General features: G+C 42.6%; 1 protein-coding gene across 6 annotated transcripts; it reads left to right on the top strand.

Moving 5' to 3' along the window:
- The first annotated feature begins 5209 nt into the window (after positions 1 to 5209).
- Positions 5210 to 72332, top strand: PTCH1 (patched 1). 6 transcript variants are annotated; one of them, XR_014265723.1, is made up of 25 exons: positions 13301 to 13637; positions 15264 to 15456; positions 33268 to 33457; positions 35084 to 35153; positions 35255 to 35346; positions 36713 to 36911; positions 37212 to 37333; positions 38158 to 38305; positions 39135 to 39266; positions 39688 to 39843; positions 40582 to 40680; positions 41206 to 41331; positions 46724 to 46842; positions 47467 to 47869; positions 48292 to 48601; positions 53405 to 53547; positions 55654 to 55837; positions 57297 to 57577; positions 59013 to 59150; positions 62043 to 62185; positions 65509 to 65608; positions 66160 to 66414; positions 68028 to 68583; positions 69130 to 69231; positions 69933 to 72332. XR_014265723.1 is itself a non-coding variant. In XM_082469572.1 (24 exons), exons 1-23 carry the CDS (start codon positions 5228 to 5230, stop codon positions 68580 to 68582), a joined length of 4161 nt encoding a protein of 1386 aa, XP_082325698.1. In that variant the 5' UTR covers positions 5210 to 5227; the 3' UTR covers position 68583; positions 69130 to 72332. The 6 variants fall into 6 exon arrangements, 5 of the variants coding, with proteins under 5 accessions (XP_082325698.1, XP_082325700.1, XP_082325697.1 ...); XM_082469572.1 differs by lacking the exon at positions 13301 to 13637 and adding an exon at positions 5210 to 5230 and having other exon boundaries at positions 69130 to 72332; XM_082469574.1 differs by having other exon boundaries at positions 13198 to 13637; positions 69130 to 72332.
- Positions 72333 to 121896: the final 49564 nt, after the last annotated feature.

Here is a 121896-nt window from a genome sequence, read left to right as displayed (position 1 = left end):
ATATATGCCCAGGAGTGGGATTGCTGGATCATATGGTAGCTCTATTTTTAGTTTTTTAAGGAACCTCCATACTGTGCTCCATAGTGGCTGCAAAAATTTACATTCCCACCAACAGTGTAGGAGGGTTCTCTTTTCTCCATACCCTCTCCAGCATTTATTTGTAGACTTTTTGATGATGGCTATTCTGAGTGGTGTGAGGTGATACTTCATTGTAGTTTTGATTTGCATTTCTCTAATAATTAGCGATGTTGAGAATCTTTTCATGTGCCTGTTGGCCATCTGTATGTTGTCTTTGGAAAAATATCCATTTAGGGCTTCTGCCCATTTTTTGATTGAGTTGTTTGTTTTTTCAATATTGAGTTGTATGAGCTGTTTGTGTATTTTGGATATCAACCCCTGTTGGTTGCATCATTTGTAAATATTTTCTCCCATTCTGTAGGTTGTCTTTTCATTTTGTTGATAGTTTACTTTCCTGTGCAAAAAGCTTTTAAGTTTGATTAGTTTCCATTTGTTTATTTTTACTTTTATTTTCCTTTGCCTTGGGAGACTGAAACTGCTATGATTTATATCAGAGAATGTCTGCCTATGTTCTCTTCTAGGAGTTTTATGTCATGTCTTATATTTAGGTCTTTAAACCATTTTGAGTTTATTTTTGTATATGACGTGAGGCAGTCAATCTAATTTCATTGATTTGCAAGTAGCTGTTCAGCTTTCCCAACACCACTTGTTGAAGAGACTCTTTTCTCCATTGTGTATTCTTGTGTCTTTTGTCATAGATTAATTGACATAGGTGTGTGGGTTTATATCCGGGCTTTCTATTCTGTTATGTTGATCTATATATCTGTTTTTGTGCCAATACCATGCTGTTTTTATTATTGTAGCTTTATAGTATGGTCTGAAGTCTGGAAGGATTATATCTCCAGCTTTGTTCTTTTTCCAGACAGAGGCTATTTTTTATATTTACCACATTTAATATCTTTTTCAGTCCTCTTAGATATAATTTGAACCTTTTGATTATTTTTCCGACCTGCTTGATTGCAATAAGCTATTTCTCCTGGCCCTGATCTGCTACCATCACCATCACCATCATCACCAGCCAGCCTGGGCACACCTGCCTCCCACAGTTTAAAAATCTCCTTTGGCATTTCATTTCTTACCACATTCTTCATTTGCAAGGCTGCCCCTGCAGGTCTCCATAGAGGGAATCCTCTGATCAGAGGGAGTCCTATGTGGACATCCATTACAAGAGTAAGCAACTTAGATAAGTTTCATGTTTTGAGGTAGGGGGTTTCACAGGTATCTCTCTCCCTGCTTCTTCCTCTCCTGAGATTATTGAATTATTGAATTATCTTTGAATACTATAACTCCTCCATGTGCCTCCCTACTTGGTAATTTTGTCCCTTAAAAACTTTGGTTTATTACATTCCATGTCTCACTCCACCCCTTTTGTTTCCAAGCTGTCTGTGCAGGTTTTTCTGTTCTTCAATCCTGTTTTACTTCTTGCTGTTGTTTACACAGTTCTTCTTTTTGTGTTTCAGCGTTGCAGTTAGCACTGTAATTCAGTTGTTCGTTCAGTCTCCTAATTCCAACCAACCACCTTCAAATACTTCTTACCCTTCAGTCCCCAAAGCCCCAATTCTACAAATTGGTTTGGCTTGGGGTATCTTCCTGACAGGAAGGGGGGAGGGTAGTCATTTTAGAATGGAAATCCCTACATTGGGCAAAATTGCTTTTTGTGAAAGCTTCGTCTGTCTGATCCAGTATTAAAGAATGGCCACACCTAGGGTGACTGACCGAGTATGAGAGTGGCATTCATCCTGAGATGGAGAGTTTCTCAAATGTGGACAAATGTTTCTTCTGAACCCTCAATTATTCATTTGAAGCCCCCCAGCTGCTGGAGGCTGCTCTTAGGGAGGGGATGAGTAAAAGTGACTAGGCACCCACTTTTACCGGACAGGGAAGAGGGGAGCATAGAATGAAAAATGTACGTGCATGCATGTGCCTTTGTGTGTGTGTGTGTGTGTGTGTGTGTGTGAGACAAGGGTAACAGCTGTATCTCAAGTAGCAGCAGATATTCAGAAACAAACAGAGCCAGGGATGATCTTGCCCATCAACAGAGTTGATCATGCCCATGTGGTCTGTTTTCAGACCTATTTTGAAAGGTCCCTCCATTGTCCCCTCCTCAGATGCCCCACATGTCTCCATTGGGTCCAGCCTTAATGCCCTGAAATCTCCAACTTGGGGATTATCCCTCTGGGCATGGCTGTAAAAGTCCAAGTTAACTTGCAAAAGTATTGTCTAGTAGCCCCTTAAGCCACTAACAAACGTCTTGATGCAAATTGGCTTATCAGATTGGGCAGGCTACAACTGAGCTCTGCTGCCTGGAAGCCTTGACAGTTATTGACACCTCCACGCCAAGTGGATTATCAGACTGGGCAGCACTGGAGCTGGCTTTGCAGGAAGGGGAAGCACAAGCAACTTTAGAATGGTGGACACAGCTGTTTGATGAGAAAGAGCCCACCCACCCCGGCAGAGAGTCTCAGAGAAATGCCAGAAGGTAACAACGTATGGGGTTCTGGGCCCTGGAGAACACATGTCTCAGAATTGATGATTTAACGTTTCTAACATCTAGGAACAGAGGGAAGAGAGGGCATAGCACTGAGATAATTTTCAAAGCCTGATTTCAGAGGAAGGAAAGGAAAGACAAGCTGCTATTGAGCGAGAGCTCTTCAAGTGTGTTCCCCTCCTTCCTGAGCTTTTAGGTTCCTACACCAAAGGTTTTATCTCCCTGATTCACTAAACCACCACTGTCCAACTCCAATAATTCACACCCAAACCAAGCTCGTCTTTGCTCCCAATTATAAAGCATTTGACTGAAATATGACATTAATACTTTCAGTCTTAACTAATGGAGACCACAAAATCTGGGAAGCTCTGTAACCTTCTTGTTCTGTACTATAAAGGGGGCAATTTGACAGGAAGCTCATGCAGCTTCAGGGCCCCATATCGCACAATCCCCCTTCCATGTCCCTGTAGTTGATTTTGTTTGTAATTTTGACTTCCTAAAGAAGCCCCCCCCAAAAAAACTGCATATGCCTGAGACCCCACCAAACCTTGGCCACACTCAAGGAGCACATAGCCAAGTGTGCTTGCATGAGGGTCTTCTTTTTAATTGGGAAAAGCAAACTCCACAAATTCTGCTGGAATTTCCCACAAAACTAGCTTACCAAACAACTTTATATTATGGGCCGTTTAAATGTCCTTTGCTAAGCTGTTTCCTCTTTTTTCTTATCCCTCTTTCTCTGTCATATTCTAGACCATTCTATTTGGAGATGTACTTATACCTTCCTCTTCCTTGCCCCACCCAAGTTTATAACAGGATATGAACAGAGTCCTTTGATATGACACCAAAATGTAGTGTTTCAGAGGGAAATATTGGTGAGTCTATTTTTCCAATTATTATTACTCTTAGGATCCATGCTCAGCTAATATCCATTTGAGACCATTTTATACTAAAGTCAATTGGTATGAAATGGCTTTCTGGACCAGCCTAATTCATAGGGCTGTGCAGCATTCCAATGTTTAATTACCTAATGTGTTTCAAACACAAACACCCTGTAAACTCAAATGACACTGTTTGTGAAAGAACCGTTTGTCGTCTTTGGGATAAGGAGATGAACTGTGACTCTTAGGTTTGGTTTTGTTTTATTTTGTTTTAATAACCACGGGTACACACACGCGCACACACACCTAATCACACTGTCAGCCCAGAATGAGGTGAGGAAAGTCTGGCTTTTCTTGAAGATCTGCTAGGTAACTCTTGGTAGTTTCAGTAAATTATCTTACCCCTTCCCCCTGTATCTGTAATTCATCTTTATTCAAAACGGGGTCCATTTAAAATAGCACCTTTCAGTTGTCTGTGTGTGAAACAGTCTACCCTGCAAGTTTGAGTAGATAAAATGTTAAACATTGTAGCAGGGTCTCCTGAATAGGACTTTCCATTTAGGGTAAGAGCCTGAGAGCCACAGCACTTCCGTCTAGCCCAATCACCCAAGCTGGCCTCATTTGGGAAGGCAGCGTGGGTGGGAGTGTTTGGGTGGCATACCCCCCAAACCACAGTAATTGTAAGGGAAAAGAGCAAATATAAATTAGTGATTCCTCAGCCAGCTACCAATCTTGGTTTCCAAGGGACTCCACCTAAGTCTCTTCAGAAGAATCAGCTTCCCAGGGACCTCCGACAGAAGCTGCACGAATCCACATACATCTTAGTACATTGAACATTTCCCCCCCGGGAGGCTCTTGTTATCTGCCCGGCTCCCCTGGCTCTCTGCCTCCCTGTCAGCCTGTGGGCCTGTCAACCAGAATGCTCCCAGCTTCTCGGGGCTTCCGTGGGAATGCGAGCAGGAAAGGGCTTTGAGAACTGCGGACAGGAAGGTGGTGTCCCTCTGCAGAGCTCTGGGCACCCCACATTTCCCGGAGTGCTGGGGATGCTGAAATGAGCTTCCCTGCTCCCCCAGCACCCCCCACCCGGGGGTTCGGGCAAGTGACTAAATGTCAGCAAATAACGTGTGTAGGGTGGGGGAGCACTAGATGGGGAAGGCGAGGTGGCGAGCGGAGACCCCCCGCCCGGTGGCCCCCCGCAGACAGGGCCGCGGGGGGCGGGGAGGGGCGGCCTGGGCTCGCAGGAGCTCGCTCGGCGGGGCGCCTCCCAGGAAGGAGGGGAGGGGAGCGCCTGTTTACCCAGGAGGGCTGTGCTGATAGCACGTTCCTCGAGTTTACTTTGCTTTCCTTGAGTTTATTGTAAAGGGGTAAAGTTTTCGGATCTGTCACGTGACCCTGACAGGTCCTGCCTATGGCGCGGCAGACCACCCACGCCGAGGGCCATGGAACTGCTTAATAGAAACAGGCTTGTAATTGTGAGTCCGCGCTGCACTCCGCCGAAAGCCTCCGGCGGCCCAGCGCGCCGGGGTTTTTACACTTTCCGTTCCTTTTGTAAAGACGGAGGAGGAGGAGGAGAAGACGAAGACGAAGAAAAAGACGACGACAGGGAAGACAAAGAGATCCGCAGCGACAAGGCTAGGGGGAGACCAGGGAAGACGGGGAGAAGACGGAGGAGCGGAGGACCAGGAAAGGGGGGCACGGGGGAAAAAAGGAATTGATGTGAAATCCAAGCGCAGCGTCCGCGCCATCGGCACCCGCGCTCCGGGCAGGGCTTTGACGGCCGGCTATGGTGAGTGCAGCCGTCTTGGCCGCCGCCGCCACCTCGCCCTCGCGCGGCGTGCGCCCCGGGGACGCGGGATTGCGGGGCCGAGGCGCCCCGCGCGGCGGCCGGAGGGCCAGGCGGGCCGGGCGGGCGGCGCGCCGGGGCCGCGGGGCTGGGTGGGCTCCGCCGGCAGGGCGCGGGGGCGCTGGCCCGCGTCTCCCAGCTCGCTCGCTCTCTCGCACGCTCCGGGCCCCCGCCCCCCGAGGCCGGCCCAGCGGGGCGGGGAGGGGGCTGGCTGCGGGGCCCGGCCGGGGAACGGCTCCGAGGGGAATTCTCACGGAGGGGGTCGCCTGGGATCCCATTTTCACGCTTGAAAGGGTCGCCACCTTGGCTTCCGCTCATCAGCCTGGTGGTGGCTACTGACTGCCAGCGGAGGCAGAGCTGGGGATGGAGGGCTGGTGCGGAGAGTGACAGCGCCGGGGGGAGGGTGCGGGCCGAGAGCGCGCGCGCACCCGGGCGAGTTCTCTCGTCTCCCGGGAGCTCGGGGAGGTCTGCCCGAGGGGCTGGGCACATGCTCTCGCACCCACACCCGGTGCTCTCGGCACCCGGACCGGGACGCTAAATGAGTGGGACGCCCAGGGCTAGGAGAGAAGCACCTTATCAAAACCCGGAGCGCAAACATCCTTCTCCTGGCCGCAGTTGGTGGGAAGAAGAGCCAAAGGGGCTTTCCTGAGTTCAGGAAGGTGCCACGGGTAGGAGAGCTATGTGTTGACCCTTGCACCCACGGAATCGGGCATTCTGGTGCCTGCCAACCATTAAAGAGGTGGGCGGCTAGCCCAATGCTGAGAGGGCTAAGTGTGGCCTGAGGGGAGCCCTGAGGTGGGCCAGACTGATCCAAACCGATTTAGACCCGGTGCCAACACTGGGACCACAGGACTTCCAGAGACTGTACCTTGGGGGTGACATATACTATGTCTCTAGGTATTTAAGTTCATGTTAAAAATTACCCCTCCTTGGTGGGTGAAAAATAACCTCAAAGTTTTCAGATCTCAATTTCCATCACCTAAGAAGAACCATATGGATTGATGTCTATGGAAGACACCTAGAGACCTCTATTTTCCTAGACATGGGAGAGAAGACCATCTTCTTCCCTTTCTATACTTCCTTCCTCCCTAGGGAGGAAAAATATAAAAGAACCAGAGGTAAATCATAAAGACCCACCATGGGTGGCTCTAAGTATTTAATAATTAGATAACTGAGGTCTTGAACTACTACAATAATCCTTTTTCAGCATTCTGTGTGTTCGATTTTTTTTTTTTTTTTTTGGCTCTAGTAGTTCAACATGCAATTAATTGCCTCCACAAAGAAAGACAATGCTTTCTGATATTACCCTTTGTCACTGTCACTTATTATTTCTGGGTGGTACCTCAGGATGAATTATTGCCTCAGGTGCATTGTGTACCCATGTTGTAAAACAAGGGCTTTCAATTGTGAGTTTGTGTGTGTTCCAGTTGTCACCCAGCTTCCTTCCACAAGGCTATAAAACACCTTTGAGTCCAAGATCTTTTTATATTAAAATGTTGAATCAAGGTAGACACCAATGGGCCCATTCTGAATTTGGGGTATTAGCTTCATTTCAAACTCACTGAGAAGTGTATCTAATTCCTGGTTATAATCTTGTCATAATGTAACAATCTATTGGAATAGGAGTTAGCACCATTTGGAATTATTTTGTGAAAAAAAAAGGCTGTTTTTTTACAAATTATCTTCAACTTTCTAAAGATAGAAAAACTAATGAGGCAAATCAATATGTATTGAATGGATTAAAATATCTGTCTTCCCTATTTTATCCTCCTCTCCCTCTCTCTCTCTCTCTCTCTCTCTCTCTCTGTCTCACACACACACACAAACACACACACACACACACACCATTTATTTTCTCCCGCCTCTGCCACAGTGTATAAAGCCCTATTGAGACATGTAGGCGTGATGTGTAAACCGGATTAGCAGTATGAAAGAAAGACACACAATAAGCTGGAATTGTTTTACTTCCCTTTCATTTCTCATGCCTATATCTCTAATAAATTTGTTGCTCCAGCAGTGGGTCAAAGGGATCATGTTGCTCAGCTTCTTTTTCATGTAAGTCCCGATGGCAGAGATCACGGAAGTGAATGGTGTGCCTTCTGCCAAATGCAGAGCTTGATATGGATATATTAGATGGGGAGACAGAGACGAGGAGAGAGATGCAGGGAAAAATGTTCAAAGTCTAGGTCTTTCCAGAATACATCTCTATTGCTTAAAGTAATGTGGCTAAGAAGATATACAGACAAGGGAGGAAATCAATATAAGGGTCAATGCTGTTCTCTTTCAAGTTCATTGTAGACTGAACATTTTCTCTGCAGTTGGTGACATTCCCAGCAAAAGAATACCAATAGCTTTGGCACTGCATAAAGTCTAATTCCCTTTTTCAAACTAGTATGTGAACCTGGAGTAATAAATGTGGAGATTTCTGGGACCTTCTCAGGACATCTTCCCTCTACCACCCCCTCCCCCCACCAAGCTCACTGTAAGCTCAAAAAATGCCAGTGCTCCCGGGTTTGTGCTGTAGACCCCTCATTTACTCTTTTGTAGAATTGGGAGCAGCTTCCCATTAAAGGAGATCAGGGGTAATTAGCAGCATTATTTTGACAAGTTGGCTAGAGCTGTTCCCTTTCCTCCAGTTCTGGGGAGGGGGGATAGGGGAGGAAACAGAAGATGGAAGGGAGAAAGGGAGGGGAGTCATGCTTAAGGGGGTTACATTTTGTGACTGCTGAATCGTTTTTTTCCCTCCCCCTTTTAGACTCATTTTCTACCATCACCTTTAAGCAAATACAAAAGCTGCCAATGAGAAAATAATAAGGCATTCTTAGGGAGCCAAGAAATGGCTTGAATTGAGTCAACTCTTATCCAAGGTACCTGCTTTGAACTGCTCAGGCTCTGGGCCATCACTCATATCCTGTACCCTGGGCTCTCCATCCATAAATAGAATATTACATCAAATCCCCAATTCCTCTCCCCATCATAGCCTCTCAACAGGAATACCTGTGGCACTTAACGTAATGTTTGCAATTCTTTGCATCTGTGGAAAATAGTATTAAACTCAGTAGACAAAATTATAACATGGCCCAAGGGTCAAATTACTAGATATATTTACTCCTTCATTCATTTGTACTCTGCAAATATTAGCTAAATTACATTACATTTTAAAGACCCAATTAGTTGGATCTGGGAAACCAGTGAAAAGTCAAGTCCTATCGTGGTTTTTCATTACTCCACCAAGTGCAGCTCCCATAATTGCTTATCACTGGAATGTCCAAACACAAAGGGCAGATGTTTTATTTCAGTGTCATCATTTGGATAATCAGATGTCATTTCTGAGATGTGTGTGGCATGGCCATGGCTGTTTGACTATTGGAGCAGAGAAGAGAGAAGATATGAGGGAATCATATTTTAAGAGTTTAAGGAATGTGTTTTGAAACTACAAATTCCAATGAAGTCTTGGATCATGATGGGGAGACCAAAATGACAATTAATGCGTTGAGATGGACTTTACTTGGAAAGGGAAAATGGGATACTCAAGAAAGAGGGCCAGCAACTCCTGCTGGTTGAAAAGGCAACAAGCTTCTCACTTGTTGGGTAACTCTCACGGGGGAGCCATGCTGCAGAAAGACCATTAAAGGGACTTTTCCCAGCAGACACCTTCACAGCCCTGGCTCCTCCGGTCAGCCTCATCTCAGATCTAGAGAATACTAGTTGAAGTTAACAAACCCGGTGTGGCGCAGCGGTCCCCCGCACAGGGCATGCATATTAAAGCCGACAATGCTTACAAATGTAAATAAGGGCAGATTGATTAGGAACAACATTATCACTGGGAATGTCGAACTCACATGCATCAGCAATGAGGCAAATTGGGGGCAGGCTCAGCCCTGACCACCCAAGTCGAGCAGGCTTTTACACTGGCTCCTCTTCCCTTTCTTAAAACGTTACAGAAACAAGGCCAATTAGATCCTCAAAGTAATTCATCTCTGTGTATGAAAAAAGCAGACCACAGGGGAAGCGGCGGGTGGGGGTGGGGAGATTAAGATAGCGCTTGTTAGAGCCCAGGCTGGGGATTGCGTCCTGGAACCGATGGGTAGAATTTACAGGCCGAGACCATTGTCTGAAATGCTGAAAAGTTAACCTATCAAACAGCGGGTGAGGGAGCTCAGGGAGCTGAAAACCCCAGAGATCAATGTTCAAAACGTTTAGGAATTAAGTCAAACCCAGGGAAATGAGCCCGAGTGGAAGAGGCTTTGCCATTGAAATGGTGCACATGTAGCAGCGCCAAAACAAGAGGATATGCAGCTGCGTGCGGAGAGTAATAGGGAACCATTATGTGTACATAGCCTATAATTTCATTTTAGAATTCCATAATCTAAGTAGCTATACTGAAATTGCTATAAATAAAAGATTGGGTGGAAAAACTAATATTTTGGTCTAAAACGTTGTAAAGAATTTTGTACAGACACAGCACCCTGCCTATAGCTACATGGTTACCTTTGCTATACAGCACGCCTCAAATATAAAAAGACTGACGTGTCTTTTTAGGGGTTCCACCCCCAATCTTTAAAAATTAATTTCCAGCTGCAAGCACAAAATGGTTTGACTTGAAACGTCTGTAGAACCTTTCAGTGAGAAAAACTAGAATAATAAATCACGTTTCCTGATTTATACTATTTACCAAACATAATAAAGAGCAGGATATTGCTCAAAGATTAAGCTTGCTCTGTGTCGAGCCCAATATTCCTGCGATATTATTTATTAACCTACTGTCATTTGAAATGCACGCTGCTTGTCCTCCCTTCTGCATTTTCGCAGCCCTTCCCAGAGCCGCGCACAAAATCACGTGCTCCTTCGGAGTTTGAGTTTTGAATTTCCGCGCTGGCCTAGTTCTCCGGTCCTCCTCCTGATCTCGTGAACACCCCCAGACACTTCTATTCTCTTTGTCTCTTTATTCTGCAGGACACCCTACCCTGCCCAGGGTACTGCACACGTTTTGCCGGTTTGGGATTCAGAGGGCAGGGCCTCCCAGTGAAACCAGGAAGGAGAAAAAGCTAGAGGGAAGGTGGCGAGGCTGGTAGGGAGAAGAGAGATGGGGGAGAAAAGGGGTGAAAGAGGAAGGAGAAATGAAAGGGGAGATTGAAAGAAGGAAGCAGGGGGAAGCCGCCGAAGAGAAAGTAAGGCGGCGGGGAGGGCTGGCCAACAGACCCCCTGCGGGAGCCGCGTGGGTCGCCCGGGTGGCCGGCGCGCCCGGCTGCAGTCCCTTTCGATAGAGGGCAGCTAAATGGTAAGGGACCCGAGCGCTCAGCGATTGGCCGGCCGCGGGGAGGCCGCGCAGGCATTGGGTAACGTAAGGGGGCCGACCGCCTTCAGGAATGTACTACGGCGCGTCCGGCACGTCCGTCCGCGCCGGCGGGGAGTGCGCCTCGCCTGGGCTCCCAGGAGCCAGCGCTGGAGACTTGGAGCCCGCCTAGCGCTAGCCGAGCGCAACGACTTCCCTACCTGGTTGACCAGGGCTGAGCGGGCGTGAGGAGTCCGGAGCTCCAGCGCGCGCGCAAGCGGGCGCACTCGGACACGCGCCCGCGCGCGTAATAGGCCTCCGTGCCCTAGAGCGCGCGCCGGCCGGGCCCTGGGTCACGTGGTCGCGTGGGCTCCGCCTTCTCCCCCGCTCCTCCCCCTTTCCCTCCATCTGGGTTTCTTTCTTTCCTTTCCTTTCTTTCTTTTTTTTTCAATGAACACACACCGTGTGCATCTTAAAGCCACACTGCCCCATTTCACGGCTTCAGTCGGCTACTTGCTGCCGAGAGTCCCTCTGCAGTTCAACCCAATTTTTAAAAAAGAAAAAAAGGAAAAAAACAAATACTAAGATGAGACAGAATCGAGGGTTTGTGGATCTGGTCCCCATCTCAGGGAGGGACTTAACTTGCAAAAGAAAAATACTCTCAAAAAAAATTTTTTTTACGTAAAAATCGGAGCTGTGTAGACAGTTTAATTTGTCTCTGGCCCCAGGATCCAACTCAGAGTCGCGTGTTTTCTTCTCCAGGGGAAGCGAATCCCCGGCATGTCTCGGTGACACTGGCTGCAGTGTCCGGACAAGTCCTAGCAATCAGCGCACAATTTGATTCAAATGAATCCAGCATCAAAGCCTTTATTCTCCTTTATGTCACGCTACTATTAAATATAACAGGATGCGTACCAGTTTGGGGAGGGGACGTTTAAAACAGACTTTAAATAAATAGGGACTTGTGGTTAATTAAAAAGGGGGGGGGTCCAAATGAATCCAAAATAAGAAAACTTTTCTCTCTTTCTAAAGAAAACATTTCTGTTTCTCCGGGTTGTGAAAAGGATTCTGTTGTTTCTCCTTTACCTATGTCGCATTAAAGATTCAAATAAAAACTCCTCTGCCTCCTTGAGACTACTTCGGTGTCTGGATTCCACGTTTATAAAACACTGACTCCTTCAAACCAGTACTGTGCTGCCGAGGGGTTTTGAGAGGGAAAGGGGCGGGGCGGGGGGGGAGCGAACTTTAAGAAAGGTGGCTTTTCCCAATGTCCCTACTTTCCTCTTTAACTTTCCATTTTGTTTATCTTAATGCGAGGCGTTGTTCCCTGCAAGAGCCTAAGTCTTCTCTTTGGTTATAAAAGAAAAGAGAGAAGGGGAAAAAAAAAATCTGGCACACACTGGCGCACTATCCACCACCCTGTCATTATTGGTGCAGGCCTGGGAATTCAAGCCGGACCTCCCAGTATTTGCTGCAGCTTGAGGCCAAGGTGCCTCTGAAAGGGTTTTCTTTGAGGAATTTCTGAAATTGTTTAAGCGCTTAAAAAAATATTACATTTTCCCCCGTGTCTATCGCGAGGCAAATGCTCGTGGGTGTCTGTGTGTGTGCGCGCGCAAAAAGCATCTTACAAAAAGAAGACACTGTTGAAAAGAAAAGGAATAAGAAAGAAAGGGAGGGGGAGCATTCCTTAATGGAAGTATTGCATGCGAGAAGGTTGGCGCTCTCGGAGGCTCCCCCCGAAGCCGGGGATGCACACACTGGGGTTGCCTACCTGGGTGGTCTCTCTACTTTGGTGAGCTGTTGCTAAGCAGCTAATAATAGTCATGTTTGCTGAGTAATTTCTGCCCTCCGCGAGCCAATCATGTTGCAGAAACCCAAGCCATCTGACAGCCCCGGGGGCGGGAGCTCCAGCCTTTTTCTCTTTCGCTCTCTCTCTCCCCCTCCACCCCCTCCCCTCCTCCTCCTCTTTCTCCAAATGGAGAGAGTTCTTTTTTTTCTTCTTCCATCTCATCTATTGAATCAAGGAGCTGCTGCGGCCGCTGCCCGCTGCACACACACAGAGCGGAGTCCCCAGGTCCCGGGAGCGAGAGAGGCGCGCTGCACTGGGGCAGAATGGTCCAGCGGGTCAGCGAGGAGCACAAGAAAGCAGAGTCCGGGACCAAGCAGCCACCGAGAACCCAGCAGCCAGAGCCCAAGCAGCCCGAGCAGTCCGAGCAGCAGCTTCAGGAGCCGCCACCGCCAGCAGCAGCTGCCGCAGAAGCAGCGGCGGCGGCGGCGGCTGCCCCGGCCCGGCAGCGCTGAGACCCACCGGGCGCCCACGGACCCCGCGGCGGCGGCTCTGCGCTTACCTTCCGCGGCCGCTCGGGCGACCCTTGAGACGCCGAGAGAGTCAGCGAGGCCGGCGGGAGCGGTGGGGATTTGCTGGCGCTTTCTGCAGTGAAGGGGTCGCGGCGCGGGGCGGGGGACGGGTAGGGGGAGTTGGGGACAGCGAGGAGCGCCGCGCGAGCGCCCGAAGGACAGGCTGGCTCCACGCGCCGGCTCTCGTTCTCCGGAGAACTGGATGTGGGCAGCGGCAGCCGCAGAGACCTCGGGACCCCCGCGCAATGTGGCAATGGAAGGCGCAGGGTCTGACTCCCCGGCAGCGGCCGCGGCCGCAGCGGCAGCAGCGCCCGCAGTGTGAGCAGCAGCAGCGGCGGCGGCAGCAGCAGCAGCAGCAGCAGCAGCAGGTCTGTCAACCGGAGCCCCAGCCCGAACAGCCGGCGGCCAGCAGCGTTCTCTCAAGCCGAGCGCCCAGGCGAGCCAGGAGCCCGCAGCGGCGGCAGGAGCGCGCCGGGCCGCCCGGGAAGCCTCGGTTCCCGCGGCGGCGGCGGCGGCAACATGGCCTCGGCTGGTAACGCTGCCGAGCCCCAGGACCGCGGCGGCGACGGCAGCTGCAGCGGGGCCCCGGGCCGGCCGGCCGGTGGCGGGAGGCGCAGAAGGACCGGGGGGCTGCGCCGCAACGCCGCGCCGGACTGGGACTATCTGCACCGGCCCAGCTACTGCGACGCCGCCTTCGCTCTGGAGCAGATTTCCAAGGTGCATTTCAGACTCTCTCCTCTCCTCCCACTCTCTCTTCCCTCCTCTTCCTCTTTGGGATCGTCCCCGCCACACACACACACACACACACACACACACACACACACACACACACACACCCCTTTCCAGGAAAAAAAACCAGACAAGTGGGGATTGAAAAATTCAAACCCTCCCTCCGGTCCTGGGAGGAAAGGGCTGTCTGAAGTCCGCAGGGGGTGGAGGGTGTGTGTGTGTGTGTGTGTGTGTGTGTGTGTGTGCACGCGCCCTCCCCGGCGTGCCTTTTCCGGAGCACTGGAAAGCGGTCCACAGTGGACCACCTCCAGGGCCGCCGCAGCGCGGCACTGCCCTGTACCCCCTGCCCCTGAGCCCCCTACTCCCGCGCCCCTGCCCCTATTTGCAGCCTAAACCCCTGTAATACTGCCACATTTCTTAACCTCTTGGAGGGGGAGGCGGAGTGGAGAGAGGCGGGGGGGGGGGGAGGGAGCCGAAATAAAGGTGGTTTCCCTTTTTGGCAGCCGGTTTTGCTTTTGTTGAGCATGAAATCTGTGCTCCCTTAAAAATTATCCTCGCAAGAGGGTATCTCCCCTCTTCTTTTCCAGTTTTTGAGCTACTTCTTCTCAGAGCCTGTGGGGAAAGGGAAAGTTGTAAACAAATTGCCACCTTAAATCCGCGGTGCGGGTCTGCCGAGCGGCCGGGTTCATTGTGTTTACGAGGTTCGCTGAAATGTGTGGAATCCGGGGAAGGCGAGCACCCAGATAGGGGCCGGCCGGGGCCGCGGCCAGCGCCGGGGAAACGCCACCGCCGGGAGCAGCCAGCGCCCAGCCAGGACCCCCGCCTGCGTCGGCCCAGGCTCTTCCCCTGTGCATTCTGCTGCTTTTCACGTTTAACCAGAAGGGAAGGGAGAGGAGGGAAAGATCCATGTGGCTGCCCTCTTCCGATCACAAATATTGTCGTAAGTTGCAGATGGCTGCCCCACTTCCTAATTCAGCTCACACGGCGTCTCCCAACGCTATGGAAATACGTCGCGAGTGAGCTCCGGCGCCCACGCTCACCACGTGGATCCCAATTTACTACCACGTCGGGCGGGGGATCAGGATGCGGGAGCCCGCCAAACATTGTTCCCAAAGTGCTCTCGTCCCCCAGCCTCTGTCCTCGCCGGAGCACCCCGAGAAGGGTGAAGGCTGGGGCAGGACTTGCGGGGAAGGGCGCCGTGGTTGGCTGGTTCTTAAACATTGGGCTCCATCGCGGGGATTACGCAGACCCTCCCTTCCCAGGTTGGTGTGAATATTGCCTGTGTTGAATGGTGTCTCTCCTCTTTGCCTCGGCTTCCCCTTGTTCTTGCAGCCCCTCCTCCCAGACCTCCAAGTCACACTCGGGGATGCTACGAAGGCCGCGCGTGGGGGCGCCCCTGCTGTGACCAAGGTGCAGCTGCCACGCTGCAGCCTGACTTTGATTTATCACCAGGCCCCCCAACGCCGCTCGTGTTTCCTTGGGCCAACCTGGGTTCCAGCCCGAAGGGCACCCCTCACGGCTGTCGCGGGATGCCGGGCGGGTGCGCGGAAGCTGGCGTGGGCGCGCGGGCCGCGACTCCCCGGCGCTCACTCCTCCTTTCTGCTTCATCCTCAGGGGAAAGCTACTGGCCGGAAAGCGCCGCTGTGGCTGAGAGCGAAGTTTCAGAGACTTCTATTTAAACTGGGTTGTTACATTCAAAAAAACTGCGGCAAGTTCTTGGTTGTAGGCCTCCTCATATTTGGGGCCTTCGCTGTGGGATTAAAGGCAGCTAATCTCGAGACCAACGTGGAGGAGCTGTGGGTGGAAGGTAAGAGATCCAGCGCCCGCCGCAGCGCCCTCTCGTCCCCCACCCCGGGCCCCCTGCCCTTCCTTCCAGTTGATAAAGATATTTGCCAGCATACACCTAGATCCTTTCTGTGAAGAGCGAAAACCCCCTGCCCGCACCAGGGGGAATTGTTTATTGTTTGGGCGCCTGGCCGGGAGCCAGGCCCGCCCGACAAAGGCCGCGCTGTAATCTACTCGGGGCACTGCGCTTTGCGAGGTGTTGTGGGAGAGAGTGGCGAGGGCGGGCCGGCGAGGGCGCGGGGGCCCCTCCGCGGGACAGACCACTCCGCACGGCCGGGGGGCCCCCACGTCCCGCCGCCACCGCCGCTCGCTTCCGCCGCGCGCCGAGACGCGGCCAGAGGAAGGCCTCTCGGCTCCGGGCTGTACTCCTCGGTTTCCTTCCCTCCCCCACCCCCACCCACCGCGTCCAAAGAGAAAGGAGGGTGTGGGGGGGGGGCAGAGAGAGGCCACCCCTCCGGCTGGAGGGAGTGTGCGCGCCCCCGGCGGCCGCGACCGCCGCGCTGAGGGCGGGGGGCGGGCAGAGCGCGGGCCTGCGGAGGCGGCGGCGTGTGTGGTCCTGTTTTTGGACAGCTTTCAACTCTTGGGGAAAAAAACATTTGTCTCAAGGTACAAAAAGGGGGGGGGGGTGGGGGGAAAGGAGTTGGAAAAAAAGCAGTAAAGCACAGACTAGAACGCTTGTTTGCAAAGTAGATTAATGTTTCCTCGCGGGTGGGGGCTTTTAAAATGGAATTATGCTGGGGGAAGGCTGCGTTTTGGAGGCTGAAAGAATAAATGTGTTTTAAGAAAGCGGGTTTGGAGGGAGGGGCCGCAGGAGCTCTCCTAGGGGTTATGCCAGTCTTTTATCCACATTCCTCAATTTGGGGGTTCTTGAAGCCTTTTTTTAAGTGATTGTAAATTTAAAATAGATCACACCTCCCACCCCCGACACCCCAGACAGAAACATTTTACTTTTTTTTTTTTTTTTTTGTAACTCTCTTGATTCAGGGGTTTTGTTTTGGGAGCGGTTGTTTTATTTTCTGTTCGTTGTTTTTTTATTCTTTTTGGAAAGTAACAGAGTTGCTGTTTGGAAACATTTTAACCCCTAAACACTGCTTAGGGAATCTCTTACAATGAGCTGGAAGGGAAGGATTGCCGTAATTATGTAGATTTTTCACACGAGGATATCTGAGGCATTCCTAGTGAAAGCTATCTAAGACAAAATTTGGAAGCCTAAGAGTTACATGCATAATTGCATAATTGATCCCTTTCAGAATGCTGCTGGAGAACTAACCTTGGAGAATATTTTGTTAATCTTGCCTTGTTTGTGAAGATTCAGCTTTCAGTGTTTTGCAAGAATATGGTGGTGTCTTCCATTGAGTAGTGACAAAATAATAGTCCAAATAATTAAGACCAGAAAACATTCTTGCCTTAAGAAGCTTGGTAATTAATACAAGTGTTCTTTGGATTGAATCCATGGGGTAATTTACCTCAACTCGGCACCTCATTGTCATTGATAGATAAAGAAGGGTTTTAATAAGCACCTATGATGTCCTAGCAGCAAGTTTACTGAGCATCTATAATGGCCCTAGCACTGTCTAGGCACTGTAAGTGACACTAAAGATGTGAGACACTCCAAGTGCACAAATTCATGCACTTAAAACTACTAGAGTTGAATGTCAGACTTGCACTAAATTTGAGCTCACAATTGCAGTAGGCCATGAAAGTTAAATGGAAAAAGGAAAAAGCTTCCATGGAGGTGGTGAGGCAAATTAGAGCGACCTAGAGAGTGGAGGAGGGAGGGAGTTCTAGGCAAGAGCTCAGAAAGGGGGTCAAGCAAAGGCCCAAGCTTGAGTGGACAGCCAGCAGTGGGAGACCCCCAGTGTGGCGGGGATAGGGTGCAGTGGCTCCATTGGGCCCTGGGCAGCAGGTTGGGCCCTGGACCGCAGGACTGCAGTTTGGAAATGATGTGATTGGCTAGACTGTGGGGAGCTACCACAGGTTCTAAGACAGAGCAAGTGATGAGCAAAGGGGGCTCCCAGCTCTGTCCAAATGTTCACTTTCTGCTACTTGGGCCAACAGATTTGTTGGGTGTCATGATGATGACGAAAGACTATATCTTGTTGTTTTGAGCAAGACTTTTCAGTAGATTGTTAATAAGTTTAAAGAGAACTAATGTAAAAAAAAAAAAGAGCTAATGTAACTTATTTATGTAACATTTTATAAATATTTCTAGAATTAACTATGTTTTTGCATTACACAACTCATGTCAAGTCCCGGGAGGAGAAACATGCTTATTAGCTTTCTCACTTGGGCTCTAGCTTAGTGACAGAGTGTTGGGGAGTGACACACCTGAGATAAGACTCATTTTGCCTACTTTGGGCCTCTGAGCTATTTTCCTTCCCGTTCTGTTTTGGCAGTTTCAGTGTGGCGCACTGGTTCTTTGGCCAAGTATTATTTACTCAATACTATCACTTGTTGAGCAACTACCCTTACCATTTATTATATATTATTACATGCCTTACCACTCAGTAAAGTAGCTATCTATTATTATGTTTATTTTTATAACCTGATAACTTGTGTAATATTTTTAACATGTAAGTGAATTATTGTCCCATTTTACAAATGAGAAACTATGGGTCCTCTATGTCTCCATGTCCACTTAGCCTACTAGTGACTTAAGTCAACCTGGTCTCCTGTTGCCTTGACCTTGATTTCTCATTCATTCATTGCATGCTAGATTCTTCCCATGTAGAAGAAGCAACAGTTTCATAAATGCAAGTAAACCCAACCAGGGAGGCCACCATACCATTTTATAATTTTAATTTAAATTCAAAGTAGAGGTAAAAATGAGGAAGTCTTGTTCCTGACATAGTGAGCTTAGTGTTCATGTCAACAGCAAGTAGTGGAAGCATTTACTTTTCAGAGTAAGAATGCTCTGCTATCCTAGACTTTAGTAGAGTAGAATGAGAAGCAATGTGGAATTTAGGTTAATTGTGTACTTTAATGTCTTAGATAAATTCTTCGTCACTATCAGCAAAGAAGTCTGTTAGATGGTCTTTTCTTAATAGAGACTGCAAATGTTCTGGACATAAGCAAGTGTGGTTGCTACACTAAATAAACCAAATGAATAGAGGTTGCATACTTTCTTAGTTAAAAAGCAACAGAAGAAAGGAAAGCATAAGAGATTTTAAGGGGAGAGAATGCTGAGGGACAGTTTGGAAAATGTTATTTCTCCTGTGGGTAAAAAAATTGACATACATATACACAAACACAAAGGCAACTGTGTACATCTATACTCAGATCCATTCAGAGGACTTCTACCCAGCGGACACACAGACAAGTGGCAGGATGGCAGGGTCACCTTCCAGGACAGCCCTGAGGGAGAGTGACTGAGTCAGGACCAGGGCTGGAGAGGTGAGGGTGGTGGGGCATTCCAGGCCAAAGGAACAGCCTGGGCAAAGGCACAGAGGACAGGGGTGTGGCCTCTGGGAGAACTCCCAGTGCTTGCCTTTGGTTGGGTCATCAGGTTTGATGTGGAAAGCCTTGAGGCTTGGAAGGTCCAGGAAGTTCTCTGATGTGTGCAGGGTGTTTGGCTGAGGGGGCTGCCAGCTCTTCCTTTTAGCCATTCTTTGCCTGCCTCAAGATTTACACTGGTGTATTTGGCCTCCAGCGCCCTGCCTGGTACCAGAGTGCTTCTCATCCTTTCGGGCACAGAAGGGAAATGCCTTCTTTTTAACCTTGCCCATTTCTCTGTTGGCTTTTCATTTTTGCTTAGCACTTTTATGCTTCTGTCTCACTTAATATCTACCCCCCACTCCAGCCCTCTCTCAGACACAAGTTTGTTGTCATGATTCTCCAGTGACAGAACGTTCATTTATCTTTTTGAGCTTTTTGGGTTTTTTCTCAAAGCTTGCTCAGCCCCCAGCCTCCTTTACTGCAAAAAATAACAGCCTTGAAATGAATCCATATTGCCTTGTGTTTGGTTATTAACATCTCTGGAGGCCAGTATCAAGAGAGGACCCAAATTGTGACTGATTTTTTTTTTTTAAGGGAAATGGAAAGTTTTTTTAAAAAATGCTTGCTTGATGTTTCCAAGTGCTCTCGAGTTTGTAGCTAGAGTTTGTAGTTGCTAACATAAGCCTTCGGTGTTCTTGGCTGTTCTTGGCTCTAAGTCAGGCAGTTAGAGGAGATTAATTGAGCTTCACCATCCTTTTCAGTTTAGAGCAAGGTTTCTCACTATTGGCATTTTGGGCTGGATAATTCTCTGTTGTGGGAGCTGTCCTGTGCATTGTAGAATGTTTAATAGCATCCCTGGATTCTACCCACTAGATGCCAGTAGCACTCTCCCAGTTGTGACAACATGTTTCTAGTCATTGTCAAACGTGTGTGTGTGGGGGGGCAGTGCAAAATTGCCCCAATTGAGAACCACTGGTTTAGATAATAGATTTCAATTGGAAGCCCCATGCTGTGCAGATGGAAGGCTTTTATTATGACAGAGTTGTGGCTGCTAAAACATTGCTATAAATGCAAAAGTTTTATTTTCAAGATAACCCTCCCTCCCCATCCCGGTATTTACTGACCCAGGTAACTAACTTTTCTCATACAAATAATTTAAATTTTTGATTATTCTTAGAATTACATTACATAGCAAATAAAAACATCATGAAGTTGAGAGAGAGTGGGTGGGGGTAGGCATAGAAGAAAGGAGAAGTGTTATATTCAAATACTTTTTTTTCCTTTTCCTTCAGGTAACTTAATTTTGCAGATAGACCTCGGTGCATTTCAAACACAGTAGACTGAAGGTTTTTTAGCATGAACATGACTTTGTAAAAAGCACCACTGGACTTTGTTCATACTGCAATAACAGCTCCTTTCCGAAGCCCACGTAGCACATTGGCTCTTTGGTGGTCTAGTTCTCCAGATGTTCCTGTCACACACCACTTTTCCCCAGGTGCTCTTATGCAGCAGAACCAAAGAGACAGCGAGGGACTGAGGCACATCAGCCAGACAGGCGGTGCGTGGGCTCTGCTCTTACTGCCCTTTCCAAGGTTATCACCCAGTTTCTGCTTTCTGGGGCTGTCAGTTTGGGGTTTTGGGCATTTCACAAGGGACAAAAAGAATGAGATGCGGAAGCTCCTTTCTGCTCCTTGGTCGCCTAGGCACTTTTTAAAATCAAGAATATGTTTTTTAGATAGGTATTGATTAGATTCTGATAGTGGACACATACATACAGGTGGAAGCAATTGTGGCATATCTTTCATACCTGGAGAAAAATGATCAAAAAATTAATGCCCAACAATAATTGCTTTAAAAATAACAAATAGCCTCAGATGCCTTCTTCCCAGGGTAGTTGACCCTGTGAATCATCGTATCTCTTTGCTGCCTGCCGACAAGTTTAGAAGTCAGGTTGGGTGATGGGGTGTTTCAGATACACGGAACGCTGCTTGGAGGCTCCAGAAGATGACAGTTTCCAGATGTATGAACCGCCGGATCGGTTTGTTTGGATTATGCGCCACAGCTGATGGCGAGATTAACGCAGGCTGGACAAGCTATGGGAGATTTGTCTGGTTTCCACAATGCCATGTTTATATTTCATTGGGATTTCTCCTTCAAAGTTGACCTCCCTGTGACCCCTGGAGCTCTGTCCACTTGGGCTGAGCTGTAACTTGTCTGCCCTCCTTCTCTTATTGGGGGGTCACAATTATGCAATGGAAGGGGCCATTTATATGGCTGCCCCCCTCACACACACTTTGTCCATGCCAGCAATCTGCCCAGATTTAGCCCCTGAGGAGTAGTCTATTCAACTGGTTGAGAGGAGGGGGTTGTTTTATTTTAAAAAAAAATTTTTTGGCTTTTAAAACAAGTATGGAAATATTTAAAATTATTTGAAAGGAGACCAGATTTAATAGAAGCCACTTTGCAGAAATACAGTATTTTAACTTAGCACTGTTTTGACACTATTTTGAAAAAAAAAAGTTGAGGGAATTCCTGCTATGTGAGACATCCCTAAATAATCACCGTACCTGTATGATTCTATTATTATAATACTGTTATCTCCTTTGCTGCTCATCTGTTCCCAGAAACTTTTCTCCATTCTCCTTCCCTCCTCCCTCCTTCCTCACCTATATCCCGTTGCTCACCTCCCCTCCTCTCTTCTCTCCCTCTGCCTCCCACCCTTCCCTCTACCCACCTATTCATAAACTGCCCAAATCATTTCCTCGCAGTGGATCTCTGGAGTTACTAGTGTGAAATCTGAAATGGTAGTAAATCTGGTTAATCACAAACTGACAGAAAGAAATTAGTAAATGTATTATTTCAGATCAGCTGTAGGAGATTCTAGATGCAGAGCTGCCATTTGCATCCTTGGGGTTCTTAGGTTGGTGAGGGTTTGTTTCAAGACCATACTCTTTGATGGGGTCTTATCAGCAGATGTGCTTCCCGTATTGAAGAGTCATAGCATTTTAATGAGCATTTGAGGTAACTTTAGAATCCATTGACATGTGGACTGTGAAACAAGTCTCGGTCCCCTGTGCTTAATGTGCCATATGAAATGTGGAAGAATTGGGCCCCATAGCATTTCTGAGATGGTAAGTGAAACGTGCACCGTGACATTCCAGCCCAGGTGTTCCACCTTCAGGCTTTCCCTGGGTGAAACCCACATCAAGACCTAAGGGAACATGGAGCTTAGATCAAGATGGAAGAGGACAGGTTTCCACATCCAAATTTTGGCAGATGCTACAGTATTAGATGGTCCATCCACGTGAGAAATCTCGGTTGACATCCCAGAAAGCAGACAGCTTTGCTCACGAAGGCGTTTCTGGCAGTCCAGGAGGAAGGAAGCTCCTTGGGATTTCCTCAGTGGAAACCTCCCTTGACTACGGAGATATCATCAGGGTCACCAAAATATAAACACTTTTATTACTCTTTGCTTCCAAACTCTGAATTTAGGTGCTTTATGGTAATACTTCTTAGATTTTTTTTCCCTCTTAAACTGGATTTAGGATTGTTGTTTCCTTTACACTGCAATATCTCAGTTTTTCTACATATATCTTTAAGTTTGACAGAAGAAATAAGCTTTTCAAATCATTAGAATGCTGCCATTGAGAAACTGCTTGACCATTGTGGAGATTTTTAGGAGTTGTGTGTACAGAAATATGCATCCTGTCCTCAGTTCCTTCAAGACTGTGACCATTTTGTTGTATTGGGGGTTTAGAGCATAGTTGGAAAAACAGCTGTCATGTGTTAAGGAAACTGTATTGTTGGTGGGCAGTCAGGTACCTGCTAATGAGTGACAAGTTTGTTGTTGGAGAGATTTATAATGTGGAGGCAGGGCCTTATTACTAATCCAGAAACCCAGGTGTGAGTTGGCCCAAATAATCCACACTGCCTGTGGGTCCCAAAACTGGCTATGAAGGCAAGGCTAGTGAGAAGCAAGTCTCCATACCGCAGCACAAGCTTTATTTATTATAGTTAAAATAAATGAAAAACAGTAGACTTCCCCAGTTTATCAACCAAGATAGTCTTCAGTTACTGATGAAACATGTATGAAAGTAAGCAAAAGGAACTGGAAGTGGGCTTTGTTAAGTAAATATGCATGATTTTTTCCCCTTCAATCATTGCTTAAGGGCTTCTGGCCCCTAGCTCAGGAATCCTGCCCAAAAATGCCAGATGTATTACACAGTCAAGTACTGCAATGTAAACACTGCTCTGTGCCATGAGGCAGGGTGGTCCATCTTCTGTTTAAGAAGAGCAGGAGATTGAGAGGGAATGAGAGGAGTAAGCCCTCTGCATTGAGCCCAGTAGTGATCGTGTCGTTTGTATTTTTGGCTGCATAGTCAAGATTTGAAACTACAAAAACCCAGTTGAATTAATGCTTTGGACGGGCAAGGAAAAGCAACTTGAATTGGGATGCCAAAGAGAGCAAGATGTGGCTTGGATAATGTTGCTTCATTGGGTCAGATAAGTTTATAAAAAGTAGAACAGAATGGTGGGGTGAGCTGACAGGAAGAAAGCTGTTGTCTTCATAGTGGCATCTTCAAGTTACTATGAGCATCACCCTTTTTATCAGCTGTGAGTTAAATTGAAAGCTGAGTGAAGCAAGGCAAGGAGAGGCCAGCTTCTTTCACAGCCCCTTCCTGCTGGGTCGGTACACCTTCTGTGTGTAAACCTGAGATTTATCACAAAGCTGCTCTGGTGTTTTGTAGCATTGGGGGGAGGGTAACCCAAGTTATGCTGCAAAATGAATGGCCTTCCAGTTTGCTTCCAGTTTCTAAATTTAAATAAAGAATCTAATGATAATCATTTGGAGGTGAGAAAGTAACTAAGCACTTTGGGCCATCCCTCCAGTAGAATGTGTCTTATGTGCTGTGGAAATTGGAATGCCTAGACATATCTGTACACCCAAATAATCAAATACTAAGCATTCCTTACGATGACTAGATTCAGGGTTTTTAAAAATTAATAGGGAAGTATTTTGTGAGTTAGGAGGAAATGGGGTTTCAGTTTGGACTTGGGGAATTGTTAAAACAACCTGTAATAATATTATCTTGATTTTAGAAATCCATTCTATAGAATGATCTGAGAAAATTGCTTTAAGAAACATTGATGATAAAAACTGGAATTTTGAGGTTAAGGAAAATGTAGACTTTTTTACTCTCTCCCTCCCTCCCTCCCTCCCTCCATCCCTCCCCAACCACATTTTTTCTTATTTTGAATTCTCCCATCTTCCCCACCCCTATTCCCTTGATTTCTTTAGCTCCTTTAGTGGAGAAGCCAGAAAACATCACAAAATAGATGTAAATATCACACAGTGTCTTTTTAAGTAGAAGCTTTCTGAAAGATAAAGTAACGAAATAATTTTCCCAGACCACCTAAGACATTATTTCTTTCCTCTTACCTGATTTTTTCCCCATGAGGTTCATACAGTGTTGTAATAAGTTAAAAAACGATACCATCATTTTTGTCACACATGATCCAGAAAAAAACTGCACATGTTTAATACCTTGCTTAACTGCAAACAAAGCTTGCAATTTGAGAGAATTGGGATTAGGGCTAAATATCTATTAACTGCTCTTTCTAGAGATTTGGGGAATAGGATGACCCTTTTTTTTTTCTTTTTTTTTTTTTAAATAGGCTACAGTTTCACATGGCTCCCAAAAGAAATCTCTCTCCCTTTTTGTTTCCCACACCAATTGATTTATCATTTTGCTTGCAAGCAGATCCAGAATGTTAGGGCAAGAACACACTCACTTTTTTCTCGTAACTTTTTTGTTGCGGACCGAAACCAGTTGACTTGAATAAATTTTTCTGAGGCCTGAATGTAGCCAGCAACGTGGAAAAATCTTGCCATTCAGGGCCGTCTGAATGTACATTTCAGCCACACAGTAAGCTGCATTGGTAGGCACTGGACTGCTAAATACAACCATTTTTCGCAGCAGCGAGTTAGACAGGTGATTAGCATAATTAGCACCGAGCAGCTATACATATGGTAATGCTGAGTGTGTAAATGCCAGCTGCGGTGTAAAATTTATGTCAGGGGTCGGCAGGGCTGTGCGAAAGTATTGTGTTCCAGCTGCAGGTCAGGGCCGCCAAAGCTTACCTCCTTTTCTCTTGTTGGTGAATACGCCAAACAGAAGAGAAAGACAGAAATATAACAGATACGGCTTTGATGGAACAGCCCAGTTCTGTGCAAGAGGGACTATTCTATAAAACACACACACACACACACACACACACACACTCACTCACTCACACACACTTGCAGAAATCCCATTACTTTCTCTACAAATTGTGTTTACTTCATGCAGGGTCCACATGAGTGGCGGCCAGGATGGGAGGTTTGGGTAGGTGAATGGGCCAAATGATTTCCTGGGAGGAAAACTTTCAGTCGGTGAATTTTTAAAAGGAGTTAAGAGTTGTGCCTCTGGTTTTCTCCCCATCCTCTTGTTCCCCCTGCCCCCCTCCCATTCCCTCCACTACTCCTGTCCATATTGTTTTCCTTCTAATTAAACAGGGGAATCCCCCTTAGGTGAGCTAGTGCAAGCATCTTTAGAAGAATGAGAATTGACCATTGTGGAGGTGTTAGTTCGCCTTGAACATAATAAGGTTCCAACAGTTTGACTCTCTTCCCAAACTGCTTCTGGTTTTAGCAAAGGGCTAGAATAGAAGTTCCCTTGTGTCTTACGGCAGCTATGCTTACCATTCCACCTACCGCCACTCTCAGACCCATGAAATTCTTTATGCGTAAGAAAAGAATCCTGTAGGTTTCGTGTTTAAAAGGGAGACAGTCTTCAATCGTTCATGTCCTTCGAAATGCATGATGGGGGAATTTATTGCTATGAGGAGTTCATGCATTTTTGCTCTGGAAGCATTTTTTCTGCCACCCTCCCCCCACCCCCACTTTTCTTCGGTTGGTGGCCATAAGGAGTGGTGGTGGTGACAGAACATAGTTCACACCATGCTGACCTAGTGACGAAACTTCCTCACAGCACCAGGGGGTCCTTATGCATCAGCCCCTAATCCAGCTAATCCTGATGGCCACACAATCATGAAAGTGGCCCCAAGTGACCAGTGACGTGCGTCTCCCCACACAGATGCAGAGGGAAGGGTCGGTGCGGGAGATAAATCGGGCCAGCATGGAGTTCCGCAGGGGCCAGGGAGCCTGTATGCGAAGGTGGGGACTCACATTGTCTCCCCGCTCCCCAGGCCACTCAAGTAGGAGGCCAGTGAAAAGAGGCCCAGGCTGGATCATGGCAAGAAGACTGTTCAGAGCAGAGAGGTGATATCCGCCCCACAGAAGCTGGGAGAAGGGAACCGGGGTTAATGTCATGCAACAGCCTGACTACTAGATAGAGAACCCACAGCTTTGCAAGCATTTGGTTTTGTTGTTGTTCAGTTGTTTTGTGTCCTTATGAAGACATTAGGAGGCCTTCACTAAGAACTTAGAACTTGATAACAACATGCTGTCTTTGGTCCCTGGGTTCTGCTTCCTGGTCCAGCATTGCCTCTGAGCAAGCATGCTGCTCTGTGTCAGACCCTCCTGGGCTTGCTCAGCTCCTGCTGAAGGATAGGACTGGGGTTTGCGTCTGCTTGCCCGTAGCACTTGAGCAATTGGGTGAAATCACGGTAGGACCTGGGACAGTTCACAGCGGGGCAAGTATGCAGTTAGGGATAGAGCCGAGCTCTACACTGCCACATTCTGCTGGAAACCAGGAACATCCTGGGGTCTGCAGGCTTGACTTCACTCAGCCTGTCATAGGTGGGGTTGACCCCAGCCCTGATTTGCCACAGTAGCAAGTGACCAGTGAAGAATGGGCCTCCTGACAGATGCAGTGTCATGTTGGGAGCTGGTGGCCCTGTGAGAAATACTGGGTCGGGGGAGCTGTGGCAGGCAGCAGGTCCAGTGTGGGCAGAGTGCTGGGCTGACCTGATCGTGTCCGACGGGGCGAGCGGGCGGCTTCGGGGAACGCCGTTCAGAGGAAGCAGCCCGGGTGGGAACAGATGGTACCGCAAACAGCTGGTGCGGGGGCTAGTAGCAGGCACATGCTCAGAGCCGCTACTGCCACTGCACTTGGCCCTCCTCCTCCCCCCTCACAGTCCCTGGGGAGGCGTCGCAGTGTGTCTGTCCTGCTCTTGTTTTTGCTGTCTTCATCGCGCTGGGCTCACTTCATGAAGACAGATTCTCTTTGGGCTATATGATTCTAGCATTTTCCCATGGCAACGCCCAAGGGCACAATCCCACCAGGAGAAAAACAGCCCAGAAGCTTAAGCAGCAGTTGGCTAGTCATGAATAAAAGAGATGGGTGGAAGAGTGACTAAAACTCACAGCCCAGGAGTTCTCAGCCAATTGCCCAAATTACTGAATCTTCATTTTTTTCAGTTTAGAAAATGAGCTGGTGCTAATAATTTTACAGTTACACCCTTTTAGAGATTTGCACTTTTTCATGCTCACAATAACTAATCACAAGATTGAAAGAAGGACCTGAAGCAACTAAAGGGGGGGAAAATCTGTCTAGAGGCTGTTAGATAATTCATGGGATTAATCAAATGCAAATGCCCCACTTGCATATACACAGACCCCATTTTCCTAATTGGACTCTGAGTGGGTACTTTTCAGGCTGAAAGGGTCATTTGTTTTGACTGATTGACTTTTGAGGCTTTGGGGAGAATTAATATCTTATACAGATGACTGCCTGTTCCCAAGGCTCTGTATTGAGGCTGTTCATTCATTTATTCATCCGACACACTGAGTGTGCACCGAGGTGAGTGGGCAGCGGACAGTGCCTCCCTGAAAGGACTTGGAATTTATTGTGAAAAACACTTTGGTTGGTCCTTCAGAACATCTTTATGTGAATCACAATAAGCTTTTGCCAAAAGCTTTTTGCATGAATGCCACAGATGTTTATTAAGCTCTGTGTGAAAGGCTGTGCTGAGGAACAATCCAGCAGAACATCATGGGGACCGTCTGGTGTCTACCATGGATTGGAATGTCATTGGCCTGGGGGTATGGACCCCTGAGCGGAATGGTTTCCTACCTATGTTGGCCCCTCTTCACCTTGGAAAACTATACTTAGTTTGATTGTGGAGGAAAGGATCAGCAGAATTTGATCAAGAGCTTTTTTGCGGAAGTGATGCTTTTTACCCTGCCTCTTTCAAAGAATTGGTTTAAGCCTCAGATTTCTGGAAAACAAAATGGCAGAATTTGTAGGTAAAGAGGGTTAGGGCTACTTGTCCTCTGTGTGCCCTCATCTCTCTGCCCCCTCTAAGACAGGTACCTCTGAGGACCAGAGGGAAATGGGGCCTGTCTTCTACTGCCCATGGGGCCCTATGGAAAAAAAAAACTATCTTTTCAGTGGTGGTGAAAAATCTGAGAGGTAACATTGTTGTCCTTTAAATAAAGATACCAGTTATTTGTCCTGTGCAGTACTTTTGTGCATTCTGAAAACTCTTATCTGTGAGCTTATGGTATGTGTAATTTGGCGCTCCTGAACTCATAATCTCAGCTGGTGCACAGAAGCCCTGAGGTTGGGCTCAGAGTTAAAGGTTGATTCCACCTAGTATCAGCTGGTAACCTTGGGCAAGTCACCCAGACTCTGCAGCTGTTTCCTGCTCTGTAAAATAAGGGTGATGATGCATGCCCTGCAATAAACAAATAAATGAATGGCTGCCTGCTCAGCTCCTGGTTAAGGGTTTGGGAAATTTCATATTATTGTCAGTGCTCACACCATCCTGTGAGGTTAGTAGTATCATTTTTATTCCACTTGACAGAGAAGGTTACTGAGACTCAACTGTATCCCAAATTTCAGTGCCTCGGGTGGCAAGACTGGAACTCAGAACCCAGGTCTTCTGATCTCTGTTCCCATTGCCTGTCCATTCCACCTTGCCCCATCTTGACTGGGGAGTAGCAGTAAGCAAAATGTTTAAATATAAGTAAATAATGAGTGTGAAGGGCTTTGCAAGTGGAAAGCACCGCACACATATAAACGTTTATTTTGTGTCCGGGATCCTAAGTAACAGTTTTCCTGAGGGTTGTTCAGAAAGCTTGGTTGTTATTTTGTTGTTACAGTTGTTCAGTTTGGAAGAAGGAAAAAAATATCAGAGGACTTCAGAATATGATAGAGATGTATAATATTTTTGCATTGAGTTTGTTTTTAATTCAGATGCCTGTCAAGTAGCTTTCGTATTTTTCTCTTTTTGTCACATGGGAGTCTTTAATTATACGTGTTTACTGCAGAAGGATTAAGAAATAGAGATAAACCCCAAAAAGGAAAGTGGGTAAATATCATTCATAAACCACTGCACAGTAATAACCACTGTTCACATGGCTGTATACCTACATCTGTGTCACAAATGCTGGATCTTACGGGTCAGTCTGCTCAGCAGTCAAAAATGACTATGCAGGGGCTTCCCTGGTGGCGAAGTGGTTGAGAATCTGCCTGCCAATGCAGGGCACACGGGTTCGAGCCCTGGTCTGGGAAGATCCCACATGCCGCGGAGCGACTAGGCCCGTGAGCCACAACTACTGAGCCTGCGCGTCTGGAGCCTGTGCTCCGTGACAAGAGAGGCCGCGATAGTGAGAGGCCCGCGCACCGCGATGAAGAGTAGCCCCCCACTTGCCGCAACTAGAGAAAGCCCTCGCACAGAAGCGAAGACCCAACACTGCCATAAATAAATAAATAAATAAAATTTAAAAAGAAAATGACTATGCAGTATTTCATAAATATGAGATTATTTTTAAATTAAAAAAGGACTTTGACCTTGAAAATGGTAAAGAGAAGGGAGCAAACCATTTCCCCCAAACCACACCTGTAATTTCAGTACTTGAAAGGGCTTCCTGAGACCATAGCTTCACACTCCTGCATGGTAAGGAAGACAGCAAGATAAGGAACAGCTCGGGGCCATCACTCAGCTGTGATGTAGGATAGGCATTTGCTAGAGTCGCAAAAGTCAGTGAATCTGTAAAATTACTGTGTCCAAAAGGATTTCTGTTCCTGGTAGCTTGTTTTAGAGTGACTTGGGTGAATACTGATGTAGGACCATATGAATGCTGTGCAGTTTATGACACAGGTACACCTGAGAAGGAGCTAAGTCTACCAGTGCAACCAAGTGGATGACATGATTATGGTCTCACCAAGCTCCAGCCACTCTTGCCTTCTTTCTCTCCCTGTGGCAAGCCAAACCTGAGGACTTTGTGGTTGCTAGTTCCTCTGGCCAGAATGCTGTTTCCCCAGCTCTTCAGAGTCAACATAAATATCTCTTCCTTTTAGGTCTTCCCTGGCAACTCCATTTGAAGTGCCCTTTCCCCTGCCCCACCACCCAGTAACTCACATGGCATCGCCACCTTGATTTCCTCCATAGCACTTTTCATGCCATGAAACTACCACATTGGTTTGCTTGTGTACTGCCTGTTTGCTTCACTGGCCAGCGAGCCTCTTGGAGCTGTCTTATCTACCACACACCCCAATACACAGCACGTAGCATGAACCCCACAAATGCTTGCTGGCTGAATGAGTCATGTTACAACTATTTATCAAAGAAAGTGGATATCAACTAAACTTTTAAAAAAGTTACTGAATAGTTTTGCAGAAACATTCATATTTGTTTATAAAAGATGAAGTGTTAAATAAAATATGGTCATGTAATATGGAAAAGTAAATCTAATTTAACAGTACTCAAAAGTAGGATACAGCATAGCTGGTTGTGGAAACTAGAATTCAGGGTCCTTCAACTCTAGTTGCTAAATCTACCAATGATAATAGTCTTGTCTTGGTTGAAACTGGTTGTCACGTTAGCAAAATATTCATATTTATCACTAGCGTAAAGAGGTGGAAGAGCAAAAAGGTTTTCAATTCTAGAGATGTGAAAAATGTACCCCTTTATTAAAATATAGGTGTTTATTTAAATATACATCTTAAAAACTCTAAAAAGTTGAGATTATGGAATCCCTGAGGTACATTTTATATCTTGTAGGAAATAACATCATTTCTGAAACCCCCTGAGGTAAATTAACCGAACCATTATGAGATTGGTCTAGAAGAGTTTAGTTATTTCTTAGCAGCATGAACCTTGCATTTGGTTTTTATTTCTGTGTGCACTCCTCTCCTGGGTCATCACCTTATTGGTTATAGTTGTAGGCAGCTGCTCTGCTGGGCAGGGCCGGGGGGGTCAGTGGGCCGCGGGGAGGTCTATGGTCCTGCTTTGGTGGTGGTGGTTTCTACCTCATGGTCTTAATTCACCTGGCGTTACTACTTTGTAAGCAGCATGAGAAGTCACGTGCTATGCCAGTGCTTAAGGAGGCAGGTACAGATGATTGATAGGCACGGGGCATTGATGTCTGATAGCCAGAAAAAAGAAGGGGTTGAGCTTTTCTTCGAAAAGCCTATTTGGAGCTCCTTGGTGTGCAACTCTGTAGCTTTTCAGGAGTGACCTCTGGACTAATGATTGGCTTTTTTTGAGGGGGGGGGCCTCAAACAGCTTTTCTGTCTCTAGAGAATGTGGATTGAGTATAATTCAGTTCACTAATTGGTTGACATAATACATAGGGATTCCTGCCAGAAGGAGCCAGACCCTGCCTGCAGGCCGCTTTCATGGAGCATCCTGAGAAGGCCTATGGCGTTATGTAAATTCATGCTCTGTTGCAAGTTGTTTCCTATTTTTTCCTATGGTCTTTAACTTCAAACTGATTACAGGGGCCTCAGCAGTTCCCTGGGCTATTTGCCAAAGTTTTCTGCAGCATCTAAATAGTTTTTATAGCCAATGATCATTTCCCTCTCTCTTCTCCTGCACCTCCCTTCCCCTCCCCCTCCCCCCGCCCTCCCTCTTCCTCTTCTCTCTCCAACACACCACAGTATGTTCAACCTCACCTCACAGAGTTCCACGGTGGCCTTGGCCATCTGCGTGAACCTGCACAGATGACTCTGCCAGTCTGCGAATCTGGACTAGTTTTCCTAATGAGGGCATTATTTGCTTTTTAGCTTGCTCCCTTGTTTATAAAATATGCCAAGAGAACTAAACAACCCGCTGTTCCCAGTACTTATTTACTTGCTCAAACCAAATGTTTATGTCCTTGAATACTAAACTTGAAGAAAAAGGATTTCTCCTCGTGGGAAAGCTAAGATGATCCCTGAGGGTTCTTTCTCAAAGATAGAGCTGAAGGCCTGCTTTTCAGTAAACATTCAGCTTACATTGCCTTTTGGAACTGGAGTGAGTAGGGGTGAGGGTGCTCGAGGATTCTCTTCTGTTAGCTGTCCCTGCGGGCCTTCCCTCAAAGCCCTTACCCTTCGCCGCGTTGAATCAAAGCAGCCTCTCCAGAGCTTCATTTCACAGCTCCCATCAGGGCCCTGTTGAGAAGTAAAACTCCTGTCCCTCCATATGTCCCAGACAGTGCAGCATCCTGAGCTTGGCGTGTTCTAAAACCCTAATTGAAATACACCCTAGAACCCGAGGAAGAAGACAAAAAAGCAGTTTTTAGTAACAGCATTACTCGTGCTTTGTTGTGCTGGCTTCTCTCATGCCCAGCTTTGGCTGCCTGCTGGAGAAGCTGGGGCAGCGGTTCAGAATCACCAGGAGAGCTTCCAGAACACAGGCAGCCCGCCCCCAGGTGACTCAGAACCTGGCACCTGTGCTTTCTGGATGCTGACCAGGTGAGTCTGAGAGAGTAGGTTCCAGGGCCTCCCAAGACAGCCATGGCTGATACATTTGGTTCTTTTCAAGTGGGATTTCCCCTTGTGCATCTGACATAAATCACATTATTTATCTTCTCCTGGCAAGTTTTGTGCTAAATACACATTTGCCACCTTTCCTTGTTTCTTTTTCCAACAAGGAGAAACATTTCCTTGTTACCTTTGCCAGATTATTTAGGAGAAGAGTGTAAATTGAAGCCATTTATCTTGAAATGTGCTGCAGGGGCACATTGTTTATACAAGTGAAAGAAATTGTAACAGGGGTATTTGGTCTGGTCTGCAAGGAAAAGTGTCTCAAGTTTTCCTTCCCCCTCCCCCTTTATACATATGGTGTGTTAGTTAGAAGGTGCACAAAGCACGCACACATTAGGTTTGCGTGTGTGACAGGCAGGACCATTGTTAATAGGTTTAGTGAGTATTTTTTATATGTTTGTTATTGGTAGAGTTAACATTGCCAATCATAATAAAGTGTGAACGTTACCCCTTAAACATCAGCCATACATTTCCGTGACCAGAGTTCATTTATCGTGTACCCTGCTCCTGGTAGTGAGATAACAGAATGTGAATTTGCGGGGATTTTGCTGTTCTAATTGAAACCTGTACATGTTTACCAGTTGGTGGGCGAGTAAGTCGTGAATTAAATTACACTCGCCAGAAGATTGGAGAAGAGGCTATGTTTAATCCTCAACTCATGATTCAGACCCCCAAGGAAGACGGTGCTAATGTCCTGACCACGGAGGCACTCCGACAGCACCTGGACTCGGCGCTCCAGGCCAGCCGGGTCCATGTATATATGTATAACAGGTAAGGTGGTGGGGAGAGGCTGCTGGTTTAGACCCCTTTGTTGTACCAAATAAAGTTGCCCTGGAAATACAACGGAAGTGTTAGTTCAAACAGTTTTCTCATGAAATGATTTTTAAAATCTTGATTTGTCTCTAAAGTTTAGTAACATATGAACTACATTACTTTATAATGTATTTTCAGTGAGTATCTTGGCACCATACCCAAATGAGTATGGTCCTTCAAGCAGCCATTTGGATGGCTGTCCACCGTTCTGAAGATGTTTCACTGCTTAACCTGTTTTTGGAACAGTTACATTTTGAATTGCCTTTAGTCACCTCACAAAGAATAAGAAAGGAAAAGAAGTTACTTCTCATTACTTTGTATTCATTACAGATGTTAATGGTTGGTATGTGTCACCAAAAAATTGGGGGTTGAGCCACGGTGGTGAATTCCTGGGGACAGGTAGGCAGAGTAAGGTGGATTCCCACACCTTTACCAAATACTACCCTTTAGCTTTGTAGCTAATTTAGCAATGCTGTGGATGTAGTAAAAGCATAGGAAGAGTTCTGGAATGAAACCACCACAGCCTAAGTTAGGGAGAGGAAAGACAATACAGAGAAGCATGTACAAAGCTAAAACACAGGCAGTCCCTCCTACAGGTGCTCCAGTGTCAAGAAGGAGAGCCGACCAGCATTGCTCTGGGGTTCAAGAGAAAGGGGTCACTTTCAACAGCACTGATCAAAGAAAGCTTAGCAAAAAGGTGGCATTTCAGCGGGGCACTGAGGGATGGATGGGAAGGTTCCACAAGGAAGAGGGTGAAGTCCAGAACGTTCTTTTGGGTGACTAATAAAAGAGAGAAAAAAGAGACGAATGAAACAGAGCAGTCTAGAAGGAGTTTTATATTTTTTCTTTTCCTGGAGTTCCCATCCCCACCTTTCCTAATTTTCTCTTTTTTCAAATTAGACTCACTTCCCTAATACACTTGGGAAGGCCTGGGCTTATATAGCACTCTTCTAGGGATAACAAAACGCTATAATAATAGATGATGGATAGTAGAGGTAATTGTTGATCAGTATATTTGATATAATTTCTGTAGGACAAGAATAGAAGAATATAAAGTGGGAAACAAATCTACCTGGTAATGTTCTTTATAGCATTTGTGGTTAAGAGCAGGAAAGTTCATTTTGAACACTATCTGTTAATAAGGACATAATCTACCAGTAAAAAAAGTATTATTTTCCCACCTCAATATATGTTAATACATTATAAACCTTACTAATTTCGTCCCCACCTATTTTGAATTTGTGATAATTCAACTCTGAATTATCTGCCCTGAAGTTGTTTAATGTATGTGGAAAAGCAGATTAATGGTGTAAACAAGATTATTGGGAGAACACTTAAGAAAACAAGACTTTTCAAGTACTTTGGTAGCATTCATTTACATAAACACCCCACATGTTAATTACAGTTGAGTATTATCTATTCATTAAAGCAAGCTTGTTGAATCTATTTGGCAAAGCTCTGCTCATTTTGACAGATACTGAAAAATGATCAAAATTGCAGTTCTCTATGTTCTGTAGTTTTGATTTTGCACACATTTCCTTTATTACAATAAGAAACTTTTGTCTCTGCTTTTTATTTTAATAGGCAATGGAAATTGGAACATTTGTGTTATAAATCTGGAGAACTTATCACAGAAACAGGTTACATGGATCAGGTATATTTTCTTTTTGTTTGCAAAAAATTCTCAAAAATTCTCAAATAGCCCAGTGGTATACATTAGCCTAATGCGTGGCCTATTCTTTTCAACTTTGACAGATAATAGAATATCTTTACCCTTGTTTAATTATTACACCTTTGGACTGCTTCTGGGAAGGGGCGAAGTTACAGTCTGGGACAGCATACCTACTGTAAGTGTGTGATCTTGTTTTCTGATGTCTGTGATTTCTAAACTCTAGAATGTTTCTGATGTTACCTTATCATTGTTTATTCTATTTCAGTTTTGAACAAGAAATAAAAACATTGAAATTCCATGTGCATGTTTTGAGTGAATAGTTGGGGGAGAAGGCACTTCGGCAGAATGTTTCTCCTCTTTTCAAAAAAAGTTCTGTAGGCATCATTAAATTTCATTCACTTTTACCAGCCTATTTATATGCAAATAAAATGCAAATTATTTCAGAGTATGTGTGATTTTTAACTCTTTAAAATATTTGCAGTTTTGCAGACCAAGCACTTAACGTAGGTTTAGCTTATTTTTTAAGGAGAGAATTTATTAGTGGGTACATGTTGAAGTTCAAGATCTTCCTGTTAAGTGAAATGCTAACCTTTCTTTGGATCACATTAATGGCATTTAAGAGGGAAATCCACTATCTTTGAAGGTCATGGTAGGGGATGCTTCACAGTTTAGCAGTTGAATATTATGTACACCGCATCATTTAAGGAATAATTGTTAATCAGTGTAGACATTTTCAGTTAATTATGCAAGAGTTAGTGCTTGGGTTATTGTTTCTCTCCTAGCTTGCACATATCTGCAAAAGCAATTTGCAGTGGCCATACCCTGACCTTCAGTGTACAGTTTTAGGTGGGAAATAAGGGGTTTTGTGTTTTCTGGTTGGGAGATTCTGAATAATGACTTCAGCCTGGTTAAGCAGCTACAGTGTGGTTTGAACCACATAACAGGCAGCCAAAAGCCTTTCTGGTCTGTCAGCAGCACAAATTCAAAAGTGAGTGTGGGGGGAAGTGGCCTTGATGGCGGTGATGGCAGAGGCAGCAGGGGGCTTGTGGGGTTGACTGCCAGGTTGTCAGAGAGAGCTCATAAGTATGGGATTATTAAAGGTAATGGAGATCAAATATTTTGATTGATGACATTTACAAAGCATTTATTAGGCTGGCAAGTGCTAATTTGACATTGTGATTTCCTCTGCGCGCCCCCCCCCCTTAATTTTGAGTCTCAGTCTTCTGCTTAGAAGCACCCATTTGGCTAATTTTGGTTTTAGGTATTAAATATACTATATGAGCAAGTTAAGATTCTTTGGTACCTTTGTTAATTTATAAGCTCTCTGTTTGCCATGTTCATTCATGAATTATTTTCCTGACTTAGGTTTGCATATAGGTATACTGGAAAGGAGCATTTGGTTTTTGTGCCAAGGTCCCAGAATTACAGTTGTATCCCCAAAAAGCATCATACAATCCAGATGCAAGAGATTCAGTCTTGTTATTTTACTAAGGGCTTGGAAGCCTCTTTTTCATTGTCTTGCCTCCTAATTTCTTTCACAGAGGTAAGCCTCCTTTGCAGTGGACAAACTTTGACCCTTTGGAATTCCTAGAAGAGTTAAAGAAAATAAACTATCAAGTGGACAGCTGGGAGGAAATGCTGAATAAGGCTGAAGTTGGTCATGGTTACATGGACCGGCCCTGCCTCAATCCGGCTGATCCAGACTGCCCTGCCACAGCCCCCAACAAAAATGCAACCAAAGTAAGTACAACCATTGATTGCTCCTCAGGAGGGGAAGGGAGAAAAACTTGATATTTGCCCCCATTTTTAGTTCTATTATTTTTATTTTTTAAGATTTCATCCTCAATGACTTTTTTGGTCTATGGAACTAAGTTTGTTTAAAGAGCTCAATTTTGCTGTAAGATTTGCCATACGCCTCTCATTAGCCTTGTTATTAATGTTCTCACTGAAACAAACAAGCCCTTAATGCACTGGATTTTAACAAGGCATGTGACCTGCCTACTAATTCCTGTAATTATGAGGCTGTCTTTTTATTTTTAGCCTCTTGATATGGCCCTTGTTTTGAATGGTGGGTGTCATGGATTATCCAGAAAGTATATGCACTGGCAGGAGGAACTGATTGTGGGTGGCACAGTCAAGAACAGCACTGGAAAGCTTGTCAGGTAATCCAGCACACGGAGGAAAATCCAAGCCATCTATTTTTTTGTCCTTGCCTCAGAAACCACTTCCCTTCTGACGTCTGCAAGTGTATTTGTATTAATACTTAACTGTTATCCTAGCTAGCTGTCTGGTGTAATAGAATATTAGGAAATATTAGTGGACTAGACCAGCTCAAAAAAAGCACCTTATGGGGAATTTTTCAAGAGCAGATGTATCATTTTCATCGAGACTGTAGTTAGTGATTGTAGGATTTTAGAAGATCTACCCATGATGTAGAAAATCGGGGCAACTGTAAAGTAGGCAAGAGGAATTGGTCATACCATGTGGAGTTATATGATATGAGCTGAACTCCATCACAGACTGTTAAAGGAAAAGACCAACGACTGACGGCTAAATAAGAATTATCCTCTGTGCACTTGTGGACTCCTCTCCGTCAAGTGTCAGGCACTCCGTCTGAGATTTCTCCCTTGGGAGAGCTGTCGTCTGGGATTTCTGCACAAGCAGGCGTGCAGCGCTGAGCCCAGCATATCTGATCAGGCCATCTACTCCACTACCCTTCCTGTTTCGTTGACTAGAAACTGAGAAAGGAAATTGCCTATTAATTTAATTTGGGGGTGTATCTGTAAAAGGTTTGTAAGGTTACACCTTTAATATGGTACATCAATCTATTAAGTAAAATAACCATCCAGGTCCCATTTTAATGGAAACATGTGCTCATGTAGGACAGAATGGCTGCGAGTGAGTCGGGAGTGCTCGGTGGGGATTTTGCACGGTGAGAGCTGCTTCCTGGGGATGCTGATGTTGTGCCTTTTCCACCCCATCACAGTGCCCACGCCTTGCAGACCATGTTTCAGTTAATGACTCCCAAGCAAATGTACGAACACTTCAAGGGTTATGAGTATGTCTCGCACATCAACTGGAATGAGGACAAGGCAGCAGCCATCCTGGAGGCTTGGCAGAGGACGTACGTGGAGGTAAATGGGTGGCGTTCTGACGCCCTTTGAATCTGAGTGCAAACCCCTTAGTTACTAAATACTTCATTTTAACGTTTTAAAGCATTGTTTTCATTAGAATTTATTTTCAAAACTGATTGTAATTGTGGGAACTTGGTGGGATGAAGACTTTTTCCTTTTCTTTATATTGAAAATCTCACTATCTGGGTGATGCTAATTCTAATTGTGATGCCCTGAAACATTTTGAGTAACCAATTGTGAACCCCAGAGCTAAGGCATAACAGTGTTTAAAAAAACACTTGGTTAGCAAGAAAAGGTGTCTGGAAAACATTAGCAAGGCATAGAATCTGTTCACAGCTGCAGTCCCCTTGGTTAGGTCATGTGACAGGAGCTGGCCTTTGTTTCCCAAGCAGTGACCTCTACTGAGCTGCATGTGACCTTTTAAAAGTGGCCAGCAAATGAAGAGGGGGAGGAGTGCCCATAAGAATGAGTTTTTTTGGATTAGGGGGGAACTGATGGCCCCGCAAATCAGTTGTAGAGTTATGGAGAGGAGAATAGTAGTCTTGGACATAGCATAAATAAGGCTGTCGGAGTAAACTTCAATTACACAGGCTGACCGGCTCACCACAGCACCACATTCTCACTTGATTAGCAATAGCCTTCATTGTCCCAGGCTCAGGTCCTTCAACGTTAGTCCAAGTTCAAACCCCAGTCATGTAGAGCTCTTTTTCAAGGCATCAGAAAAAAGTGGGGCTTGGGTTAAGGGGACATGTCACCTGAGGTCTGTGCCCCTGAAGCTCATTGTAGCTTTAATCCCATCTGGGAATTTATCCTTGTGTTGTGACCGCAGGTAGTTCATCAAAGCGTCGCTCAGAACTCCTCTCAGAAGGTGCTTTCCTTTACCACGACGACCCTGGACGACATCCTCAAGTCCTTCTCCGATGTCAGCGTCATCCGAGTGGCCAGTGGCTATTTACTGATGGTAACAATCAATTCAGTTCTCTCAGGGGGCGTCTTTGTTTTGTTTTTTAGTTTTTACCTTTCCATGACTGCCCCTGCTTTTTAACTGCTCTTAACACACACGTGCATCCAAGACAGAGAGAGCTCGGCTTTGTAACGGTTTAAAAAGTGGTCGTGTAAAGCATTTATTACCATTTGCAGTTTGCCCATCTTTGACTCGTATCATTTCGTATGATGTCTGTAATGTAAATTTTTGTCGTTGTTGGATTTAATAAGTTCTACCTTTTGGTTTGGGGTGATGGGTGGGGGAAAACATTAGAATCTTTACACATTCTAATGTTTGGCTTTTGTTTTGTGTCTCCCCCTTCCTCCTCTCCCCCCTCCTCCAATTCCCCTTCATTCCTTCACCTCCCCACCACCCTGCCCAACTGTTCTGCTTGCAGCTTGCCTATGCCTGTTTAACCATGCTGCGCTGGGACTGCTCCAAGTCCCAGGGTGCCGTGGGGCTGGCTGGTGTCCTGTTGGTTGCACTGTCAGTGGCTGCAGGATTGGGCCTGTGCTCATTGATCGGGATTTCCTTTAATGCTGCAACAACTCAGGTACTAAAGGAGCCATCCGTCTGCTGTTCATTGACAAACACCCCTCTCTGGGCTTGCCCAGTTGGCCTCCAGTGTGTCCATGTCACCTAAAGGGTCTTCCAGCCTTTTCCACTAAGATGCCCCATTTCTCAGGGGGGTGCTGTCTCTAAATGGACCACTTGACAGTGAGCAGGTCTGAATGGGCTTGCTGATTAGTTAGAGATGCTTCATTTATCAGTGGAATTTAGATCATTTATTCGAGCAGTGGTTCTTAACCTTGAGTGTGCATTAGCATCACCTGGCGGGCTTGTGAAAACTGATTGCTGGGCCCCATCCCCGGAGTTTCTAATGCAGTCCATCTGGGCTGGGGGTGGAGAATTTGTATTTCTAGCCAGCTCCTAACACTGCTGGTCTAGGCATCACGCTCTGAGAACCACTGCGTTAAATGAGTTAGATTCCTTCTCTTTTTTTTTTTTTTAACATCTTTATTGGAGTATAATTCCTTCTCATTTATTAACTTAAAAAAATTATTGTATGTGGAGCTTAGAAATAGTAATGGACAAGATCTACTGTGAGCTACAACTGCTAGACTTTGGGGTCTAACTATCAGGTAAAACTAAATTCTTCACATGAGTTCATGTAAGCCATCCTTTGGGTAAGCTACTTGGGGTGCTGGTGGCAATGTTTAAAATAGCTTTGTAGAATTCTCAGAATTGGACCTCATGTGTCTAATGTCACTGTGCTGTGTTTTCACTACAGGTTTTGCCATTTCTTGCTCTTGGCGTTGGTGTGGATGATGTTTTCCTTCTGGCGCATGCATTTAGTGAAACAGGACAGAATAAAAGAATCCCTTTTGAGGTAATAGAAAAACGAAAGAAGAAACCTTTGAGGACAGCAGAAGCCCCTCTCTGTTCCTGAGTGTTTGTCCTTTCACTTTTCTCAATCTGGCCCAGTAAATATTTCAGTCCCAAGTCAGATGACACGTTACTGACTCTAAATAAGTAAAGTAAGTTAAAAGCATCTCAGGACACTTGTTCCAAAGTGCACATTTGTTTCTTTGGGTTTTTTGGTTACTTTGTTCTCATTTCTCCTTGCCCCTTTTTAATCATATTAAAAATTGACTTAAATCATTATCTTGCAGCTTTGTGCTTTGGGTAGTAATAACCATGAACAACGCATGACTGTATAGATAGCACTGAAAACTTGAATTTCAGTGTTGGTGTTAGAGGGAAAGGCAGAGATATCGCTTTCTTATCCCCTCACGTCAGCATTGTAAACTACCAGTTGTCTTATTTTGCCACGTATTTGAATTGTTCACACAGTCTGTGGTCTGAGGGGACTCCGCCCTGTGCAGCTCTCAGCACTGTGGTTTCTCATCCTTAGGACAGGACCGGGGAGTGTCTCAAGCGCACGGGAGCCAGCGTGGCCCTCACATCCATCAGCAACGTCACAGCCTTCTTTATGGCTGCGTTGATCCCGATTCCCGCTCTGCGGGCATTCTCCCTGCAGGTGAGTTTCCAGTGACTAGATCTGGGGGGATCTGTGAGCGCTGCACTCAGCAGTGAGCCTTCCAGGTCTGCTTTTCTCCAGTGATGTGCTTGCAGTACTACCACCATGAAGTAAAGCAGCATGCCAGCTTTTGGGACTCTTTCTTCTGGGTGGATGCTTCTTGAAGCAATAACCTTGACACGCCCTCTGAAAGAAAGTTCTAGGGTTCTTTCTTTCCTTTAAAGCCCTATAGCTCAGAAGCCTGAGGCCTGGGTATCCTCATGACCCAGTGCCTTGGGAGTTGCCCTTTCCTTTATAGTTAAACTAAAATGGTACCGGGGCCACTCCATGTTGGACGCCTATAAGCCCGTACTCCAGATAATCAGGAGTCCTTTGGATTGGGGCCTGGTGCAGCCAGCTCTTGTTCGTCCCTGCTTCTAAACTCCACTCTCAGTTTCTGTGCTCACCCCCTTCCCCTTCTGGCTACCACCTCTTGATTTCCCTAAAGCAGCCCCCAGCACAAAGCCGCTGCACAGAGCAGACTTCACTGATATGAGGGTGAGGTTGCAGTGTAGCCCAGGCCATAACTTAAAATTGAGCGTTAGATTCCTCACTGTGTGAGGAGGGATTGGCCAGCCCTTACTTGCCACCTCTCCTTCCTTGTTCTTCCTGGCCCCTCTTCTCTTTCCTTTTGGTTCCCTACCAGACTCTCAAGCTGCCCAAGAAAACACAGAATTCCTCTCCCTTTCTTATATGCAGAGCAATTTGGTCCATCATTGTTCTGTTCTGTCCTTCCAAACCAGGCCCTTTCACATCTAGAGGCCTCTGAGATATTTTTCCAAAGAGCCAGCTAACATGAATTGTAAGAATGGAGAGTTCCCGCGACTGGGGATGTAGCTATGGTCAGTTCTATCCTTGGTGTTAAAGTACTGGCATTGCTCTTCAGCTGCTTGAAACTCGTGGGAAATCCTGAAATTGGTCAACGCAGCAGATAAAGAAGGCTACTTGCCCAGTTTGTGGCGTGGTCTTCCTAAGCCTGAAATGGTTTAGGGTTTTGATTTCTCAAGGATATTATTGAGGTTTTGTGAATTAAATTCAAATTTTAAAGCTCCAACTGTTTTCCAAGGAAGATTAAAGGAGCAGTGGCTTTCCCTTTTCCTTCTCTCTTACAGTGTGATAGTGATTCATGAGATGGCCAGGTTTTTAAAGGAAACTATTTTTGGTGTCACTTTTTAAACTGTTGTTACATCCATCCAGCTTATTCATACTGCTTTACTCCTTTTAATCACCAAAAGGTTCTAAGGATTGTGACCAGGAAGAGAAATTGACACATCATAGATTAGGTTTCTATTTATATTTTTGTCAACACACTTAGCTCTTTTTTTAGCCTTCAGATATGAATCTTATTTCACTAATTACTGATAAAGGCCTAAGCAGCTAGTGATCTTACTGCATTTGGGACACTAGACTTGTGTACTATTTGGTGTAAGATTTTGTACCCATCACTATGACCACCAGGCCCCCCAAAAGAAAAATACTAAAAAAAAGCTTATTTTCATTTTATTATAAACATATAGAAAATAGAAATAGAAGTAGTGAGTGAATAAATGAATAAATTAAATCTGAAAGTGGGACCAAAGTCCAAGGAAAATGAAAATATATCTAACTGCTCAGTAATATGGAAAGTAAATAAAAGATGCCAACTAATTTATTGGTACAACTGAAGTTTTAGGATGCCTTTTGCACAGGCATGCACGTGTGCAGCACCCTTTGATAGCCTGCTCTTGTCTTGTATACAGCAGATTCTGGTACTGAGAAACTGTCCTAGAGTCTTTTAACAGTGGGACCCTCCCTCCTGCCTCTGTCCTTCTCTGCCTGCCTTTTCCCTCGCTGTTCTTTATCTGCTTTACCTCACACTCCTTCTTTTCTTGTCCCTCTCTCTCATTTTCTCCTCTCCTCTCTCAGTACAAACTGATGATTCATCAAGGCATACTCTCCTTTAATGATATCCTATGGTGTGGTGGTCTGAAAAGCTACATGAGTTTTCCTTACGCCTTTTAGAAAATCCAGTACGCTAAGTTCTCCCAAGGTAAGCACCTTACTGAGATGAAATGAATACTGTTGGTTTTGCATTTCTATTCCAAGGCACTGGAGTATCACTTTAGAAATTGCATCTACAGCTTCTAGAAGTTCTCATTTATTAGAGAATGGCTTCCTGTGATACTGGTTCATTCTCTGTCAAAAAACAAACAAAAACAAAAAGTAAAAAAAAAGAATAGAAAATTTAAGAAAAAAGAGCATGCCATGATTTTTGCAGTAGCCATCAGAAATTTTACACTTGGTTCCCTTTAAAAGGTATTGACATTTGAAATTGACCATTATATAGTTTCTTTTTACTTTAGTAACTGTGTCAAGTTGTAACTTTGGGTATTCATTTGTATTTGTATTTTCAGGATACTATAGATTAAGCATCAGAAGGACATATCCAAAATGGTTCTGTCCAGTAATAAACCCACGTTTAGAACTTTTCCCTGTGGAGCCTTTCCAATTTTGTAACCTTGCCAAAATAAATAGGATTTTTTCCCAAAGAAATCTCCTTGTCAATCTTTATCCATCTGTCCAAATGCCACCTCTATACCAGAAAGCAGTGGCACTGTCTATAATTCTTTGAGAACGAATGCCCTACACTGGGGCTTTGCTGGTAACTGAATGGCATTTGTTCTTCAATGAAAAGTCCCAGAACAGAATGCCTTATTGTTCCAAATGGTAAGAGGGTTTAGACGAGGGCCTCTCTAGGCAGGGCCAGTTCCTCTCTGCTCTGCAAGTGTCTCAGTGGGGCCACCCATAGACGCTTTGCAGGGGAATGGGACATTTCCTTTAAGCACAGCAATTAGAATTGATTGACGGTGCAGGATCATCCCTGTCATCTTTTCAGATTTACTTGAAGTTTTTTAAAGTGCTCTTTGCTCTAGCAGCGACACTTCTCCCTAACTGAGAAATCCTTGCTGTTTGTTTTTATTATTTCAGTGCACTTTAGAGGATGTTGAAGTTCTACTACTTTCTCTTCAGTAAATGTCCTACCTATATATGTAATAAGCTGTTGGACAGTAAGTTTAGATGGGAAGCTACCTTGGGTTTCTTCTTTCATTTCTCCATTTCCACCACAAACAGACCAAGCAAGATGCCCATCAGATTTCTCTGATGGATGAGGCTGGTATCGGATACATTCCCCAGCCACGGCAGAAAGCATCAGTGTTGTTTTGGCCACAACATCTGGGCCACCTGTATACACCTGCATGGCTTAGCTTTTCACAGTCTCTATCCTCATCCCCAGAAACTTCTGTTCAAAGTGAGATGCCCAGAGTTTCTTGTCTGCATTACACTCCTGAATTCTAAGCATGACTGTAATAAAAAGAAAAGCTGACAGGATTCCACCCCCCAAGATTAAGTTTTCCTGGAAAACCCTTGAGGATCAGACGCATTCTCCCCTATGTTCTGATTGGTCAGGAATCCTAACGCTGCCCCCGTGTCTGTCCCTTCCAGAGGTGATCAGATCTAACAAGAACTCCCAGGTCCCAGCTGGGCTGGGGGCTTAGGCATCAAGCCTGTGTTTGAATCCGATTTACTGGGAACCTCAGGCAGGTGACCTTCCTCTGCACCACGGGTCTTTATTAGGTAAAGGGTCGACAGCAGGACTAACGTCTGCCTCCTGGTTGCTGTAAGAATCGAACGGATCGTGTGTAACTTAACTACCTGACCTCCCATCACTCCTCCTCCTCCTTTCTCTTCCCTCAACAGAATTTTAAACCCAGCAGTGCTGCATAGCTTTTAAACTCAGACACGGCCTATCAGATTTCCTCCATGCATCCTTCCTCCCTGGTCCTCCCCAAATCCTTTTTTGTCTTCTCCATCTCCCAAGAAACCTTTTCTGACCACTCTCCCCACCCCCATGTGTACCCCCACCTGCATGCTCCCCCTCCTCTGAGCCACTCTGGAACCCTGGCATGCTTTTGTTACTACATTTGTCAGTCTAGATTGTAATTTGTTTATAGTTCTGGCTGTGTCTTTCCTTGAGAGCAGGATTTTGTCTTATTTGTGTCTTCCATACCCAACACGCTGCCCTGACTTTTCTTTTTTCTATTTGCCTCTTAGATAAATCCTCTAGTCAAAATAGTGATTTGCTTATAACATGTTAGGCAGGTCTTTAAAGTACCTTATATACATTAGAGTGGCCAGTTAACATGTTTCATATATTTTGAATTGATGAGGAATTTTCAAGGCAGACTAAGAAGAGAGGGGTTGGGTCATTTTTAGGAGACTCTTGGTTAATTTTTGGTTTTGTAGACTTGACAGGGAATTAATTATCGAAAAAAGCATCTCTCCAGAACTTGGGCTTGCTATTTCACCTCAAGCATGAATTCACAGATTACTATCCAGAGACCTTTGCAAGGTTCTCCTCTGATATTGTTCGGTACCAGTTGTAATCAGGTTTTCTTTTCTCACCCTGAAATGTTTACCCAGTTTGAGAAGGTTTTAGAACTAAGCAGTTCTTTGAAAAACCTTGTAAGAGTTTTTATTTTTCAAAAAAACTTTCTGATGATTTCTTGGTTACTTAGCATTCCAGTTGCATTTTTTATCATGCTGCTTCTTTCCATGCCTTTCTGTACGGGAGAGCCCTTTCAACTGTCCTCTGTTGACTTTCCCCTATTAACAGCCCAATTGTGTAATTTTTACTAGGTCAGCAGGAGATTTGCCAAAGCGCTACAGAATCTAGCCCTGTGTTTATTCTAGGTTATGGAGTGACTTTTGAATCCGTACTTATTTATTCTGCATACTAGAATCACACACAGGAATTTCTGCTTAACTCTCCTTGACCTTTTATGTTACTGCGCTCGCACACCCCACAGGCTACTCCAGAGGCTATTTGGAATGTGCCTATTAAAAACCTCAGGGGACGTGTTTGAATTTTTATTTTGTGTTTTAAAGGTGACATTTGGATATACTCGATCCACTTTATATATAAATTTTCTAAGTGTAAAATCAGGGCTACGTGAACTCTTTGAAATGTTCTAAGAGGGAAATGTTTCTTTTTATCTTAAAGTAAAACATCTCAAGCATGTTCTCTGTTCTGCTTTTGTCAGTTTGGTTTAGTTTAGTTCCTGTGTTTGTACCCTGTGGGCTCATGGAATTATTAGAGATGGAAAGGAATGATGGGAGCCTCTATTCTAGTCAAATGGTCTCTTAATGAAGGACGAGAAACAAAGTGATGAGAAACTCCAGCATCTATTTCAGGCTTAAACACCTCAGTTAGGAAAGTGAAAGAAAGATTTTGTTTAAAGCATCTTTATTTTCAAAGCAGTCCTCTGACTGGGAGGAAGTGTATTAGTGACCTCTACATTTTTTTTTCTCCCAGGCGGCTGTAGTAGTGGTATTCAATTTTGCTATGGTTCTGCTGATTTTTCCTGCAATTCTCAGCATGGATTTGTATCGACGTGAGGACAGGAGATTGGATATTTTCTGCTGTTTTACAAGGTACATTTTCTGTCCCCTGTGGCCTTTATTTGTTGGGAACAGAGTGGTAATGTTTAGAGAAATTTTCAGTCTGTGAACTCAGAAGGAAGCGTAGTTAACAGTGTGATGAACGCAGGGGAGATAATGGACAGAGGATGCTTCCTCTGGGGGACATCGGAGTCACTGGGGTTCTCCCCTCCCTCGACTGAACATTCTTACAGCCCCGAGGTTGTGATACACATGATCATAGTTTACCACACACCAATATTGCTGATTGTTGGGAATGTGTTGTATCTCTATGGATTAGGGCAGAACAAAGGTTGAAAACCACCATCTGGAAAACATATCACCCTTTGGGTGGTTTGGTTTTGGGTTTTTTTAAAGGAATTATGCATTAAGAGGTTCATCAGCATGTAATTTGATTTTTGTCAGCCAAATTCAGGATCAACCATCCATTTGGCCTCCTTTGATTGACTCATGTCTGCGTCCAGATAGATAAACCGGATGGTGTTTGTGGAGTTACAGTGCTATGTTTTGCTCCTAAATCAGAGCTGTGTAAAGTGGATAATATCAGTCATTGGCAAAAATGAAAGCGCCTTTTCCCTGTTTCGGTATACCATTCCAACATATTTCCCCCTCTTTCAGCCCCTGTGTCAGCAGAGTGATTCAGGTTGAACCCCAGGCCTACACGGAGACTCACAATAACACCCGCTACAGCCCCCCACCCCCCTACAGCAGCCACAGCTTCGCCCACGAAACCCAGATCACCATGCAATCCACGGTGCAGCTTCGCACGGAGTACGACCCACACACGCACGTGTACTACACCACTGCCGAGCCGCGCTCCGAGATCTCCGTGCAGCCCGTCACCGTGGCCCAGGACACGCTCAGCTGCCAGAGCCCCGAGAGCACCAGCTCCACGAGGGACCTGCTCTCCCAGTTCTCTGACTCTAGCCTCCACTGCCTTGAGCCCCCCTGCAGCAAGTGGACTCTCTCATCTTTTGCCGAGAAGCACTATGCCCCTTTCCTCTTGAAACCAAAAGCCAAGGTAATTACCAAAACAGAAGACTCGTACTGTCTGCAAAAAATAACAGAGCAGGCACCTTTGGAATTCATCAGATTGCTTCCTCAGATGTGATGTATTTTAGGCCTCCTAACGAGTCAGTCCATTTAGAGCTTGAGGCCATTGTAATGAGCTCATCTTCTACAGGAGTGCATCTCTATGTGGCAAATGTTTCTTTCAGTTTACGTCAACTCCTTGCATTTAAAAGATTTTATTCTAAATGAGCTTGTTTAAAAAATGCGATTACCATGATTTTATGTTTTTTCCTCTGGGAAAACGACCCCTACACTGTACATCTGGACAGTGTGATGGTAAGAGTGAGGTATAAACCAAACTGCCCATCTTTGTCAAGGGAGAGTCGGTTATGTTCCTCCGGGTCTGACCTCGGGCCCCTTATTCTGTTGCAGGTCGTGGTGATCTTCCTTTTCCTGGGCCTGCTGGGGGTCAGCCTTTATGGGACCACCCGAGTGCGTGATGGTCTGGACCTTACAGACATTGTGCCTCGGGAAACTAGAGAATATGACTTTATTGCTGCACAGTTCAAATACTTCTCTTTCTACAACATGTATATAGTCACTCAGAAAGCAGACTACCCGAATATCCAGCACTTACTTTACGACCTTCATAAGAGTTTCAGTAATGTGAAGTATGTCATGTTGGAAGAAAATAAACAGCTTCCCAAAATGTGGCTGCACTACTTCAGAGACTGGCTCCAAGGTAAGATGCTGCCGGAGGGCCCTTGTCCTTTGTAAACATTCACCATTTGGTCTTTGGTGTGTTCAGCTTCTACAAGTTCCCTTTGTTCACTTTATTAAAGTGTTAGATTATAATGTAACACTGACATGTTTCATTGACTTCTAAGTGTTGCTTAAAATTCTTATATAGACTCTTTCTGGGGCAGCTCCCAAATCTGGTTTTTACCTATAAAACGATGCAAACAGTTCAAATGGCTGATTCAGGAACTTCTGTAAGAATTTATGAGTACACAGAATAAATGAACAGATGTTCTTAGAATCACTGAATACATCCATATTCAGTCAGGAGTTAGGAGCAAGTTTAGGCCCTCTTTCTCTCCAGTTGACTACTATTTCCTAGAAATGTTTCTAAGAGCAAGGTAAGAAGCTGAGAAAGGCATTTTAAAGCAGGAAATGGGAAAGTAGGTTATAAAATGTGGAGCTGGATGCTTCTAGTACTCTTTTTTTTTTTTAATGGTGGCTAGTTTGGTGACCAAGTGAAATCCAAGTGTTAATGGAATTTCTAGGCAGACTCACTGCCAAATTGTAACTTACTACATCAGTAGTTTTGCATCATTGGTGAATATAATTTAAAATTCCATATTTTGACCATCTTTTGACTTAACATGGAGTAAGCTTAATTGCTTGATCACATCACATAGTATATCATAAATAATCAATTTCTGCTTTAAAATGCCTTTCTTAGCTTCTTACCTTGCTCTTAGAAACATTTCTAGGAAATAGTAGTCAACTGGAGAGAAAGAGGGCCTAAACTTGCTCCTAACTGCTGACTGAATATGAATGTATTCAGTGATTCTAAGAACATCTGTTCATTTATTCTGTGTTGACACATGCAAAGTAAAGTGGAGAATCAAGATAATTATCCACACAATTCAAACAAAAATACTCTTACTGAAATACCCAAATAATTATGGCCCCAACATTTTTTGGCTTAAGTTATCCAAATGATTGTCTTAATTTCCCACTTAATTAGGCTTGTTTAAACACAGATTTAAGTGCCTTTTTTGGTCTTAAGTCAATACACTTGTATGTAAAGATTAAGCAGCCAATTTCCCTGTGAGTTTGCATGAAATGGTAAACAACTTGAATTTGATTGAAAATTCTTCAGTACAGTTTCTGTCTTTGACTCGTGTTCCTAGAATTTTGTTCGTGCATGTATACCAGATTTGACCTCTTTTTCTGAGGAAGGCAAAGAGAACTACATGACATTAACATTATTTTTTAACATGCTCGTGAGAGTAACTTGAATTTGTTCCCAGTCTTATTTTTTACAGTAGTTTGGGAAGCAGTGGGGTTTTTTTTTTCAGATAATGAATCAAAAGAGGAAGAGAAAGTTGAGAGATTTCCCTGCTTTTCATTTTTCCCCCTTTGGCCAAAGACATGCAAATAACTTGCCACAAATAACAAAGAGATCTGCAGAGCACTGCCAGTATCTGAGCAAAGGAGGGTTATCCTGGAATTGATTTCAGTGTCTTCGGCCATTCCTTTGGATGTTCAATATGGCATGTTAGGCGGAGCTTCGGAAGAGGGTAGAGGGGCATTGTCTCCAGGCAGTGCAGAGGGCTAGCCTTTTTATAGCCTATTGTAAATTATCCCCATGCTTTCATCCCTTTAAAGACCTAAAGCAGTTGGACTTGGGAATCTTTTTAAAAGGTGCGTTTGAATCATGTTTTGATTGCTAAGTGAACAGCACCCACCTAGACCAAGTAAGATCCATTCATGCCCACTGGTCGGCGTCCCAGCCAGCCCTAGACCTCTGCATCTGACTCTGCCAAGGTCCAGCAGAGCAGTGTACACGGAATGGCCAGATCCTGGGACCACCGGCTGCCTAGACATTTTTCAGGCCTATTGAGTGGTTGATTTGGTCTTTGAACATTTCCTCTTAGGAAGTAGTTATCCTTGAGTCAGCTTTCCTTCAAAGCACTTTGTGTGGTTGCTAAGTGATGGGACCCTCATTAGTTTTTAATGGAATGACCATTACAAACCATGTCATCCCATTGGTCTTTAGCAACATTCCAGTAGTTTTGGGGGAAGGAGGGATTTACTCATAAAAATGTATATTGGTAATACAGAAATTACCTCAAATGTCACCTTTAAACATACATGCAAATAAGGTGACCTTGGAGATAAAAACCACACTGTACAAATGGTATTTGTTTATATTTCACACTGAAATATGCAAATAAAATTTAGATTAGCATTTTCTTTTTAGTGTCCTGTATCAAAGAAAAATTGGCAATTGAGATAATTAACTCAGAACTTCACACTAGAAAATCATTTCTAGTATAAAATATTTTAAATGAAAAATGTCTAGCTAAAACTTTCATGTTTTGCCATAAAATAAGTGAAACATCACAGTTCTTTCCTACAGTATGCATGTGTTGGAATGTGAAATATTTGGCCAAGGGAAGAAGCAAATCCTTGTTCCTTGTTTTGTGTCAAGACTGTATAGTGTGCGTGCACTTAGGCCAAACCATTGTTACTTGAGCCTTTTGATAATTAATCAGAAAATAATACACTAATTATGAAAGAACTTAACTTTTCTGTGAAGTCAGTGATTATTTCCCATTCATCGTGAAGCCCCAGCAGAGTGAATGGCAAGTAGGGGGCCAGCAGTGTAGGTGATGAGTTGAGTGGAATTGCCAACAGGGTTGACCTCCCCAAATCAGATCTTTCTTTCCTTGTTTCAGTCTAGGGTGTCCCCAGAGTCTTAGAGTATAAATATCTTAAAACCGCACTCAGATTTTTGGGGCCCCCTATTTGCCACCAGATGTCATTGGTGCCCACGTTAACCCTGCTATCTTATTCTCGTGCCTTCAACAGATGTTTGTTTCCTGGGCACCATAGTGCATTCAGGGCAATTTAGAGCATCCGTGGTTCCAGCTGACTCTGGAAGAGGCTGCCTGGGTTCAAAGCTTAGCTCCAGCACTTACCTGCTGGGTGGCTTTCCTCAAGTTACTTCACGTTCCCAAGCCTCATCTGTAAAGTGGGAACCATAATACTAGTAGGCTATCTCCTGAGGTCGTTTTAAGAATTCAACGAGGGGTAATCAATGTAAAATGCTTAGACAGCCCCACACTCACAACAAGCATGAGCTGCCCCTCAGGATTAGCAGGTCAAGAGGAAAGGGTTAAAGTGCCATACAAGCCACAAAGTGATGGAAATTCTATTATGGTGAGGGAAACAAAACAGGCCTCTTTTCTGGTAGGGGTTGTTTTTTTCTCTCCTGTTTATTTTTTTCAAAAACAGAAAAAAAAGGCTTTAGGTAATAAAATAACATCTGTTCAATACTGATGGTTGTATGCATGCCTCGCTATGAAAAACCGTCTGTGTGAGAGGGGAGCGCAGCCATCCCGGTGGTCTCCCCGCCCGGCCCTGCGGCCACTCCACGTTCCCCAAACAGGGCCTTCTTTCACCACCGAGCCCAAGGCCCTCATCCCCAAATTGTTCCTGTGAAAACAACGCCCACAGCAATGTCGGAAGGAAGGCTTAGTTGGGACAGAGAGAGAGAACGAGAGAGAGAGTCCTGTGTTCCCTTCTCCCCCCAACTCCAAACCCCAAGAGTTTAACCATTTTGAGCACGAACGGAACCAGTTCTGTGTGTTGCGGGGAGCGGGGGCGTGTCGTGAAATGAAACAAACCCTTCTCCCTCCTTACTGGCCACGTCTAACCCATGCACGTGCAGCTGGTTCAGAAGATGTGGCTTCCTGGGCTGCTGGGGCTTGGGAGCTCAACGTGGGAGGTGGTTTGGGGGAACAGGGCTACGGAAGAGGGGGGGGGGTGTCAGAGGAGAGTGTGTGTGAGCCAGCAATTGCTCAGACCCGAGGGCCGGGTCACCAGGGCCCTGTTTTCTCTTCCAACACGCTTATCTCTTTACAGCTGTAGCCAAACCGTCAGGTCTGTAATGATGGTTTTGATTACAGAGGCCAAGCGCAGCTGTGTGTGGTGGGCTGGTGGGCGCCCATCCCCCAAGCCCAGAAAGCTCTTTCCTTCCCCTCCTTGGCCTTGCGGTTTGTCATCTGTTCTCACAGAGCCCCCTTCTATTGGCCTGTGGCTTCCTGTTCTCAATCTGATCCAAATTTACCCTGTGAGGTATTTCCCTGCGCACACATGCACACAAGATCCCTACTCCTCTCTCCTCCACACCCCCTCTTGGAGGAAGGGTGGCAGAGAGGAAGAGAACAGTCCAGAGTGAATAGGTGTCGGCTGTGATCTTTACACAACCTGGCAGCCGATCCCACAGCTTGTATTAGCTCCACAAGTCGAACAGATGGAACAAATTGACAGAATCATGTTCACTCACCCTGGGCTGGAGAAGCAACTGAGTTGCCGTTTGAAGTTGGGAGTTTGAATGTGTTTTTCCTGCTCTGAGTGGAATTTCTGGTTGTATCAGAGAACCCATGGCTTAGCACCTGATGAGGCACTAAACGGTGAATGGGCCTGGCGTGTCTTTCTCACCCAGCCCTCTTGCTTTCTTTTGTCATGGGGGAGAAGAAGGGGAGTTTGGGGGGCTTTTTGAGGTAAAACGTGTGTATTTGTTTCCTAGAAATGAATATTCTCCCCTTCTGCCTTTGAGACAGTGATTATCAGCAACCTGAAGTTCATTCACGAAAAATCTAATAGTGTCACATGAAGTCAAATACAAGTAGAATATAGAGTGTTTGGGATTGATGGCAAACACTCCACTGTCCTCAGCGCACCCTGTTAGGACCAGGATCATTCTGGTTAAGAGTTATAATGTATTACACACATTTCCCTTTTCTAGGACTTCAGGATGCATTTGACAGTGACTGGGAAACTGGGAAAATCATGCCAAACAATTACAAAAATGGATCAGATGATGGGGTCCTTGCCTACAAACTCCTGGTGCAAACCGGCAGCCGTGATAAGCCCATCGACATCAGCCAGGTACACTCACTGCCTTACACCATGGGAACTTCGGAGGGCGTCGTGGAGCAGGGCTTTGGGGCAGCTGCCACTGAAGACTGCTTGACAGCATGCAATCCCAGCCTGTGCTCTCTGCAGATCTGAGGCATCGGGGGCTGGAAGAATGAATATTGAGTTGGCTCTAATTCTCTTCATTCCACCAGCAAATGGTGTGACTGCGGGCAACCCAGAGAGCCTCACCTTGCTCATCTGTCAAGTGGGGACAAGTGTGTTACTTACCTTCAGAGCAATTGTCAGAAGAAAGTATAGTTGAGGCAATGCAGACTCTTTCAGATGTTAGACATACTGTGTTGCATTGTTCTCTTTCGAATTCTAGTGCTTGTTACCATGTCAGTCTTGGTTTTATTCAAACTTGGAAAGGTGAATCCATTGGGGAGCAGAATTTGAAAGAATAGAATTTGGGGTGGACGGATGGGTTAGGAGAGGTTACTAGAAGGATAGGAAGATTTGTTATGTTTGATTCCTTTGCATCACTGTGGCCTAAGGGGTAGAGGAGGACAGACAGACTGCTCTCTCATGAGCGAGGCAGATGGAAATGCAGATGCTTGGAATCTGAGTGGACTCACTGTTGTGCTTACCCCCTAAGTAAGAAGAACTGTTTCTATTTGGTAATCATATTCTCCAACTGCATTTGCCTCTTCGCTGTGACACTTGGATTCCAGCATATCCCTTTTGATTCCTTGGGCATGCTGGGGAGGGCGTTTGGACCCTTCAGATTTCAGATGAGTCCAGCCCCACTACTGGCTTCCCCAGGTCCTATTCCCTCTGGTCTTTGTAGCTTACTTGCTTACTTACTTACTTACTTCAGGCAGAAAACCGTCATGCTAATGATCTTCCTAGCAGCTCTGTTTATTGTCTCCCCTTTTTTGCTGGCATTAAAGGTGACAGATTTACAAAGTACATTGTTCAGAGTTATTATGGAGTGTGAACTTGGTGCTTTATGGCCACATGGGGCATGCTGTCTGGTTTGACAAGGATGCGGGCAGAGGCGTCTGAGAGATAGCGGGGATGCCCAGGGGCTGGGTTGGGTTTTAGGGACCAGGGACACTGTGGAACAAATGTGATTGGGCCAGGCCCCCGGACATCATTTCCTCTGCCTGGGAGGGATAAGAGCGTGCTTTGTGCGCGGAGGCCGTGAGCTGTACTATGTAATTCCAGAGACGGCTTGAAGACGTACAGTTGTTACATATCCTGTGGATTAATTGAATCCAGATTCCTAAAATTTAGTTCTCTCACTCTCCTCCACTTTCTTCCTTCACTCTTTCTCTATTAACTTCTGTCACTGGTGTTTTCATTTTGTTAAAAAAGACCGAAAGCATTGGAACCAGTTCTCAATCTAAAGTAAACAGGAAAAAGTATATGCATACATACGTGTGTGTCTATGTATATCTGTCTCCTGATGTTTTTCACCTATGCAAGGCCCACAGACCCACTTTAGAGGGAGCATAGTATTTGGCTTCCTCACAGGATGTGGCGTACTATGTGTGACCACCTCTCAGAATAAGATTCCCAGAAAGACCAAGGTTGTGCACCCGTCCCTTCCACTTTCTGGCGATGGGCATTTTTTGAATACACAGGTCATAGGAGGCTAGTGTTAGCAAAATTTATACAGATGTTGTTTTATTTTTATAGCTCTCCTCCATTTACTGGGTGGCATTTCCTTTAGTGTTAACAGCAGAGGTTAACTGCACACAGACGTGTATGGGGATTCTTGCCAGGTTTTTTTCCCCCTTCCTCTCCTATAAATATGTTTCTTCAGATTGTTCATTCTCCGCCTTGGCTGCAGACAGCCTTTTAGCATTCAGATTTAATTGGTTCAGTCCATTCCTGGGCCTTTTGCAGAACTGTGTGTGTGTGTTATAAACGTGCCGATTATTGCATCCTCTGATAAGTGCATTTTGAAAGAAACCAAAGGTGTTCTGATGGGATTTTCTGTACTTGCAAACAGTGGGCATTCTCTCCTCTGCTGCAAATGCTGGTGCAGAGCTCCACTCCTATTCTCTCTAGGCAGGAGTGTGTTTACCCCAAGCACCCCTCTGAAAGGCTTCTGTTCTGCCCATTTTGCAGCTGACTAAATGGCGCCTGGTGGATGCAGACGGCATCATTAATCCCAACGCTTTCTACATCTACCTGACCGCTTGGGTCAGCAATGACCCCGTGGCTTACGCCGCCTCCCAAGCCAACATCCGGCCTCACCGTCCTGAGTGGGTCCACGACAAAGCCGACTACATGCCAGAAACCAGGCTGAGAAGTAAGTAGCCTTCCACTGGGCCTGCAAGCTTATGGGGCTCCTTACACCCCATACCTCCAGGCTCAGTCACAGCCCTCATCCGTTGACACTACCCAGGGTTCAACAGTGTAAACAGAACAATATATTTCTTTTAGTTTAAAACTCTGGGAGACAGATGAGGATGTGTAATCGAGTGCAACTCATGCTCTATCACATTGAGAAATAAGAGTCTCTAATCTCCCTTCGTGCCTTTGACTCTAATACGTCCACCAGGCCTCTCTCTTTAATGCCAGCTGTTCCATGTGAAAGTTGGGGACGCCTCCAGGTTGAGTGTTGTTTTACTGTTGCAGAGTTTTATCGCTAGGGATTATATGTTTATCTTAACTTTGTCAACTCTGGTGTTGAAGGGATTTTTGGCAAGTTGGGTCATTCCTATAAGCCACCAAGCACCTGTACTCTGTCAAAGCTGTTTAAACCGGAGCAGAAAAGTCTGTATACATCAGCGTCCTCTTCCTTTCACCTCTCAGCCCCGACTTTGAAAGGTGGTTCTGGATGGATTTAATTTGCATTTGTGTTAGAGATATTAGTAGCGTATACCTTGGGTACGAGGCCAAGGGAGGACGTGAGAAAGAAGACAGGTCCCTTTGCGAACATGGCTGGAGAGCAGGCGGGTTGTGCTTCCCTGTATCTAAACCTCAGAGCCTTGTGGCAAGCAGCCAAGGCTTGTCTTAATGAAAATTTATAGTTGAGATTATAATAGGGCAAATCATGTTTAGCAAGTCAACTGAATGACCCCAGAGGGTCTGGAACACACAACGGCAGCAACTAAATGCTTGTTGTATAAGGATTTCTTCCCCTGCTGCTGAAGACTTAGCATTGCATTAAAAAAAGAAGCATGGAAGGTTTAAGTGTGTTAGATCACTAAAAGGATAAGAAAGTCAAGCATTTTTCTCAGTAAAGCATGGCTTTTGAGTTATTTTGTTCTCATAAGTGATTGAGTAAAACAGCTTGAACTTAGTATTTTCACTTGTGTCAGTTGAACAAAAAAAACGTTCTCACAATTGAATTCTTAAGTTGTTTAGACCCATTACAAAGAGTGACTGCTTCTAGAAGATTAAAATCTAAGGGTAAATCAATACACAGATCACAGGCTCCTCCTCCACACACCCCTCCCCCAAAATCAAAGGTTGATCATTGTTTAAAATTTCTTAAACCAAAGATTGAAACTGTAAAGACCTGAAGACCACCATTGGTATCGTTTGTCCTTCATGTTGAAAGAGGTGCGGTTAAGTGGACTTTCTTGCCGAGTTCTTTCTCTTCTCATTGCAATTGTGGAGAATCTGGGGTTGCACATCTGGGATGGCTAACAGTGGGAGCTTGCTGCATTTCTTCCACCCTTGGATGGCGTCCGTTTGCCTTTCTCAGTATTGCCAGGAGCCCCTGACCATTGGGCCCTCTCCCTGTTGCCTTCTCTCTCCAGTCCCAGCAGCAGAGCCCATCGAATACGCTCAGTTTCCTTTCTACCTCAACGGCTTGCGTGACACCTCAGACTTCGTTGAAGCAATTGAAAAAGTCAGAACGATCTGCAACAACTACACGAGCCTGGGGCTCTCCAGCTACCCCAACGGCTACCCCTTCCTCTTCTGGGAGCAGTACATCGGCCTCCGCCACTGGCTCCTCCTATCCATCAGCGTGGTGCTGGCCTGCACGTTCCTCGTGTGTGCTGTCTTCCTCCTGAACCCCTGGACGGCCGGGATCATTGTGAGTTTATTCTAAGGGTCTTTGTGGAAGTCAAATTCCTTTCAGCATAGCTCTTTCTGCAGCCGGGAAGTTTTGTTTATGTCTGGGCCTCTGGAGGAGGGTATAGATTGCATCATCCATACTGTATTTATTCTACTGGAGGTGGTGAGGTTCGTGGTTAGGTAGAGCCTTTAATGGCCTTAATCTTCTGTCCCCTCTCCTTTAAACTTTTTATGTAAAGATAGGGGAGTTTTTGAGCACACTTTCCATAATTGAGCTGAGCATTTATTAAATACAAACACGCAAAGCATAACTGTTTTTTCAATTCAAGTGTCATTTTGTTACTACAACCCAGACCAAATATAGAGAAGATTCTTCTAAATGGAGGGATAATTCGAGAAGTTAGGACGGTGGTATATGGATAAATGGTTTTAGGGATGGTTTTGTGTGGTGTGTTTGTTTTAACTCTTGGGCAGAATTGATAAACGAGTATTACCAACCTATTTTTTGCATTCTTTCTCCAAGTATAATACTCTCAGATTTGAAACAAGTTTCGTGTAGAGGCTAATAAAATCATGGCAGTATTTAAATTCCATGAACTGTGGTATAGCCTTCAAAATGCCAGAATTATAAAAACAGAGACCAGGTCTTGTTTCTGCACCATAAGTCTGTGCAACAGGTATGTTTAAAGGTAAATGTTTAGTCTATAGGAGTTTTCATGGTACTTAAGCAATTGATGTTATCCATCTTTCATTAGCTTATTAAAAGAAAGCAAAGGGAACTTTTATTGTACTTGTCTGTTCCCCCTTCACTGCCTGCTGCCCCCCCCACCTCCAGAAGGAAAGATCATTCTCTCCTTCTTTTGTCCCTGTGTAGTTTATTGTTTTATTTGTATTTTCTCCTCTTTGGCCCAAAAAACTCCAAAGTCTGCCACACAGATTTTCTTTCCATCCCCCTAGAAATTTTTACAAGGCAGATGAAAGAAAGGCAAATAAAAGCTTTTCCTTGGATTTGACTGTTTGCTTTGTCCACCCCAGTAACTCCACATTTCTTCAAAGTGAAGGGGCTGTAACCTGACCCACATCAGCTGACCACACGTCCCCTTTCTCCCAAGTCATCCTCACTCAGTCCATGGACTCTCCAAGCAAAAGCAAAGCTACTTTTACGTAAAAGAACTTTTATTCACCCCGTCCTATCAGCTTTCTTTAGGATGGAGGGCAAGGCAACCAAAAACTCTAGTTTCAACTCAGTTATAAGTTGAAGGATGGTCTCTGATGGTTAAGATCAAAACAGAAGGAAACACCTTGTTTTAAACTATATTATATTTGTAGCCAGCAATGAGTGCGTGTTTCTATAATTCCTTATAGATTGCGCTCGGGGAATAGTTTTGAAAAAATTTTTGCAACACCTAGAGTGTGTTTGTGCCCAGTCACTCATCCTGTGTGTCTTTTTAAAGGTGACAGTCTTGGCTTTGATGACGGTCGAGCTCTTTGGCATGATGGGCCTCATTGGAATCAAGCTGAGTGCCGTGCCTGTGGTCATCTTGATCGCTTCCGTCGGCATCGGAGTGGAGTTCACCGTTCATGTTGCTCTGGTATGGGAGACGTTTTTAGTGAAAGCTATGAAAAGGCAACCTATTTCCCCTAGCTCTTTTTCGTTTCCAAGTTGGGAACCTTTTCATTTTCTCCAACATCAAGGAACACACCTGACACACATCACAGCAGAAAGGCTTCAGAGCACAGACATTCCCTGGGAGTGGCTGAAGTTCAGCTGGACTCCTTTCCCTCTGGGGGAAATCTAAGAAGAAGGGTGTCAAAGGTGAAAGCCAGGCCACGTCAGCAGTAGGCAGTGTCCCTGGTGTGTCCGAGTGGGCCAGGAAGGATTCTGCTTATTTGGTGTTGTCAATTGTGTCACCACGGGTCCTGAACTCGTCTGCTGTTCCTAAGACAGATGATGTATACGTGTGCATGAATACACACAATTTTTAAAATCACAGTAACAAAGCAGGGATAAAATGAGACCACACTCACAGATTTGGTGGGGATGGCATAGTGGAGGGTGAGGTGAGTTGGCAGCTGAGGAAATACCCTGGGGCTGATGAACTAGCTCTCCCACCTGAGCCCACCCAGCTCCTTTGACCTCCCAGCCTCCAAATTCATGACGGCAGAAAGTAAGAGAACTAGTGTTTCTCTCAATAGGAATTTTTCCCCCGCTCTTTCTATGCACAGTCCTGTGAATGCTTTGTGGGAGAAAAGTAAACTTCAAGAGGAGTCTAACCCAAGAAACAAGCCCGTCGTATACATTTATCAGAGAATTATTCAAAAGCCCTATAGCGATGTGTAAATTATGTTCCGTCCACACTTGTGTTTATAGTCTGCGTCCTTGGGTTTATGTAGGCGTTCAGTAAATACTTACTGACTGAATAAATACTGATGTTTGGAATGCTTAGCTAGGAAACCAAGCATTTGACTTGGATCAAATTACTTTGATTGAGTAAAGCCTTTGCTCTTGCAAAAAGCCTTGCTTTTGCAATCTCTAGCGTTGATTTTCTTTGGGCTCAACAAATGGCACATGCATATCTACACATATGGGTGTCTAGACAGATGCTTCTGCCTTCTACCTTCTGTTGTCTTCTTTCAGGGCCATATTTATGCTACTTAGAGATTATAAATGTTTGTATTTCAGAAGGAATGTTTTGTTGCAGTTAACCTGTTTTTCCCCCAATGTATAATAAAAAGCTGATAATATATAGAAACAGTTTTCTAAATTTTGAGCCTACCCAAATTACTTTCCTCAGTTGAGCTGCGAAGAAGGAGAGGGGATTTTTAGAAAGAAGAGCCTAGAGCTTAGAGAACACATAATTGTGATATCATTTCTTTAAAAAAGGAGAAAAATTACACGCGAGCCAAAAATCCACAAATCATTTTATTCTGATGTGAATGAAAACCACTCTTCTTGGTAGCTAGCATTACAAACAAGGGTGGTCCTAGAACAGATTTTTGCAGTGGAAATGCTAATGACAGTCTTTAAACTGTAGCGGCACCTTGGATCTCTGAGGTCGTATGAACATAAATATCCATACTGGTGCTGAATAAACAGTGAAGGAACTCCTCTATTCCTCATGCAAGATTTAATCCTGAGAATTTAAGGAGTCTGAAGAGCCAACTTGGCTTTGTGCTGCTAGCCCAAGTCTTCATCAAGAGACTATCCACACACAGGACATGGTGTTCTTACCATGTCCTGTATGTGAAAGTCGTCAAGGAATCGATGGGTGCCTGGCAGTTTACTGTTTTAGTAGTATAAGTTATATGCAAGAAAATCAACCCAACTTTGACCCTTAGGGCCTCATGGCCCAAATACAGCACAGAGCGACGTGGTTCCAAACCATCTTGGTGCTTTCCTCCCAGGAGAAAAAGACAACTACTTTGACCCTGAAGTCTCCCAACTCTGAAAGAGCATCCATACATAGACCCCACTTTAGAGAAAAATATGAAAATTCACAATGCACCTTTGCATACTTTTGTGTAATTTTATTTCTTCATCCATTAAGTAGAATAACCTCCTGTCCTTCCCTAGTGCACATAATGCCACCTGCAAGGGCCCCAAGCCCTCTTCTCAGCACATCCCAGAGCAGCCTGAACTTTCAGAGAGCAAGCTTCTGCCAGGTTCAGCCCTCCCTGTTGCGTCCCACTGGGGGAGCAGGCAGGGTGTAACGGTAACTAAGCCACATTAAAATGGTTCTGGGTCACACACTCAAGCCAATAGTCTGATATACCAAGATCTCCATAAAGTTCCCATTTGGTATCAACAGTGTCCTTGAACTAGAAGAGCTTTAGAGAATGCATAAGAGGTGAGATATATCCACACATATTTAGAACAGGCTTGATTGAATTTACAGCCCTGTGTTTTTCTTGTGATACCTTCATGGTACTTACATGTACTACAAACACATTAGTTTGAACACAGTGACAGAATTTCTAACCTCAGCATAATAGTGAGGAAATATGTATTTAGCACCCAGGTGCTAAGCCCATTTGGAAGTAATATCTTGACCTTTCAAAAAATCGGGCAAAATGCTGTCGCTTTCACAACTGGAGGTCTCCCATATGAATGATGCTAGAGCATTTAAGTGTGGGGAGTAAACTCAAGCGTGAGTAACAGTGAAAAGAAGGGAACATTTTGCTCATTTGTATAGTTTTGGCATGGTTTTTAAATTTAAAGTAAATATGCTTTTCTTCTTTTATTCTTGTTGTTCAAGATTTACATCAATACCAAATACAACCCATTATCATGAACAGGTCAATTTAGTGTAAGCCTAGATTTAGCTAGTTGAGCAGCCCCAATTAAACATTCCAGTAGCTAGAGGGTAAGATCTGAGAGGTTCAGTGGAGGCAGATGAAAGTGGCTAATAGCATTTAAGACGAAGCTGGCCATTGACCAAGTCAAGTCCAGGAATCTGATCATCCAAACTCTCCTCGTTGCACAGGCCTTTCTAACAGCCATTGGCGATAAGAACCGCAGGGCCGTGCTCGCCCTGGAGCACATGTTTGCACCTGTTCTGGATGGTGCTGTTTCCACTCTGTTAGGAGTGCTGATGCTTGCAGGATCCGAGTTTGATTTCATTGTCAGGTAAGCGTTAGTTTCTAATGTGATCTCTGTTGCTTATTTCCTTCTGTCTCTGGAAGATTGCAGCATGTCTTCATTGTGACTCTACTCCCCACCCCTAACCCCGCAGCTTTATTGAGGTATAATTGACAAATAAAAATTGTATATATTTACGGGGGTACAATATGGTGGTTTGATATATGCATACATTGTGAAGTGATTGCCACAATCTGTGACTCCACTTTCTTTTGAGTTTATTAACTCAGAGGTATCCTGAGAGGCATAAAAGCAAGCTCTCTTCTAGAGCTGTCTTGGGGAATATCTTAGGGAGAAAAGATGGAGGGTTTGGGGCTAGCAACAAAGGCAACTCTACAACTTGAAACTGATATCCCATTTATTGCTATTGAGGTTAGAAATACCAACAGAAAGAAATGACCTGGTTCCCATTAATTGACTGAATTTGACCTTCACTTCTCCTTCAAAACGGTAGAAAGGAAAACGTACAGAAACCTAAAATTTTCACATAGATTTTATTCTTTTAAGAAGTGAAGATGACATGCCTTGATTTCACATTTGAGTTGCCACTAAGATTTAAGAAGCATTTAATGTGTGACTTAACACCAAATTTTTGAAATCCAAGCCTAGTTGGATACATCTTTCAATTTGGATTTCATGGCAAGCAGTTTCTGGTGAATTTAATTAAGGATTTGACTTTGTGAAGTATAAAAGGAGAGCAAGTTTTCCTTTTGAAAAGAATTTGAGAACTGCAGGGAAAGACCATTTTCTTCTCTGAACAGCCTCCGCAGCTTTTTGACATAGCTGCCCTTGGATGTAACCCTGCTGCTCTGTGGAGAGGCGAGGCCAGAATCATCAATAAGTAAAAGATAGTCCAGAATTAGGACCATGGTAAAGCAGAATGAAATGTGAGAAATGACTTGATCGTTAGGGACATTTCGATAATCTAGAAAGAGAATCTAAACAGGCTTTTCTGATGTGTATGTTGCGATAGGCCTTTCAATTCCAAGTGAAAAGAAGAGGATTTTAAGTTGTAGCCAAAGTTTCTTTATTACAAGAAAAGATCAGTCCACTGGTCTGTGACGTACCCCATTGGGCGGGTCGGCATCATGGAGATTTAGCCTTGCTAGAATGAGTGCCAGGGTTGGCTCAGTGTCGCTTGGGTGGAGAGTGAGTGGAGAGGTGTAGACCAGTACTTCTCAAACTGTAACGTGCTCATGAGTCATCTGGGGCTCTCTGTAAATGCAGATCAGACTTCACTGGGGGTGGGGAGCGGAGTCTGCGTTTCCAGCCAGCTCCCAGATGATGGCCACGTTGCTGATCCTCTCAGCACAGACGACTGATCACTTAACAAGCCAATTCGTACACCCTGTTTGCCAATATCAGGTAGACATATGCCTAAACTAGATGAAGGTTTTGGTCTGGGTTTTGTTTTAAGCTCTTAATTTGATTTTGACTTTTCCTTTATTCGGGCATTAGTAGTTGTTTCTCTGTGATGTAAAAACCCTATGTCAAATAGAGTTTCCTTTGTGTAATTTCTCATTCAACGCAATGTAGTGAGCACCTCATAAGTGCCATTTCACACAACTGCAAGTAATGTAGACCCCGTCCCCCTCTACATAGTTTACGGTCTATGGGGGGAGAGAGACAAGGTCACAGGCAATTCAAAACCATGGGAAACAGAGTGTGATGGGATCTCAGAGGATCTAACTCAGCCTTGTGGGGGATGCCAAGGGAGCCACAGAGAAGAAACATAGCCTGAATTAGAACAACCATCTGGGACCTGGGTGGAGAGCAGGATCCCAGCTCTCTCATCTAACCCATGGCGTCTTGTTCTCTCCCAGAGATATCAGGGTTCTTGTTTCAAGCACTTAAAAGGGCTTCCCATTTTCTAGAACTGGATGGATTAACCTGATAAAGCCCTCACTGAGGTCGACTAAATGAGCAGACATTGTATACACTAAGCTGTCAGAAATCTAATTGGTCTGTTTATTCTACAGTTAGATGGATGGGATGCAAATGTCTTAATGCCTGCTGCTGATATATGCCTCAGCCTAAAGTTGCAGCAGTTTACATTAGTGCAAGACATCGGCTGCTTGGCTTTTACTAATGCAGCTCAGAAGTTTCTAATGTTTACAATAGCTGCGAGGTATTTGTATTTTTATAGGGATTCTCTCTCCTTTCATCTAACGTTGAAACATATATAGGCACAGCAAAGTTTGGTGCCTGTTCCGTTTTATGATCAAGAGGACCATTAACAGATAGATATCTTGCCCTCCCTCTTCCCAGAACATCCTGAGCTGTCCCCCACCCCAGCCCACTTCCAGCAGAATTGCCCTAGAAACCGTTAGTTACAGAAACGCATGCTTGCGTGGAGCCCGCTGCCTCCAGCTGTGTGCAACATCCTCGAGCGACTCTCCCTGGCTGACAGGTTCACCTTGGTATTCGTGAAGGATCCCAGACCTTAGCCCTCAACGGTGGGAAAGCAGGGCCACTTGTGCACTCTCCTCTTCTTCATGGTGCTGCGGCCTTTATGTTTGAATTGGCTGACGCAAAACAAGAGTATTCAGAGATGCTAAATTGTTCAACAAAAGATTGGCCGGCAGAGCAGCCCGTCATTGTGGACCGCCCTCCCCCGAAAATGCCCCAGCAACCACAGAATGGGCAGTGTTTTCTTTGCCGAAAGCTGGTTCCAGTGTTCTAAAAAGATTGCAATTGGAGCTATTTGGTAAAACTGGAACTCACAGAATTCTAGGCAGAAAGTTGCAGTTAATGAAAGCCCAGGGAAAGCCTTACCTGCTACGCTGGAGACTTAATTAGAGATTCTGCTCTAAGATGCAGAAGCATTTCACAGTGGATTAGCTGCCTGCAGAAGTGGGCTGCTTTTCCTCCTGGGCTAAATTGTTTAAATTCTACACCCTTCACTTCATTTGTTTGCTTCTGCTGGGTTTTCATGGACGGGGCCCCTCTGCATTGTATTTGTGCTTTCAGTCTGCTCGGCCATTCAGTTCACATTCCATATTTTTGTGTTTGTGTAACACATTCATAAATAACATTACATGCCATGAGATTTCAGCAAATTAACAAACCTGATTTTTTTTCTTCCCTTCATGAACTAACACTTTGGGTTGTAGAATGTAGTCCTCAAAGTCATAAGGTTAAAAGAAAAAAAAAAACAACTAATCTTGTGCTGAATTTGAAACGCAGTGTTGTAACAGCCTTTTCACTGGTGTGGGTTTTGTTAATTTTTGGCTCTGGCGTTTGGGCACGTGAAGGGTAGCTTAATTTACTTTTGCCATGGTAAATGTTCCTGTTTCCCTTTTATCTTCAAGGTATTTCTTTGCTGTCCTGGCAATCCTAACAATCCTGGGTGTTCTCAATGGACTGGTTTTGCTGCCGGTCCTTTTGTCCTTCTTCGGACCGTATCCTGAGGTCAGTGATTGTCGCCAGTGTAATGTGCAGTCCTCAGGCCACCTGAATATTGTTTTTCCTGGTGTCACTCTTAATTTAGATATTTAAGTATATCCACATTTGCTGGTTGTTTACTTTTTCAGTAAACAAATAACTATGGCTTTTTTTCCCTTCAATTTAATAGTGCTAGGGGATGTAGGGGGAATGGTTTGATTTGGTTTAGGTTGTTTATTTTTGAAACCTAGTGATTGGCAACCTGAGTCTTGTAGGTCTCTATCAATGAAGCACTTTCCACTCAAGAAGAATATCTGGGCTTGAACAGGAGTTAAAAGGGCACAGCCTGCCTTTCCAGAGTGTGAAAGCAGAGGGCAGTTCTTTCGCTCCAGCTGTCAGGCCCAGGGGTCTTCAAAGTGGCAGGGATTGGGCCAAGTGAATACAGGGTAGCGTGAGAGGCCGGGAGGGGGAGCGGGGGAGGGGCAGCGACCCCTGAACAATATTGTGCTTTGAACCTGAAGTGTAGCCACCAGGTAGATGGTTGATAAACACCTGTGATATTGAATCCCCTTAAATAGGTGTCTCCAGCCAACGGGCTGAACCGGCTGCCCACGCCTTCCCCTGAGCCGCCCCCCAGCGTGGTCCGGTTTGCTCTGCCCCCTGGTCACACGAACAACGGGTCTGATTCCTCTGACTCGGAGTACAGTTCTCAGACGACAGTGTCGGGCATCAGTGAGGAGCTTCGGCACTACGAGGCCCAGCAGGGCACCGGGGGCCCTTCCCACCAAGTGATCGTGGAAGCCACAGAGAACCCTGTGTTCGCCCGCTCCACCGTAAGTCATAATTCACCCCAGGAGGCAGCCCCTGCCTGCTCTGAACAGCAAATCACAGACAGCATGCCAAAAAATGTATAGGTTAGGTGGACTCACATGAAATTGCCAATATTTGGCTCTTCTTAAACTATAAAAATGTCAGTTTCCTATGGTTGTATCTCATACAGATTGAAAAGGGCAGGGACCAATATTGGTGGCTATGCAAAACATCCATCAGTATGTATCTTGTTTGAGCTAAGTACAGTTTGAGCTTAAGGACCAGAGGTAAAGCATGCCTTGCTCCCCCTGCCCCCTTTTTTTAAAAGCTACATATCATTGTAGGATGATACCTATTTTAAAATGTAATGGTATTTTTATTGCCAGCAGAAGTGATTTCTTTTCCCTTCCACTTCTGTTATTAATTGCCCTTGGTATAAAATTATTTCAATCGTTATTGTCTAAGACTTCACCAGAAGCTTTTGTGGCTCCAAGCTCGTATTCTAGGTGGCTGGAAGGAGCAGAGACGCTGAGAACCAGCCTTCAGTAATTCAGGAAAACCATGAGCAGCCCGGAGCCTCTTCTCAGAGGCCCTGAGAGCCCCAACTGCATTCTCCCCTCTCTGTGCTCCCCAGGATGTCCTCGGCCCCCCAGGCCTGGAGCACAGCACACAAAACCCAAGGAATGTTCTTAGGCTCATGTTGCTCTGACTTGGGGCCTCCTGCTGTCCCTCCAGGAAATGGGTATTCCAGTCCCAGGCTGGAGCTGCCCTTCCATGAAAGAGAGAGAGGCCAACCAAATAACCTAAATTTTCTTCCTCTTACCCCCCGTGACGATGCCTGCTGAGCTGCAGTGTGAATCTGGTTTTGTTCAGCGGGAGCCTAAAAATAGGTACAAGCTGAACGACTTTGAAGTTGGTCACGGTCCTTTTGATTGATGTGGCCACTGTGTTGCTCCATGCTTTGTACAGAGACCCAGAAACCAGATTCCTAACAACAGGACAGAGCAGCACTGCCCGGTAGAACTTTCTGTGACAGTGCAAATGCTCTCCAGTGCAGTAGCCACTGCCCACGTGTGGCTGTTGAGCACTTGAAATGTGGCTAGCGCGACCTAAGGGGCTGAATTTTGAATTTTAGTTAATTTAAATGTAAATAGCCATATGTCCCTAATGGCTACCATATTCAACAGTGTAGGTAACGTCCGGGCAACGTCCTGCATTTGGGCGAGCCAGGGCCAGACGTTTAGTCATTTTAGAAGATGAGGAGCTCGAGATCTGATTCTACCCAGCAGGGTGGGGTGGCGGACTGTGGGAGAGAGGCAGCTCGGGTACTTAGACCACAGCCCTGCATTTATGGGCAGCAGCCATATGTGTCCAGCCAGCTGTGCTGGAGAAAGCCTAGGCATAGCGTCCAAACAGGGCGTACCTCTGCCACGTCGTTGTGGGTGGAAGGCCCCTGTTAGCTCCCTGGGGCACTCCCAGCCATCTGTGGGGTTGACTAAGCTCCAGTTCAGAAAGAGCTGTGTGTGGGTGGCCAGGCAGGAGCCAGAGCCAAGAAGGGAGGGCCGGGGCAGCAGGGGCCGATGCCCAGCCTGGGATTAGCACCCGGCCTGTTTCAACCTGCCCTTGCCCTCTGCAGGTGGTCCATCCTGAACCGAGGCAGCACCCACCCTCCAACCCTCGACAGCAGCCCCATCTGGACTCAGGGTCCCTGCCACCCGGACGGCCAGGCCAGCAGCCCAGGAGAGAAGCCCCCAGAGAATGCTTGAGGCCGCCCCCCTACAGACCGCGCAGAGACGCTTTCGAAATTTCTACTGAAGGGCATTCTGGCCCTAGCAATAGGGACCGCACGGGCCCCCGGGGAACCCGTTCTCACAACCCTCGGCACCCAGCATTCACTGCCACGGGCAGCTCCGTGCCCAGCTACTGCCAGCCCATCACCACCGTGACGGCCTCGGCGTCCGTGACTGTTGCAGTGCACCCCCCGCCCGCCCCCGGGCCCGGGCCCGGTCGGAACCCCCGAGGGGGGCTTCGCCCGGGCTACGAGGACTACCCCGAGACTGACCACGGGCTGTTTGAGGACCCCCATGTGCCTTTTAACGTCCGTTGCGAGAGGAGGGATCCCAAGGTGGAGGTCATTGAGCTACAGGACGTGGAATGTGAGGAGAGGCGCCGGGGCAGCAGCTCCAACTGAGGTGGGCGAGGCCGGTGGGCAGGAGGGTGGGCCTCAGAGGCGCTGCTCTTCAGTGACCCCTCAGGGACTTGGAGGGACGCACATGGCTGCATCCTCCTGGAGCCCTGGGCACTGATGTGTCCCCTGCTGAACCGCAGTGACCTCTTACCCACAGGCAGGGTTGCCTGTCTAAGCTTCGTCATCCTTGGAGAACCACTTGAGTTCCAGATTGGGTCTGTCCCTCACAGTTAGCCTGTGGAGGGTTAATGCATCTCAGCAGAGACCCTGACAGCTGCCCCTTTCACCTATTTTTCAGTCTTTCAAAGCCATAGCAGGTATGTCTGATGAACGCACAGCTCAGTGAACGGTCGCAAAGCGAGCACATCCCTGTCACCAGCCCCCAGGTCAAGGGAGAGATCATGACCCGCCCCTGGAAGCCCCTCAGGCCCTCACCCATCCCCCACCTTCCTGATTTCTATACCCCAGACCCGTTTTGCCTGTGTTTGTGCTTTATAAGTAGGGACTCATAGACCTGTTACTTTGACTTCCTTTTTTTTTTCTTTTAAAGGGTGAGTAAAATCTGAAGCAAAGAGGCCAAAGATTGGAAGCCCCTCCCTACCCCTACCCTGCCCCACCAGAACTGCTTGAAGAGAACTGCGGAGTTAGAAAGGTGTGCTGTGCCAGATAGCAGTTCATTGTTACTGTAACTGATTGTATTATTTTGTGAAATATTTCTATAAATATTTAAGAGGTGTACACATATGTAATATACGAAGGAACGGATGTAAAGTAGTGTGATCTGGGTTTTCTCCACTCCTGCCTCCAGAGCAGGCAGTGGGGAGACCGCAGCGGAGCCCCTGCCTATTTGTACATTGGTCTCTGTGCCACAACCAAGCTTAACTTAGTCTTAAATTTCAGCATATGTTGCTGCTGCTTAAATATTGTATAATTTACCTGTATAATTCTATGCAAATATTGCTTATGTAATAGGATTATTTTGTAAAGGTTTCTGTTTAAAATATTTTAAATTTGCATATCACAACCCTGTGGTAGTATGAAATGTTACTGTTAACTTTCAAACACGCTATGCGTGATAATTTTGTTGTTGTTTAATGAGCAAATATGAAGAAAGCACGTTAACCCCGGTGGCTTCTCTAGGTGTAGTTGGATGAGATTCTCTTGTTTGGCTGTGTGTGTGAACACGTGTGTGATTTCCCAATGTACTGTACTGTGATTTTTTTTTTTTTTTTTCTTCTTACTGTCTGTGAGTGACCCGTGGTGGGCGCTACCTTAGGCCAGAAGAGTCAGGATATCTCTAGTGCTAGCGCTGGTGGAGGGCTAGCCCTAAACATCTCCTTATCCTTTTGCCAGACTCACTTCAAGTTCAGGGCATCTCTTAAGATCATTGGCTGCCATCCAGACACCCCAACTCGTGCCTCAGAGGAGATAAGTTCCTTCGCATGGACCATTGTGGTGGATGTTGGAACCTCAGGGTACAGAGCTCACATCTCTTCATCTTTATTGGTATTAAAGACCTAGAGAACATACCTAGTGGGAGCCTCAGCTGGGCCGTGAGCGTATCCTCAAAAGTATGCAGCCTTCATTGTACCTCTCTTGTAACCAACGCACAACACACACACACACTTACACACACCACCACCACTATCACCACCCAAATTTAAGAGTGGATTGGAAATCTTCTGGAGACAATGACCTCTTAATTCTGGGTCCACAACAGACCCAGAGGTGATGTTTTGAGTCCCTACAATTTAAACTCCCTCTCTTGCTAAATGGCACGGTTGGGGCTTTCTGGATTTGTTTGCATCCTCTTTAAAATAGTGAGCATCCAACATGGTGACACGGAATCAGAAATTCTATAGGGTATGAGCTTCAGAAGGGTGGTCCTCCAAGTGTTAATATTAACATTATGGGTGCACGCTTCGTAAGTAACTCATCCCCCTCTTCTCACCATCATTAGTATTCTTTCAATGTGACATTTATTGAAGAGCAGGAAGATGCTAATTGCATAACCCCCCCCCCCACTGAAGAATGTATATAGAGACATATCTCTCAACCAGGCATTATTTTTAAAGATTTGCTTCCATATCAATTCTGTTTTCTTGCTCTGAGGTTTGGTCTTCCTAGGCTCTTAGCCAGAGACCAACAAATGTTGGGGAAGCACTCGGTACCCAGACTAAGCTACTGTAGGAGTGCACAAATGGCAGCTCCCATTATGCTTCCTGTTTTACATGGAAAATCTTATTCGAAAGGCAACGGCCCCCAGTAGTACCAGCCAGTGTAGTGACCTCAGACTCTAAAACTCGCCACAAGACTGTGGTTACCAGATGTGTGTGTTAATATGCCAGGGGCCCCAGTGGCCCCACTGCTACTGTTTGGTGCCTCTGTCAGCCACACTGTCTGTCTACCTAACACTCAAGCTCTGCTCAGAAAACTTATATCCCACATTCAGGAGAGAGATGATGCAAAATTCAGAGGTCTGCTTCCCTCTGGCTCGAGGAGTGCCCTCGCTCCTTTCCTGAGCCCAGCTTGCATGGTGCCTGACTGCTTGCCTGGCCCCTGCTTTCTGCACAGCATAGAGCTTTCTCCAGTAGTCACATTGGCAAAGGGAGAACTCGGGGGCTGGCAGGCAACCAGAATTTCTCTCCCTCTTTTTTAAAATAGTTTTATTTTGTCTGTCTTGTTTGTTCATTTGGATGTTTTAATTTTAAAAAAAAAAAAAAATCTTTGCTGATATTTATAATTTTGTATCATAAGAATGTTTTCCTACAGTATTTGTCATGCCAGTTTATAACAGAAAAATGCAGGGATTTTATTTCTATTGGAAACACTATTACAGCTATGTTTTACCTTTGAACAGAATTTTTATTTGTATAGAGTGCTTACTAATGTTAAATAGTTCAGAGTATATAACATTTTCATTAAGGACTCATGGTAGGTTTTAGTGTAAGGAGTTTAAAGGAAATATTCAAACTGGGTCTCATTGTCTGCCAATTTTGGCAGAAATGGGTTTGTGTCATTTCAATTACAAAGATAAAAGTATGCCATATAATTTATTTATATGAAAATTTATTTTTGTAGTGTACATAGTAGTCATCAAGTCTTTTGACAGAAGTATATTTTTAAAGAATTTATATGTGATGAATCCATAATGTCTGGAACTTTGCTGAGACATGAGTGGGGCACACTTTTCATTGTAAAGTACAGCAAGGAAAAGAAAATGTTTAACAGTGTTAAGAGAGTGAGATTGAGTGAATATTCATGCAGTTGTGGAATGTGTATTAGTTACCATTTGTGACCTAGTGTGGTTCTCATTTTAAACCTCAGAAGGCAAAAATGTACAAACTCTCTAAATATTAATGTTCAAACACTGATAGAAATTCTAACATGAATAAAAAATAATATAACTTGTTGGTTACATCTTTGTTTTTGGAATGGTTTTTAATTAAAATATTTTACGAAGGCAGTTAGTGCGTCACGCCGTCATAAACTTTGTTGTTTTTTGTCTGACTAACCTTGTTAAATACTCATTTTTTTGTTCTCCTTCATGGAGGCATTATTGACATAGGAAGAATTCTACATTTTTATTTTCTGACACGAAGAAAGTTCCTAAATTACCCTTCAAAATGATTCCTTCTGTCATCTTTTAGCCTTTTTGTGTTTTTTTTTATGTGATACCTAATAATTCAAGGGAGTATTTATAAGTCCAATTCAATGATTATTAAAATAAAGGTGTTGTGCTTAAAAACAGTATAGCTGACAATATGGGACTGATTGAACCTGATACAAAATGTTTTTTCTGAGTGTTTATCATACCTTGTCTTCATCATAGCCATGGAGAAAAGTAAGACCGGGAATAGCATCCCCATTTTACAGCTGAAAGCAAGGAGTGGTGGGGAAGAACTCAGATTCTATCAGCATGGGGTGAGGAGTCAGCAAACTGCAGCCCTGGGGCCTCCTGTTGATACAAAGATTTATCAGAAGACAGACACGCTCATATGCATGTAGCCATCGTCCACGGCCACTTACCAGCTACATCGGCAGAATTGAATAGTTGCAGCACAGACTGTACGGCCTGCAAAGCCTAAAATATTTGCTAACTGGCCCTTAAGAAAAAGTTTGCTGACCTGTCTTAAGACAAGGTTATCATAGGCCAGTGATACTCACGTGGGGTGCCTGTATCGGCGGCACTATCATGCTTGGGAAGTTTACTAGAAAAGCAGGATCTTCAGTGACCTACTGAGTCAGAATCCTGGGACTGAAGCCCAGGAATCTGTGCTTTCATGAGCTGTCCTGGTGGTTCTGATGCACCAGCAGAGGCGATCTCTAAATTCCTTCCAGCTGAATGTGGCCTTGGTTCTATAATTTGACTCGGGCTACACAGCCAATGCAGGCCAGATCTGGAAACAGCATAGAGATCCCAGCTCCTCTGTGTGGTCTTTCCACAAAAACACATGTTCATCTGTGGGAGAGTGGAGACCCGTGAACTCTGCGTTTGTGCCTGGGGGTTGAGAGAGGAATTCCCTTCTTAGTGCTCTGCCACGGCTGTGGGGCAGGCCTCACTGGAGGGTGTGGGCCAATGACCTAACAGGCCAGGGGGGGAAGGGGAGGTCCATGCCAGGACAGACCCTCTGCCACCCTTCCCACCGAGAGGGCTCCAGCTGACCAACTGCGACTTGGGCAAGTCGTTTGAAACCTTGGGGCCTCTGTGTCCTCATCTGTACGTAAATTAAAGATGATGCATGTCCCTCGCAGACTTCTGAAGGTTGAAAGCAATGGTGGTTGTGAAGAGGTCTGGACCAGAGGGGATACGAAGAGTCAACTGAAAGACTCAGAAGAACCTCTGGACCCTGCACTGAGTTTGGTTCAATCACCACCTCTCAGCCTCCAAGGCAACACAGGCCCTCATACAGAAGCGTGAGAGTAGCTAGGGGAAGGTTTTTGGATATACAGTACACCAACCAAGGAATAAGGTGCTTGGGTAATACAATGTCCTCCTTAACGGATACTTTACCTGGAAAAAATAAAGTATTAAGCAGGGTTTTCTATCTTATATAACCTCATCTTCCTACCTCCTGGTATAATCAGCTACCTGTTCCTCAGCCCTCCAGTGGTGAATTTCATCCGTAGTGCTCTCTTGGTTCATTCAGAAGTCATGGGGAATCTGTACTCCCTGAAACTAAGCATGGAAAACACTAATTGCGTTAATTGGGATTCAAACTGAGAGACACTTTCTTTTCGATGTGTTTTTTATACCACTAAGATGACCATTCATTGCCATTCAATTTTATATTCTTTATAAATTACATACACCTGAGTAAGCTAACTTAGTTTTTAATATTGGCCTAAGGAGAAGTTTTCAATCAGATTTGTGTCCCAAAATCCACCACATTTATTCAGGACTTAGGTAAACATAAGGCCCCACTTTTTTTGTCACGACAGACATATTTAACAGCTTCGGGAATGCTGTGTGCTGCTAAGTTTCAGGCAGCAGCCATGTTGATGTAAAGGCAGGTGTTCATTTTTGGTAACTGGCAGTGACCTCCCAAAAGGAGAAGTGGAGATGACCTTTTAATCATCCAACAAGAATATTTGCCAAGTTTTAATTACTTTTAACGAAGCCTGCACCTAATGAGAGCATGCCTCGAACGCGAATCTGTTTAACTGTTCACATTGGAAGGCATGTTGGACACCTTTTCTGTATAGGTTCCCTGCCAGGAAATTACAACTGCCATCAGAAGGATCTTGAAAGGACATTCTGGTCTGTTGGGAACATGGTGGACCTCAGGAAAACAGAGGGACACAGGGAACTCTGCTACAAAAAGAAGTGACCAATAGAGATAACCCAAACTCAGCTTGGCATGGCCAAAGCAAAACATTCTACATGGCAGGGTGTTATTATCATTGATTTATGCCTTCTCCCTTAGGGATTTCCTTTCTTGGGACAAAGGGAAGACCTTTCAGCCAAGATGCTGTGAAGGGAACCAAACCCTGTAGAGGTAGCATTTGCTCTGGGAATGAGACACACCTCAGCGAGCAGTGGCAATCAGAAGAGGCAACCACAGCCAAATCTTTCTCAAACTCAGTTAAACCCCTTTATATATATTCCTCTTTTCCCTGGGAAGTGTCCTCTTCATTCATCTCCTTCCTATCCACAGGACTTGAAGGTATAGGAGTGTGATGTAAGCTACCAACAGGACAAAGAATAAAGATAAGAGTTCACACTGAAGTAAGCCCGGGAAATACCTCTGTCAGCAGCAGCACCATCTTTGTACACAGTGGACAACAGCGTGTATTTTTGTGGAAGGGGGAGTGGTAGAAAAGAACCTGTTTTATTTTTATAAAGAAAAAAAATCGTACAGATGGAGGAGAAATTGATGAGCAAGCGCTGACTGCTGAGTTATTATGTAATAATGAGGATTGCAGCATTCAGCCCAAGATGCCAAAAGAATGATCTTTGTAATTACAGAGTTCAGCAGCAGCAGCGGTAGGTAGACTCCTGGTGAGAGCCTCTTTTGAGCAAGAGAAGAAGTGAGATGAGGCAGGATGAGACAGAGAAAAGCAGGAAGCTCCCTGCTATGGATTGCGAGAGAGAACAGCTATCCATCAGAGGGGACATGGTCAGATGTCCAGAAAGTGAGGCCGATACTATGGAAAAGACCATTAAAATGAGGAAGAGGTATGAAAAAGATTGAGTGGGACAGATTGTCAAGAGATGGTCAGAACACCCATGGGCTACAAGAGCAGTTGCCAGATGCTGAAGTGTCAATAAGCTCGCTTGGCCCTTCTATCAGTGGATGCTTTATCTTTTCCTGTACAGCTCCTGCCTTACATGGAATCATGGGAGGTTATCATGAATCATGGGAGTTGTCCATGAATCATGGAAGACTAAAGCTGTATGAGACTGTTGTCATCTTGTATCCAAGAAATCTGGAGACTTCATCAGGTGCCTAACACGAGCCAACACCTTCAGCGGTCAAGTCAGATTTAGAAGGTGGATCTAGTTCAGTCAGATGTTCTTATTCTCTCTTATTGCCCTCATTCCTTCCCCTACTTGTTTTATGTGATAATTTCAGAGGTATGGGTGACTGCCGTCCACATAACTACTATAACCGAAGAGCTCTGGGCCTCTCGCCCACCATGGGTACATGCATAATCATGCACACAGAGTATATGTCTGCACTAAATGCAAACAGCTGCAATGGGGGAAGCAGTTAGCAAATCTCTGAAGTATCCATCTGATTACACTTAAATTCCAAAAGCTAATTGGCTAAAATGTTCCTCCTTAATTAGAAGAAATTACTATGTGAAACTAGGTTTGCATTTCACAAGAGAGTTTGCATTTCATGATTGAAATCTCAGAGTTCATTTACTAATGGTCTCTAATGGCCTGTAATCATAAGGCGCACACAATTAAGGTGGGCTTTTCAAAGTGTAAGGGAGGATGCCTGTATTTATGAATTATTCTTCCACTGCTGAGGACATAGCTTGCATCCACCCTGGACTGCAAAACACACATCATGCATGCATGTGCTTGCCCAAACATACCCACATGCGTAGGGAGTCCTGACCTGTCAGCTTTGACCCCTTCTGAATTCCTTCCTCTCTACTCTCATTCTCCCTCCCATAAGAAGGTTGTCCGCTCGCATACTGAGTGGAGTTAGACTCTCTCAGCACCAACGCCAATAGAAGTCTATCCAAAATACAGATGCTAAAGGTGGAGCTCCACCCTGGGTAGCAGTGCTACTAGCAATAAAACCACAGTTTCTTGCTTAATATGTGTCAGGCCCTAACTGAACTCACCAAACAAACCCAGTAAATATGACACTAACAGAGACTCAAAATGAGCAGGAAAGGGCACTAAAATGCAGGAGGAAACAGAAAAGATGAGGAAGAGAGAGGGGTGGGGCAGTGAGGAAGGGAGGGAAGCTTCCTTGCAACTGGAGGGGTAGATAGTTTTTCTTAGAAAGGAGTCAGTAGAGCAGAAGGCAGAGCCAAGGAAGAAAGAAGATGAAGTCAAGACTGGTTACATCATTTCAAACCTGGATCAAGCTGTACCTAAAGCTAAATCTATGACTGAAATTTTCAGTTCTGAAACGGCTTTTGTGCTCAGGCCAACGGGAATCAGGTTTTTTGTTCCAAATGATCTAAACTCAGCCATGGCATTGGACTTGATATGGGAGTCACAGATTCACAGGACATTGACAGGCTTTAGACTGTCATTGAAAGGAGAAGAGATGATTGGGGAAGTCAAAAGTGATTGACAGTGCAGAAGGTTGGATTCCAAGAGAAGCAGACTCTGAGAAGGAGGTTTGTGTACAGGGTCAAAACCGATGGGAAAGTGAAAGACGCAACACTGGGCAGAGGGAGAAGTTGAACTGCCATGCAGCTGGTCCCATGGGGAGCCGAGATGGCCCTTCAGAGTTGGCTCAAATTATGGCAAGGAGGCCAGAGCTTGGCACCCTCACATTGACTAGTCACTGGATGCAGGCTGCTCTCAGGAAAAAGGCATGATCTTGGGCCAGGTGTCTCTCTTCCATCAAGCACAACTCCCAAAGAGGGACTGAGCCGAGACGTCAGTCACCGATACTCCCGCAGCTGGGGAAAGAATGCTGAGTCTGGCACGGGCGGAGCAGCCTAGCAGGCATGGCAGCTAGGTTTCCTGCCTGGGTGAGCCGCTGTGAGGACATGGATGCCTGCAAGTGAAATGAGGGAGCGAGGAGGAGCAGATGGAGTCAGGGAGAGGATGGATTTAATTTTGAACTGGTAGCATTTAAACACTTGAAAAGATGCTCCCAGAGGTCCAGAAAGATGTCAATCTGGGAACCATTGGAATAGAAACCATAGTTGACGGGCACCTGCCGAGAGAGGGTGTAGATAGAAACGACGGAGCCCGAGGAGTGCCCCACTTAGGGAGCAGAGGAGGCAAAGGAACCCACAAAGGGAGGAATGAGGAGCAGTTAAAGAAGCAGCATAAACTGGGAAGTGTTGCAAATTCCACCGTAACAGTCATAATAGCAAATACGTATAGGCTATTTACTCTGTGCCAGACCGTGAACAGTTACTGTGTTCTGCATTCTTAATTTATATCAATTCATTTCTGGATGTGGAACTTTAAAAAGGTGATGCCCATTGAGTTGGGTGGGGGTCCATCAGTTGATGAGCATTTAAATTAGAGCATTTAAATCTGGAATCTGGGCATGAGGCAGGTGTACTTGAAGCATGTGTATTTGCTGACTAAAACATAAAAGTCATAGCGTGTGTTTGCTGAATAAATTTTATCTCTACTTTCTGGATTCCTTTTCTTTTAATAGCTTTATTGGGCTATAATTCACATATCATGCAGTTCACCCATTTAAAGTGTACAATTCAAGAGTTTTTAGTATAGTCACAGTTATGCAACCATCACCACAGTCAGTTTTAGAACATTTTCATCATCCTTTAGCTTTCATTCCCTTATCCACCCCATCCCCCTCCCCCAGCCCTAAGCAACTACTAACCTACCTTCTGCTCTGTTTTAGATGTTTCAGATGAATGGGATCATATAGTACGTGATCTTTTGTGACTGGCTTCTTTCACTCAGCATAATGTTTCAAGGTTCATCCATGTTGTAGCAGGTATCAGTACTTCATTCCTTTTCGTGGTCAAATAAAATTCCAGTGTATGGCTCTACTGCATTTTGTTTATCATTGGTCGGCTGAGGGACATTTGGGTTGTTTCTGCCTTTTGGTGATTAGGAATAATGTTGCTACAAACATTCTTGTACCAGTTTTTGTGTGGACATATTTTTTCATTTCTCTTGGGTATATACCTAGGAGTAGAATTTCTGGGTCACATGGTAACCCTATGTTTAGTCATTTGAGGAGAGAGATACACAGGATGAGTGTGAGTGTTTCCCATGTGAAAATATGTGGTAATAATAAAACCAAGCAAATGACCATCCTAAGGAATGATCTAACCTCTGAGATTCTAATTCTTCAGTACCAAAGGGAGGCCCCATTCGGTTCTCAGAGTAGCCATAGATTTAACCATATCCCCACCCTTTCCCATCACCACCTGTTGCGGGTGGGATGAGGAAAGGAAGAATAGGTTGGGTCCATTGATCCTGATAACACACATATTTTGCTTGCAAGGAGTATTACGCAGCTTACAAAAATGTCCAAGTTGGATTCAATTTAACCAGTATATACCCCAATCTTTTTGGGTACCTTAGTGGGAGCTAGGGAGGGAACAAATGATGCATAATGTAGTGTATCAGATGATAAAAGGATACTAAAAGGAAAATAGGGGTTAAGCTTCAGGAAAAGGTAACCAAAGCCTAGAAATTCAGAGGCTGGAAGGATCATTGTGAACTGGCAGAGTCATTTTGATATTTCTGCAGAGAGAGGACTGGTTTTTTTGAGATTACATATCTGGCAGAGCTATAGCCACCCTATGAATGAATGTCCAGGATTGGATGGGAGCAAAATAGAGTTACATCTTTGTCAGGTACTGTGCTTCACATTCACTCTCTTATGTAACCCTTAGAGAGCAAGCCTAGTGTGAGACAGTAAGTCTCATTATGCAGTCAAATAAACTGAGGCTCAGAGAGTGTATCAGTTAGGGTTCAACCAGAGAAACAGAGGAAGTAAAAGAGATGACAGAAGATGATAGATAGATGGATGGATAGATAGATAGATAGACAGATAGATAGATTTATTACAGGAAATTGACAAATGCAATTGTGGAGCTGGCTAAGCAAGTCGAAGGTCCTTCTTTGGGCAGACAGGAAAAAAAAGATCATGAGCAGGCTGGAACCCCACAGGCATGAGCTGAAGCTTGTTCACAGAAGAGAACCTCTAAAGCTGAGGAAGGCCTGTACCTTCTTTTAAAGGCCTTCTAACTGATTGGGCCAGGCCCACCCATGATAATCTTCTTTTTAATGAACTTAAAGGTGATTGAGTAGGGATTTTAATCACATCTGCAAAATTCCTTCAGAGCAGCACCTATGTTAGTGTTTGACTGAACACCTGGGAGAAGGTGTGTGCATGCTACAAAATGATCACTGCTTCCCTTCCATGCTCCAAGTCTGGAAAGAGAATGACCCTAACCAGAAATACACTGGAAAGAGAATGCTGGGGACTGCAATTGAGCCTAGCCAAGGAGACACATCAGAAACCATTACAGAGAGGTTAAGCAGCTCTGTTGGCTCCAGTACAAAGAACAGAATCCATTCTTTGCTGGTTTAAGCAAAAAGAGATTTATTACAAGGTAATGAATGACTGAGAATAATAACAGAATTATTGAGAAGGCTGGAGAAGAAAAGCTGTGGGCTGTTTTGAAGAGCAATGCCAATGCCACAGAAACATACTACCAAGAGGGTTTCTGCCTCTTTTAAGATCAAGAAGCCACCAGTCAAACTGGAAAGTTCTTGGTAGCTTCTGAACCACACCACCACAACCATGCTTCCCAGGAGAAACACCAGAAACAACACAAATATGGCCCCAAAACGCACTTCTGCTTTCTGCATTCACTGACTGCACTTAATGGGTGGGACTAAACCACATCCTAACCCCTAGCTGCAAGGGAGTCTAGGAAGTGTTTTTATTTCTTCACCTCTGAAATGTAAGATGGTTGGAATGGATGCAGGACACCAATCCACCACATAATATGCAGCCATTATATGCACCACCACCTTCAGCCATTGGGGAGCAAAGCCAGGATTCAAACTCAGGTCATGTGCTTAACCCCCACACTTCCTCCCAAGATCCAGAATGGTCTTTCATTGCTGTCTGGGGCTTGTCTAGAAATATTTCTGGTCTCTAAATTTGCATTTACCTATTACATCCACAGTTTCCATTGTTGTCATCAGCTGCAGACTTTTCTGATGTAGCATATACTGGAGAAAATAAAAGCAATCAACCCTGTTTCTAGCATGTCCACATCACCTCAGGCATTGGGAAGGCTGTGGTATGTACAGCCCTCTTTTCTTCCTAAGCCAGTCACTTCAAAATGCTTCTGTTTATGGAAGATAGCAAAGCAGTTACTGGGGTAACTGGGGTAAACCCAGGGGTCTTAGTGACGCTTGGAATTATAAGAAGTATTAGGAAAAACAAAACAAACTTCTGGCAATGATAATAGGAGATATCTGCAATGGGAATCAAGCCTTCCTCGGCCTTTGGGTCTTAGTTACATCAGTCCCACATGTCAAAATTCCTAAATAAATCCCAGTGAACACACCTGGGCAGGGACAACAATGCAGCAGCACAAAGCGTCAAAGGACCATGACCGTCCACTTGGGCAGTTCCTGAATGAAGAAAGATTTACACATGGTCAGTATGACTCTTTCATAACCATTAGGAACTTGGAAATAGATATTATAAAGTCTCTAAAGGGAATCAAATCAGCATTCTTAGCAAACATTCCCAGTATCAAAGTTCTAGGTAAATGATACATAACTTCAAAATCTTATAAGTCTAAACAAGTGTACGCTGCTTTCTAAGGAAGAATCCCCACAGTAAGCCCTTGTTTAAGAGACATAACCTTTCTTCATGTGATTTGTTCAATATATACCACACATACTCTATATTTGACTATATGCGTATATATAAGAGGCCTGATAAGTGACATAGCAAAACCCATATACATATTTATTTGGGACAATTTGATTATCTGGGAAATCAGAAAAATCCTTGAGGGTCTGCAGAGACCAATGTTTACTGACATTGAAGAAGTTCACAATCTATTCATCAATTAAAAAACAGGTTACAAAAAGTAGGTACATTATAATCTTGTTTCTGAAAAAAAAAATCTTTGTATAAGAACAGAGGCAAACAAGACACATATTAATCAAACTATCAAAAATTAAATACAAAGAAAACATATTAAAAGCAGCAAGGAAAAAGCAATAAATAACATACGAGGGAATCCCCTTGTATGTAAGGTTAACAGCTGATCTTTCAGCAGAAACTCTACAAGCCAGGAGAGAGTGGCAGGATATTTAAAGTGATGAAAGGGAAAAACCTGCAACCAAAATTATGCTACCTAGCAAGGATCTCATTCACATACGATGAAGAAATTAAAACCTTTACAGACAAGCAAAAGTTAAGAGAATTCAGCACCACCAAACCAACTTTACAACAAATGCTAAAGGAACTTCTCTAGGCAGGAAACACAAGAGAAGGAAAAGACCTACAAAACAAACCCAAAACAATTAAGAAAATGGTAATAGTAGCATACATATTGATAATTACCTTTAATGTAAATGAATTACATGCTCTAACCAAAAGGCATAGACTGGCTGAATGGATGCAAAAACAAGACCCGTATATATGCTGTCTACAAGAGACCCACTTCAGACCTAGGGACACATACAGACTGAAAATGAGGGGATGGAAAAAGATATTCCATGCGAATGGAAATCAAAAGAAAGCTGGAGTAGCAATTCTCATATCAGACAAAATAGACTTTAAAATAAAGACTATTACAAGAGACAAAGAAGGACACTACATAATGATCAAGAGATCAATCCAAGAAGAAGACATAACAATGGTAAATATTTATGCACCCAACATAGGAGCACCTCAAACCATAAGGTAAATGCTAACAGCCATAAAGGGGAAATCGACAGTAACACAATAATAGTAGGGGACTTTAATGCCCCACTTTCACCAATGAACCGATCATCCAAAATGAAAATAAATAAGGAAACACAAGCTTTAAATGACACATTAAACAAGATGGACTTAATTGATATTTATAGGACACTCCATCCAAAAACAACAGAATACACTTTCTTCTCAAGTGCTCACGGAACATTCTCCAGGATAGACCATATCTTGGGTGACAAATCAAGCCTTGATAAATTTAAGAAAATTGAAATTTTATCAAGTATCTTTTCCAACAACAACGCTATGAGACTAAGTATCAATTACAGGAAAAAAACTGTAAAAAATACAAACACATGGAGGCTAAATAATACACTACTAAATAACCAAGACATCACTGAAGAAATCAAAGAGGAAATCAAAAAGTACCTAGAAACAAATAACAATGAAAACATGAAGACCCAAAACCTATGGGATGCAGCAAAAGCAGTTCTAAGAGGGAAGTTTATAGCAATACAATCTTACCTCAAGAAACAAGAAACATCTCAGATAAACAACCTACCTTATACCAAAAGCAATTAGAGAAAGAAGAACAAAAAAACCCCAAAGTTAGCAGAAGGAAAGAAATCATAAAGATCAGATCAGAAATAAATGAAAAAGAAACGAAGGAAACAATCACAAAGATCAATAAAACTAAAAGCTGGATCTTTGAGAAGATGATAAACAAAATTGATAAACCATTAGCCAGACTCATCAAGAAAAAAAGAGAGAAAACTCAAATCAACAGAATTAGAAATGAAAAGGAGAAGTAACAACTGACACTGCAGAAATACAAAGGATCATGAGAGATTACTACAAGCAACTATATGCCAATAAAAGAGACAAGCTGGAAGAAATGGACAAATTCTTGGAAAAGCACAACCTTCTGAGACTGAACCAGGAAGAAATAGAAAATATAAATAGACCAATCACAAGCACTGAAATTGAAACTGTGATTAAAAAATCTTCCAACAAACAAAAGCCCAGGACCAGATGGCTTCACAGGTGAATTCTATCAAACATTTAGAGAAGAGCTAACACCTATCCTTCTCAAACTCTTCCAAAATATAGCAGAGGGAGGAACACTCCCAAACTCATTCTGTGAAGCCACCATCACCCTGATATCAAAACCAGACAAAGTTGTCACAAAGAAAGAAAACTACAGGCCAATATCACTGATGAACATAGATGAAAAATGGTCACCTTATCTTTGATAAAGGAGGCAAGAGTATACAATGGAGAAAAGACAGCCTCTTCAATAAGTGGTGCTGGGAAAACTGGACAGCTACATGTAAAAAAATGAAATTAGCACACTTCCTAACACCATACACAAAAATAAACTCAAAATGGATTAAAGACCTAAATGTAAGGCCAGACACTATAAAACTCTTAGAGGAAAATATAGGAAGAACACTCTTTGACATAAATTGCAGCAAGATCTTTTTTGACCCACATCCTAGAGTAATGAAAATAAAAACAAAAATAAACAAATGGGACCTAATGAAGCTTAAAAGCTTTTGAACAACAAAGGAAACCATAAACAAGATGAAAAGACAACCCTCAGAATGGGAGAAAATATTTGCAAACGAAGCAACTGACAAAGGATTAATCTCCAAAATATACAAGCAGCTCATGCAGCTCAATATCTAAAAAACAAACAACCCAATCCAAAAATGGGCAGAAGACCTAAATAGACATTTCTCTAAAGAAGATATACAGATTGACAACAAACACATGAAAGGATGCTCAACATCACTAATCATTAGAGAAATGCAAATCAAAACTACAGTGAGGTATCACCTCACACCCTTCAGAATGGCCATCATCAAAAAGTCTACAAACAATAAATGCTAGTGAGGGTGTGGAGAAAAGGGAACCCTCTTGCACTGTTGGTGGGAATGTAAACTGATACAGCCACTATGGAGAACAGTGTGGAGGTTCCTTAAAAAACTAAAAATAGAACTACCATATGACCAGCAATCCCACTACTGGGCACATACCCATAATTCAAAAAGAGTCATGTACCACAGTGTTCACTGTAGCACTATTTACAATAGCCAGGACATGGAAGCAACCTAAGTGTCCATTAACAGATGAATGGAAAAAGAAGAAGTGGCACATATATAAAATGGAAAAAGAAAAATATTGAGTTATTTGTGGTGAGGTGGTTGGAGCTAGAGTCTGTCATACAGAGTGAAGTGAGTCAGAAAGAGAAAAAGAAATACTGTATGCTAACACATGTATATGGAATCTAAAAAAAAAAAAAAGTTCTGAAGAACCTAGGGGCAGGACAGGAATAAAGACACAGACGTAGAGAATGGACTTGAGTACACGGGGAGGGGGAAGGGTAAGCTAGGCCAAAGTGAGAGAGTGGCATGGACATATATACATTACCAAACGTAAAATAGCTAGCTAGGGGGAAGCAGCCGCATAGCACAGGGAGATCAGCTGAGCTCACCACCTAGAGGAGTGGGTTAGGGAGGGTGGGAGGGAGACGCAAGAGAGAGGGGATATGGGGATATACGTATATGTATAGCTGATTCACTTTGTTATATAGCAGAAACTAACACAACATTGTAAAGCAGTTATACTCCAATAAAGATGTTTTTTAAAAAAAAGCTAAATTACAGCAACCTGAAAACCATACGTAAAATGAAGATAATTTTTAAAAATAAAATGGAAAAGAAATGAAACCCAAGACTTTAAATCTTTTAATAACCTTTATTGAAATGTCCTAATGCAAAAAAATAATACATTTTCATTATAGAAAACATAATCATTCAGGTAAAGGCACAAAAAAGAAATAAAATTATTTTAATGAGTTTTGATATTTAAAAAAAAAAACAGAGGCAAAGACAGAGAGGGTGTACATTTTCATTATAGTGTTCATGCAAATAGTATTCAATATTATGTATCAATATTAATGTAATATTATTTGATAGTTACATATTATTACTTAATATGTTGCATTATTCATTACTTATTATGTTATTTATTTCATTATATTATTATTTCTTTGAGTGATTTATATTTTGCGTGTATCTGTATTTTTTAATAGGTCTACAAAATATCATCTCTCTGTTACAAGGACTTTTTTTTAATCTTCCTTTCTCATTTGCTTTCCCTCCTCTTTCCCTCTCTCCCTATCCTTCTTTGCTCTTTTTCCTTTTCAAAGTAGCATTTTTAAAACTAGCTTTCTTCGGGGATTTCTTAAAGTAGCCACGATTCATCATGGAAGCAAAGAGCCTCCTAGAACGTCGTGTAACTTTGCGGAGGAAGCAGACGTGCTTTGGGAGAAATGACGGCAGCCTGGGCCCTGGGAGATGCTGCAAGGCAGGCAGGGCTGGGCTAGAGTCTGCCATCAGACAAAGGAACCACTGCACATGGGAGGCGAGCAGATGCCAACAGACAGCTTTTGTGAGTCCCTTCATGTTAATTAACTTTTGTGAGAACCTTCATGTTAATTAACTTTGCTTGAGCTTTCCCTGGACTTGAAAGCTTTGGAGTGGTTTGTTTTTGTAAAATGCTTTGACTCCAGAGAGAGCCGCTTCAAGAGGGAAAAAAGGAGAAACAAAAAGAAAGAAAGGGAAAATTTTTAAGTGGGGCTTTGCTTACCAGGAAATTTCTTCCCTTGGTTCTGTCCCTCCCCTCCCCCAACAAGGACTGACTCAACCATCAGAGAGAATTTTAATGGCCTTTTTCTTACCCTAAAAAATAAACCAGAACCAGACTTCCACAGCAGTGGGAACTGGCTCTGCCTCACCCAGCAAAGACAGGTGTGTGTGTGTGTATGTGTGTGTGTGATGCACATGTACCCACAAAGGAAGCAAATTCAAAGTATGTTTTAAAGGAAGTAAATTCAAAGTATGAGGGGGCCTTGGCCTAGTTTATTCCAAGTTAAAGAAAAAGGAAATCGGAGTTAGAGTTGTGAGGGCCGGTTTGATTCGTGAACAAACTTGCCCATCCAATAGAGCATTAGGACTCAAGTAAGACACAGGTAGTGGTTCCCTGTGTTTCCGAGACTTTATGTGACTGGACCGGATGTTAGATTCTAAAAGAGGCCAAGTAAAAAGAGAAAGTGCTGGAAGGTGGAAAATCTAGTCAGTCCTCTAGTTATTTATAAAGTCTACATGGCATCAAACTACTGATTTACCTTTTTTTCTCCCATTTTATTATGAAAACTTTCAAACATACCGAAAAAGTTGCAATAATCATACAATTAATACTCATATACCCACCATCTGCATTCTATAATTAACGTTTTGCTATATTTGCTTTTTTCACATTAATAACCATCTATACATTGCTCTTACCTGTCCATCGAGTCATCTTATTTTTTAAGAGTTTTTAAATTGCTGACATCACTCTTAAACACTTTAGCATATATCTATTAATTAGAGTTCAACATTCACTTGTGATTTGTGGAATTTTTAAGGTAAAATGCACAAATTTAAAGTGGACCTCATTTGATGAGTTTTAACAAATGCATACAATTTGCTTTCTTAAAAATATAATTTCAAATTTAACAAAAAGTTGCAATAATAATACGAAGCTCTCCCATTTACCCTCTACCCAGATTCACTGCTTTTTTTTTTAGCCATTTACAAGTAAGTTGCATGCATCGTGTATCTTTACATCTTAATAATTCTATGTATATTTACTAAGAACAAGGCCATTCTCTTATTCAAGAAATATGACTTTGCTATGACACTTTTATCTAAACTACAGTACATATTGCAGTTTTGACAATTATTCCAATAATTTTCTTTACAGCATTTTCCCTTCCAAAACAGGTTCCAGTCCTTTGTGAATTATAGTTTTAATTTTAATAAGTGTTTATCTTGTTTAATGATTTTTGGCTTAAATTCCACTTTGTCTTATATCACAATAACAATCCTTGAATTCTTATTGTTTAAGAATTAGCCTGGTTTAAGCCATTAGCCTGGTAAGTCTTTGTCCATCTCTGTATTTTTACTCTTTGAATCATTATGCTTTAGGTGTGTCTTTTGATCACATCAAAGAGTTGGTGGTGCTATATAATCCAATTTGAAGATCTTGTCATAATATATAGACAAGTTAGAGCTATTCATATTAACAATATGACATATGTTTGGTCTCAATTTCTTCATACTATTTTGTTATAATTACAGTGTATATTATGTAGTATTTACTGTGGTACTTTCCCTATTTAGAATATCATCTATATTTTAAATTTTTTTAATTATATTTTAAAATTTCTTTTGGTATTTAAGAATTTTTTTGTTCTAGTTATTACTTTTGTATTTATATATTTTATAGTTCCTCTAACTCCTTTTTTCCTACTTAACCTCTTATTATCTGACCCATCAATGGTATCGTTTGACTCCCAGTTATTATAACAGGCAGGGATCTTATTCTGCTTTCCCCTATCTTTGTCCTTTCTCCTCCATTTTTTAGTCACATTATTTCTACTTTATCAGAAAATACAATTTTTATATGCTTGCCACTTATGTTCCCTCCCTTTTTTTACTCCTAGCTCTATAATTAACTACTTGAAGGACTCACCATTGGTTATTTTGCTGAAGTTTCTTCTATTATCACTCAGTTGAATAAAGCTCATTCTCTAGTATATTCTTCCATGTATTCCAAGTATTCCATGGCTTGGATAGCTCAGATGGATATAAAATTCTTGACTAGCACTTTCCTTGAGTTTCATGAACATGCTGCTTCACTGTTATCTTAATTTGTGTGGGGCTCAGGAGAAGCTGATGCCATGCCTGATTTTTTTCCTATGAGTAACTGGATCTTTTTGCCTGGAGACTCTAAGAATTTCTTTCCTTTGTCCTAAAGTCTAATAGTTTTACTAGGATATGTCTTGGAAATCATTGTCTCACATCAACTTTCATAGTTACACAGTAAGCTGTTCTATATATAGACTGAATTTTTCTTTTATTTCCAGAAAGTTATATACATTTAAATACTAGTGTTCCATTCCAGTATTTTGTTTGCTCCTTCAAGAACTACAATTGTTCATGTGCTGGACCTTTTTTGTCTGCCTTTCATTTCAGCCACTTTCTCTTGGACCCTTTTAACTTATCTGTCTCACTTTAATTCTCTTGGTTGGTTGTCTAGCTTTCTTCAGCATCCCTTGTTAAAGTTTCATTGAAATATATTCTCCATTGGGATTTGTAATTTATTCTTAATTTCTGAGAGAAGTGAGTCTTTTTCTCAACACCTTTCTTGAGTTTAATCAATTCATATTGCATTTCTTCCTACTTTGCATCCATTTATATTCTTAGTTTTTTTAATTTATGATTTCTAGGATTTTAAAAAAATCTATCTCCACATATTTGCTTTGGGATACTTAATTCAGTTTGCAGGGTTGTGTTAAGTTTTCTTCTGCTTTGTGAATGGTTTTTGGGGGTGGATTTTCATCAGCTTAACTTTGTTTTCTTCTTACAATTGTTTCTTAAGAAATCAGCTTGATTTTTTTCAATTTATAGGCGTTTTGTGGGCAGGGCTCCTGGAGTGCCTTCTTACGCCAGTTTATTGAAGTGCAATTTCTTTAATGGGTGATGTTGTTGGCTGTTGTGGTGGTGGTGGAGAAAGGGGATTGATTGGTGCAACAGCTTGCTGATAAATGTTTAACAACCAGATCTCCAGGGGCATCAGTAGCCTGATTTGTAGCATTTGCTAGTTTCTGTGGTGTGTATACTTCCTCCATGGTGGATTTCAAGCTAATAATGAGATGTCATTGAACACAGGGTTAGGAAGAGATGCTATCAGTCCTTGTGAGCCATTATATCTCCTAAACATCATGTTTCTTTTTTGTTGTTGTTTTTGCTTTTATTGGAGTATAATTGCTTTACAATGTTGTATTAGTTTCTGCTGTACAATGAAGTGAATCAGCTATATGTATATCCCCTCCCTCTTGGACCTCCCTTCCATGGCCCCGCCATCCCGTCCATCTAAGTCGTCACAGAGCACCGAGCTGAGCTTCCTGTGCTTTATAGCATGTTCCCACTAGCTATCTATTTTATGCATGGTAGTGTATATATGACAATCCTAATCTCCCAATTCATCCCACCCTCCCCTTCCCCCACTGTGTCCACATGTCCATTCTCTACGTCTATGTCTCTATTCCTGCCCTGCAAATAGGTTCATCTGTACCATCTTTATAGATCCCACATATATGCCTTAACATACGATATTCGTTTTTCTCTTTCTGGTTTACTTCACTCTGTATGACAGACTCTATGTCCACCCACAACTCTACAAATGACTCACTTTCATTCCTTTTTAGGCTAAATAATATTCCATTGTATATATGTACCACATCTTCTTTATCCATTCATCTGTAATTGGACATTTAGGTTGTTTCCATGTCCTGGCTATTGTAAATAGTGCTGCAATGAACATTGGGGTACACGCGTCCTTTTGAATTATGGTTTTCTCAGGATATATGTCCAGTAGTAAGATTGCTGGGTGATATGGTAGTTCTATTTCTAGTTTTTTAAGGAACCTCCATACTGTTCTCCACAACAGCTGTATCAATTTACATTCCCACCAACAGTGCAAAAGAGTTCCCTTTTCTCCACACCCTCTCTAGCATTTATTGTTTGTAGATTTTCTGATGATGCCCATTCTGACTAGTGTGAGGTGATACCTCACTGTAGTTTTGATTTGCATTTCTGTAATAATTAGTGATGTTGAGCAGCTTTTCATGTGCCTCTTGGACATCTGTATGTCTTCTTTGGTGAAATGTCTATTTAGGTCTTCTGCCTATTTTTTAATTGGGTTGTTTGTTTTTTTGATATTGAGCTCCATGAGCTGTTTGTATATTTTGGAGATTAATCCTTTGTCTGTTGCTTTGTTTGCAAATATTTTCTCCCATTCTGAAGGCTGTCTTTTCGTCTTGTTTATGGTTTCCTTTGCTTTATAAAAGCTTTTAAGTTTCATTAGGTCCCATTTGTTTTTATTTTCATTACTCTAGGAGGTGGGTCAAAAAAGATCTTGCTGCGGTTTATGTCAAAGTGTGTTCTTCCTATGTTTTCCTCTAAGAGTTTTATATAGTGTCCAGTCTTACATTTAGGTCTTTAATCCATTTTGAGTTTATTTTTGTGTATGGTATTAAGGAGTGTTCTAATTTCATTCTTTAATTTTCTCTCTTATTTCCTTCTGGTTCTTCATGGCAACGTCTTCAAGGCCACAACCACTTCTCTATCTGATTTTTCCACTGAAGCAGCAATGCTTCTTCAAGGTTTCCACTTCCAGGGCTGCTCATTTTAAGCCTCTCTTCTGTAGCTGGTGCTTTGAGCTACTAAGTCCAGACATGGGTTCAATATTTTGACACTTACTGTTAGGCTTTTCTGGGGTGATTTTGCCTATGCTTCGTGTATCTTTCACTTCTGTCTCTTATTTTTTTTGAGTCACTTAAGTCTCCCTCTCTTTACTCTCAGCATCCACAGGCTTGAAGTGGTGGTGGGACTCTCCTGAAATTTGGTGTTTATTTCTCTATTTTCAGGTAATTTGAGAGTTGTGGTTTTCTCTGTATACTAGTAATGCTGAAGACATGAGTCATGTGTGGTTTTATTTGTACTACTTGGTGATTTTATATTTGGGAAGTAGATGTATAAGGATATGTAGAGAGAAATTTGGATTCAGGCAGCCATCATTACCCCAGACATGAAAACCCTTCTGGCTTGACTTTCTACTATCATATTCACTGATTGTTTCAATGTCACATTGATACAAGATGTGAAACTTTCACTTTATTTCACTTCAGGTGAGACTTATCCCTTGGGCTAAGTCTGTGTACTCCAATAGGTAAGGCATAAATTTAATATCTAGTCAGAATGATTAATACAGTGAATGGCAAATGTCATCTCTATAATTCTGGGTCAGTGGGGTTGGTGAATTGATCCAACCAAAACTTCAGGTTAGGTCTCATCCAGCTGTTCGTGTCAGCCTGACCTCAATGTATAGCAATTAGGCAGAAATACTTGGCCTTTGGTAGCAGTGGTAGAGGGAAAGGGAGGGAAATATGTCAAAATAATAGCAATTTGAAGCTGTTTTTAATTTAGGTGTACAGTAGTGTAGGACAAGTTCTCAGTTAAAAGCTGTTCAATGTTCCCATGGCTCTCAGGATTCACAAACGTATTTAGTGTTTGTTATTTAATCTCATCCCAACATGTTCCACATGTAAAGGTTTACCATCTTTATGTTTACCACAATACCTAGCCTAGATTCATGAGTAAAGTTGCTGATTTATTGATTTGATTTTGATTTTATATTTTAAAAGCTTTTTTTTAATCAACATAGTCATAGAATCAGTGACTCAGCAAAGCACATAGGCTACAACATACAATCTACAGCACAGACTACCACTCCATATGTTCACATGCTCATTCATTCAGTCAGTCAGTTGGTCAGTCACTCAGTCAACAAACATATTTTGAGCACAAGCTCCAGGGACTGGTCCAAAGATTATGGAAAGAAGAAATAAATCTGACATAGACTCTGCCCTGAAGTAGCTGGACTCTCAGTTCCTTGCTGCCTTCTGCCTCCAATTTCAATTCTGAGCATCTACTGTGTCTACATAACACTCAAAAAATTTAATGAAAAGTTTAAAGTCCAATGTACTGTCTATGTCTATATCTTCTGCCTCTACCTTTAGATTTTTGATTCAGACATTGAAGCAACTCACTATTTTTGTGTATCTGTCATTGGGATAGTAAATGTCAAATCTGACTTCATTTTCACTTTTCATTTCTCTGTTTTGATGCATCATAAGCTCAACCACAGTTTTATGGGCCTGGAAAAAAATTCAGTTTTCTAACTAGCTTAGAGTGGAATGTCTGTCAACTAGTACATAAACACTCATAGAATTTTGAATTTCATCTGAAAGAATTTGTTGTAAGCTCTGGTATGTTGTTTTGATGGAAAGAGATAAATATGCCTACAGAAAGATTACAATGTTTTTGAAGATCTTACTCCAAGATTGCCTTCTGGTAATGGGAAAAAAAATTAATTAGACTTCAAACTCACTGACCCAACAGTAGTTTGGTTTGGTGAGGTAACATTCCAGATGGAAATTCTGAAACAGAAAGAGGGTAACACAAATCAGATGTCCATCCAAGGGATTTAAAATATATATATACGTGTAAATACATCCTTTGGATCCTCAACAATATGATCTTCTTTGCAGTGTTCTCTTGCACATCATGATATAGGCCCCACTTGGTAAGCAGCCTGCTTTGAAGCAATCCATCATGCTTGGCTCCTTAGATCTTGTCATTTTTCTTTGCTTGTAATACATTTACCAACATACCCCCTTAATTATACATGCCACTGTAGACCCTTATTATGTGGCTCCAGCTTCCTTCGATGACTGGGTGAGGGAGACCCTGTCTGATTTCCTAGCTTCATTGAAGTGGAGAAATGTTTCACTACCCCTCATCTTAAATGTATAGCTAAAAAGCTGCCTTGCTTGGGTTGTATTAAAAAGTTTATAAAGAAGCAAGATGATTAAAGCTGGAAGGGTTCCACTGGCTGTTGAGATTATGGATGACTTTTTTTATACTTCTCTATATTTTCCAAATTGTTTTCAATGCCTGTGTGTTACTTTTCTCAAAACCGCATGATTAAAATTTATTTTAAACACACACACACACACACACACACACACACACACACTAAAAACTGAAAGGAAATATACCAAAAGTATACAGTTATAGGAATTGGAGTGATTTTTATGTTCTTCATGCTTTTAGTGTTTTCTAAATATTACTTTTTAAATAAGAACAATAACACAAAGAATATCCATGAACTAACAACAAAAAAATTATTCTCTGTATGGAAGTCAATAAGCATTATAAAGCAGTCTTAAAAATTCTACATCTAGATTCCCATTGTGTTCATACTCTACTTCAGATAACCCTTCTTGATAAATGTTAATGGTAAAGACCTTTTAGCTTTCTTGACTGTTTTAATATTTCGACACACATGACTATTCACTGCACCTCTGAGGCTTCTGAAAATCAAGTGGTGTTAATTTGCATTTCTTGGTTATTGATGAGACAGCCCTTGGTGTATTTGTCTAGCTCTGCACAAAATCTATACTGTCCTGATGACTACATTGTTAAAAAATAAAATCTTGATATCTGGTAGAGCAGCTTCTCCAACCTTGGCCTAAATCTGCATGTCCAATATAGTAGCCACTAGCTATATGTGTTTATTGAGCCCTTGAAATGTGGCTAGTTCAAATTGAGATGTGCTATAAGTGTAAAATACACACCAAAGACTTAGTACCAAAAAAGAATGAAAAATATTTATTAATAATTGTTATATTGATCACATGTTAAAATGATAATATTTTTAATATATTGGGTTAAATAAAATACATTATTATTAAAATTAATCATACCTGCTTTTATTCTACTTTTTAAAATGTGTCTACTAGAAAAATTTAAATTACACACATGACTCATATTTTTGGCTCACATTATATTTCTTCTGGACAAGCACTGTTCTAGAACTATCTGTTTTTTCTACTTTTTTCTTAATTCAAAATTTATAGTTACATTTTTTCCTAGAAATTTTTCCCAGTTTATCTAATTTTCAAATGTATTAGCTTAAAGTTGTTCATAATATTCCCTTATAATCTTTTTAATGTCTACAGCATCTGTAGTGATGTCTCTATTTTCATAAAATTCCTGATTTGGGTTATTTGTGCCTTCTCTTTTTTGCTTGATCAGTCATGACAGGAATTTGTCAATTATTAATCTTTTTAAAGAACCAACTTTTGACCTTATTGGTCCTCATTTTATATGTTTGTTTTGTATTTCACTAACTTCTACTCCTATATTTATTACTTCCTTTTTTTTAATGCTCTTTGTGTTTATTTTGCTGTTCTTTTTCTAATTTTTGAGGTGTATACTTCAGTTGTGATTTTTAGACTTTTATTTTAAGATGTTTTATGTCCCATATGTTTTAATATGTACTATTTCATTTTAGTTCAGTTTAAGTATTTTCTAATTTCCATTGTGATTTCTTATTTGACCAGTAATATTTTTAGGAGTGTCTTTGATCATTTCCAACCAAATGAAAATGTTTTAATTTAATTGATTTAACTTTTAATAATTGATTTCTAACATAATTTCATTGTGGTCAGAGAACGTTCCTCTAAAATTTATTGAGATTCACTTTTATGGCTCACTAGATCGTCAGTTTTTGTATGTTCCCTGTTTGCTTGAAAAGACTGTGTATTTTGCAATTGTTGGACATGGGTTCTATACATAATTTAGGTTGAGTTTGTTAACCATGCACAAATCTATATCATGAATTTTTCTTTCAACTACTGAGAGGAATGATGTTAAATTTTGTCCTATAATCATAAGCGTGTCTATTTCTCATTTTAGTTGTGAAGTTTTAATTTAAATATATCAAGGCTAAACAATAGTATATGCATATATGAATTTAAAATTATTATTCTTGCAAATCTGTCTTGTGTAATTATGAGCTAGCTCTCCTTAACTCTTTGCCTCAAAGTCCATTTTATCTAATATTCATAAAGGTATACAAATTTTCCTTGGTTAATATATGCAGGGTTTTTTTCCATCGTTTATATGTGTCTCTCCTAAACAGCATATAGTTGAGTGTTTTTTAAAAATATATGACAGACTATCTTTTATCTGAAATTAGTCCATTTACATTTAATATGATTCTTGGTATGTTTTCATTTAAATATACCACCTTATCATGTGCCTTCTATTTATCCCACTTGTTCTGTACATTTTCCTAAACTTTCTTCCTTTCTCATTGACTATTTTATATCAATCCCATTTTTCTCCTTCTGTTAGCTTAGAAGTTATACATATTGTTTCTATTTTATGGTTAATTTAAAATTTACAGTATGCATATTTAATTGATGAAATGTAAAGTTAATCAATACCTTTCTAATCACTTCTCCAGAGTTCCCAGTATCAGTTAATGATAACTCTATTTTTCCAGTTGCTCAGGCCTAAAGTCTTGATCAGGGTAGGCTTCATGGACTTGTAACCTGTGCAGTCACACAGGATCGCACACTCAAAGGGCCTTGAGCCTGATTTACTGCCCTGCAGTAGCTGTCTTGAAATTCTTCACAAATTTTGAACAGGGAGCCCCACAATTTCATTTTGCACTGAGCCCTGCAAATTGTGCAACCAGCCCTGACCTTGATGTATACTTCACCCCCTTTTTTCCCCTCATGCCTCACATCTATTACATTAGCAAATCATATTGGTTTCCCTCCTAAATAGATCCAGAATTTGACAATTTCTCACTGTCCCCCACCCCACCACCACAATCCTAGTTCAAGTCACAATTATCCTTTGCCTGAATTTTCAATTTAGAGCCAAGTGATCCTGCTCAAACTCAAGTCAGATCATGTCACTCTGCTCAGATTCTCTGAAGGCATCCCATATTACTCATGGTGAAACTTACCAAGTCCTTACCATGACATAAAAGGCCCACAGGATCTGGTCCCTATTCCTTTTCTCATTGCATTTCTTTCTATTCTCCCCTTTTACTTGGATCTAGCCACATTAGCATCCTTCCTGTTCTTTGAGCACTCTAGGCTTGTTCTCACCTCAGAGCCTTTGCAGTCTTCTTTCTGCCTGGAATGCTCTCCTTCTCCACCTGCCCCTCTCCCTCTCCCACCCAACACATACATACCCCAGGCATGGCTAGCTTCCTCGATTCTTTCAGATTGACTCAAAGTCACTTTTCTGTGCAATATTCCCTTGCCAGCCCATATATAATGTAAAAGCCAACAACCAATATTTTACATTCCCCTGACTTGTTTTAGTTATTTCTGTACTTATCACCTTATACAATACTTTTTTAAAACTTTTTTTTGTTGTGTATTTTCTCTGTTCACACTAGAATATAAATAAGCTCTAAAAACCAGGGTTTTGTCTGTTTGTTCATCAGTGCATTCCCAGTGCCTAGAACAGTGTCAGATACATAACAAAACCTCCAAACCTTTTGTTGAATGAATAATACAAGAATTTTTGAAAGCTTTAACTCCATGAATTACTCCAATGTATGTTATTATTGTCTTTATTTTAGTTCTATCTTGTTCTTTTTTCACAAGTAGACATTATTATTACTGTTTTTTAATAGTCAGTGTTCATTTACATTTGCCCATATTTTTACCACTTTCTTTGCTCTTCATTCTTTCTTGTATTTTAGACCTGTCTTCTGGGAATAATTTCCTACTGCCTAAAATATATATCCTTTAGAATTAAAGTCAGTAAGTACCTGCTGGTTACAAACTTTCTTAATTCTTTTCTCTGAGAATATTTTTATCTCTCCTTCCTTTTTGGAAGATAGTTTTCCTGGGTATGGAATTCTAGGTGATAGTTACCTTCTTGCAACACATTGAAAATATCATCTCTCTGACTTTGGGCTTCCATGATTCCTAATGAGCCTTTAATCTAACTACTAATCCATTGAAGAGAAATTATCTTTATTCTGTGGTTGCTCTTTTTTTTTTAATTTGTTTTTCTGCATTTTCATTTTGATGTGACTACATGTGGATTTCTTTTTTTTTTACATTTATCATGTGTGGTAGGTTGAAAACTCACCCCTAAAAAAATATGTCCATGTCTTAATCTTTGGAACATTTGAATTTTACTTTATTTGGAAATAGAATATTTGCATATGCAGTTAAATTAAGGATTTTGAGATGAGAAGATTATATAGGTGGGCCCTAAATGCCACCACAAATTTCCTCATAGAAGTAGGCAAAGAGAGATGTGACAGACACACAGAGGAGGAGGCAATGTGACTACAGAGGCAAGGATTGGAGTGATGTAGCCACAAGCCAAGGAATGCTGGCAGCTACCAGAAGCTAGAAGAGGCAAGGAATGGATTCTTCTCTAGAGTTTCCAGAGAGAGTACAGCCCTGCACCATCTTGAATTCGGACTTCTATTCTGCAGAAGTGTGAAGGAATAAATTTCTGTTGTTCTCCTAAGCCACATTTGTGGTAATTTGTTACAGCAGCCACAGAAAACTAAAACAGCATGCTTGGGGCTCAGTGTGCATCTCAAATGTGTGTACAGATGTCTTTGGTCAGTTCTAGAAAATTCCTAGCCATTACCTTTTCAAATATTGCCTTTGCTATTTCTTTCTCTTTTCTGCTTTTTGGAAATCAAGTATTTGTTATATTTATCTCACTACATCATAGCTCTTACCTTTTCTTCTGTATTTTCCATATTTATTGTCTCTTTGTGCTACATTCTGAATAATTTCTTCTGATTTGTATTGCAGTTCATGGATTCTGTCTTCTGCTGCTAAACAAGTCTTTTAGTTTTTTATTTTATAAAAGTATTTTTTACTTCTACAGGTTTTGTTTGACTCATCTTCATATGTATACATGTTTGTCATGTTTTATAATTTCCTATTCCATACAGATACACAAGTTGGCATCTAGGAGACTCTTTAAGCTGTATAACAGCTCCTAGAAGCTAAGGGGTGTGTGATCCCACAACAGCCCAATATGCCTCAATTAGCAGTAATGAAGTCTGGATAGAATGGCGTAAGAATCGTGGTATGGTTTTTGCAATTGGTGGACTGGAATCAAATACTTAGAAGCCTATAAAGTTTTTTTTGTTTATATATTTATACTGGCTAAAGTGCTACCAGCCCAGAATAAAAGAGGAGATTTAAATGCTAGAATCCTCATGTCTGTAACTGGTTATAAGATTTTAACTGGTATTTATGATTCCCCCCTCCACTACCCATTCCATGTTCCGTTTCAATTCAGGGTTTACATTTCAGAGTTATTTATCCAATGGAGTAACCCAAAATGGATCTGAGCCCTTGGTCTCACTGCACAGGGTTGCTTTGGTCGCTCACTAATTTTTATCACTGAATATGGTAAAACCAGCAGGTGGATCTTGTGGGTTCCACTCATACTCCTCCCGGTTCTTGTTAGGTGGCATAAACCCTATTTCCCTGGACAATTAGTATAAATCAACCCAACCAACACTTAATCCAACTTTTGCCTGATCACTTAATAATATGAAGAGCCTCAAATAATCAAGGTGGAAGTCACAGCTTTCAATTCAGTAATTGTGTGCCCAAGGGAAGCATTTCTCTCTTGGGCTCTAAGATCTCTTCTAAATCAATACAGACCAGAATCATAGAGGCAATAAACAAAAATTTTGCAAGGGCAATAAGGGAAAATTTTCTAAGTAGGTGATTGAATGTAATAATAAGAGGTGCCATGCCCTCTCCAACTCATTAATTCTGGCCATGGGAGAAACCACACCATTGGTCACTGATTCCAAGCAAACAGCATGTCTCACGAGACAACATGCCAACGTCACAAGGTGTTGTTAGCAACACACCCATCTTCTATAGGCTATTTTGCTATGAATTCAGATGCTTCTGGGTATGTGGGAGGTGAAACCCATTTTTATTTTTCTATTACCTTACTTCTTTATGAAGTGAGCTTCTTTGTCAAAAACACAAAGATGCTTAGCTATTCAGTAAATTCATGAATGTCATTGCTGGAAGAAGCATGGTGGGTAGGGAAAAAAAAGCCAAACCCCAAATAAGTATCTATGTAGGTTCATCAATTGTAATAAGTGCACCACTCTGGAGGGAGATGTTGATTATGGAGAAACTAGGCATAGATGGGCTCAAGGGGTATATGGGAAATCTCTGTACCTTCTGCTGAATTTTGCTATGAACATACAACTGCTCTAAAAAATAAAGCCTATTTTTTAAATGAAAAAATCAATTACATGCCCTCTTCACCTACCACAGGTGACTAGCTTGTCCTCCCAGGCATGATACCTTGGCAGGGTTTCAGGCATGGTCACTGCTGCTGGCAAGTTAGGAACTCAGGAATGATGTGAAGGGAAGTGACATGGTTTTGTTTATTGACAGACTTCTTTCCTACTACTGTGGCCACTTTTTTAAAAAGCCCATTGAACAAGCAATTGGGAGGCTATTGAAAGAGGCTAACTAATGTACACAGGGTGGGTAATTTGTCCACCTGCATATTTGTAGCCACCTCTGTGATAGGGGCTTTGGGGTGGCCAATCACATGGGATAAAAGTATCGTCACACACTATTGCAAAAAAAGTCCATTTAAAATCTTCTTCTCCAAGCTTCCTTGTTACCAGTCCTCCAATCTTGGTCCTTCCAAGTCTCTGATCATTTGTCCAAATGATAGCCACTGCCTATGAAACAATAAAGATCCTTACTTCAGGAAATCTCACCTTTCAGGAAAAGTAAACAATGAGCTGTATCAATTAAAGTTCATAAAACTAGGAAGATTTTCCTCGCCAATGTCCTGCTGACCCATTGAGTCCACGTTTCAGTAAACCACCCGAGAAGACCATCAAGTCCACTTCCAATTGTGCAGGCTATCGTATTGAGTCTAGATTCTTTGGTAAGAGATGTTGGAAAGTTCAGGTTATCCAACGTTCAAATAATTGTTGTTCTAGAGAACAAGAATAGAGAAAATAAAGGGGAGGAAATTAACAATGAAATAATGTAAGAAACATTCCCAAAACTGAAGGATACAAGTTTCTAGATGGAAAGGGCTTAGGCCTTCAGATGAAAATTAACCCACACCAAAGCACATCACTGAGAAATTCAGAACCTCCAATATTCTAGAGAATATTTTTTAAGGTCACAATCTGATAGACATGAAAATGCTTTTAGACTTCTCAACAATAACACTGGAAACTAAGAGTAATGGAGCAATGCCTCAGAAAAAATGTCTGAAGGAAAATGATCTCCAATCTAGATTCTATGTACAACAAACTGTCAATTAAAAATGAGAGTAAAATAAAGACAAGTTCAGATATTCCAGGTTTCAAAAAATGTATCTCCTACACACCATTTCTCAAGAAGCTACTGGAGGATACTTTCACAACAATGAGGAAGTAAACCAAGAAAGAGGAAGATATGGGATATAGAAAACAGGAAATTCTACATAACATAGAATCGAAGGGAGTCTAGGATGCTTGTGAAGAGAGAGCCCAAGATACAGCTGTAAGCCAAGTGCAGCCAATCTCGACAGAGACAGCATGGCTCAGGGGACAGCACGGGGGAGCACACTCATCACCATGCCCTCTGCCATTGTACGGCTTGCTTGTTGTCCTCAAACAAACACGCACACATAGCTTTAAAAGCCAAATAGTACTGAAAGGCATTAATAAAATACAGTTGTACTGGCAATCAAAACTATGTGCAACAACGTAGATAAATCTCAGAATTATTATGCTGAGTGAAAGAAGCCAGACCCTCAAAAATGCTTTTTATATAAAGTTCTAGAATTTGCAAAACAAATCTAATAATTGTGATGGAAATCAGATCAATAGTTGTTTGGGGAGTGTGGGGTGGGACTAACTGGGAAATGGCACAAGAGAACTTTCTGGGGTATAGAAATGTTCTATATCTTATGCAGGGATATTCATTTATCAAATCCCACTGAGCTATACAATTAAGATCCATGCATTTTACTGAGTGTAAATGATACCTCAATAAACTTAACATGTGATATATGTGTGTGTATACAAATATATGTGTTGTGTATGTGTATGTATCTGTGCTTTGCCCCACTCCTTTCCATTCCTCCCTTGAGAAGATGTAAGATCTAGGAACTAGGGGATACAATCTCAGACAAAGTCAAGGCAATTACAAGGATGACAGAAAAGAAGTCTCAGGATGACAGCTGTACCATTTGCCCAGATAGAGGGAGAATGGAGGTCTGTAGGACCTCCAAGAAAATAAATGGAATGCATAGATTCCTTCATGAGGAAGCCTGAGGACTTTCCTTGTGGAAAGTTGTACCAGGAGGTTATTAAAAGGTATGGGAAAGAAAACTAAACAAAAGAAAAAGAAAGGCAATCATTAACTTCAGGAGGGAAAAGATAAGGAAGAATACAATGCTCAGCTGAGAATATTTGTATAGCCATAGTAATGTAAACACTAAATATTAACTAATTCTAAAACTTGTGACATAATTATATCGGGGGAAAAAAGGAAGGAAGGCTGAGGGGATGGCTCCTCTACTGTAGTATGAAGTCAGTAGATAAAACAGATGAGTCAAGGGACTTCCCTGGCAGTCCAGTGGTTAAGACTTCACGCTTCCACTGCAGGGGGCATGGGTTTGACCCCTGGTCGGGGAACTAAGATCCCACACACCGTGACAGGGCATGGCCAAAAAAAAAAAGCAAAAAACAGATGAGTCAAAATAATTCACTCAGTACATACATTACTTAGAATCATGGACATGTAACTGGCAGGAAAAAATAGCTTAAAAAAAGTAGTTGTCCCTAGGACAGGAGTGGAAGATGAGGAGAGCAGATACCACGGTTTGGGCACAAGCTGTTGAATACTATTTCACTTTATAAATATCGTGCATGTACTGCATTGACAAAATAAAAATTACCTAAAACTTGTTGTGGACTTTAAATTCTATTTACAAGGCAACATTATTCTTTTCCAGAGTTCAACTTTCTAGGGAGATTTGCAGAGCAATTTGGAAAAAAAATCTGAAGCAATTTAATAAGGTTTATTAATTCAAGAGGCCTTACAGACACACAGGACAGATTCCACAATTTTTCTTTACTCACTTATTTGTTTCCTTATTTTCAGAGGTTCAGACTAAAAACAAGTAAACAAACAAACAAACAAAATTGAAAAGTAGCTTAGAAGCAAAGAAAAGATCGGAGCACTTACCTCCTGACTGTGAGTGGAGCCAGGGTCCCTCTTCTCTAGCAATATGCAGACCTGAGATCCCTTTGCCCTCAGAGTCCTATTTATCAGCCAGTCAATTCATTATAGTATTTCCTCAGTTCTAAGATTTTCTACTCTAATATCCACCATCAATTTAATAACAGCTTTGGAGTAGGCAGGGTGGGGAAGAGTTGGCAAGCCTACTTTGACATGAATTGCAAAATGCATCCCAATTTCAGATATATTAACATGTGAAGACTGTGTATCTCTCAACTGAGGGATACTTTAAAATGCCCTGTTTTTTGGTCTTGTTCCATCTTGGCCTGACGGCTTTGGTATTTTGGTACACCTGTACTGTGAATGCATCACCAGAGTCCCCTCTAGGACAGAGGCCCTGGTTCCCTCAGCTGTGCTGAGTGTTGGCTGCCAACAGCTTTCAACTGAGTCCCTCTTTATGGTTTGCCTTTGGTTCAGAAGAACTACCTTTCCCAAGTTCACGCCCCTTCCCCAGAATAGCTCGCATCTAATGAGTAGTGGGGCAGGGGTGAGAAATACCAGCCCTCGGAGGTCACTCTCAGCTCCAGAGCTGCTGGGGTTGACTGAGGCCTTTGCTGAGACTGTCTAGCAGCTCATCCCCTCCTCTGCGCAGTCCTGCTTGCCTCCCTTCTCCTCCAAGGGTGCAGATCTGAGAATGCTCCCCAACAGAGCCACAGAATGCAAATCTGCTGGGATCCGAACCTGGGACTAAGTCTAATTTCAGACTTCAGCCTCTCCCTTCATGACGAAGGTAAGAATTCTGGCATTTAAGGTTTTTAGGCCTGACAGGATCATCCCTGTCTGTGTGGAAATGACACCATCACACCTGAAGCCTTGACTTACTTCCTAAGGCCAAGGGCTGGTGCTTTTCTGGGCCAAAGCCGATAGCGACACTCCTGACCATGCCGCTCAGACAGACGCAGGCTGCAATCCTACTTTTCTACTGGTGGGACACCTCCCTTCCACAAACTGCTTACTGCCCCCGAGCCTCCACGTCCTCCACCTAGAATGAGGATAAACGAGAGAACTGCTGGAAAGCATTTATCACAGGCCTGGCACATCACAGGGGCCCAGGGATCTGTCCTTCCCATTCCTGTCTCCTTTGCCCCACTCCAGGTTGTACCATATCCCAGTCTGCCGCCCTCACCCCTCCCTCTGAACATCCTATGTAAGATCAGGAAAATGGGCTCAGCTCAGGTTCAGAGCAGACGCCACCTGCGCCTGCAGTGAAGGGCAGGACATGAGCAAACAAGTTTTTCCAGGTGCGGGGGGCCACCCTGATCTCTCAACCCAGCCCCAGGGAAGAGGCCACTGCATTCAGTGAACCAAGAGGCACCGAGGGGGAGGGCTCAAGCTGCCTCCTGTTCCCTTGGGAACTGGAGGGGGGTATCAGGATGTATCCCCTTTCTGCGCTCAGCTGGGAATGAGCTGGTGGAGAATTTCCCCCTGCAAGCAGAGAGAATGCTCTTCCCCTCCCCCGTCCCCACTCCCACCCCCGCCCCAGCCCACCAGTTCTCTGGGCAACCCTGGTTTGCAGTTTGGGCCTTTCTTTCTGCACACAATTGAGGTGGAGAGCCTGAATCTGGTGCATTCAAAAACCACATGGAACACTCTGTTTTTGTCACTCAGCTTCTAGAAACATGACCTTATCCAACAGAGGCAAAATCCAACTGGCCGGTTCTCTCCCAGTGACAATGTCTGTGCTTCCTCCCATGGCGTGGTGTTTTCTATAACTTTTAGATTTAACATTTTAAATTATTTTTATTGGGGATCCTATATAGACACTAAGTTCTGGTTACTTTTTTCCCCCTAATGCTGAAAAGGTTCGATTCTTCCACCTATCCATCAACAAATTGCATTGAATGACGGTGCTCAGTGACCCAGGATGCCACTGGAGACAAAACACACCATACATATTTTCTGGTCTCCCTGGAAAATTAGTGCAAACACTTTCATCACTGCAAAGAAGGAAAATATGCACAGAGAGGTGAAGATTTGCTTTGTTTTTTGTTGTTGTTGTTTTTCTAAGAAGAGATTTCTCCCTCCTCCAAACAGTGAAATTTATGTTGTTCTTATTTGTCTGCAATTTAACCAGTTAACTTAAATTCCTGTGCGATTCACTCACTTTCTCCTAGCTAAGGCCCTCCTTTCTACATATTCTACATATGTATTCTTTCTACATATGTATTCTACGTACTCCAGGATCACGGTCTTTCCTCCTCCAGAGCAGCTTGAAATTCGTTTCATCTTCCTCCTGCCTTGTTAAAAGTAGCCCTGAAAATATTTTAATTCGAATTCTTATCCCCTATGTCCCTCTTTTTAAACCCCACTGTAAAGAATCCTCTTTTGTTCATGAAGGGCTTGTTTTTAATTCAGTGGAAAACGGATTGGGTTGCTCAGCCCTTTTTCTCTCTTCTGCTAAATTTTCCCTTTTATGGAAGAGATACAGTCTCACCCTCTGGAAATGAAGCGGGAGGAGACCCAGGAGCTCTGGGCCTCATGGAAGCTCTCACGTCGCGTGCTGTCTGCGAAGTCGCCCCGTCTGTGAGGTGGAGAGGACAATTACTCTCTTACTACACAGAAGTGGTGCCTGAATGCTTTATGATGAGAATATGTTTGTGTACAGGGTGGTCTATTTAAAACAGTTCCCACATGATGCAATGCGTCTTGAAAAGGAAACTCTTTCAGATGAGTCACTCATTTAACAATAATAATTAGCATTTGGGAATCTTGCTTGGAACGCCCAGCAGAATATTTTATTGATTCTTTAAGAGTTTCCACACTCTGGCTAGGGCCTCAAACAAGGCAATATATTAAAGACTAATATCCAATTTCATTCGTAGGAGTTTGGAATGGGGGATACCAAGTTTACAACAGTTCAAGAGAAAAGGACTTAGGGAATTAAGAAGACTTTAAACTCAGATAAGCCATTAGTGGGACCAAGCTGTTCAAAAAGCCAATAAAATGTTGGGATGCAATAATAAAAGTAAAATATCTCAAACAAGGAAAGTGATGGGCCCATAGTACTCTTTTATAGTCAGGCCATGTTTGGAATATTTTTTCAGTTATAGGTGGTGGATTTTAAAATAGACATTAATAAATAAATAAGAAAGCAACCAAGGAGGACAATCTGAATAATGAAGGATCTGGAAACCATACAAAATAATCATACCTAGATTACCTAGGAAAACAGAGTTCTGAGTTAGATAGAATTGGGTTACAGCCCCAGCTCTATAACTTACCAGCTGTGACCTTGGGAAAGCTACTTAACCTTGCCTCTGTATCCTCACCTATAAAAATGGACTAATAATAATAAAACCCATATCATGGGGTTATTCTGCAGACTAAATAGGATCATTCATGTATACCTTGTGGCACAGTGCTCAGTAAATATTAGATATTATTATTAATATTGATAATAAAAATAGTCATTATATTACCTTAGAGTTGTGTAGCAATTTTCGGTTTATAAACTGATTTTACATATTTCACCCTGTTTTCTCATGTTCACATTTAGTGTGAGTCAGTCGTTATTACTCTCATTTTCAGAAGAAGAGAACTTCATGTGCCCCAAAGGGCCTTTCCTTTATGCTCAGCTACTGAGCACTGATCTCCTATGCCACCACCATACTGTCCTCACAGCCCAGAGCGGCATCTTGGCGCCCAGCAGCTGACAGGGTGAAATGGTCCTACTCCTGAGGAGGGAGCTGTGGACAGTCCAGAGGGAGAGTCCCTGACAATCGACTGGGCCAGTCTTTGTGATCACAAAGCCTCTAGTCAACCTGGCCTTTTGTGAGTGTCTATATCTATAAGTGATAACTAGATTACTGTGCAGTACCGTCATGCTCATTGCCTTGAGAAAGAAGAGCCTCCAAACGGGCAGCAGTCGAGCCTAGAGCAAGTGATTTTACTTGTGTGCACATCAGTTTTCTTAGCAGAGAAACAGAGACCCTTCCTGAATCAGGCAGTTCATGAATCAAATGTGTAAGCATATGACAGTCTTGCGAAAACACTAGGAAGTGCCCCCAACAGCATTGCTAAAGTAATTTCAAAGCAGATGAAATGTTTAAACATCCAAAATGCTCTAAGTCAAGGCTACGTTAAACATAGCAGACTTATGTAAAAGTCATTGGGCAGATGTTGATAATGAGACATTTGTAAATGGAATCACTATTTGGCTCAGCAATTTTACCTGGAGTGGGGGCCCCTGCCTATGCCATGAGCCATCCAACACAGCAGCCTGGTTCACCCAGTCCTGCCTCGGCTGCCTACACAAGCCCAGGCAAGCACACCCCCTCTCCTGGCCTCCCCCGTCTGTTTGAGGAAATCTCTGGACTTCTCTAGTATCCTGGTCTTTCACCCTATCTGCCCTTTTCCACTTCTGCTTTAGGCACTCTTATCACTTCCAGTCATTCTTCTGGCACAAGCTCTGGCCCCCAGAAACCCTCTTCTCAGGCCAGCTCCCAGTCCCTGGGGAAAGGAGCAAAGGGATTCAAATCCCACTCTTCACCTTCACCTTAGAAGGCACCTCAAGGACATGGCATCTCTGGAATTGAGGTCTGACCCTAAAAGTGAGGTCTAGGGGAAAGCTCATGACATTGGTCTTGGCAATGATTTCATGGATATGACACCAAAAGCATAGGCAATAAAAGCAAAAATAGACAAGTGGGACTACATCAAACTAAAAAGCTTCTGCACAGAAAAGGAAACAATTAATAGAATAAAAAGGCAACCTACAGGATTGGAGAAAATATTTGCAAACTATATAACTGATAAGAGGTTTATTTCCAAAATAGATAAGGAACTCCTACAACTCAATAACAAAAAAACCAATAACCCAATTAAAAAATGGTCAAAGGACTTGAATAGACATTTCTCCAAGGATGATATACAAATAGCCAACAGGTACATGAAAAAGTGCTCAACGTTACTAGTCATCAGGGAAATGCAAATCAAATCCACAATGAGATATCATCTCACACCTGTTAGAATGGCTTTTATAAAAAAAAACAAAAGACAACAAGTGTTGGCAAGGATGTAGAGAAATTGGAACCCTGTACCGTGCTAGTAGGAATGCAAAATGGTGCACAGCTACAGAAAACAGTATGGAGTTTCCTCAAAAAATAAAAAATAAAACTACCATATGATCCAACAACACTACTTCTGGATATTTATCCAAAAAAAATTGAAATCAAGATCTCAAAGAGATATTAACACTACCATGTTCATTGCAACACTATTCTCAACAGACAAGATGTGAAAACAACCTGTGTCTATCAACAGATAAACAGATAAAACAAATGTGTGTGTGTGTGTGCACATGTGCACATGTGCACACAGGTGAGAGAGAGAGAGAGAGAATCTATGTATCAGTTGAAATACATGAACATCCTGTTGGGTTGGGCAAGGTTATACCTTCATTCTGCTTTAGAATCAAGCTTATAGTATGGCAATGCCAGGAATAAAAATAAAGATATTCAAAGTTAATCAGTCCATTTTTAAAAAGTATTTTATATGTATGTATATGTATCGTGTGTCTGTGTGTGTATGTTTGTGTATGTGTCAATGTTTGAAAGGAAATACACCTCAAGGTTAACATGGGTTCTTTCTACAGAATAGGTTAAAAGTATTTTTTCTCAATTTTGTTTTCTAATTTAAAGAAATTTACAATGAACTTGTATTACTGAATAATAAGGAACCAATAAGAGCTTTACAAGAGTCTGGAGCTGTTGTAACTGGCTCATAGAAACTAACATTAGAAATGCCCAAAAGATGGTGAGTTGGCAGAACCTGCTAGTGTCCATCCGATATCCATCCTCTCCTTGTTCCTTACCGTCAGTCCATGACTCTGTCTGGGGCAGCACTGGGGCCAGAAATCACTCACCTTCTTTTGCAGCCAAGAGTGTTCACACAACCCAGTTCTAATCGACAAGATGTGAGCAGAAGTTACTGAGTGGAGCTTTAACTTTATTCTTGTTATGATCTTCTTCTATCATATCCCTGCAGCAATAGAAGTTTGTATGAAGTATGAATTCAAGCATTTTTCTGACCTAAGATAATTTTAATACAGAATTGAAGATCATGAAAGCCAGGTGGGCAAACACCTGGAAATAGCATGTGGGCAGAATCCTTAATAGGGTACAACACCCATTTGCCCTCTTCATGAAAATGTGGGATTGTGGTTAGACTCCAAATTTGGAGGTCTTTTCAACTGATCTTGACAAAGCAGTGGCAGTAGACCAAGGGAAGGGAGGCAGGTGAGGTATGAGTCTTTTCCTCTTCTAAATTCAGTAATTCTGAATGTCACAAAGGTCCTTTATTTAAGAATACTGTATGTTTCAAGCAATTCCCGGAATTTTTTAAATGGCTTCCATTTTCCTGGAGGAGAAGCTTATAATGATCTGCTTGGCTCTCTGCCTTTATAGCCTCTACTGGAGTCACTTAACCCCCAATTTGTAGGTTCAGCCCTGCTCCCAACCGTGTCCCCAGGCAGGGGGAGGTATGTCAACCCAGTCTTTCCTGCCTGTCTTCCCCAGTCACCTGGATTATCTACGAAAAGCAAGGATCCCTGTTAGTCTCTGGTAGAGATGGACATTTGCTTCTGGGTAGAAGTCAAAAATAAACAATGTACTATTTTTTTTAAGTCTGTTTGTAAATATAAAACGAAAGTGAAATCTTAAAAAAAATTAAGTGTTCCAAAACACTTGCCAAGTATCAGCACTCTGAGGTGGTCAAGGCGTTTAATGCGTGGGGACCTTCTGCTTCTAACTGGTCACAGGAGGCTTAGGGGATCCTTTAGGATTTATTCTAATTTTCCAGGAAACATCCCATTTAAAGGGAGAGAAAAAAATAATTTAAAAGAATTCCATGAAGCCTCCACTATATAACCCTTAAACATACAGCTTTTTCCTTTAAAAGCCCTCACATTTCCATACTATCCCACTTTTATTCAGGCAGGTCAAAACTGCTTTTTTTTTTTTTTAATTTAAGGAAAGTAATTTGAAGAAATTTAACAGCCTTAATGAATTAAGCTGAGGAAAATGTAGAAGGCTTTAATAACAGCAAACCTATTGAAATGAAAGAGCCTATACATTGTTCTACTGACAGACTTACTAGCAGAGCAAACCAGATGTAGGTTGCCAAGGGAAGTTCAGCTTGTAAATTGTAAGAAAAGAGTATACTGCCAGGCTCTGCTGGGCTCTGTTATTTCTTCATTAAAATGCACTGTCAATCAGGTTGAAAAGAAATGTCTAATTAACACCATAGGGCACCAAAAAATTTAGGGTCAGAAACTCAGCTGCTATCCCCTTTTACAACTGTATCTCTCTAAGCAACTCCATTCGTCTCTTTCAACCCTCCCTCCTATAGTAGACCCCTCCCACTCAATATTCTAGCTTATGATCAAAGCATCAGAGAAATTGCAAAATGCGTTGCCATTGCACAATTCCCTCTTTATAGCTTTGAACAAGCTAGAACTAAAATTTCCAGTAACTTCCCTTCTTTTTATGCCCTGCATCATTGCAAGGACCAAAATACAATAGAACATAACAAAACCCAACAGGGTCCATCCTAAGATCCCCCCCTCCAAGATGTGGAAGAATTAACAGCGTTCTAGCCTGGGAGAGTCTAGTGCTGGCTTCACCACTAAAGAACTTGTGTGACGTGGGGGATCTTCCTTCATATCGCTGAGCCTCAGCTTCACCAGTCATAAAATAGGGGTAAGTAATAAGGTCTCGTCAGCCTACTTCAAGGGTTGCTTCCAGGATCAACCAAGACAGGGCGTATAAGAGGGCTTTGTAATATTTGATGCACAATTATTATTACCCTGTGTCAGCAGAGTTGTGTGAAGCCCACATATGTTTGGTTAGTAGGAAGCTTACTGCATTCTGATGCTTCCTGAAGGGTCGTGCAGCTCCCCTCTGCTCACACATCGCTCACGCCCAGGTCATGGGGACCAAGTGGAAGCTGAGGATGAATCCAGGGATTTGGGTTTGGGGGAAGTTCTAGGAGAAGGGAATACAAGATGTCAATCAGAGACTCTAAGGCTTAGACTAGAATCCTCCCTACTCGCTTGACATCCAGGCACCAAATACTGTTGGTTTCTCTATCATGATGGCTTTCCCGCTTCCACAAATTCTTTCTATTCTCATTTCTCTTAGGAGCACACACTGGCACTCCCGCCATGGAATTTCCAGTTGATCTTTATGGCACCCTCTAGCCTCTAGTCTCTTCTGCGTACAGTTACCAGATTAGTCCTAGTTAAACTCCACTCAACATATGTCAGTCTCACTGTCTGAAGATTTCAATGGTTCCATTGTGTCTATATACAAAGTCCCACGTTCTTCACCTGGCAAGGGTCCCCACAGTTATGCCACTATCTGCTTAGCAGGTTCATCTCTCATCACTTCCCTTTTTATCTGCCTGGTCATTTTTAAGTCTCTAGTTGCTTACTTGTACTTTTAATAGCCTCTTTTGTTTCTTCAAATATATTCAACATAGTAACTTTATACTCTGTTTATGATCACTTTAATATTTGGTATATTTGCTGGTCTGGTTCTACAGTTTGTTGTTTTGCTGACTCTCACTCATAGTACCTTGTTTTCTCACATGTCCTCTGATTTTTTTAAAAAACATTTTGACTCACGTTCGCTATAATTTTCTCTAAACAAGTTCTTCGAGGCCTGGTTTTAGGAGCATTCCTCCAGGGAGAATTTTAGTTTGCATCTGCCATGTATCTCAGGCACTATCAACCCTGGTTCACTCTGAACTAAATTCTTAGCTTGATATTTATCAAATCATATGGGCAGTGTGAATTTAGGCCACACTCACCATAAGGAGCTGGCCTGTGGTTGTGAATTCTCAGTGATTTTTTTTTTCCCTGAGCTAAAACCAGAAGAGGACAAGTTTTCTTGCAATCTCCCTTTGAGGGGGCAGATTTTTGTACAGGTAACCCACTGAAGTAGTTTCAGGTTTTTGTGGGGATCTCCAATATGACACCCTTTGTCCTTGTCACCCTTGGGCAGCCCTTTAAAGAGCAATGCTCCAGGCAGTCAGGGACTGACAAAGGCTCACAGAGCAGCAGCTGGCTTCAGTGCTCATTACTTCCCTATATCCATCCTTTTTACACATTTTAGAATTCGAAGGTTTCCCTTATTTTTTGAAAATTTAGCTATACATTTTAAAAGACTTGAATAATCCAGAATTTTTAGGGACTTCCTAGGTGAGTGATTTTCAGGACATAGTGCTATGACTTCTATACAAGACCTCTTGGATCATCCAAATAATCTTTTTTCAAGCCTGCCATGCACCTTGCACACTCCTCACCACAGTGCATTATGTCTTGTCTGTTTAGAATGCTGTAGCCATCCTCACCACTCCCACCGTGAGGCCTGTCTAAGCGTTGCTCTCTTATTAAGGGCCAGACGAGGCCCACCTCCTCCATAAAGCCTTTCCTCACTACTTTCTGTGGTCATCCCTATTGTACTTTGCATTACCCAGTTGTCATTTACTTGTGCTGTAATGCTGCCCTACCATGTTATTTATATTTAATGGCTACCAGTTACTAAGGGCTTCTTATATGTCAAGCACAGAGCAAAGTACTTTTCATATATTGTATCATTTAAACTCATAAAAACTTTAGGGACTTCCCTGGTGGTGCAGTGGTTAAGAATCCGCCTGCCAATTCAGGGGACACGGGTTTGACCCCTGGTCCAGGAAGGTCGCACATGCTGCGAAGCAACTAAGCCCGTGTGCCACAACTACTCAGCCTGTGCTCTACAGCCCACGTGCCACAACTACTGAGCCCACGTGCCACAACTACTGAAGCCCACGTGCCACAACTACTGAAGCCCACGTGCCACAACTACTGAGCCCACGTGCCACAACTACTGGAGCCCGTGCACCTAGAGCTCATGCTCCGCAGCAAGAGAACCCACTGCAATGAGAAGCCCGTGCACTGCAATGAAGAGTAGCTCCCATTAGCTGCAGCTAGAGAAAGCCCGCGCACAGCAACTAAAACCCAACACAGCCAAAAATTAATTAATTAATTATTTTTAAAAATTTTTAAAAAAGAAACATTTAAAAAAAACTCATAAAAACTTTAAGTGACTCTAGCACCTATTTTTTAAGACTCTTTTTAAACAGCAGTTTTAGATTCCCAACAAAATTGAGAGGAAGGTACAGAAATATCCCATATGCCCTCCGCTCCCCCTACTCCATATGCATAGCCTCCCGCATTATCAATATCCCCCACCAGAATATTATACATTTGTTGAAACTGATGAACCTACACTGACACATCATTATCACCCAAAGTCCATAGTTGACATTATTGTTCACTCCTGATGTTGAACATTCTATGGGTTTGGATAAATATATAATGACATGTATCCACCATTATAGTATCATACAGAGTATACTATTTCACCGCCCTAAAAATCTGTGCTCCATCTCTTCATCTCTCCCTCTCTGCAACCCCTGGCAACCACATATCTTTTACTTTCTCTGATGTTTTGACTTTTCCAGAATGTCATATAGTTGAAATTATATCGTATGTAGCCTTTTCCAGCTTCTTTCACTTAGTGATATGCACTCAAAGACTCTCTATGTCTTTTCATGGCTTGGTAGCTCAATTCTTTTTAACGGCGAAGCGTATCCTACTGTCAGGATGTACCACAGTTTATCTGTTCATCCACTGAAGGACATCTTGGTTGCTTCCAAGTTCTGACAATTATGAATGAAGCTTTTATAAACATACAGGCTCTTGTATGGACATAAGTTTTCAACTCCTTTGAGTAAATACCAAGGAGCACAATTGCTGAATCTTATGATAAAAGTTTATTTACTTCTGTGAGAAACTAGCAAACTGTCTTCCACAATGATTGTATTGAATCCCCATCAACAATGGATGAGAGTTCCTGGTGTTCCATATTCCCACCAGCATTTGGTGTTGCCAGTGTTCTGAATTTTGGCCATTCTAATAGGAGTGTAGTAGTATCTCACCGTTGTTTCAGTTTGCATTTCCTTTATGTCATATGATGTGGAACATTTTTCATATGCTTACTTGTCATCTGTATATCTTCATGAGGTGTATGTTAACGTCATTGCCCCATTTTTAAAACTGGGTTGTTCATTTTTTTGGTTGTTGAGTTTTAAGAGTTCTTTGTACATTTTGGGTAACAGTCCTTTATCAGACATGTCTTTTGCAAATATTTTCTCCAAGTCTGTGGCTTATCTTTTTACCCTCTTGACAGTATCTTTTGTAGAACAGAAAATTTTAATTTTAATGAAGTCCAGCTTCTCAGTTCTTTCTCTCATGGATTGTCTTTTTGGTGTTGTACTTAAAAAGTCATTGCCAAACTCAGGGTCACCTAGGTTTTCTGTTATCTTCTAGGAGTTTTATAGTTTTGTGTTTTAAAGTTAGGTTTAGGATCTTGAGTTAATTTTTGTCAAGGGCGTAAGATCTGTGTCTTGATCTTTTTTTTTTTTTTTTTTTTTTTGCATGTGGGTGTCCAGTTGTTCCAGCACTATTTACTGAAAAGATTACCTTTTCTCCATTATATTGCCTTTGCTCTTTTGTTAAAGATCAGTTGACTATATTTATTTGGGTTTATTTCTGGGCCCTCTATTCTGTTTCATTGATATATTTGTCTTCTTTTACCAATACCACACTGTCTTGACTACTGTAGCTTTACAGTAAGTCCTGAAGTTGGCTAGTATCAGCTCTCTTCCCCAGGTCACAGACTTCTAGTTTTATCATCACATGGAGGATGGGGCTAGGGGAATTCATGGGATCTCTTTTATAAGAGTACTAATCCCATTCATGAGGACTCTACCCTCATGACCTAGTCACCTCCCAAAGGCCTCACAGAGTAATACCATCACCTTTGGGGATTAGGGTTTCAACATATAAATTTGGGAAGACACACAGATATTCAGACCTTAACATTACTTTAAATATAAATGGTCTTAAAATACCAATTAAGAGACAGATGTTAACAGAGTGATTTTAAAAATGAACCAACAATATGCAGTCTACAAGAAACTTCAAATACAACATAGGAAGAATGAAAGTAACCAGAAAAAGATATACCATGCAAACACTAATTTTAAAACATAGGATTGGCTATATTTATATCAGATCCAGTAGACTTCACATAGAAAAAATATACTACAGATCAAAAGAGACATTACATAATGATAAAAGGATTGATCCATCAGGAAGACATAGCAATCCTAAATGTGTACACACCAAACATCAGAGCCTCATCATACATGAAGCAAAAACTGATAAAGCTGAAAGTAGAAATGGAAAAGTCTGCAATTATAGTTTAAGGTCTTAACACTGTGCACTCAGCAATTGCTAGAACTACTAGATAGAAAACCAGCAAGAATACAGAAGAACTGAAGAACACAATCACCAACAGTATCTAATTGACTTATGTAGAACATTCCATCAGTAACAGTGGAATACACATTTTTTTCTAGTGTTTATGAAATCTGACCCACCAAGATAGACCATATCTTGTGTCATACAACAGATCTCAAAAAGTTATAAGAATCAAAATCACACAGAGTATATTCTCTGAGAATAAAATCAAACTACAAATCAATAACTGAAAGACAACAAGAAAATATCCAATCACATGGAAATCAACCAATACACTTCGAACTAATCCATGGTTCAAAAGGAAGTCTCAAAGGAATTATTGTAAAAATACACAGAACTAAATGAAAATGAAAATACAACCTATCAAAATTTCTGGGACACAGTGATGAGAGGGAAATTTGTAGTACTAAATGTTTACATTTAGAAAAGAGGAAAAGTCTCAAATCAATAATTTAAGTAGCTTTCTCAAGAAACTAGAAGAAGAGCAAAATAAACCCAAAGCCAGCAGAAGAGAACAAAAAGACAAGAGCAGTAATCAATGAAATTGAAATCAGAAAAACAATAGAGAAAACTAATGAAACTAAAGCTGGTTCCTCAAAAAAAATCCATAAAATTTGTGAACCTTTCATAAGGCTGATGTATTAGTTTACTAAGACTGCCATAACAAATTACCACAAACTGGTGGTTTACAATAGACACCCATTCTCTCGTTCAGGAGAACAGAAGCCCAAAACCTAGGTCTCAGGAAGATTGGTTCCTCCTGGGGACTCTGAGCAAGAATCTGTTCCATGCCTCTCTCCTAACTTCTGATGCTTGCCAGCAAACTTTGGACTTTCTTGGCTTGTAGACACATCACTCCAATTTCTGCCTCCATATTTACATCATCTTCTTTGAATCTGTGTGTGTCTCGTCTCCTTCTCCTTTTTATTCTAAGGACACAAGTCTTGGATTTAGGCCCAACCTAAATCCAGGATGATCTCACCTCAAGATCTTTACCTTAATTACATCTGCAAAGATCCTCATTCCAAACGAGGTGACATTCTGAGGTTCCAGGTGGATATATCTTTTGGAGGCCACAATTCAACCTACTACAACTGACAAAGATAAAAAGAGAAGACACAAATCATCAGTGTCAGGAATGAAACAGGGGCTATCGCTGCAGATCCTGTAGGTATTTTTTTAATATTATTCTCTTAGCATTTTTTAATGGCTTCAGGATCTTCAGGGATATCCCCTGTTCATTCCTGGTTTTACTGGAGAATTCTACCAAACATATAAAGAAGAAATAATACCAATTTACACAAACTCTTTCAGAAAATAAAGGAGGAGAGAATACTTTCGAACTCATTTTGTGAGATTAGCCTGATACCAAAACCAAACAAAGACAGCCCCAAAAAGAAAACCACATACCAATATCTCTCATGAACTTACACATAAGAGTCTTCAATAAAATATTTGCAAGCCGAATCCAGTAATGCATAAGAAGAATTATACCATGACCAACTGGAATTTATTCTAAGTACACAAGGCTGATTCAACATTTTAAAATGAATCAATGTAATCTACTAATCAATGGGCTAAAAAGAACTAATCACGATTATATCAACTGATGCAGAAAAAGTACTGGACCACATCAAAGTTTAAAACATTTTTTTCTGTGAAAGCCTGTGTAAAGAGATGAAAAGACAAGCTACAGGTGGGAGAGAGTATTTTCAAACCACATATCTGATGAAGGACTAGCATCTAGACTACATGAAGAAGTCTCAAAACTCAATAGTAAAAAAAAATCCAATTAGAAAACAGGCAAAAGATCTGAACATGTATTTTAGCAAAAAAATGCACAGATGGCAAATGTGCACATGAAAAGATATTCAACATTATTAGCCATCAGGGAAATGCAAAAATTAAAACCACAGTGAAATATTATTACACACCTATCAAAATGGCTAAAATAAAAAGTAGTGAGAACACCAAACGCTGGCAAGGATGTGAAGAAATTGAATCACTCGTACATTTCTAGTGGGAATGTAAAATTGTACAGCCACTCTAGAAAACAGGTTGGTAGATTCTTATGAAACTGATCATGCCACTACCATATCACCCAGCAATTTTTAAAAAAATTTTTGGCCGTGCCATGCAGCATGCAGGATCTTAGTTCCCTGACCAGGGATCGAACCTGCGCCCCCTGCAGTGGAAGTGCCACTGGACCACTAAGGAATTCCCTCACCCAGCAATTTTACTCTTGGGCATTTATTCCAGAGAAATGAAAACTTTTATACAAAAATCTGCACATAAATATTCACAGCAGCTTTATTTGTAATAACCAATGTATGAATGGTTAAACAAATTTCGCTGCATCCATATCATGGAATACTTCTCAGCAATAAAAAGGAGTATTGATACATGCAGCATGCAACAACTTGGATGAATCTCCAGAGAATTACGCTGAGTGAAAAAAAGAAAAACCAATCCCCAAAAGTCATATACTGTTTTATTCCATTTATATAACATTCTTGAAATGACAAAATTATATAAATGAAAAGCAGATTAATGGTCACCTAGGGAGAAAGTGGGTATGGCTATGAAAGGGCAACAAGAGAGATTCTTGTGGTGATGGAATTGTTCCGTATCTTGACTGTATCAATGTCCATATTCTGGTTGTAATATTGTACAGAGTTTTGAAAGATGTTACCACTGGAGGGTTACTGGATAAACAGTATACAGATCTCCCTATATTATTTCTTACAAGTATATGTGAATCTACAGTTATAAAGTTGAAAGCTTAATTTAATTTAAAAATATTCGTACGCACACACACACACACACACACACACACACACACACACACAAAGTAATAGGAGACAGAAATGTACACATGAGGAGGAATGCAGTTCTCCCAGAGTTAAGTGCGGAGTTAGGTAAATTTTCATGGATGATATGGCCATTGACTTGATCTTGCAAGGTAAGCGGATGTTCTCCAGATGGACAAAGAAAGGGAGAAAAGGCAGTGGAATTAGAGAAAATATTCCTCCAAGATGAGTAGACAAACTTGTCCAGAGAGGGGAAGACAAGTTCAGGGTGTATCAACTCCTTAATGGGCATTTCCAGGAATGCCTAAGCCCCCCAAAAGAATCATCCAAGCATGGGGGTAGTCAGAAGGTCAATTTAACTTAAATGAAATTGTGTCTGTTGCAATCCACTTTAGTAAAATAAATTAACTTGCTGGTACAGAATTAGAAAATTTGGAGATAACTTCTGAATTGTAATCAATGTAACAATTTTGTTGATAAAATTATTTTTTCTCATATATAATATGGAAAAATACATGAGTCAATACTTTCATTCGGGACTCTGTGACACAAGAGATTTCTACAATAGTGTATTTATTATAGGAGGATTTTTATTTGTTTTTAGCAAAGTGACAGTGACATTAAGGGAATCTAATCAATCTGTTCTGCCTGTACTCTTCTATGTGGAGGTTTGAGGTATCAGAGCATGTCATCATTTTGAAATGCAGGTCAATACAAAGATAGGATTAGGATAAGCAAATTAGCTTAATATACACATTGGAATGCAAGTCTTCCAAACAGTAGAATATTTCTGTGCTTACTGTTATCTCATCATCTCATTTTCTAGAATGAATTAATCTGCCTAGAGTTTAACCCCATCAACCACCAGGGTACCTGGAGATAGATTTTATCCACAAAATCTGATGACACTCCCAAAACTAATTCATGAGACTCCCTTTAGCATATCTTATTTTCTGGAAATAAAGGGAATATTTTCATCGTTAGGTATAAAAAGTGCAAATTGTTTCATCAACTTTGAGTATATCTATCAGTAAAAATATGAAGTTGGCAAGAATGCAGACATCAGCAGGTCAACAACTGCAATAACTTTACACAGGGTTGGGGGCATATTTTAAAATGCTATTCAGTTATTTTCTGTTTTCAGTCTTTGGTTCATCTCGGATGCTTCATTTATTTTCAGACCCCAGGCTAAAGCTAACTTGTTGAGCTTTTATTAGCCCCAGAAAGATGAAGAAGGAGACCAACCTTGTGTGTGGCCTCCATCTCATTTTCCAACAGCTTGTTTTTCTCCTTCACCTCTCACTAAGCACCCAATATTCACGAGCCACCCTTCAGAATCTACAAACCTTCTCCTAGAAATTTAAGTGAATTTGGCGTGTTGCCAGTCTGACCAGGGCAGAGCATCTGAAATGCAATTGAGTTGTAGATGAGCTTTTGTTTTGAATCAACTTTGAGAAAAGACATAAGCCAAAATGTGGGTGCCTGGAGAGATCATTAATTTGATGACTGTATGATGATCCAACGCAGGTCAGTCTCCAGTTGTTACATAGCATAGTAGTGGGCTTCAAACACACAACAAACCTTTAGTAAGCTCCTTCCATGTGCCAGAGGCTGTGCTAGGTACTGGAAATAACAAGAAGATGTAATCTATGCCTTCAGGTAGCTCAAGATCTTTGAAGAACCCAGGGACCAAGGGAAATAATTACAGCATACAATTAGTTACTCCAACTTAGAATTTCCATTACATTAGGCACAAATGTCTGTTGGCACTTACCTCACACCATGGTTTCCACAGCTCCTAACACAGGCATATAGCAGACTCTCAAAAACACCTGATGAAAGAATGAGTGAATAAACAAATGAGTAAGCAAAATATTACTGAATTACCAATGCGGAGTATGGCAGAAGCAATTAACTCTGGTGGAAAAAGGAATTCTTATAAGAGATGGTAATTTGAGCAGAGGCTTAAAGCATGTCTAGCACAGTGTCTGACCTTGAATAAGCTCACAGTAAAAGTCGGATAATTCAATTAAGTGGAAGTTCAGGTGGAGAAAGAGGGCATTTGGAGGCAATGATGTTCCAGGCAGAAGTACCTCCAGCACTTAGCATACATAATGCCTGGCACATGGTAGGAACACAAGGCATACTTATTGAAGGAATGAATAATGGGTGAATGAATGGATAAAGGAATGTAACAAACAGCACATACAAAGTCATCAGTATTGTGAAAAAGGAGGAACATTTAGGGAATGATATATTTGGAAAATTATATAATTATGAAAGAGAGAAGGAAGAGAGAGATGGTTAGGGCAAAAAAGAATGGAGTATATAAGAAAAACATGATGCAAGGAACAGAGAGCTGCTTGGAAATAGAAGAACTGGACAAGGAGAAAAGAAATTTTTTAATAAGCACATGGGAATATTTCAGGGACTGCAGAGGTGGAGGTCTGGTGGTTGTGAGGAATGAACTTAAGTGCATCACCAGTGTCAAAGGAGGGCAACAGGACTCTGACTGGGAAAGAAGTACTGTAGATTATTAAGGAAAGATCATGCAAGGGATCATGGTCCAGAAGGAGCTGACCCATAAGGAAAATAAAAATGAGAAGAGTCAGGGAAAAAGATGATTGTCTTTAAGCTGGGGCAAATCTGACTGAGCTTTATTAGACTGTATATTAGTTATCTAATGCTGCATAACAAATTAACCTCAAAAATAGTGGCTTTAAACAACAATACACACTTATTACCTCATACAGTTTCTATGAGTCAGGAATTCAGGAAAAGTTTAGTTGGTGGTTCTGGACCAAGGTCTGTCCTGAGATTGCAGTGAAGATGTTGGCTGGAGCTTCAGTCATCTGAAGGCTTGGCTGGGGCTGGAGAGTAACTCAATCACATGTTTGTAGGAGGCCTGAGTTTCACCTTACGTGGAACTCTCCGCAAAGCTAATTGATGTCCTTGGGGCATGCAGCTGGTTTCCCCCAAAGCAAGTATTCCAAGAGAGGGCAAAGTGGTAGCTGCAATATCTTTTATGACCTAGCTTTGGAGATGAAACTCCATCATTTCTGCAATATACTACTGGCTACATAGATCAGCACTATTCAAAGTGGGGCCTCCATAAATGTGATACCAGGTGGCAAGAATCAGTGGGAGGCTATCTAAGGGGCTACCTTGGAGGCTGGTTACCACAAATTGCATTCTATAATTGCCCGATCTGATGTAGTTCTCTAAATTTCTCAGGCAGGGAGGTTCAACAAGAGATGACAAAAGTAGCCTTCCATAGTTCCAGGCTTATGATATCCTTGTCATAGTTGGTAACACTTTTAAAAATAAAACACTACTTCTTGATAGTTCTAGCCAGGCTCTGAAAGTTGAGCCTCATTGGCTTGGCTTTGTTCCGATAACCATGAACCCAATCATTGTGATGCGGTGGGTGGGGAGGTGCTGACACAGGAACAGCTCCATCTGAACTGCGTGGGCTGAGCATGAGACATCTACCAGCAGTGTGGCAGTAGCAGTAAACTCTGGTTCGTTCTGGTTCTGGCTTGATTTCCCCCAAAAGAAGAGATGCAGGGCAAACAATAGAAGAGGTGGCAAATACCCTCTACAACACCAATGTAAAAATATGCCCACTCTGCCCATTCTAAGGTCTTCCTTGGGTGGTATAACATCACATCTTTTATCTCCCTGTCTTTCTTTCTTTTTTTTTTTAAACAATTTTATTGGAGTATAATTGCTTTACAATGTTGTATTAGTTTCTGCTGTATAACAAAGTGAATCAGTTAATGTATACATATATCCCCATATCCCCTCCCTCTCACGTCTCCCTCCCACCCTCCCTATCCCACCACTCTAGGTGGTCATAAGGCACCGAGCTGATCCCCCCCATGCAATGCAGCTGCTTCCCACTAGCTATCTGTTTTACAGTTGGTAATGTATATATGTCAATGCTACTCTCTCACTTCGTCCCATCTCACCCTTCCCCCTCCCCGTGTCCTCAAGTCTATTCTCTACATCTGGGTCTTTACTCCTGTCCTGCCCTTAGGTTCATCAGAACCTTTTTTTTTTAGATTCCATATATATGTGTTAGCATATGGTATTTGTTTTTCTCTTTCTGCTTACTTCACTCCGTACGTCAGACTCTAGGTCCATCCACTTCACTAAAAATGACACAATTTCATTTCCTTTTATGGCTGAGTAATATTCCATGGTATATATGTGTCACATCTTCTTTATCCATTTATCTGTCGATGGACAGTTAGGTTGCTTCCATGTCCTGGCTATTGTAAAGAGAGCTGCAATGAACATTGTGGTACATGACTCTTTTTGAATTATGGTTTTCTCAAGGTATATGTCCAATAGTGGGAATGCTGGGTTGTATGATAGTTCTATTTTTAGTTTTCTAAGGAGCCTCCACACTGTTCTCCATAGTGACTGCATCAACTTACATTCCCACCAACAGTGCAAGAGGGTTCCCTTTTCTCCACACCCTCTCCGGCATTTATTGTTTGTAGATTTTTTGATGATGGCCATTCTGAACGGTGTGAGGCGATACCTCATTGTAGTTTTGATTTTCATTTCTCTAATGATTAGTGATGTTGAGCATCCTTTCATGTGTTTGATGGCAGTCTGTATATTGTCTTTGGAGAAATGTCTGTTTGGGTCTTCTGCCCATTTTTGGATTGGGTTGTTTGTTTTTTGGTATTGAGCTGCTGGAGCTGCTTGCATATTTTGGAGATTA

The sequence above is a fragment of the Balaenoptera physalus genome (genome assembly GCF_965194825.1).
Source record: "Balaenoptera physalus genome assembly, chromosome: 7".
NCBI lineage: Eukaryota > Metazoa > Chordata > Mammalia > Artiodactyla > Balaenopteridae > Balaenoptera > Balaenoptera physalus.
This window is presented reverse-complemented; position numbering and strand designations above follow the sequence as displayed.

Bases quoted from the DNA above. Each gene is read 5' to 3' on its own strand.
- PTCH1 (XM_082469574.1), top strand. From the start codon at position 13,440: ATGGCCTCGGCTGGTAACGCTGCCGAGCCCCAGGACCGCGGCGGCGAC. The intron at 55,838-57,296 runs GTAAGTAGCCTT...TTCTCTCTCCAG, and splicing joins GCCAGAAACCAGGCTGAGAA to TCCCAGCAGCAGAGCCCATC. The intron at 65,609-66,159 runs GTCAGTGATTGT...CCCCTTAAATAG, and splicing joins TCTTCGGACCGTATCCTGAG to GTGTCTCCAGCCAACGGGCT.